At 41.1% G+C, this 144,179-nt stretch overlaps 3 protein-coding genes across 11 annotated transcripts in view; 1 reads left to right on the top strand and 2 right to left on the bottom strand.

The window, feature by feature from the left end:
- The window catches only part of LOC146513309 (rho GTPase-activating protein 23-like), a 71,018-nt gene extending 29,773 nt beyond the window's left edge, over positions 1-41,245 (bottom strand). For 4 of the 7 annotated variants that reach the window (XM_085171328.1, XM_085171329.1, XM_085171332.1 and 1 more), the window contains exons 1-4: positions 12,028-15,510; positions 1,530-1,721; positions 603-627; positions 3-95 (exon numbers count right to left, since the gene is read on the bottom strand). In XM_085171328.1, coding sequence (XP_085027454.1) covers positions 3-95; positions 603-627; positions 1,530-1,721; positions 12,028-12,243 — 526 coding nt within the window. In that variant the 5' untranslated portion in view covers positions 12,244-15,510. Of the gene's footprint in view, positions 1-2; positions 96-602; positions 628-1,529; positions 1,722-12,027; positions 15,512-19,131; positions 24,654-40,709 lie in introns of those variants that run through there. The other 3 variants (XR_014875845.1, XM_085171331.1, XM_085171330.1) reach the window with 3 other exon arrangements.
- A 15,993-nt stretch (positions 41,246-57,238) lies between these two features.
- adgra1a (adhesion G protein-coupled receptor A1a) lies at positions 57,239-103,522 on the top strand. Of its 2 annotated transcripts, XR_014875886.1 has the most exons (8): positions 57,239-57,633; positions 58,068-58,309; positions 73,850-73,977; positions 75,286-75,409; positions 76,417-76,568; positions 79,116-79,211; positions 79,292-86,853; positions 98,105-103,522. XR_014875886.1 is itself a non-coding variant. In XM_085171542.1 (6 exons), exons 1-6 carry the CDS (start codon positions 58,307-58,309, stop codon positions 80,772-80,774), a joined length of 1,986 nt encoding a protein of 661 aa, XP_085027668.1. In that variant the 5' UTR covers positions 57,659-58,306; the 3' UTR covers positions 80,775-86,455. The 2 variants fall into 2 exon arrangements, 1 of the variants encoding a protein (XP_085027668.1); XM_085171542.1 differs by lacking the exons at positions 57,239-57,633; positions 98,105-103,522 and having other exon boundaries at positions 57,659-58,309; positions 79,292-86,455.
- Positions 103,523-112,419: 8,897 nt separating this feature from the next.
- LOC146513307 (zinc finger protein 518A) lies at positions 112,420-135,821 on the bottom strand. 2 transcript variants are annotated; one of them, XM_085171540.1, is made up of 3 exons: positions 135,447-135,821; positions 122,214-122,281; positions 112,420-118,632 (listed from the first exon to the last, which is right to left on the bottom strand). In XM_085171540.1, exon 3 carries the CDS (start codon positions 118,610-118,612, stop codon positions 114,566-114,568), a length of 4,047 nt encoding a protein of 1,348 aa, XP_085027666.1. In that variant the 5' UTR covers positions 118,613-118,632; positions 122,214-122,281; positions 135,447-135,821; the 3' UTR covers positions 112,420-114,565. The 2 variants fall into 2 exon arrangements, with proteins under 2 accessions (XP_085027666.1, XP_085027667.1); XM_085171541.1 differs by lacking the exons at positions 122,214-122,281; positions 135,447-135,821 and adding an exon at positions 120,353-122,207.
- Positions 135,822-144,179: the final 8,358 nt, after the last annotated feature.

Genomic DNA, 144,179 nt, shown 5'->3' with positions numbered 1-144,179 from the left:
ACCTGTACACAGTCCAGCTTGATGGGCAGGACCATTTTCTTTCACACTCTTCACGAAGATCGTGTCCATTGGCTCCAACCAAGACCTCTGGCAACCTGGTTAAAGTACCATTAAAGCCCACAGTGTTATATCAGATCTAAGTAAATGTAAAAACAAACAAAATAAACCCGTATCCTCATTGTTTGTTGTTTGGGGAGCTGGTCTCCTAATAATTGGAAGGTTGGTGATTTGATCCTTGGCTGCCCCAGTCTGCATGTCAAGTATTCTTGGGCAAGACATTAACCCCTAGTTGCTCTCTAATGGATCACATGTGTGTGAATGTTGCACTTAAGCAGAGAAATACAATGTTGCACTTAAACTTCTATGAATGGGTGAATGAGGCATGCTGTATAAAGCGCTTTGAGTGCTCTAGGAGAGTAGTAAAGCGCTATATAAGATCCAGTACATTTACCACATTACAAAACATAACACAATAGGGGCCCAAGGACATGTTGAGTAATATTGATGTGATTCATTATATAAATCCGACCCCCCTGTAAATGTGTAAACATTTGGAAAAAAATGGGGGGTTGATTAAGTTAGCAGAAACAGCAAACACCTACCTTTTCCATTTCCATTCTCTTCATCCTGTGAAAGAAACAGGGCAAGTGTTAAGATAAGAAAGACCACAGGGCACTGCTTCACATCTGGCTGCTGCTTTTCTGCCTCCATGGCATTCTGCCTGAGTTTCCCATAAACACACTCACACATTAACATGCTGCTTTCTGTCAGTTCGATTGGTGGTCTAATTGGTCCACGTCGGGCTTTTGATACTATGCTGAATTATTTGATTCTTGACCTTGGCACCTAAAGCCCTCTGTAAATACAATGCTGCTACACCACACAAAAATGGCTAAACAATAAAAAATGTTCTAAATAAATTACTACTACTACTAATAATAATGATAATAATAATAAACGCTGATTTAGTATTTTAGGACTCCTCACTCCCCGTTTGCCACTTACCAAATGACATTAACATGATATTAATGATGTCTGTTAGTAGCTAAGAGAATGTCACTAGTCCTAATAAGCTAAAAAAACAAAAACAAACCCAAAACAAACAAGGTATATGATATAGGTATATGAGGTTGAGTTATTCAGATTCAGATTTTTTTGATTCCAGAAAACAATCAGTGCAAGAGAAGTTGCTAAATGTGCTAGAATAACATAGGTAGTCTTACCAGAATGTTCAATAGTTGTTCCACACCTCATAAGTTAACAAAGTTTTATTTAACAAAATTCGATTGACCCTGTGAGCTCAGATTATTGTCAGGAAACCCCAATCCTAAATAACCCTAGGCAATCAGAATATGGAGTGTTGGTTTCAATTCTAACATACATCAAAATATATTCACATTTTATTAATAACAAGTCAGTTTTGCCATTTTTCAAAATATGGCTTAGACCTCAGAGAGTTAATGTAATGCAGATTTCAAATACAAGAAAAGTTCAAAGTTCAAGTGCATCTAATGAAAGCAGTATTTTACCTTAAGGTTATTGAGGAAGGACTTTGGTGGGTAGACAATAAAATGCCGCAGAGTAAAGCCAAATCCCTGCGAGTTCTTCTGCAGAAAAATTGTCCGTGGGCCGTGCCACAATACGCCCTCCACCTCGCTTGATGATAGTGGCCGACACCTGTTCTCATTGGATGACAATATGCCATCTCTCTTCTCTTTAGCCTATAGAGGAGATGGAATAAATGTTTAGATCAGTAATCATTAGCTTCTCTTTTTCTCTTAAAAGGAAATCAAGACGGATGAAATGTTACTATGTGAACTTTGAAGTGATGTTTATCACAAGTATCATTTTCAGGCCACAGAGTTGAACACATTTAAGGAAGCGTGAGTTGGTGGATGCGGGTGGTTCAGTAACTGAGGACACTGCCTGATCTGACCATTATAAAATCCAACCAATTGCAGGATGCATCATAGTTTTAACAAATAAACTTTACCAGTGACCTCACATATGATTCCACTTTTTACTTCCAGCCAACAATGGAAGAGTTAAAAATATATGCCTATAAATAAGTCCTGAAACAACAGGAACATATCAGGGCTTGTAAACACACATCTGGAAAATAAGATAAACAACTGACAAAGGAGGTAAAGGGTTCAGAAAGTGAAACGTTTTACATTCTACATTTCTCCAGGACTGTAGCCCAACATCAAATCAGTTCAAGCAGGCGATGCACTGTGTGTACTACATGATGTTTACGGTTCATAAGGATATCCTGTATGTAAACATGCCTGGCCACTAAAGGTAAAATACACATCATCATTTGATTGTTAGGTTTGGGGAAATGAGTGAGAGCGTAGCAGATCATCTGATGCAACGTCTATTTGGCAGAAAGTGTAACTGAATATAGAGATAAGTTTAGGTGATTACCAATGATTTCCATTTACTGCTAAACACATTGGAAAGGTCACATGGAAATTTTTCACAGAAGACAGTGATGGTGATGGCGATTTTATTTAGTTTCATATAAGAACTGGAATGTAATAACTGTTATATGCATATTTTAAAGTCAATGCAACACTAGCACACTCTACAGCACTGAGCAGGTAGTTTCTGCTCAGGGCTTTCAATTGTTCACAGCCTTTCAGAACTCTGCCATGACAGAACAACAACAACAATAATAATAACTATTTGTGTAGCACTTTTAAACACAAAAGCACTTCACAGTTTAAAAAAAAGCCACATACAGAAGTTAAGTAAACATGTTCAAACATACAGTCAAACATTCTTCCAACATACACGCAAACAGTTGCAAACTATAACCAAAAACAAAAGGGAAACGATTAAGGAAAGGTTAAGGACTGCTGAAAATTGGGTTTCAGCAGTCATTTTAAACAAATAACAGAGTCAGCCAAGCTGGTAACTGATCTCCTCTGATTGTAAAATTAGAGTGAGGGACAGTAAGAAAAGCCCTGGTTAGAGGATCAGAGAGGCTGGCTGCAGTGAAGGTCTCAGACGTTCTGCTGCTTAATCAGGGGCCTATCACTGTAGAGCTTTATCTCACTGGAAGTCAGTGAAGGAATCCGAGAATAGGTGTAAGGTATGCTATGAACCTGTAAACTTTAACACTAAAACTCCTGATTATTACTGGGTTGTAGTGGAGACACAGCTCTTGTTGGTGGCCATGATTATCAACATGAATATTCAATGGCTCAGTTTGATGCAGAAGCTGAAGTTTGTTTTCTGCACAAGTTTTAGTGAACCTGCAGAGGAGTACAAATGGTCAAAAGTCTTTAGGTGATCTAAGCAAAGCAATTGCACTGGAACTTGTTCACAGATGGACAAAAAAAATCACCCATCTAAAAGACTGAATTTAAGTAATTCCAATCACTTCCATTGGCCACAGGCAATGTTCCCTCTAAGCTGCGCACTGCTGGCACGGTCTCTGCGCACAGAAAATCTGCGTTGCGCACAAAAAAAAATCTAACCTGAATTGAAATTAAAATTAATACTTTAACAATTCTGTTTTGCAGTGTTAGTCAGTGACTGGCTGCTCCTGTATGGGATTAGAACGATGTCACCTTATCCCATAGTCCAGCCAATCATGCGATTCACATTCGTATATACGCAGCTAATCAAGGTGGTTGACAGGCTATGACAGCGTCCTTATGTGCCGACACCGGAGTTTTAGCTAGCAAAGCAGTGTGGCTGATGTGGAGTGAAGCCACGTTAATGACAACGTGTACAACCATTGGAGATGTGAGCAGGACAGACGGAACAACTGACGGACAAAGTGTGGACTTTATACCAGTTTTTAAATTGTGTTGATCGGCCACGTAAAACCAGAGTTATGATAAAAATATCTGCAATGTTTGTTTTTCTTCCTGAATACTGTCGTCGTTTATATTTACTGGAAGAAGAAACAGCAAAGGAAAGGAAAGCGCAAAAACAGCCTCCCTCCCCCAGCCTTTCCTATTGGTCGAAAAATGTACCATGTCGACTAATCAAAACATGATATGGCAACATGGCATTTAGTTGTTTAGGAAGGGGGAAGTTTTAGGAGTGACGGCGATGTTTTGAGATGTGAGCACAAATCTTGTGTAGTTAGTGTGTAGTTAGTGTGTAGTGTGGTCAATAGTTTTGTTGTGTGTGTCAGAACAATGAGGCGACTGCTGAATGTTACAGGTGTTACAGCAGTGATACATCTGCTGTTGTCAGGCCCACAGGTATCAGGCTGTTCACTCCTTTATCTCATAGTGGACAGAAATTATTTTTTGGAGTGGCACAAAAATTTGTGTGGCATCAAATTTAATGCAGAACAGCTGATTGTTCTGTAAATAGTTTGAAATGTTTATTTAAAAAACGCGTTGGCTACATTTTTAGATAAACAGGTGCAAAAAACTTTGTTGTTTGCATAACTCAGTTACTTGGTCATTATATACTGTATTTTGCAGACAGAGAGTTACAGACTCTCTCCCAGACCACAGACTCATAATACAAGTCAGAGCTTTATAAAAAAAAAAAGGAAGTTGTTTTTTCAAAATTGGAGTTCAAGATATTTTTACTTCCAGTAGTGTTAACATATTACAAAGGTCATGAACAAGATTTTTTTTTTAAATTTCCATTGTAAGTGGGATAAAGCACTTAATTAAAAGTAGTCTAACATAAATGTAAATGCTGTAATTTGATTATTTTAATAAACCATGTGACTTGGATGGATTCGATGCTGGTGTGACCACAGTGGTCCAAGTGTCCGCTCAGGGAGTTTGTGTGTTCGCTCAGACACATGAAAAATTAGAGGGAACATTGGCCACAGGTGTATAAAACAAAGCACCTGTGTAAACTGCTTCTACCAACATTTGTGGAATTCACTGAGCTCTCAGGATCTGCCACCTGTGCAACAAGTCTAATTGTGAAATTCCCTTGATAATAAATATTTCACAGTCAAGTTGGGAATGACAGCAACTCACCCATTAATTCAATTCAATTCAATTTAATTTAATTCAATTCAATTGTATTTATATAGCGCCAAATCACAACAACAGTCACCTCAAGGCGCTTTATATTGTACAGTAGATCGTACAATAACAGATACAGAGAAAAACCCAAAAATCATATGACCCCCTATTAGCAAGCAGTTTTCCGACAGTGGGAAGGAAAAATTAAGAGGTGGGTGGTGGGTTTCCATGGCCGAACAGCTGCATCAAAGCCTTACATCACCAAACGCAATGCAAAGCGTCAGATACAGTTTTGTTGCCACATATTCTCTGGATTGACGAATCACACTTCCCCATCTGGCTATCCAATTAATACATATAATAATCTATTTTCACAAGTTAGGTTTGTCCCTTAGTTTCAGTGAAAGGAACGCTTAGCGCTTCAGCATAGCAAAACATTTTCGACAATTTCAAGCTCTCAACTTTGTGGGAACAGTTTGGTGATGGTCCCTTCCTGTTTCAACATGACTGCACACCAGTGCAAGTCCATAAAGACATGGAGTCCAGTCTGCAAACCAACAAAACACCTCTGGAATGAATTAGAGCAGAAACTGTGACTCAGGACTTCTTATACAAGATCAATGTTTGACCTCACAAATACACTTCTTGAAAAATAGTAAAAAAGTACCATAAACATAGCTGCAAAGGGTGGTCCAACATCACACTAAACTCTACACATTAAGAATGGGATCACTCAAGTTCATATGTGTGAAGGCAGATGAGTGAATACTAGTGCCTATCACTGAAACAGTGATAAAGACTGATCTTACTTGTGTTGTGCAGCTTGTGTTCCACCCACCAGGTCATTGGTGACCTACAGTTGTGGTCAGAAGTTTCCATACACTCATCATGGCCATGAATGTCATGGCAATTTTGGGCTTTTCTCCCTATGAGAAGATGTTGGAGGTGTTGAACCTAATTCAAGAAAACTGAGAGGACGGTCCAAGCCCAGGCAAGAATAACATTTTATACATTCTGGACCTGAGTGAAAAGCTACACATGTTGGGGAGGTTATTATGGAAGAATGTCAGCAGCGCCTGTACAACACAGGGACAAGGCTCAGACAATTTTATCCGAGATAAAGTACTAGCATTTCTCCTTTCATCCAGCTCAAAATGACTTTTTAAGTGGCAAGGACCTTTGTCGTCACACGGCAAGCAGGGAATGTTGACTATGAAGTCAGCCCTTCACCTACGCCAGGTGGTTGTACGATGCTGTAGCCAGATGGCTACTGTATGGTCCCACGCCAGGAGAGGCTCGGCTGCTAAATATAACTGTCCTCGAACAGTTTGTGGAGGGGCTCAAAAGTCACTGACTGACGAGCCTCGAAGATGTCATGATCCTGGCCAAGTCTAGCTGACCCTGGCAGTGTGGCAGGGCCATCCCCAACTTGGTGGGCTGCTACGGAGGATCGATCATGTCTCATCATGTTTCTTGTCTAATCCTTTTTCATATGCTGTCTCTCCGCAGGTCCCAGTGGTTACAGTCACTGGGCCCTGCCCATCAGCAGTGCTGGAGGTGCGAGCAGGCGGGACACATTGGCCGAGAATGCCCTCTCATGGAGCTGTGACAGGTGTTCTGTGACACTGGCCCTCCGACACGTTCCCCTGGTCCAGTAGAGAAGCACAGTACTCTGGTAAGGTGCCAGTGGGGTAAATTTTAGGCTATGCTGGACTCAAAATGTATGCAGATCCAGGTCCACCAAGCCCTGGTTCATCCGGGGGCATGGTTGGAAGTGGAATGGGTGGAAGTCACTGGATTCAGGCCATTCAATAGCAGAGAGGCAGAGTGTGGTGAAGACAGAGCCAATGAGTTACATTTGTTAAACAAATCAGACACTGCAGTTAATGTTCACCCCCCTTCTGACATACTTGCAGTCATCCTGAAATCCACAGCCACAACACTCTCTCTCACTTTCTCTCCACTTTACACCATAGCCTCCTGTGAAAGTCCCACCTGTCACTTTCACTCACAACCAGGTTCAGAGAAAACTGAGAAGACTCCACTCAGGCAAGTCTGCTGGACCCGACGTGATGAATCCCCACATCCTAAAGCCCTGTGCGCTCAGCTTTGTGGAATCTTTGATAAACTCTTCACGATGAGCCTGTGATTGCAGAGGGTCCCAGTGCTGTGAACACATCGTGCCCTCATTCCTGTACTAAAGACACCCATCCCAGTGGCCACCAGGATTACAGACCTCTGGCGCTGACTTCCCACGTCATGAAGACCCTGGAAAGCCTTATCCTCAATCAGCTCTTATCCTCACATCAGGATCATCAGTTCGCTTACCAGTGCCACCTCGGAGTTGAGAACGCCATCATCTACCTGCTCAGTCATTTCTATGCCATTCTGGATAGGCCAGTGAGCACTGTGAGGGTAATGTTTTTCAACTTCCAGTGCATTTAATACCATAAGGCGGACCCTCCTGGGTGATAAGCTGACAGCGATGGAGATGGATGCCTGTCTAGTGTCCTGGGTTATTGATTACCTGACAAAGAACACCACAATATATGCATCTTCAGCATTGTGTGTCTGACAAGGTGATCAGAAATACCAAGGGACCACAAAGGACCGTCTTTTCCCTTTTCTTATTCACCCTCTACACCATGGGCCTCGAACTCCAGGCCTCGAGGGCCAGTGTCCTTCAGGTTTTAGATGTGTCCTTGATCCAACACAGCTGATCTAAACGGCTAAATTACCTCCTCAACATGTCTTGAAGTTCTCCAGAGGCCCGGTAATGAACTAATCATTTGATTCAGGTGTGTTGACCCAGGGTGAGATCTAAAGCCAACAGGACACCGGCCCTCAAGGCCTGGAGTTCGAGACCCCTGCTCTACATCATGGACTTCAGCCACTCAGCTACAGAGACCTACCATCTTCAGAAATTTTCTTATGACTGTGTGGTGGTTGGATGCATCAGTAAGGGTTATCAGATAGGGTACTGGGCTGTGGTGGACTCCTTTGTCAAGTGGTGCAAGCAGAATCATCTGCAACTCAACGTGACAAAGACCAAGGAATTGATTGTGCACTTTAATTTTGGACCAGACAACCAGTGACTTTCAATCTAGGGGCTCAATGTGGACATTGTGGAGGGCTATAAATACCTCACAGTACATACCGACAATAAACTGTACTGGTCTAAAAGCACCACTGCACTCTACAGAAAGGGTCAGAGCTTCTCCTATTTCCCGTGGTTGCTTGGGTATTTTAATAGCTGTTGAATAAGGCTGAGTCTGTTGTGGCCGGTGCCATCGGCTCGTTATAACCTGCTGATGGAGGTCCTGTTTGGCATGAACCTCATTGGGCCATTTCACCAGAGTGCACAAGGATATCACTTTGTATTAGTTCTGGTGGATTATGCAATGTGCTATCTCGAACCAGTGCTGCTGAACAATATTTTTGCAAAGAGTGTCATGCAGGTGCTGTTTCAGGTCATTCAGCATCCCCAAAGAAATACTGATTGTTTGTTCACATTGTTCATGTCTTGTACTATAAAGGAGCTGTATGAGTTACTGTGAAGTCTATTCGGACCAGCGTCTGAGTAAAATTCTGAAAAAAATCTGAGTTTTATTCCACAAAGATGCCTGAAATGCACAGAGAGAGTCCTAATCCTGCGTCTGCATACGGGGCAGCTGTACCCCCAGACAGACGAAACAGCAGCTATTGCATCCTACCCATGTCCCAAGACCAAAAAGGAGGTGAGGTGGTTCTTGGGGCTAGCTGGTTATTATTTATTAAAAATTCAGGTACAATAAATGGTAAATGGTAAATGGCCTGTATTTGTATAGCGCTTTTACTAGTCCCCACTAGGGACCCCAAAGCGCTTTACACAGCCGGTCATCCACCCATTCACATACACAATCACACACTGGTGGAGGCAGCTACAGTTGTAGCCACAGCTGCCCTGGGGCAGACTGACAGAAGCGAGGCTGCCATATCGCGCCATTGGCCCTTCTGGCCAACACCAGTAGAAAAAGACTGTCTGGCAATCAGGTGGGCGGTCAACTCTCTTTGCTATTACCTCCTGGGATGCCGATTCACCCTCTGTTCGGCTCTTGCCCTGCTGTAGTGGCTCTACCGCAGTGGGTTCAGGGAGAAGTGCTTAAGGGAGGCTGGCCAATGTGGCTGGTGGCCGTTGTCTAATCATGCCTAAGACCTCGAAGGGGACAGGAACTGATAGTGGACAGCTGTGAATGAGCAGATATAACAATTTGAACAATCACCTCGAGATTCTTTACATTGTAAGGTAGAACCTACCCAACAATCATATGAACCCTTATGATCAATTGCTTTGTTGACAGTGGAAAGGAAAAACTCCCTTCTAACAGGAAGCAACTTCCAGCAGAACCAAGCTCAGGGAGGAATGGCCATCTGCTGAAACCAGTTGGGGGTTAGGGTAGGAATACAGGACAAAGACAGGTGGTCGAAGAGAGCCAGAGATTAATAATAACTAAGGATAAACTTAGAGTGATGTATAAACACATAGTGAGTGAAAAAGGTGAATGAAGAAACACTCGCTGCATCGTGGGATGCCCCCAGCAGCGTAGACCAATTGCATTATAACTAAGGGTCACCTGATCCAGCCCTAACTATGTGCTTTGCCAAAAAGGAAAGTCTTAAGCCTAATCTCAAAAGGAGAGAGGGTGTCTGTCTGCTGAATCCAAACTGGTAGCTGGTTTCACAGAAGATGGGCTGAATGGGAGGCTGAAGGCTCTGCCTCCCATTCTACTTTTAAATACCACTGACCTGGGGTCTGAGAGTGAAGTACTCTATTAGGGTGACACGGTACTATGAGACCTTTAAGATAAAAAGGAGCCTGATTATTCGGCCCGGGGCATTGTTGCAGGCATAGTGGGTAGAGGTCAGGTGTGTACATGGGGACATCTATGAATATCCCATAGTGCTCCTGCAAATTAGATACAAGGGCAAAACGCATAGAGTAAAGTCTGCAGTTAGCCCGTGCCTGACGCATTCCTTAATTCTGGGGACAGATTGACTGGGGTTTAGTAACCTGTTGGGGCAGTGTGTGTCGGGATGTGTTCATGACCTTTAGCGGGGTGTGGTGTCTGCGCTGTGCTCAGCGGTGACACGGGGGCATCTGATGGTGACTTTGGGGAGGAGGAGATGGCCTTGTGAGGCCCTGCCGACTCCAGTGATTCATTCCACTAAAGATTTTCCGCTAGAGCTGTCTTGTGACGACACCCTTTGCTCAGGGTTAGGGGTTAGGGACCGAGTGATAAAAACTGATGGTCACTTGGTGCGCCCTGATGCAGCGTGGACCTACCCGCATTTTGTGTTGATTAAAGACAGGCTGCATCTGCGTGAGCTGCTTGGCGCCTGATTTTACAGGCTGGGCATCCGAGCGGATGTGCACCGATAGTGCGCTTCCTGCTCAGAGTGACAGCTGGTTAACCAGCAGGCCTTTCCAAAAGTGCCTTTGCGCCTACTACTATTAATGGAGGTTCCGTTTGAATGCATTGGCATGGACCTCATCGGGTCACACAGATATAGCTTTGTATTAGTTCTGGTGGATTATGCAACACAATATTCCGAGGCAGTGCTGCTGTACACCATTTCTGCAAAGTGTGTGGCGCAGGCACTGTTTCACGTCAAGTCAGTATCCCGAAAGCGAAACTGACTGACCAGGGCATGTTGTTCATGTCTTGGAAACTAAAGAGCTGTATGAATTACTGGGCATTAAATCTGTTTGGACCGGCGTCTACCACCCTCAAACTGACGGGCTGGTGGGACGGCTGAAAAAGACTTTAAAATCCATGATTCGTAAGTTCATTCACGATGATGAACGCAATTTGCTGCTTATCCCATGCCGTGGGTCGACAAACTCCTGGACCGGTTAGACAAAGCTCGCTTTTTCACAACACTGGATTCAACCAAGGGCCACTGGCAGATTCCCTTGTCTGCAAAATCCAAGGAAAAAAATGGCCTTCTCCACTCCCAATTTGTCACACTTCCGTTTGGCTTGTTTGGAGCCCCAGTCAGTTTCTAGCGCCTCATGGACTGGGTGCTGCAGCCGAACGCTGCATGTACTGCCGTCTATTTAGATGACGTCATCATCAACAGTGACACCTAGGCGCCGCTTTGCAAATTATAAATATGGCCTTCCGTTCTGCCATGATGGATCATTGGAGTCTAATTGCCAAATAAGTAAATTTCTATATCTCAATTATTTATGTCAAATTCTTCCAAATGATCTCTCCTTATTGCAATAGGTCAGGGCTGTTGATCTGCTAATAGGGTAATTTTTAATGCATTTATCAGGTGAGGTATTCCGTAGTAGTTTTTAAGAGATAGACACTAGGGAGTGTCTAGTGTCTACCAGTGTTTCCAGATTTAGATCCCATACCAGTGACAGAGCATCAAATTTAGGTTAATGTCACTCAAAAATGACCAAAAAATTAAAATGATAATAAAAGATAATAACTCAACACAATTCCACAATTACTAGACATTTTGGGACAAATATGAGCTGGAACAGGTAAAATATTAAGTGTTCTGTTATAATATTTGCTCGATTCAGGTAGGAAAGCCATAATAGTCAGAACGGCTACTATGTGAGGTACATGGTCAAAACATGCTGACTCTACTGTCTAATGATGTAATATTGAAAGGCCAAAACCCTCTTGTTGGTGAGTTGATATCTACGTGATGGTATTGATGGTATTGATGGTATTGCATGGTATTGGAATGATGTCTACATGATCATTGGTCATCACCCCAAACCTTGTCTTGAAACCTTTTCCTGTTTTAGATTAAATGTTTTGGGTGCTAAATAACATGAGATGTTTGATGTTTGATTTTAAACTGTTATTTTAGAACTTATTTAAGAGTATTAGCAGATATGGGACACTTTTTCTTGAAAAACATTGTTCTTAAACAATTTTGTACAGATAGCAAATGAAATCCAGCAGATAGCGCCCCACATAGTGTGTCAAGTTTAAGATTTTCATGCACAAAACTAGTCCTTTAACCAATAAATCAAATTTGTTAATACTGCTTTATCACAACTAATTACCCAAGACAAGCAACGGTGACGTATGACCCTCCGGTATGCACTTCTTCTTGTTGATGTGATGGTCGTTTGACAAGGGGAGGCATGAGGTAAAACATCCCTTAAAACAGCCAGCCAGATACAGCGAGGTTCGGCGTCGCTACAGTCAACCCCGACAGAGCACTGGAATCGCCACTTGTGGCCTGCTGGAGCTGGTGCTACACTCGACACCCTCAACATTAGAACTTCCACATTCAAACAAACATGTATTGTCTTTGTAGCAAACACATAAAAACACACCAAAGGTTCAGAATGTGAGACTGAGATTTGCGTTCATCTGTGCAAAGTCTCTACTTGCTGCATTGTGACCAGAATAGTAAGCTAAATTGATGGTAAAAAAAAACAAACAGTTCTACTCAGTGTTAACTACTGAAGCGGCACCATCAGAACAGAAGCACAAAGTCTGTAAGTCTACTCATCTGGTCATGTTTCAAAGGTCTTACAGATCGATGTTCAAGCTATGCAGATGCAGTCCAAACTTCAAGTATAATATGGTGTTCACTTTTCTTCAATTTTCTCTTGAGCAAGTCCACAGTGTTCTTTTTTTTTGGTGATCAAAACAGGAAATATCACTTCTTCTTGCCCTCTATATCCTCTCATTTAGATATAACGTTCTTTGCATAAAAGAACATCAGTTCCAGGTTAATTGTAGTTGTAAAATAAGCTGGCACTTCTCTTCAATGTCAGCTCGTCCTCTTGAAAGCTTTCAAAGCAACTGTCCAAATGCAACACACTCAGTTCAGTGATGTCGTGGTTTGCTGTGTGTAGGTTGGCTTATATTCATCACTCATCTCTGGATTTCAGAAACAAGTCCATCTCAAATAAGTAATGCAAAAATCCCACGATGCTTATAAGATATTCTCCTCTATTCTGGCACCAGAGCAGTATTGGTGTCTAAGTATAGTCTTCCCCCCTCTCCACTGTGCGTCTCTTTTCATTCTCTCTCTGCCTTGGGACTATTTGCTGACATGCCAGCTCTCTCTCTCTCTCTCTCTTCTCCTTCTTTTTCTCTTTCAGTCACATTCATCTCATTCTTTAGCTTAACAGTCCAGGCCACTGGTAGAGAAAACAGAAATGCTATTCTCTCTCTCGCTCTCTGCCTGTCAGCTTCTCTTAAACTCACAACTGGCTAGCTGATATTGCTCTTCAGAACACATATTATAAAATCTGGGTTTATTTTACATTACAATTATTATTAATTTATATGGGACAGAAAAATCATCAAAAAAAAGGTCAAGCAAAGACGACAAACATTCTCTGAGCGCACGTTCTGAAATATGATTCGTTAGGATTGGTTGCTTTTTTCTAGGGTATTACATATACAGACACACAGTGTCCTTTGAACATATAATATAAATAGTAGGTATTTTTATTTACTACACTACGGAACAACTGTATGCTAAACATGTAAGGTCAGTGTTGTATTAGCGAGTAAAGTGACATTGTGTTTAATTTTTACTAGAGGTAGCTGTATTAAGCTTGTTTCACTATTGTGGTTTAATTTTAGAAATTGGTTTATCATATATTTGTTTTTTCACTAATCAAATCGCTCATCAATTCTCCTGAAACCTTAAAGGATCCTTTCACAATTTTCATCGATGTTGCCTGCTGCTTTAACGGGGGAAAAAGACAAACCTGCTTGGATTGTTGTTAAATAATGCAAAGATAGTGTGCAAATTCATGACATGTCATTGTTGCCTAGATTGCTTCCCTTCTATACGGTTTAATTCAATTCAGTTTTATTTATACAACACCAAATCACAACAACAGTCGCCTCAAGGTGCTTTATACTGTAAGGCAGGCCATAACTTCTATGCTTACATGTTAATTATTGTTTTAATAATTGAAAGTCTCCTCCTTTAAATAAAGGTTTTGGATTTAAGGAACTGCCCATGTACACAAAGCCATGAATTGGTCTTGAAGAGTGCAATACGAGATTTGACAAACACATAAGTGTAATAAGTTTAAAGGGAAATCTGTAAGTAAGTGTAAAACAACACGTGTATTGTGCATCAGTGTTTTTCATAACACAATGTTGAGTAAATGTGGGATTCTGAGAGAAGGAATAAATGATTACAACTGAACCGCCAACTTGCATCAATGTTAGTGCCTCTAGAAAAACTAAATGTGAATGCCAGCTTGTGTGTGTGTGCATGTGTGTGTGTGTGTGTGTGTGTGTGTGCATGTGTGTGTGTGTGTGTGTGTCTGCACGTGTCCATCCTCCTCTAGGCTTTACCAAACAGCTCTAACGGTGCTGTCAGGCCCACAGTTCTCGTTTTATTAACACCTGAATACAGTTAAGAGCAAGAGAAAGGGAGAATGAAGATAAGGAAACAAAAGTGTGATGTAGAGACACTAAAGGAGGGTGACAGCCATGCAAACATCATACAGCAGACTCTGCATCTTCATCTCCTCTCCTCTTCTGGCCTTCACTTCCCCTTCCAATGCACTCATAATGATTTCTTTCTTTTTTATTTATAGTTTTTACTGATGCTAGGAACTCACAATCATGAGTCTGGGCAGAACAAAAATAACACAATATTATGTGTGAGTCATAGTAATGTGTGAGTCATACAAGAATATGCATGTGCTCTGCTTGTTTTTTTTATGACCCAGTCGAGGAGTGGCTGTGAGGAGAGGATGCTCCCTCGAGGCTGTGTGACTTTCTCTTCTGTTTCATCAGATGATGTGAATTCACAGCGCATACCACCAAAGCACATTTAATAATATTCACACACTAACTGCATCAGTGCAACAGAAGACTGTAGCCTGGGCTCTTCAGACATGCACTAAATGCCGTTACTGCTTAAATAGCTGACATCCATAGATACTAAAGGCTGACCCTAACTAAAGCTTGATGTTATCTTTAGTTTCAAACCTCTGTTGTGAGACAAAGAAGACAAACAAACAGACAAAGATGCTTTCTGATCTCCACTCTTAGGTCATTCTTTACAGTATATGAAAAACATTAGCCATTAATAGCAAAAACTAGAGATGGCACGATACCACTTTTTTATGTCCGATACCGATATCATAAATTTGGATATCTGCCGATACCGATATGAATCCGATATAGTGTGTTTTTTAATCAATAAAACTGTTTTTTTAATATCTTGCTGCATTTTGTATAAGTTCATGCTCAAGTTTAAATAAACAACAACACTAAAGCTATTCTGTTATACCTGTATGTAAAAAATACACTGCACCCAAAATATTTCATAGTTCAGCAACACTGATCAATCTAATAAACTTAAACCTGCTCCATCCTCCCTATTCTGGTATTTTAAAGAGTACTTAGCAGAAATATTAAGCAACCTAACTAATAGGGTATAGTAGTATAGTAGTATAGCTTACTAGGGTATATTAGACTTAACAGTTACTATATACAGTAATGGACTTCTATACATTTTACACCAGATTAAAACTTTGGGTGTAAGATTCAGATAATTATTTAATAAAAGCTACACAATTTAAATGAGAATAATAAAGAAAAGTATGTCTTTGTGCCCCCTTTTCCCTGTTCATGCCCTATCGGCCCCCCTGGCTAAACTTTGCTAGATCCGCCCCTGCACAGTTACCAGCCATCAGCTGCGTAGAAAAAGATCCTGGTGTAGAAAGTAATATTAAATAAATTCTAACAGCAGCTTATCAAGCTTAAACGTGCTGCTGTTGTTCAGCCGCTGGTTTCCTCTTTCTGGTGCAAAGTGGGCCAAAAACAAAGAAGAGAGAAAAGCCAATCAGCTGATCATTAAGCAGTTTCACGATTGAAGTAGCAGCAAGAAGAGGCAGTCGCTCCATATATCGGTTGAATGCTTTACAAACATTCAGAGATGAACTTACACACCTGCTTTACTTCTCTCTGGGAAAACTTCCTCAGAGATGAAATGCTGGTTTGGTAGCGATGCTACAAACACACACAGCCGCTCTATCACGTGACCACACTGCTCCGACGTGCTACGGTTATGAGGCGAGTTACGCCGTGTCGCAAGTTTTGTGAGGTGCTTTTTTGATATTTAATGGATCGGATTACATTTTTTATTTCTCGCCGATATCCGATCCAGTAATTTATCGGTCCATCTCTAGCAAAAACCATCCTACAAGCAGTTTTTGCCAGGCCTGTAGCAGCTTTTCAAATCTTGATTCTGTATTTAATTATGACTCAAACAAAATTCTTTTACAGAGACAAATTTTGGTGATCATCAAATTATGTACAGGCATTTGTTCCAGGCGAACAAATGCAAAGAGGGAATCCAACACCACATTTGAAGAGGGATATAACAGGAAATAACATGAACAAAACACAGTTTCTTAGGTCACAGTATAAGCAGTGAGCTACTTAACAATATGTAAAAAAGTAGAAATAACTACAATAAATACTTAAATATACTAAAATCTTAGTAACAGATCCAATGAATGTACAAAATCCCACCAGCAGGGAACAGCAGCGCACAGAGTTAACTAAAACATCAGTAACAACAATTCCAGAGTGGCATGTTTTTAAGGTGTAAGGTGTTCACTTTGAGCATAGGGCAGCTTAGCAGTCTGACTGCATTCGGTTAGAAACGGTTTCTGAAGCCTCCATCCAAAGGGGAGGAGAGTAAACAGTTCATGTGCAGGGTGGGTTGGGTTGCGTAGGATACAGACGGCTCTTTCTCTACATCTGAAGCTGTAGATGTCCCCAGTGGGAGGTAATTTGCACCAGATAGTCCTCTGCACAGACTTCACCATCCTCTGCAATGCCCTGTTATCTGCTACAATGCTGCATTGGCTGCATTTTTAGGTAATTAGTTGCATATAACTTTGCTGTTTGCAAAATTTGTACATAGGTTTTTGAAATTTACAATTTATATTTGCATTTCAAGTTATGAAAATGATTCGTTCAACTTGTTTGTGGTCTTTACGGTACCAAACATAACTTCTTCATACTCGGATTTTATTATTTTTTTGTAATTTTAGATGAATTGTGTTAATACACTATTCACGGTGTCAATGCGTTAGCACGGTTAGCTCGTCAACGTGTTAGCGCAGTGCAGCCCCACGCATGGGGCAATCTATGCTAACTTGCTAACGAAGATTTGCCGCGTTAATGGCGTTAATGTCATTTTAACGAGATTAACGCTGACAGCACTAATACATATATATCTATATAATGTAAACAATTAAATGACAGAAAAACTTCAGTTTTTCCGCTATCTACCACAAAGATTTCTCTTATATTCTTACGTGTACATGTCTGTGATTCTTATTTAGATTTATTTATCATGTATTTTGTAAAGTCTGATGGTGAAACAATTCACTGAAATTTTGTTCTGGTGTGCACTAACTGGTGTATGAGTTGACTGACAAAAAAGTGTTTATTATTTTCTATTCTATTCTATTCTTGGGGGCTGTGGACCATGGACTGTCTTTCCCTGTCCACCTCTTGCTTTCGGGGGAGGGGGGCTTCTTGCAGTCTCTCACCCTCATTTTCAAGTATGTCATGACAAACGCCCATACACACACTTATGTTCTTGTCTTGCTTTCTCTCTCTCTCTCCCCCCCCCCTCTCTCTCCCTCACACACACACAGCAAACTTGTATGTTATTTGTGTACCTCCCTTTGTTTTGTCATATAATCTGTTTTGTTACAGATGCAGCAGACCTAGCATGTACTCAACTCCCTTAAAATAAGTTAGTAAAATAATTAATAAATAGTATCCACTAATAAATGATATTGTATTAAAAGATACTGCTACTCAACAGATGTAACTTCTGATGAAAACAGCCGAATCACTTCCTTTAACCTTAAAAAGAAAATGCTGAAAGTTCGACCACCATTTTTATAATTATAATTATCTCTTGTGTATGACCCTGATGCTAACTGGGCCGTGACAATAATAGGAAAACACACCCACAATAATAAGCTCTGAAAATATTAAAAGTTAGGGGAGAAAACAACTCACACAATCTGAGCAAAGAATAATGTGCTGAGTGAAGGGACACAACATGATTAGTAAATTAGTTTCTAAAAAGGCTCATGAAATGTTTCTGAGTAAATGTTTCTGCACTAACAGAAGACCAAAGCTTACAATGTGCCTTTTGTTGCCAAATATGCATATGTGGGCTGGCACATGGAAATACATGCATTCCAATTCCATTGCTATGTGCCCACACCCCATACCTCCATGTTGCAAGATATGTGAAGTATTATGTGTAGAACGGTGTCAATGATGAGTGAATAAACTGTGGTGTAGACAATTTTGAGTTTCTTACAAAACCACGCACTTACAGTCATAACGTTTTTATGAGTTAACATTATGTGGTTTGCAGTTTTGCTTTTAAGTTTGGGAATTTGACAAGTTGCATAAGACGGTCAAGAGCACAAGAACAACGGCAAAAGTGCACAAAAAGTCATGTCTGCAGTTTGTCTGTCAATGCTGTGATGTAGCTATTGTGGAAACTATCCCACACCTCTCCTAATGAAACGAAACATTTATTAATTAGAGTGTTTAACCCAAGACTGTCAAATGTGTGGCCCACTGGGCCAGCGTGGGGGCTTTTTAAAGTCAAATAATTGATGTGAAATCATTTAACTTTTCAGCTTTACAGAAGAATGCACGAATTTTAGCAAGTAAGGCTTAAGTTCCTAAAATATGTGAATGGTCTGTCCACTATTAGATTCGCTAAATTGTATTGCATGTACAATGATAAATAATTAAATGAAAAAAATAATGAAAATAACGAAATATCATTCATATCTTTTTTTTTAAAAAACACCTCAGATTCTTCATCATATGCAGAGCATGTGCTTGTTTACATGCTCTTGAGATTAAATTGGGCTCAAGCAGGAAAATGAGTTTAACATCCTTGGTTTAGACTTTTTACGGCAAAAAAGCTCTGATTCGTCTAGTATACGATTATACTAAGTAGCGTCCATTTTTGGGTAGATTTACCGTCTTGAGTATTTATGGGTTTAATAAATAAACTCATAAAGAAAAAGATGGTTTCCCCCCGACGGGAATAACTGATCAATATTATAATAATAACATTGTTCCAGTCACCAGAAAAACAGTTATTATATCTGACTTACTTCAGCGTCTGAGCGAGGCGGAATTCCAACAACGCAAAAAGTAACTCCATTCATTGGCGTGTCAGCGTCTGGCGTGCGTAAACCGACAAAAAGACTCTGCTGTCAACATTTTGTCTTAAATCGTGCTGGGGTGTAGTGCAGACTGGCTGTGCTTCTCTCCAGCAGTCCCCACAACGTAAACAGTTCAGCTAAAAGCATGTGGCACAGCACAACCGGAAGTTGGAATTTCAAAATAAATATGGGTACATGTTTATGCATTTTCTTCAAATTTATTTTTGCGTTTCAGGCATTGCATATAGGAAGACGATTCTTATCAGAAATAATACGCTTTACTTAAATAAAACATTTTTATTTAAAATCTATTAGAACCACTAACATTTTTAATATTGCTCAACATTATTGCTCAACATAAACCTTAGTGGGCAATTACAGATGACAGTTCAAACTGCATTCTACTGGATTTATGTGAGTCAAAAGCCCATCAATGGTATCAATTCCGTCATCCTCCAAGAACTGCGTGGAGTTCGTGAATAGCTTAATTTCTTGAAGAAAGGTAAGGATTTATTGTAAAGCAATGTGTCTTAATTAAATGCTACTTTCAGAGCCGCTCCATTTATTATTTTTATTTTTATTATTTTGGTAAATTAATTGCTTTTTTGAGTGCCTTAACATGCTCACAAAGTCATGAAATTGTGCACACAGTCGTATTTTACTATTTATTTATGTATTTGATTGGTTTTGGACATAATGGCTCAGTAGCACCCTCTACAAAAGTGAAAAAACTGACCCAACTGGGTGTCATGCTCATGTATGAAATCTGGTACATGCCAAGACAGGACTAAAAATCCACTGGGTACATGACTCAAACCCAACAGGAAGTCAGCCATAGTAAATCGAAGATGAAATTGTGGCGCTAACTTGACCATTTCCAGGAATTATTGTTTTTTGAACTCTTCTGAGGGATTTTATCCAATCAACTTCATATTTGGTCAGTCTAAACTACAGATGTGGGCCATATTCAAAATTGTGGTGCCTTTGTGTGTCCACACTGCATTTTGATCATTCACCATGAAGGTTTAATTGGTTCTTATTCACAAATACATTGTCCAATCAGGACCAAACTTCTCCACGTGTGATAAGGCTCCACCCCTGAACATATTTCAAATGCAATATTTGCCAGTGGTCACAACGCCACCTAGTGGGAGCAGGAAATTTCATGTTTTACTCGTAGACCACAGTTTCAAGGTGGTCAACCACAGCAACCTCAAATTTGTCCAGGAAAGCGTTGATGAGTTGTGCTTAGGATGCATGGAAAACTGTAAGTTGTCATCAAATTAACTGCAACATTTTCCATCAATTCATCAATTCAATTCTACCATTCTATTGTATATAGTATTTTATTTTATTTTATTCTATTCTATTCTATTGTGTACAGTTGTGTACAGTATCTTAATCTTATCCTATTCCAGTGTTTTTCTAATTTTTGCTATGTAACTTTGCACTGTCCACTTTCTGCTGTAAGAAAACAAATTTCCCACGTGTGGGACTAATAAAGGTTATCGTATCTTATCTTATCTTATCTTAGCTTATCTTATCTTATCTTATCTTATCTTATCTTATCTTATCTTATCAAGCACGAAATTGCTATAACTCACAGACACCTTGTTGAATCTCTCCCAAACTTTACAGCCATGATGGGAGTTCCACCCTGAACCCAGGGGCAGGCTGAGCTCAAAAAGTCTTGAAACTTGTTGCACCTCCAGTTTGATGAAGACTTTCATTTTTTATGGCTCTGATCATTGGATATTGCAAAATAGCTCCACAGCACCACCTACAACATTTTTTAAAAAGCAGCCCCTACATTGCGTTTCATCTATGAGTCTGAAATTAGGCAGCCTGATCTAAGATGTACAAAAGTCCTAAACCCAACAGGAAGTCAGTCATTTTTAATTTAATGTGCAATTTCGTTTCATTGAATTGTATCAGACACCTTTCTTACACTACGCTGTGTTGTGGACTCTAGTTTTAGAACTGTAAGTACTGAAGAAGTGTCTGTAACTACAGTTAAGGTAGGTACATATGTCAAGATAATGGCATCTGAAGTGAAAAGTATATATCTGTGTAGTGTCCACAATCATAGACAGTGTAAAAACATACAGCCCCAGTTGTGATGCTGTGCCAACAGTCCCCTTGGGACAGAGAGAAGAGCATGCACTACTTGTGCACTAACATGCTCTCAATGAGTCATTATATAAGAGCAGGACATGGAGCCCCAAGGGAGGGTGAGAGTGTAGATAGACACTTCTACACCCTCTATCGGTGTTACATTGCTCTCGCACAAAGTCAGACACAGTATATAAAAGAACGCTAAAGAAAAATGCTTCCACAGGGAGCCTATCATGCAAAGTGGCTGCTGGCCTATGCTCGAGTTACCAACATGTGAGTCCAGTGATAATGAGTTGGTTTTAATGATTTAATGAAGGTAGTGCTTTGTTCAGTCGCATTTTAAATTTTAGTTTAAATTAAAGCTTTTAAATTAAAGCTCCATGACATTCTGTCACATATCATGGACAGCAACAAGAGTTACAATTAAAGTGTTAATAACACTGCTCCAGCATACATGAGATGATAACATGGCGTCACACTGGGAAATTGCTTTGCTTGTTTATTTATTAACAAGCAAAGAGAAAAGTTATCTGTTATGATGATGAATAACCACCTTACTAATGTTACCTCTTTTTCCACAAACAGGAGTAAACACAGGAAGTCAGGTAGAGCTGGTCCTCTGCTAATTGAAAAGGTTGGTGGTTCGATCCCTGGCTGCTCCAGTCTGCATGCCAAATATCCTCAGGCAAGATACTAACCCCAAGTTGCTCTTTGATGAATCAAGCGTAAAGCAATAGAGCTGCTCCATTTACCATCAGGGATGTCGGACTCATTTTATTCTGTCGCCCACATACAGCCAACTTTGAGCTTAAAAGGGCTGGACAGAAACTGCCCTTTCTGTCAGTGTAACTAAGTAAGTAAAGTTTATTTATTAAGCGCTTTTCATAGACAGGTAGTCACAAAGCGCTGCACACAGAGATTAAAATAAACAGTACGATAAATAGCAAAATGCACAATAGACATCTAACTAAACATTTAATTGTGGAGATATTTTAATATATATAAAAGAAGTGTAATTTTAACAATACATCTCAGTTTCTGTACATAAGATATTTGAGAAAAAAAGTTCTTATCATGTGGCATTGGTGCTTCTTATTGCCCTGACTGTATTTATAAAACAAGAGTTTTTAAACTATGGAACCACTATAATAAAAGAGAAATCTTTATAGTGGAAAAACAGAAGTTTTTTCTGTCATTTAATTGTTTATTTTTTACTTAACTACTTTTGTGTATGAATGGCAGTGCAGGTGGAGAATTTATTAATAGGAAAAGCTGCAAAACTTTGGACATACAATTAAAAGTTTAAAATCTATGCACTCTTACACATTTTCTGAAGTCTACCAGTGGGCCACATTGGAGTCTTTGCCAGACTGATTCTGGCCCTCAGGCTTTATGTTTGATGTTAACTGATGTAAGAGGATTGGAAGCAGAACCAGTAACAGGTAGTCTAGCATGCTAAACTCCCATTGGTCTCTTGTCAAAGACCAGAACATGTGCATTAACCACCCCCTTCAAAAAAGACAACTTTAAGCTGGGATATGGACGTGAGATGCACTGTGGCTTTGTATAGAAAAAAGGCAACCCTGCTTTTTATAGTAGTCAATTGTGGCCACAGGATGGCAGCAATGTGCATGCAAAGAAATAAGAGGGATCACTTTAGATTTAATTAATATCTACTTTTAGATTTTAAAAGGCAGCCGCTACTTGTCTTGCTTGTCCTGATAAACTGTGAAACTTTGAATAACGTTAGTACTGCTAGTACTGCTGTCATGGTCCTCCAATCCCCATTTCCGACTCGTCTGTCACTTGTTCTGTCTCTCTCTCATTCTGTTTTTTTCTTTCTCTCTCTGACTGTCTGTGCTGTGTGTTTGCTTTTGCACTAGCCACACCCCTGTCTTAGAGGCCGGCCTTCCTCCTGCTCTACGCCTGCCAACACCTGGGCACCTGAGCTGATTATCTCACCTGTTTGTGATCTCGTGATCAGTTGCTCCCTACTTAGGCTGGAGGAAGACATCGGCTGTATCCCAATTCAGGGTCTGCAGCCTTAAAGGTCGCATTTTAAGGCCGATTACGTCACAGCGACGCGACGAAGGCTGTCCCAATTCAAAGGCTGCTCGAAATGCAGCCCTCAAATGCGTCCTTCATTTCCCTGAATTTTAAGGCTGTGGCGGTGTAGACTTTGTGGCCCAACATATCCCACAATTCATAGCGCGGCAGTCGGTGTGGATAATTTTGCCGCAGACGGCTGAAGCGGAGCGGCCGAAGAGTAAACTGTGAAAACTAAGTACTGAATATTATGTCACTTATTTATGTGCAAATGTTTAATAACGAAGAACATTAAAACATTACTGTTGGCCACATGTCGGCAAAGTTATGTGACATTAGTGACGTTTGTACTAACTTGGTTTTAAAGCCTTTACTTTAAAATATACGCCGTTCAATAGCTGACCTTAATCAGAGAATGATCAAAGCTCATGTAGAAACAAACAAACAAATGAACAAAAGATTTTCTCCTTCATTTCTGTCAAACAAAGCTGTATGAAACGTTTCCAGCTGTTAGTATCATGGTTGCTAGGCAACCTGGGCAGCGCAACGAAGGCTAGACCGTCCCATTTCACAAGCCTCACACTTCCGGCCTTAGCGGTCTTTAAGTACGCGGCCGTTGTGGACCGTTAAGGCTGCAGACCCTGAATTGGGATACAGCCATCCATTCATTGCTGGATTGTTAACAAACAGCTGTCAGTGGGATTAGTGCTACTGCATGCAAATGTTTTTCTGTTTTTGCATGTGGAGAGACTGCAACTTGCTTCCTGCTTCCTTCAGTGCAGGATAACTGGACCTGAGGTGTGAGTTACCTGAGAGTAAGAGATCTAGCAAGATAATTGAGGATTGTGGATCTGTCTGACTAGCACCCTTTTGTACTGCAAAGTTGTGGATCAGACTGGTTGGAGTTTATCACCAACAAGTGGAAGTTCCCAATCTGAGTCCAATCATGGATATGACAAGTTCATACTTTCTTAGTTAATTACCCTCCTGTCATTTGATGCTGCTGTTTGAATTCAGTTTGACTCGGTACAGTTTCTCTATCAGCTGACACAGATCCAGATGAATATAACCACATCTGTTAATATCTGTTTCAGCTGTTCAAGGATGGATGCAGAAATGTTTTCTGCATTGACTATTCGTTTCAGATTTTACTTAAGCTCTTGAATGTTTTGTTTTGTTTTTCTCTATTTTTTTAACTATTGAATTCCTTGTTTCTACTTACCCATATGGAAAAGACATATATAAATCTTATAAAGTTTGTATCTGTCTTGTGTGAAACTTGTATGAAAAGCATACAAGAGTGAAAACAGATTTAAGATCCCTTGAAAAATTATATAATGAAACTTGTATGTTTTGGATACTTGGATACTAAAACAATATATAAAAGTAATGAGAAAGCGGCCACTTTCATGAGTAAATCATATAAGTTTTTACTATTTCTTTTCCATAAGGGTAATTGAGCTTGTGCTTTTGTGAATTTGTTTATTTAGGTTAATGGTTGTAACACTGTAATCACATAACTTTTCAAAGAGAACATCTTTTCAGATAAGAAGCTCAACTAATGAAAATGGAGTATCTCATGTATTGAGTCAACTGAAATAATGATTGCAATGATTTCACGGGTAAGCTTACTAAAATGTTTCACAAGCCTAAATACAAATGCTCTGAGTCAACAACGGAAAAATGATACATTCAAATTGTTCTTGGACATATTTGTATAGATCTTTGTTTCACTTTGGAACACGTTGCTAACATTTCACAAGCTTTAGCATGTAGCACACAAAAAAGGTCCGGAGAAAAGTATTAACAGTCCCATTAAGCACTATAGGTTGCATTTAGAGTACATGCTAAACAAGCATAGTCTAAGAAACTAAAAGATGTTACGTCACAAAAACAGTAAATTTACACACGAGCTTTAGTCGCCATATATTCCTTTTGTTTGTGGCTCTCTTGTTGTTGGCATATTGAAATATTACCAAAGACCATGACACAGATTTATTGAAATTCCTGTATCACATCTTCCATAACAAGAGATTAACAGCTTTGTTGTTCCAAAACAAAGGCTCTAATTTCCTTTCCAACAGTCTGTGTGTTCATGCACATATGGGGTCAGGCTGCAGTGCTAATCTGCTTTTGCTCTGAAAAGGGTTTCATCCTCACAATGGGGGGCCCTGCACAGAACCAGTATCCCACCATCCCATCATCCCCCAGTCTCTCAGCTTATGCATTTGGTGACCCTCCCAACCTGCAACTTTAGCCCATCATGAACTGAACTGATAGTATAAAAGATGCATGTAGCCACTGCAGTGTCACCCATTAGCATTTTGGCTGTTACCATGTTGTGGTTTTGGAGCTAGAGGTTAACCTCTTGAGTGCCAAAGATCTTTCTGTGGTTCCTGCTCCAGAATGAGATGAATAGAGTATTTCTCTGCAATTGCAAACTCTGTATAAACAATCTTGGTATCAAAATAAAGATTGTATGCATGAATCCTGAAGTGCTAATTTATCATCTAAGGCAAGGCTAGTTAGAAAGTTAATTCTAAAAATGGGTGTGTAGAATGGACTGACACTAATTAAAGTTTGTTTAGAGCAAAGTAACAATACGATTAAGTTCACAAAAACTGAAGCACAAACTTGTAGAACTACAGAATACATTAAAAATGCTCCAAACATGCACATGACTGGAAAAAATGTGGCCTATGGAATTTTCTTTTTAAACCTTTCAATAAACCCAACATGGATGCTTGATCAAATCAGTTGATATACAAGTTGATATGTTACAATGTTGTTCTAAACTTCCAGGAATCTATTTGTTTAAAGTGAACACGTCCATACCTCCAGTGAAATGTGCAAAAAAAATGTCCCAAGGCTGATTTTATTCACATAACAATCTCTCTGGCTAAAAAATGAAGCCAACGCTGAAGTTAAAAAAACAAAAACAAAAAAACAACACAGTTCCCTATCAGGGCCAGCAGGTCAAACTTTACAGTGTTAAAAAAAACTGGTATGAACAGTGATCAATGTAAACACTTTACTTTTAGTTTATGGGCTCACTCTCTGTTCTGAATCATACTTAATAAAAAAAAATCTTTTTTGCAAATCTTGGTCATACTATCCCATATGGAAAAGAAATATGAAAAACTTATAAAAGACTTGCATAAGATGCGGCCTACTTCATATAGTGAATCATATAAGGCCACTTTCTCATTACTTCCATATATTGATTTAGCAAGTATACAAAACATACAAGTTTCATTTATATAATTTTTCAAGGGATCTTATATCTGTTTTCACTCTTGTATGCTTTTCATACAAGTTTCACACAAGACAGATACAAACTTTATAAGATTTATATATATCTTTTCCATATGGGATGTTTCAAAATGGAAATGACATGCTAATTTGCTAACAGTTTTTAAAAGTGTGCAGTATCAGACCCGTCCCTCTTTTTACACCCGTTTTTGCAGCCAAGACGGGAGCAATGGAAATGCTTTAAGGCTTCACATTGGTGCTTCAGAAACAAACACAGGATATCACAGTGCCAACTTCCATCTCATATATTTATATATCTATGAGTCTATGGGTACAAAAACCAGCTTTGACCTCTGTGGAGAGTTCCCCTTTAATTAAATTACATTTTCCCCTTAAGGTTCAAAGCTAACGGCTCACAGTTAGCCTCATGTATACAAATTTAATAGTGTTTGTGGTACTGGTGCTGTTTGGAGCACTGTTATGGAATTGTCTATCACAATATGTTCTAGTATGGACTGTCCAAGAAGCTTGTGCTTCAGCTTTAGTGACTAAAACTTTATTATTTTATTAATCTTTTACTTGGCACTAATTAGCAGATACAGCTCACAGCTGTGTGAGCTTCACCCTTTTATCCAAATTTGATCACTTCTGGCTCTACAGGACAACACAGAAAATGCAAATGTGTAAGCTTAAACTGAAAAGAAAGAAAGAACAAATACTATTAATATCATTCTCAGAATAAAAAACATTTTGACAGCTCAGTAGAGACAAAGTACAAAGCTGAGGAACGTTTGGTTGTCACAGTCTCTTTGTCCTCACTGCTTGACTCACCACTCTCTCTGTAGTGCTCTACCTCCTCTCTCTGTGTGTGTGTGTGTGCGGTTTGGTTGTAGTGCAGAAATGTGACCCTGCCTGGCTTCCCATCTTCTCCCTACAAAATGAAGAAATGCTCCTAATTCTGATGTCCTCGTTTGTTGCCGCTTCTAAAGGCGGTGGCAGACCTTCAGTCTTTGCTGGATGGTTGAATCACTTCAAGTTTGGCTCCTCCTCGTAGGGCTGGGCCACATCATACTGTTCACGGTAATACCGGTATAATGTTAGGCAATGATAAGAAAATGAAATATTGCTTTAGAAAATGGGTAGAACGCGCATGCGCAGTGCCTTTGTTTTCATACGCACATGGCAGAAAAAGCATGGTGGCGACGGAGAATGAGAAGGGCGAAAGTGGATCGTTGAATGAAACAGATGAACCAGAACTGGTTTGTAAAATGCTGCAACTTCAGTGGTGTGGAACTGGTTTGGCTTTTGTCCGTCAGATACACGCCAAAGCACATTTTTTAGTAAAGCATGCTAGCGGGCCGTCGTTATTACCGCGTTTTTCGGAAAATAAGTCGCTCTTAAATTCCTTTGATTTTCTGAAAAATCGACAGTGCCCCTTATAATTCTTATATATGAATTCTGGTTGTGCTTACTGACCTCGAACCAATTTTGTGTGGTACACGGCGCTCAAAAATCTGTCAAAAAATGTTTTAGTACGACTTTGCTTAGCTATGAAGCCACACCGGACTGTCGGAGCATTACGGCTATCGTAGGCGGAGCCTCGCGGAGTGATACGTACTGTGCTTCAACATAATATTACTGTATTGTGTGTGTATGACCTCTTTTTAAGTTTTGTGGATATTATACATGGTTATGCTGAGGATATGTTGGCCAGTTTCCACTGGAAATGCCTTTTGGTTAAACTGTCAAGGAATTTGCATTTGCACTGTTACATTTTTATACAGCGTTAATGCACATAAAAAACAGCAGCTTTAAGTGAAAATACATTGATGTTTGTTTGTCTTTTGCACTAATAAAGTTGTGGAGTTGTAAAGTATTTTGTCTCACGTTAATTATATCGTCAGTTATATCGTTATCACAAATTTCAAATATATATCATGATAAATATTTTTGGCCATATTGCCCTGCCTCCTCGTGTGATTTTTGCTACGTACCCGTAAGGATGATTCTAACCTGTTGTTTTGCTATGAACAGATTCTCCCAGAGAAGCCTGTGTTGGTGAGCCAGAGCTGTGTTTGTGGCTTGGCATCTGAATCTGTGGACACTGTGGATCTGAGGAATTCCTTGTCTGTGGAAACTGGAACCATCACAACTGTTGATCTTTTATATAGCACCTGCTAAACTGCCTAACTACCCCCACTACTTAACTGACCAGATCAATATTCCAAAATGTTTAATTGACTTGATGCTATACTCTGGTAAAAGTATTTATTTTTTTGAGCAGTGTTGTATTTTCAAATTAATATGAAGAAAAACTGCTCATGTTGCATAATAAGTGTGGCACAGTCTTTCTTAGTTTTAGTGTTGTCCGTCACTTCAGTAAAACACTGTAAAACCATAAAGCTTCAATGAAACTAAACAAGTGTTTTTGAAAAAAAGTAAAATGAGAAAGATGAAAAGGGGAGTAGAAGTAATCTTTTGAAATTAAACAGACATTTATCTGCTTGTGTTCAGTCATGTTGTGGCCTGGCACGGCAACAGAGAGGCGGTGAGTGTGGAGGTTGGTAGGTTGGTTGGTTAGGTGGTGGTGGGGGGGCTCAAACCCATCTGTCTATTTACAGCAGCATGAAGAGATTTCGCTAAATACCTAATCCATCTTATCTCCAGTGAAGCTGAGGATTGTCTGTGCAGTGGGGCAGGCTGACCACTAGAGAGCAAGCTGACTGTAAGCTGAAGACAAATTAGAAGTTAGGTTGGGCAAATGAGTGAACTATTTCTCCCATGTTTACAAATGCCATATGAACAGTCATCATACCATATAGTAGTTTTCGATTTAAAAACACATATCTCTATCCAGGTTCATTGGTGGTCCCTGTGCAATCTCATGCAGTCTGAATAAATTAGAACTACTACCTTCAGAGAAAAACTCTGCTTCACAGGACAATCCCCTCCTATCAGTGTCATCAGTGTCATTGCCCTGCAGCTGTAGAAAGGCCATGCACTTGCATTACTTGAATTATATGTATTCTACAAAGTGGACAGCCAATGAAGATCACTGAAGATAAGCATTTTGTCAACATACCCATTTCCCCTCAGGTCTTCAGCCATGCAGTGAAGCATACTGCCATAAATCAAAAGTCACTCACTAGTTTTGGATAAATATGGCCATAAGCCAGCATCTAATCTTAGCAAGCTGCTCACATAAACACATTACTGCTGAGTAGGACATCGTAATCATAGTGATTTAACCATAATGAATTTCAACAGGATATTCATTCATGTACTCCTGTACTTATATAAGATCATTTGAATGTATTTTCAAAAGGGCATGTGTCGGTCTCACAAAGCACAGACCATCTAACCATTACACAACAGCCTTAATCTACTGGATTTAAATCCCCCACCCCTCAACAGGCTGCCAGCTCATACATACAAAAAAGTCTTATCTTGCCTGTGCTGCATCCTGTCACACACTCAGTTTCAAATACATTCCTTGTGTTACTGCAGAGGAAAAACATTTTCAACCAGAGACGTCTAAAAACAACAACAAATATACTCAGGTGTCATTAATAATAAACATCTTACACTGATCACAGTGCAACAATATTATTTTAATACATTATGATATATTATACAGTTATTTACTAAGACTTGGCTCCACTATTGAGACTACATTTATCAAAGGTTTCAAAGCTCCAACTGGGCAAACATATCATCAGTGCTTTAGTGTAGCAGCCAAATCACTAATAAAAAAGGATTTGATGATACAGTTTCAAAGCAAATAAATTCATTTTTAAAAATATTAAATTCAGTTTCAGTTTAGTGTCGAGCATTGTTCAAACCAATGCAGTGGATTTCAAATTCAGTTTTTAAAACTATCTGTTCAAGTTGAGCAATTCAATCTGAACAATGCAAATCACATCTGAATTGAACTTATTCAAAACAAACAATGTTCTGCCCAGAGATTAAATGCATAAAATAGATTTTGCCTGTGCACTAATTTTTTAATTACTTTTTCTTGTATGCTATTTGTATGTTTCAGCATCCAGGATTTTAAAAAGTCAATTATGCACTTTGTCCTTGCGTTATACAGGGTTAGTGGGGTGCAAAGCTACCGTCAACAACAATGGCTTCTGCTGATGACAGAAAATAACATCACCTGACATGTTGCTTTGATGAAAAACAAAATAACAAATGTGCACTTAGGAGAGAAAAGATGTGTCAGAGATCATGTCAGTTAATGTTTTAAAATAATACAGTCGTAGACCAAGGGTTCCAAATTTTAAGTGACATGAAATCACGTTTAAGTATGCATATAATGATAATTTAATATGGTAACATCTAATCTATAAATACTTGTTATGCAGTTCAGATTAGATCTGGATAGTAAAATATTGAAAGCCTCTCAAACTGTAAACAGTCTGACTTACCAGACCTCCCAGTTTGTAGTTTGGTATGCATTACTCCACTCCAATGATGAGTTTTGTATTCTCATTCAATGCATCTATGTTAGTATTGGCTTTCATTAATATATAAACAGTGTTGGGAAGGTTACTTTTAAAATGTATTCCACTACAGATTACAGATTACATGTCCCAAAATGCATTTTGTAACGTATTCCGTTAAGTTACTCAATTAGAGTAATGTATTCTGAATACTTTGGATTACAAGATATATTGTCATGCTTTTTACAACTATATGAATGTACTATTGCTGCGTGATTTATTACTATTACTGAAGGCTACTCGCCATACCAATACCAATTAGATTTGTAAATCTTAATATAAAATGAGTAACAGTAGGGTGGACATTAGGTAAGGCTGCACTTTTTGCAGCAATCTCATACAGAAAACTATTCCGCGCAATACATTGTGTACAGTCGAGTCTTGATAGCTTACTTAAAACTGGGCTCGTCAGGCACTCTTTTTGGCTGCAGTGGTTATTATTATATTTACATGCTTCCAGCTCTCGTTCCTGTTTCATATATCTTTTATTGAAAGTAAGTATCACAATTGTTGCAGGTTAATAGGACCCTTTTTTAACTAAATAAAAAAGTTAAAAAAGGGTCCTAAAAAAGGGATGCCCCGTTTTTCTCTAAATAGATAATAAATAAATAAACTCCAGCTCTCGTTTCTATTCGCGGACCTCCAGTAACAGTAATAAATCACAGCAATAGTACATTCATGTAGTTGTAAACAGCATGATAATATATTAAGTAATCCAAAGTATTCAGAATACGTTACTCTCATCGAGTAACGTAACGGAATACGTTACAGAATACATTTTGGGGCATGTATTCTGTAATGGAATACATTTTAAAAGTAACCTTCCCAACACTGCAGACACATAACGGGTATGGCAGTCCATATTCTCCCTGCAGCATGGACTACACTACCCATGAGGCTACATTCTTCTATGCCTGTAGCACTCTGCCTGTTGCCTTCATAGTAAATCATTTTTTGAATTATAATTTTTTTTAAATATTTCTTCACGCCATTTATGCGGGCCACAAGTAGAGGTGACATGGGCCGTGAGATTGAGACACAGGCATTAGAGCCTCTTAATGTGTGTTTTGTTTGGGTTTTCACTGGCATGGAATTACCAAAAATAGAGAGGGGACAGCCTAATATATGAAAAAGGAAAAGACTGCTGTATAGTCCCTTTATTTCAACAAAGTAACTGTATTCTAAATACCACCTTTTTAAACGGTAACTGTAACGGAATACAGTTACTCATATTTTGTATTTTAAATACGTAACACGTATACGTAACATGTATTCCGTTACTCCCCAACACTGGATCAGTCTACCAGTCTGCAGTCTATAAACTAACCTCAGCTAACGCCAGCTAACAGTGTTAGCTTGGTGGTGAGTAGCCTTCAGTAATAGTAAGAAATCACACAGCAACACTTGATGATAACTTGTGCTGTTGGCTTGAAGTTGGCCTCTAGTGTTTTTCACTGCATTCCCACTGAATTCCTGATGGAGGCGCTTAGGGTCCTGTGGCGGGGGCGTGGTTTGCTGGTCTGCTGCAGAGGAGGGGTGACACAGTGAGATCTCTGGGCGGCACGGAGGCGGGGAGGGAACAGGTGTACAGGACTGTTTTAATGAGGGAGATGTGTCTTATGTGTGTCTGCAGTGAGAAGCAGCAGATGATGCTGGGAGAGAGTCGGAGTGGCTGCGTCCGAGGCGGGTGCCAAAAACCGCAGATTATTTCTCAATAAAAGACAGTCTAAGCATAAACCAGTCGTGTGTGTGGGTCCTGTGTTGCAAGTGGTGCTGAAACCCAGTTGTGCACTGTCATGTTGGGCCCCCCACCGGATCAGCCCGCCGCCCAGCCCGCTGCCCAGTCCGCTGCCCAGCCTGCCGCCCAGCCTGCCGCCCAGCCACCTGTCCAGCCGGTACAGATTCTGGGGCAGATGATGCAGGATCTGGCTGCTATGTCCGTGCGCCAGGCGGCGGCCCAGGACCAGCAGCTGGCTTTGCTTTGCCAGCAAGCGGCACAGCAGACGGCGGTGCTGCAACAGTTAGTAGGGGGTCCGGCCGCCCCGCCTCCACCTCCCCCACTGTCTGTGACGTTGCACCGGATGGGTGATGGGGAGGATCCCCTGATGTTTGTTGAGACATTCCAGGCCACGGCGCTTGACTGCCGGTGGCCTGAAGAGGAGTGGACTCCCAGGCTGCTACCGCTGCTCTCAGGGGAGGCGAAGACGGTGGCCCTCAGTGTGCCCCTGGCGCCCCGGACTGTCTATGTGGATGTCTGCAGGGCGGTGCTGGATCGGCCCAGACTCACCCCGGAGGACTACCGGTGGCGGTTTCGAGCAAGCCGGATGTCATCTCCTGGGTCGGTATTCCAAAAGAAATACTGACTGACCAGGGCATGTCGTTCATGTTGCGCACGTTGTGGGAACTGTACGGATTATTGAGCATTAAATCTATTTGGACCAGCGTCTACCACCCTCAGACTGATGGGCTGGTAGAGAGGCTGAATAAGACTTTAAAATCCATGATTCGTAAGTTTATTTGCGAGGATGAACCAAATTGGGATCGCTGGCTAGTCCCTCTGTTGTTTGCAGTGCGGGAGGTACCTCAGGCCTCCATGGGATTTTCTCCCTTTGAATTACTGTACGGTAGACAGCCGCGGGGGGTGCTCGACCTGATTAAAGAAAACTGGGAGGAAGGGTCGAGCCCTGCCAAGAATGAAAGCAAAGCTGCACAGGCTGGGGAGGTTATCACGGGAGAATTTGCTCCAGGCCCAGCAACATCAGCAGAGCCTGTACAACAGAGGGGCTAGGCTCAGGCAATTTTCACCGGGAGACAAAGTGCTTGTATTGCTCCCTTCCTCCAGCTCTAAATTGCTCACCAAGTGGCAAGGGCCCTTCGTGGTCACACGGCGGGTGGGGGACGTTGACTATGAAGTTGCCCGGTTGGACAGAGGAGGGGCAACACAGATTTACCACCTCAACCTCCTCAAAGCATGGCGGGAGGTGGAAACTGCCGCTCTGGGCCGGAGGTGCCAAATTCTACCATTCCAGCCTCCCTCCATTGGGATGACCATCTCACACTGGCCCAGAGAACGGATGTTGCTGCCTTGCAACAGCGCTTTGCTTATGTGTTCTCCCCCCTTGCCCGGCCGTACAGCTCTCATAGAGCACCATGTTGAAATGCAGCCTGGCGTGACGGTGCGTTCATGTGATAGATTGATTATTTGTTGAAGTTCATAATGGAGTAAAAAGTTGTGATTAAAAGTTAATGTATTATTCAATTTATTTCAAATATGTAAATGTTTAAACAAGGGTAAAATAAGTCCCATTAAGAGATGTAATGTAACACAGGCTAAAATAGTTAAAAGAGTTCATGACTATGTTCAACCGGATAATAATTCTTAATGTGACTACAACCTGGTAAAAAATTCAATCTGTGATCTACTTGTCAAGCCTGGGGAATAATCCATGTGATTTAGTGATCATGATTGATTAGTTATGCCTGCCGTTGCCGGAAGGGGGAGCTCTGGCCACGATGCCTCGTTCGCAGTGAAGCTGCTGAAAGAGAAGCGTCGTGTCTGAGCATCTTGAGGCGACTTTTGTTGTGATTTGGCGCTATATAAATAAAATTGAATTGAATTGAATTGAACTTATCCCCTTTTCAGGTAATAATTGAGCAATTCTGCTTTTGAACTTTACAAATATGTATGCTGAGTTGTACTGACCGTGTTTCCAAATGTACCAAGAGGATACTAGGAATATTTAGATGATCTGTGTTAACTGTGTTGTTAGGATAAGCTATAAGCAGCTAGCTAAGCTAAGCGCTCTGTTGGTGGCTAGCATGGAGCTTTATCGTGCCAGACTGTGTATGAAACATACATTGTGTGCATTTTGCATTTGATCTGGACGAAGAACATGTTTATTTGGTGTGAAAGGACAAATGCCTATTAGTATTTTTATATGAATATTTTGTTTATTTTCTGTACATTTCAGTTTAATGATCTAAGTTTGTTTATTGATTCATAATCTGTTTTTGTAAATTCTTACATTCAATTTAATCTGTAACTTAAAGAAAAGGAAAGAAAACAGTCTTAAGATATATTGTCTTACAACTAACAGAGACTGTAAAGTGTTATTAAGATGTTTAATACTTTTGTATGTATGTTTATATTTCTGAATCATTCGCAATGAAGCTGCTGAAAGAGAAGCATCGTGTCTGAGCGTCGTCATTGACTTATCCCCTTTTCAGCCCCTTTTCAGGGTGTAACATTCACGGCCCTACAGGCTGCCGGAACATAAAAGACATAAAAGACAAATGAGATGCTGAGGCTGGGTGTAATAGAAGAGTTGCACAGTGCTTGGTGTAGCTCCATAGTTCTTGTAGTGAAGAAAGATGGGTCTGTACCGTTCTGTGTGGACTACTACAAGGTGAATGAGGTGTCACGGTTTGATGCGTACCCGATGCCCCGGGTCGGTAAACTCCTGGACCGGTTGGGCACTGCTCGTTTCTTTATGACACTGGATTTGACCAAGGGCTACTGGCAGATTCCCTTGTCTGCAGAGTCTAAGGAAAAAACGGCCTTCTCCACTCTGTACGGGTTGTACCAATTTGTCACACTTCTGTTCGGCTTGTTCGGTGCCCCAGCCACCTTTCAATGCCTCATTGACCGGGTGCTGTGTCCGCACGCTGCGTATGCTGCTGCCTATTTGGATGACGTGATCATCTACAGTCACACCTGGGCAAAGCATGTGCAGTGGGTGGCCGCGGTCCTGGAGTCACTGAGGCAAGCGGGTCTCATGGCCAACCCGAAGAAGTGTGTTGTTGGACGGAGGGAGGTACAGTATTTGGGGTATCACTCGGGGGGCAGGCAGGTGCGCCCGCAAGTGGAGAAGACGACGGCCATCGCGTCCTGCTCATGCCCCAAGACCAAAAGGGAGGTGAGACGGTTCCTGGGGTTGGCAGGCTACTACCGCCGGTTCGTTCTTTTAATTCAGTTCAATTCATTTTTACAACAACAATCGCCTCAAGGCGCTTTTACTCTCCTTCTCCGTGGAGGTAATTGCTCCTTGTGGCTGTTTATCTTATAGCCTCGCATCTTTGTGATTACTGCTGCTGTGCTGATGGTTGCCATAATGCTGCATTCACATCTTCTAGTAAACCTTCAGAGGATACTTAACATAGTCTTGGTAATCAGTCATTGAGGGTCCCAGTTTCCAACTGAGCCATGGTCCCATCTATCAGGTCAGCTGCTTTCGCACTCATTGCCTACAACACATCAGTTCCTGGGGTTTGGTACAGGATCTCAGTGGGTGAGGATGATCATAATTCCCCTCTGACCTAATATTCTGGCTCCCCCTTGATATAGTATTTGTGTTGTACCTTGTCAATCTCTAGTTGTGATAGCCGTTGCTTCTTCCGGATGTTGAAACACTGAGGTACTAGTTGTTCACTGTTTGTGTAGATGTTGGGTGTCAAAGAATCCATAGATCCCACATATTTTTTTATCCTTTGTCTTTTATCCTGTCTTCTTTCTCTCACCCCAACCGGTTGCAGCAGATGGCCCCGCCCCTCCCTGAGCCTGGTTCTGCCGGAGGTTTCTTCCTGTTAAAAGGGAGTTTTTCCTTCCCACTGTTGCCAAAGTGCTGCTCATAGGGGGTCATATGATTGTTGGGTTTTTCTCTGTATGTATTATTGTAGGGTCTACCTTACAATATAAAGCACCTTGAGGGACTGTTGTTGTGATTTGGCGCTGTGTAAATAAAATGAATTGAAATACTCTTTATCTAACCTCTTCCACTGCGATTATTGTGCCTTATACACACAATGAGTTGAGATCAGGAGTATCTGTAATTGATTGACTGATTGTAAACTGTTTACTCCATGGACACACAGCCAATCTATGAGAGCCAAAATTATAGAAGAGGATTATATTTTGGTTAATGTTCTGCCTCTCCCAATAAAATGAAACAACCATAAAAAGAATCATAAACGGATATGTTTATTTCTTTGTGGCTGAGCAAACTGATATATTCAGCAGGGGATCACACATTTCCCTGACTGTGTTCTTGCTGGAGAAACCTCAGGGAGAAGCACTCTAGAGGAAACTTATTATCAGGTCAGCAGTAAACATGGAGGCACACACACACAGAGCCACCACAAAAATAGGCTTTCAACATATTATATAATATTTATTTATATATCTATATATAACACAGTCCATCTTAACGTAGCTGTCGGTGTGCAAATGTAATGGCTCAGACTGTAGCACTGAACATGCAGGCTGCAACATGCTAATGATGTCATGTGTAAGCCCAGCAAGACAAAGATTTTCAGGACATGCTGATTGAACTAACTTACTAAAAAATCCGAGTCAAGAGATCAAGAGAAATCTGAACCATTCACAACCACGTAGACTGCAGTAACTAAGTATATAAACTAGATATTTTAAAAATCAGATCAGTCAGCTGTTCTATTTGCCAACAAGACAAATAGACAAGACTAAAACATCCCATTTCCAGATATTTTTCTACCTGTCTGTATGTGCTGCAAGTCTCTCGCCTGCATCTAACTGCACTCTGCTTTTTTTGGTTTGTTTTATTTCACCTAACAGCAAACATTTAAAATATGCAACACAGGGGAAAACAATATTTAAAAATACTTCTATAAAGATCAGGAAAATATTTGCCAGTAGATGACAATGATGGATAAAGAATTTGGAAATGGACCAGTTTGTACAAACCAGTCCACAAGCCACATTCAACCCCTCACATTCTCAGTATTTTCGCAACCCCAGATAATTAACCACAAGATGAATGTTTATTCTATATTTCAGTTATTTGATGAAATATTAAAGCCTGGAATCCACAGCGTTCCTTTCTTGAAGTATGGCTTCAGAGTGGCATAGATAAAAAGCCACAGGTCATCATACATAATACATAAAAAGCTGTTAATCACACAATTTACTGTGTCCTATCACACGACCCCATGAAGACTATAAAGAGCAGACGAGTTCAAGCAGGGCCTGAACTAAGCATGACTGGGAACTGCAATTCTAATTTGTTGCTCCCACTTTCTGCTTTTCTCTTTTTTGTCTCCCCCATGTCCAATCATTTCCCCCTCTCCACTGCAACCACTCTGCTTCTTCTCTGCTGAACAGGTCATCAAACAGACAGACAGCCCTGCTCACATTCACAGCCATAGTTATTTTAGAGTCATCAATTAACCTAGCCCCAGTCTTTCGACTGTGAAAGGAAACCAGAGTACCTGGTGAGACCCCACACAAGCATGAGGAGAACAGACAAACTCCACACAGAAAGCCCAAAGCTGGCCTTCAGCCAAGCAGCTTGACTTCAGTAAACCTCATGTATGTTGACCAGAGTTTATACATTTTTTCCAATCTTTCACACTAAATACAGGATACATATTTTTGAACCTTGATTATATTGGGGAAATTGAGTAAAGGTGTACTGTACTGAGCATTTCCCATCTGTATTATTTAGTATACTAAATTTTGGATAGTTGTAAACTATGACTATTTATGCACCATATAGCTATAGCATCTGCAGCATCCACAAGCCGAACACCAACAGGACAAAAATGCATAGCATGCAAATAAGCAAAACAGACACCACAAAGCAGTATATATCACTATGAATTAAAATAAGAATTAAAATTAGCTTAACAATTAAAATAGGCAGGTCTCACCAGCACTCACATTCTGGATTGAACTGGCTAATATTCAGTGTTGTATTTAACTGTTTAATACCAGAGCTACACAGAGACAAATAGGTACCTGTTCTTTTTTCATCTCACACTTGTTTAGTTCATTTTGACTTCTCAAAGTGAACTTCAATGAACTTTCTACTTGAAGAGGACAGTATATTGTATACCATTAAAAGTGTAATTAAACATTTCCACGGGCAACAATAAATTCACCCTAGACAGGGAATATATTAACCATATACTTTCAACTAAAGGGACTAGAGTACATTTGTGGCAAAAATTGTAATAAAAGTCTAATGTAGTTGGAAGTTGGAGCCAACTTGTTTATGATTGAGGATGATAGTGTTGGAAAATTGGTTTAAACCTTTTTCCTATTTGTTCCAGTAAATGTGTTTGAGCAAGAGCAGGATATCCTGACGTTTACACACAACCTCCACAACCACAATGCAGCTTTGGCCAACTACATCATTTCTTCGTTATGTTGCTGTGTAGAATGAGCTGCTCCACCCTCGCTCATGATTCAAATGGCTGATCTGTCTCGAACCTTAAAGGACACATCGTCTCTGTATCTTCAGACAGTCAGGTCCTCACAGAGCCTACATGCACTATATTTCTTTGCTTTCTGTCCCTGGCAAAAAATGTCTACACGTGTATAGAATACACTGAATAAATGGAATCACTTGAGTTGATTGAGGAAAAACACATAACCCTCACTTTTAAAAAAAATCAAACAAACAAAACATTGTCACTACATTTCGCTAAGATTTCACTGTCTATGGTCGGCTCATCATTGCTAATTGCGTCTTGTACTATCTTGTCTTGCATTTGGACCTTAGGTGAGTCGATGTGTATGAAAAAAACACATATGTAGACTGAACATACAGGTTCACCAGGTCTAAATGACAAAAAAACAAAAAAACTTTACATCCTATAGTATTTACCCAGCAGTCTTTTATGTTGCATGTATAAAACATAGCTTAACCAATAGCTAATAGCCAGTTAGTGCAGCTGCCATGATACTTTGTGTTAGTCCCAGGGTTACAAGATTTTCAATAAACAGGCGAGATTAAATTCATGAATTTAAATTTTAAAGGAATGGTTCATCTGATATTTCCAGTGTTTCTTTTAATATTATCAACACTAATGTTAAGATCTATTTTTGCATCTGGTCAGTCATGCTGTTGTGACATATGTTTGCAGAAAAGCACTTCAGTCTGTGACAAGAGCAACATATTGCACAAGGAGTAGCACTTTCACCCTGGAGACTCAGGCTGCTATCCTGTGTGAAAGTCAACGACAAGTAATTTTTTCTTCTTTAAAGTCACAGTTTGGTAAGTTTAGGAGATAATATTATTTTGGTTATATAAACCCTGTCACAGCATTAGACCTCAATAGAAAGACGATGTTGTAGGAACATCAACATTAGGTAATGTGAAAACCCCCTCACATGGGATCGTCATGTCAGTCACCTTTGTCAGAGCGTGCCAAATATAAAATACACCGAATCAAAATATCTCTCCAATACATGTAAATACAATGTATTTTTTCCAGAATTTTTCACTTTTGGAGTTGAATGCCTGAGTTTCCTTTTTGCCCAGTGGGCATGAAATATTCTATAATTTTGTGGAGTGGTATCTATACATCAAAGACACAAAAACTCATAGACTTTTACCAGGGAGGGTAAAGTTGCAGTTATTATATACCAGCACGGTTCTACTCTGAGCAATTTAGCTTTCATTTGGTTTACACAGGTACAGATCTTGTCTGTGTTTAAAACGCTACCCTACTGTGATAGAGAAATAAAGAATGGACAAAACTTCACTTTGCGTGTGTGAATATACAACAAAGTAGATGTCTTTAAAATGCATGAATAGCTTTGTGTGTGTTTATGAGGGAGTCTCTCCTCACCTGGGCCATAGTGTTCAGCAGGATGTCAGCTAGCTCCTGGTCCTCACCATGGCTTGCAAAACCTCAGGCCAAGTCTCAGTAGATGGTGTTGGGGATTTGTAGGTGTGGGGGGTTTACTTTACACACACATCACCCTTGTCGCTGCTGTGTTGCAAACCCACACGCTCACACGCATCACCTCCTCATCTGTGACAACACTGTCCTCTGAAACGCTCGCTGTTGGTAGCACATTACTTCTGCTCCTCTGCTCTTGTTTCCCCCCTCCTCCTCTTTTCACCCTTTCGAGTTTTTAATCCGCTTCTTTTCTCCTTTTAAATTGACACAAGTAGAGAATATGATAGGAGAGCTTGTATTCCTGTATTTCTGTCCGCTCTGCTCCTGCCTTGGTGGTAATCTGGACTCACATTGCTTACCGCCTTTCCTCCTTCTCTTAGTCGCTCTTCACTCTCTCTCTGAGCTCAGGCATTTTTGCCCTCCCTCACTGTGCTCGGCCTTAGTGAGAGACGGAGGGAAACGGGAGGGCTGGAAGGATCAGAGGGATAGAGTGTGATTGTGTGTACCACATGACCCAATAGTGTAGTAGGATTCACCCAGCAGCTGTCGCACTCATCCCTTCAGTGCCTCACTATTAGCATCTTGCGCTTCCATTGATAAATGCAAGATGCTGACAACCAAATAGGCTCCGCTCCTACTGTAAGGTGAAGAACAGAGAAGGGTTGTTTCATGATTATTTAGTTTTCTATACTTTAATGTTCATCGGTGTAATTTTATGTGAAACAGCTTGTAAATTTAATCTCGATTTAAATTATATAGTATTCACTGAAAAAACTTGAAATACTGTTGTAACTACTAACTGTGTTTATAATTGCAATGGCGTACTTTTAGTTTTTGGTAATAAGAACTGAGTTTTTCTATAATCTTTTATAGATGATGATAGGTCTACAATGTTCAAAGAAATATTGACACATATTTTACCTTAAAAAACTGTTATGAAACAATTATATCAACTGTGAAATCAGTTTTTCTTGCCTAAATATCTTGTGTATTCAGTAGATCTTTAAAGTTAAAATTGGTATCCCTTCATACAAAATTATGGACTTTATTTAAGAAAAACTGTTTCATTCTGTTGCATTTGGACATTATTTCAAATTAAATATCAAAGTTAAATGGCAAAGTTAGCTAAACAGCACTAAGTCCATCCATTCTTCAATTTTCTACCACTTAATTGGATTTGGGTTGCACGGACACCACTTTGAACCACCTCTTTCACCTCATCCAGAGGGACACTGAATTGTTCCCAAACCAGCTGAACTCAATGTACCAAAGATGGACTGCAATAAAGTTGTAGAAACAGCTGACAGATGATTAACAGAAGAAGGATGCACCATAACTCAAGTTTGAGGGCAATGGCAAAGGCTCTAAATACGTGTAAACATGTTATAATTTTGTTTATTTTTAATACAGTTGCAAGAATTTCAAGCAAATGTTTTTGCTGTTGTGGAGTGTGCAGAATTTTGAGGTAAAAGAATTTGATACATTTTGTAACAAAGCTGTAATAAGACAAAATGTAGAATTACTTTGAAAATGTTCCCAGTGCACTGTCGAGCTGTTTATAGTCATGAACACAACATTATCTCAGTGTTGCAGACTAAAATAGGTCCATCCAAGGGGTGAACAAACAAAATTCAACCACTCAAGCCCGGTTGAATCTGCTTCCAACACATTGTTGGCTGTTTGAATACAATTAAGTTTATTTTAAACTTAAGACAAACAAAACAACAAACAAATGTGAAATGTGTATACAGAGATTGTTTTTGTGTATAGGCATCTCTAGACAAGCAGTACTTTAATGATCAGTTTTATAATAACTATGTGATCGACTAGATCGTTTTGTAAAAACAGCGACAATGCGGTTTATAAGTTTCCTTTTTCATTTTAACAAAAAAGAACTAAAAGAAGATGACATAGTGGAAATGTTTTTAACATACACACCAGCTCAACATGTACATAACCGAATTCTGTCCTTGAGGAATGAGGAAAAGGACATCCTGTGGCGTTTCCCCTGAGCTGTATAGCTGGAAACTCCCACCCCACAACAACAGGAATGGGTAGGTTGGTCAGCCACAGCAACCCCCAAACTTCATAGATCGCTGATTAATACTGTTTGAGAAGTTTAGTATCCAAAAATTGGCCTTGGAAAAACATCCATTAGATTTATTACATTTTAGAATCTTTTCAGGGTATTTTTCTTGAACTCCGGTATCAGGATTTAGCACGAAATGTAAAAAAAAATTGTGTTTAATAGTCTTGCTTTTATTAACTTGTAATTTTACCAGTAAATATTTATGTGGATCAAATAATAAAATGTGTTCAACATTATGTTACATTGAGTACAGAAACTAGGGAAGGTGAATGGCTCCATCTGCTGTACAATACATACACAAGCTGTACATGCAAAACAACTTGTATTTATTTGAGTCTCATTGAGCACACAAAGTAATCCTGGCTAGGTGGAATTTTCTTTATATACCCCTCAGAAAAATACCTCAGTCACCTTCATCTATAACCAGCTTGTCGTTGAGCGCTTTGAGTGCACCTGTAGACTAGATAAGAACCAATCATTTATCATTTATTCATGGGCAGAAGGTCCATGCCTGTTGCACTACTATCCCATCCCCAGAATCCGGTTGCACAGAGTATGTAGAGAAATATTCTGTTCAAAATAGGTAGTGGACAGAGACTGCAGATTGGTGGATGAAGGTCGGTTTATCAGAAGTTTATATTGGGATAGGCCTCTACTGACTTTTAGCAAGGAAATTGTCATGGTCCCCGTGTCTGCCCGGCCAGCTCCACAAGGCCACATGTGTTTTGTGTACATTCTCCTCTCTCCTCCCTGCCAGGGCGGAGCTCACTGCAGGCTCCCGCCCTTGCCACACACCTGCATCTCGTCAGGCTCTGATTAGGGGTTGGACTCTTAAGGCCGGGATGCAGACAGCCTCACCGCTGGATGATTATGCGAGACACGTTAGTGAACCTCTGCCTCGAATCCTTAAGCTTTGTAGACTTGCTGCGATCTCCATGTAACCTTATTTTCTCCTGTGCACAGTTTTCCCCGGACCCGTGACTAACCTGTTATTTCTACTGCTGTAAAGACGAAGAGCCAGCGTGTTTGTGACTCCAATCCCGGACTTCCCTTTCGGACCTAGGACCCCCATTCCCCTCACTGTATATATCTGCACCTGGTGGTTGTGTAAATAAACGTTGCTTTCCCCTGAACTCTGCTCTGCGCCTGAGTCCTACTACACCGCATGACAGAAATATTAGTTGGTGAGCAGAGGTGTATCCGTATCCCAGTGAACTCAGCGGCCACGTGCACAAAGCCAGACAGAGTTTCTTCTTTGCTCGCCCTGCAGCAGTTTATTTGCTTGCAAAATTTTGCTGTCACGGATCACTTTGACGGCGGAGCCAAAGGGTATGGCGTTATGTTTGTGCCACTATTCTGAGCACACGTAAAATAAATTTGGGCGCACGTAAAAAGTTTTTGCAGGTGCAAGTGTTGCATTTTGAGGAGAAATTTATTTTGAGCGAAGAAAAGCAAAATCTGAGTGAACAAAATTCATTTCTGTGTGCAAAAAACTGTATTTCAGTGTTTGCTATTATCCACACACACACACAATAGCAGCCCCTCTCCCTCAGTTTTTGCATTTGCGCTCGCTCGCAATGTGTTGCTTGCGCTCTCAACATTTCTGCCCGTGCGTGTTCAACTCTTTCTGTACACCGTTATATTTGTGCCACAAAACCAGCCAATCACAGACTTGGATGCAAAAAAATCTGATTGGCTGTTTTGGTCTCCAATCAGCTCGAAATGATGAAATGCAATATCCCAGAATCCATTTTGTCCAAAACGCAAACGAGGCAGTGGCGGAGGAACGCAGAGTGGCGGAGTTTGAAATATTACTCTTTCTGGGTCACAAAATAAACTTTTAAGATATTTTCATGCGAGGATGGTGCTGTGTAAACTTCAAATATCTCCTCGATTTATCAAGACATCACATATTTGCAAAAGTGCTCTAACGTTTTCGGACTCTGCATTTAAAATAATCAAGTTTGAAGCAGGCAGGTGACAGGATAAAACATAGTCCACAGTCTGTCCACATGCTTGTGTAGGTTCAGCCACCCACTGTGTGAGATTAAAAGAATTCAATTCAATTCAATTCAATTCAATTCAATTCAATTTTATTTATATAGCGCCAAATCACAACAAAAGTCGCCTCAAGGCGCTTCATAGATACAGAGCAAAAACCCAACAATCATATGACCCCCTATGAGCAAGCACTTTGGCGACAGTGGGAAGGAAAAACTCCCTTTTAACAGGAAGAAACCTCCGGCAGAACCAGGCTCAGGGAGGGGCGGCCATCTGCTGCGACCGGTTGGGGTGAGAGAAGGAAGACAGGATAAAGACATGCTGTGGAAGAGAGACAGAGATTAATAACAGGTATGATTCAATACAGAGAGGTCTGTTAACACATAGTGAGTGAGAAAGGTGACTGGAAAGGAAAAACTCAATGCATCATGGGAATCCCCCGGCAGCCTACATCTATTGCAGCATAACTAAGGGAGGATTCAGGGTCACCTGGTCCAGCCCTAACTATATGCTTTAGCAAAAAGGAAAGTTTTAAGCCTAATCTTAAAAGTAGAGATAGTGTCTGTCTCCTGAATCCAAACTGGAAGCTGGTTCCACAGAAGAGGGGCCTGAAAACTGAAGGCTCTGCCTCCCATTCTACTTTTAAATACTCTAGGAACAACAAGTAGGCCTGCAGAGCGGGAGCGAAGTGCTCTAATAGGGTGATATGGTACTACAAGGTCATTAAGATAAGATGGGGACTGATTATTTAAGACCTTGTATGTGAGGAGCAGGATTTTGAATTCAATTCTGGATTTAACAGGAAGCCAATGAAGGGAAGCCAAAACAGGAGAAATATGCTCTCTCTTTCTAGTCCCTGGCAGTACTCTTGCTGAAGCATTTTGGATTAACTGAAGGCTTTTCAGTGAGTTTTTTGGACATCCTGATAATAATGAATTGCAGTAGTCCAGCCTGGAAGTAATAAAAGCATGAACTAGTTTTTCAGCGTCACTTTGAGACAGGATATTTCTAATTTTAGAGATGTTGCGCAAATGGAAGAACGCAGTCTTACATATTTGTTTAATATGTGCGTTGAAGGACATATCCTGGTCAAAAATGACTCCAAGGTTCCTCACAGTGTTACTGGAGGCCAAGGTAATGCCATCCAGAGTAAGAATCTGGTTAGATACCATATTTCTAAGCTTTTCAGCGCCGAGTACAATGACCTCAGTTTTATCTGAGTTAAGAAGCAGAAAGTTAGTGGCCATCCAAGTCTTTATGTCTTTAAGACATTCCTGCAGTTTAACAAATTGGTGTGTGTTATCTGGCTTCATGGACAGATAGAGCTGGGTGTCATCTGCATAGCAGTGAAAATGTATGCTATGTCTTCTAATGATGCTGCCTAGGGGAAGCATGTATAATGTAAACAGAATTGGTCCTAGCACTGAACCCTGTGGAACTCCATAATTAACCTCAGTGTGTGAAGAGGACTCTCCATTTACATGCACAAATTGGAGTCTATTAGATAGATATGATACAAACCACTGCAGTGCAATACCTGTAATACCTACAGCATGTTCTAATCGCTCTAATAGGATATTATGGTCAACAGTATCGAATGCTGCACTAAGGTCAAGAAGGACAAGCACAGAGATGAATCCACTGTCAGAGGCCATAAGAAGATCATTTGTAACCTTCACTAAAGCTGTTTCTGTGCTGTGATGAGCTCTGAAACCTGACTGAAACTCTTCAAATAAACCATTCCTCTGCAGATGATCTGTTAGCTGTTTGACAACTACTCTTTCAAGGATTTTTGATATGAAAGGAAGGTTGGAGATTGGCCTATAATTAGCTAAGACTGCTGGGTCTAGAGATGGCTTTTTGAGTAAAGGTTTAACTGCAGCCACCTTGAAGGCCTGTGTTACATAGCCGATTATTAGAGATAGGTTGATCATATATAAGATCGAAGAATTAATCAATGGCAGGACTTCTTTGAGCAGTTTTGTAGGAATGGGGTCTAAAAGACACGTTGATGGTTTGGAGGAAGTAATTATTGAAGTTAACTCAGAAAGATCAATTGGAGAAAAAGAGTCTAACTTAACATCAATGGAACTAAGAGTAGCTGTAGATAATATTACATCTGTGGGATGATTATTGGTAATTTTTTCTCTAATGATAAAAATTTTATTTGTGAAGAAGTTCATGAAGTCATCACTAGTTAACGTTAAAGGGATGGTTGGCTCAAAAGAGCTCTGACTGTTTGTCAGCCTGGCTACAGTGCTGAAGAGAAACCTGGGGTTGTTCTTATTTTCTTCAATCAGTGATGAGTAGTAAGCTGTTCTGGCTTTGCGGAGGGCTTTCTTATAAAGCAACAAACTATTTCTCCAGGCTAAATGATGATCCTCTAAATTTGTGACACGCCATTTCCTCTCCAGATTACGAGTCATCTGCTTTAGGGTACGTGTTTGAGAATTATACCACGGGGTCAGGTACTTCTGATTAGAGACCTTAGTTTTCACTGGAGCTACAGTATCCAGAGTCGTACGTAGTGAGGAGGTGAAATTATTAACAAGATAATCGACCTCTGTTGGGGTAGCGTTCAGATAGCTGCTCTGCTCTGTGTTGGTACAGGGCATTGACGATGATAACAGTGGCTGGATTATATTCTTAAACTTAGTTACAGCGCTTTCAGAAAGACATCTACTTTGATAAAGTCCACTCTCCACTGCTGCGTAATCAATTATTGTAAATGTAAATGTTATCAAGAAATGATCAGACAGGAGAGGGTTTTCAGGAAACACTGTTAAATGTTCAGTTTCTATGCCATATGTTAAAACAAGATCTAGAGTGTGATTAAAGTGGTGGGTGGGTTCTTTTACATTTTGAGAGAAACCAATTGAGTCTAACAACAGATTAAATGCCGTGTTGAGGCTGTCATTTTCAGCATCTACATGGATGTTAAAATCACCCACAATAATTATTTTATCTGAGCTCAGAACTAAATCAGATATAAAGTCTGAGAAATCAGACAGAAACTCAGTGTAAGGCCCAGGTGGACGATAGATGATAACAAGTAAGACTGGTTTCTGAGTTTCACAGCTGGGGTGGACAATGCTAAGCATCAGGCTTTCAAATGGATTAAAAGTCTGTCTTGGTCTTTCATTAATTAATAGACTGGTGTGAAAAATTGCTGCCACACCGCCCCCTCGACCTGTGCTTCGAGACTTCTGGTAGTCAGAAGTCTCTACCAGAAGTCAGGTAACAGGTACATAAAGTTGGTTTGCCATATGTGCACTTGAGATGGTAATCGCATTGAATGCAATGAGCTGGCAGGCGGTGACACAAACCCCCACTAGGACATTTGGATGTGTCTCGGGGGTGTTGATTCATTTAAACTAACATAATCATCCTGCTGCAACCAGGTTTCTGTAAGGCAGAGTAAATCAATTTGTTGATCAATTATTAAGTCATGTACTAACAGAGACTTGGAGGAGAGAGACCTAATATTTAATAATCCACATTTCACTGTTTTACTCTTTGGTTCAGATGTGGATACTGTATTATTCTTTCTTTGTAAATGTTTAAGTTGTTTGTTGCTGGTTTTTAGTTTGTTTTTTGTCTTTTTGGAAGCAGACACAGTCTCTATGGAGATGGATTTTTGGGGGGGGGGGGGTAGCAGGAGGAGGGAAGCTGCAGAGAGGCGTGTAAGACTGCAACTCTGCTTCCTGGTCCCAACTCTGGATAGTCATATTTTGAGGGGTTTAATAAATTTGTCGATATTTCTAGAAATGAGAGCTGCTCCATCCAAAGTGGGATGGATGCCATCTCTCCTAACAAGACCAGGTTTCCTCCAGAAGGTTTGCCAATTATCTATGAAGCCCACATCATTTCTGGGACACCACTCAGACAGACAGCAATTTAAGGAGAACATGCGGCTAAAGATGTCACTGTCACGGCTGGGGCGGCAGTCGTGTGGAGGGTGAGAAAGGAGGATCCAATGGCAGACAATGGTGGAGGTGCAAGTGGGTTTTATTTACAGTGCAAATAACAGAAGTGAGGGCAGGACAGAACATAAACCTAAACTGGGTGAAACTAACAAACAAACCTGGAACATAAGGTCAGCGGGAGAAACTCGGAGATAGCAGATGAGGACGGCAGAACAGAGAGACGTAGAGAAACCTAGGGAATGAACACAGACGACGCGACGAGAAGCACAGGCAGACACCAACTATAAATACACACACCAGGTAATCAGGAAATGGCACACAGGAGGGCAACACAGCTGGGAGGAATCAGGGCTGACGGGACAGGGGAAATGTAAACTGAACATACTCACATCAGACAGAGACCTTCACAATAAAACAGGAAACTCAGACACGAGGAACCAAACAAGACACAGAACTAAACAGACAGCTTTCCAAACAGGCAGGGTGACACGATAGACAGACAGAGACACAGACGCAGACTCAAAGGCAGACCGAATATAACACATAGAACTCAAACAATAATAATCATCATCATAATAAACTAGAAAATGATAATAAACTAAAAGCGCTGGGTCACCGACCCAGGACCATGACAGTCACTCCTGGTCTGATTGGGGAGGGGACCAGAGAAAACTACAGAGTCCGACATTGTTTTGGCAAAGTTGCACACCGATTCAATATTGATTTTAGTGACCTCCGATTGGCGTAACCGGGTGTCATTACTGCCGACGTGAATTATGATTTTATTGAATTTACGTTTACCCTTAGCCAGCAGTTTTAAATTTCCTTCAATGTCGCCTGCTCTGGCCCCTGGAAGACAATTGACTATGGTTGCCGGTGTCTCTAGCTTCACATGTCTGAGAACAGAATCACCAATTACCAGAGTTTGACCCCCAGCGGGTGTGTCACCGAGTGGGGAAAAACGGTTAGACACATGAACGGGTTGGTGGTGTACCTGGGGCTTCTGTTTAGGACTACGCTTCCTCCTCACCGTTACCCAGCCGTCTTTCCCCAGCTGCTTGGGATCTGCCGGGGAACAGCTAGCGGGGCCTACGCTATCTTCAGCTGCACCAGCTACAGGGGCCTGGCTAGCGTGAGAGAAGGGTGCAAAGCCGAGTCTCCAGTTACTGTTTAGTTACTCGAGGAGTAACTAAACATCTGACACAATGAGCAAGAAAGTGCAGAAGGGACAGGTGAAGTAGCCATGGTGCTAACGGGTCGGCTACGAGCTAAGCTAGCGAAACAGTACAGAGACAGTGAGTGAATACTATAAATTAGGTAGTGAGTACACAGAAAGTGTGCTTCGGATGAAGCACGTGAAGATTATACTGTGAAAAAAGAATGTATTTAAAAGTTGTTAATTAAACTGCTAAGCAAATAAGCTACTCAGAAACACCACTGTGTTTGAGCAGGAACAGGAAGCGAAACTATACCACAGAGCGAGCGAACACCAAGTGACAGCGCCACCATTCACCATTCACACACCTGTGAATCAAAGAATCTATAAACTTAAAAAATCTTTAACCATCGCTTTATCAGGTCAAAACACATGGATGTTAAAATCTCCAACAATAAGGACATGATCATATTTAGGCATGACTTCAGCTTGTCAGGGTTCCTGGGTCATTGACCCGGTGATTTCAGTTTGTTCATGTTCAGTTTATTTTGCCACATCAATGTTGTTCTCACTTCCTGTTTTTCCCGTATCAGCTCGTCTCTCATGTCGTTAGCCAGATTATGTTCAGCTGTGTACTCACCGGTCTCTCATTATCATCCGCATCAGTCTGTGTATTTAAGTCCTCAATTTCCTTCAGTTCTTTGTCGTGTCATTGATGTTTTGTTGTCGTTTTCGCCTGCGTTCAGTTCAGCCAGCCATTCAGTCTTTCAGCCAGTCAGTCTTTTCGTTCCTGCCCTGTTCCTCCACTCTTCAAAATAAACCATCTGCTGTTCTTCACTATCTACGAGTCCTGCGTTTGAGTCCTCTTTCCCTTCGCTCCACACCCTGACTCCTGACACAGCTAAGAAATCTGAAAAGTCACAATAAAGCACACCTAGAATGCAGCAGCTACAAGCACGGTGTGTAATAAGAGCGTTTAGATTCACACAACATGCTAGCAACAACCTTATCTGTTTATCACACGTGTTCGACCAGTGAGCTACTTATCAAAGACAGCCTGTCACCTTCTCCTCTCCAGTCCACCCCACAGACTGTTCAAAGAACCTGAAATATTATCTGGATGAACTATTACAGTGGAGCCTGAACCCACAGTGAGTTGAACTCTGCAGCCAGATGTGTACAGCTGTTTTACAGCACACTCAATGGCAGCAAAATAAACACATGTTATATTTGTTCACATTTTATTAAATTAAGTTTACTCAATAGACTACGAAACAATTTTATCTCTTTCCATATGATTGGTACATGCTTCTCAGTATGATGTTTTGTTTAAATCATAGAAGTTATGTAATACTGTACAACAAAATAATAGAACAGCAGTGCAGCAGCTTCAGAACTTGCCTTAGAATCCTCTGGTTTAACATATTTAAACCACACCCACGACACCGGATGTTTAAGCTGCTGCCATCTGACAGGAAATTCAGGCTGCTGAGGTCACGGACAAACAGACTCAAGGACAGCTTTTACAACAGGGCAATAGCCCTAATCAGTACTAATAGCTGACCTGATTGGCTACCTCCCTGGACTTTTTGGGGGGCAATAACAATAACTATGTGCAATAAACATACACTCATTCTTTTTATTTTTATTTGTTAAGTCATTCCTTTGCTCATACCTCTCTTGAACCTTAAAAAATCCACTTTAAGTAAGTTACTGTGTTGTGTTGGGTGTAGTGCCACCGCGGGACAGTTTCCAATTTCATTGTACTACTGTACTAGGTATGACTGTGCAATGACAATAAAAAGTTATCTTATCTTATGTAACCTAACTCTGACCATGAGCAGAACAGCCACTGTGCTTTCTGTGATTCTGTTCATCTGGACGTAACGTTTTCAGTGGGAGAAACATTTTGTCACTCATCCAAGTGACTTCTTCAGCCTTAGCTGACTGCAGGTTTCCCCAATCTTATAAACAGTACATTTGCATAATGACTGAAACCAGCCCACTGAAGGAACAAAGGGCTGGGAGGTCAGTTCCTTCATCATAATTATGCAAATTCTCATGACCATTGTCTGTGAAGGTTCTCAGTCATCCAGGTCATCGTAGTCAAAGGAGCTTGCAAAGAAAAGCGTCTGGACTTCTTTAAGTTGCTTGAAGACGTTTCACCTCTCATCCGAGAAGCTTCTTCAGTTCTAAGGTCAAATGGTGGAGAGTCCCAGATATAAACCTAGTGGGAGTTTCCCCCCACAGAGGGACAAAAGGACCCCCTGATGATCCTCTAATCGCCTGAGCCAAGGTGTGAAACTGGGTGTGGGTCCCAATCAGCCAGAGTTTCGGGTGAGTTCATTGTGAAACCTGGCCCCACCTTATCATGCGAATTCCTGAGGTCAGATGGCCCAGGATGTGAGTGGGCGTTAAGGCGTCTGGGGAGGGAACTCAAAACTGGATTATAGATGGCAGAGAGTTGGTGTCGTAAACCACCGCCTCTGTTCAAAGATGGTCGCTCACAGTGGACATAGATGCTTCTTTCACTCCTCTTTCAAACCATCTGTCCTCTCTGTCCAAAATGTGAACATTGGCATCCTCGAAAGAGTGACCTTTGACCTTTAGATGCAGATGGACAGCTGAGTCTTGTCCTGTGGAGGTGGCTCTTCTATGTTGTGCCATGCGCTTGTGAAGTGGCTGTTTGGTCTCTCCAATGTAGAGCCATTGATCAACAATCACTGATCAAGGCCCACTGATCAAAGACCACTGATCAATGGCCATGAGTACCGTTCACAGAGAGTTGGGGAATGGCTACAATCACAGCATTGTAAGATGGTGAAAGATATACCCTTAGGCCCCCTCCTTATCAACCGGACCTCATACCACAGGCTATACCCAGGGGATTCTACACCAAGTCTATATGGTTTACCCAAGATACATAAACAGGGTCCACCTTTAAGACCGATTGTCTGTATGATCAACTTGGTCACCTATAACATCTCTAAGTTTCTGGCTTTGATCCTCAACCCGCTGGTAGGCAGCTCTGAACACCACATCCAGAACACCCTGGATTTTGTTGAGAAGGTGAGAGATGTCATGATGGAGGCAGATGAAACCATGGTCTCGTACGACGTTACATCTCTCTTCACTTGCATCCCAGTCACAGAAGCGTTGGAGGTAGTTCGTAAGAGATTACAGGATGACCCCAACCTCAGCAACAGGACCATGCTCAGCATTGACCAAGTGTGTTTGCTTTTGGAGCTGTGTCTTCATTCCACCTACTTCACATACAAGGGTCAGTTCTACAGGCAGAAACATGGATGTACCATGGGTTCCCCAGTTTCACCCATCGCGGCCAATGAATTTGTACATGGAAGAAGTGGAAAAGAGGGCTTTGCTATCCTACCCTGGAACACCACCAAGTCATTGGTTCGGGTATGTGGATGACACCTGGGTGAAAATCAAATCTCAGGACGTACCACATTTCATGGATCACATTAACTCGGTGGACCGACACATCAAATTCACCAGGGAGGATATGAAAAGTGGCAGGTTAGCCTTCTTAGACTGTGAGATTTACATCAGTAATGGGGGACATCTAAAAGCTGACGTGTACCGTAATCCTACATATACAGATCAGTATTTAAGGTTTGACTCTCATCATCCACTGGAGCACAAACTGGGCGTCATCAGGACGCTACAACACAGAGTGAACACCATCCCCACTGACACAGCAGCCAGGGAAGCAGAAGAACATCACATCAAGAAGGCCCTGAGTAAATGTGGTTATCCCAGCTGGACTTTTGTCAATGCTGGGAAGGCACCTAAAGAAAGCTCCAGCCGATCCAGGAGAGAAGGACAACTGTTGACTAAGCGAAAACCTGTAGTGGTCCCGTATTCAATTCAATTCAATTTTATTTATATAGCGCCAAATCACAACAAAAGTCGCCTCAAGGCGCTTCATAGATACAGAGAAAACCCAACAATCATATGACCCCGTATGAGCAAGCACTTTGGCGACAGTGGGAAGGAAAAACTCCCTTTTAACAGGAAGAAACCTCCGGCAGAACCAGGCTCAGGGAGGGGCGGGGCCATCTGCTGCGACCGGTTGGGGTGAGAGAAGCAAGACAGGATAAAGTGGAAGAGAGACAGAGGTTAATAACAGATATGATTCAATACAGAGAGGTCTGTTAACACATAGTGAGTGAGAAAGGTGACTGGAAAGGAAAAACTCAATGCATCATGGGAATCCCCCGGCAGCCTACATCTATTGCAGCATAACTAAGGGAGGATTCAGGGTCACCTGGTCCAGCCCTAACTATATGCTTTAGCAAAAAGGAAAGTTTGAAGCCTAATCTTGAAAGTAGAGATAGTGTCTGTCTCCTGAATCCAAACTGGAAGCTGGTTCCACAGAAGAGGGGCCTGAAAACTGAAGGCTCTCCCTCCCATTCTACTTTTAAATACTCTAGGAACAACAAGTAGGCCTGCAGAGCGAGAGCGAAGTGCTCTAATAGGGTGATATGGTACTACAAGGTCATTAAGATAAGATGGGGCCTGATTATTTAAGACCTTGTATGTGAGGAGCAGGATTTTGAATTCTGGATTTAACAGGAAGCCAATGAAGGGAAGCCAAAACAGGAGAAATATGCTCTCTCTTTCTAGGCATTTATTATTTCCTTTTCAGTCACCTTTCTCACTCAACATGTTTTAATATACCTCTCTGCTGAATCATACTTGTTATTAATCTCTGTCTCTCTTCCCACAGCATGTCTTTATCCTGTCCTCCTTCGCTCTCCCCAACAGCAGATGGCCCCGCCCCTTGCTGAGCCTGGTTCTGCCGGAGGTTTCTTCTTGTTAAAAGGGAGTTTTTCTTTCCCGCTGTCGCCAAAGTGCTTGCTCACAGGGTTTTTTTTTCTCTGTATGTATTATTGTAGGGTCTAACTTACAATATAAAGCACCTTGAGGCAACTGTTGTTGCAATTTGGCGCTATATAAATAAAATTGAATTGAATAGGGAAGAAAACATGGCATCCCTGTGCCAATAAAAGCATGCTGCTGCGTTTTGTGAAAGAGGGATAGAGGGAAGAGAACCTGGAATCCCGGTGCCAGAAGGGCTCATTACTGCTTTGTAGTAATGAGCCCTTCTGGCAGACAAACTGGCAACTCTGTGGTAGGAAGCTTGCTGCATATTGCGAATGATGGATAGAGAAGAACCTGGAATCCCAGTGCCAAACTTGCTTCTGCACTTTGCGGAAGGAGGGATAGAAACATCAAACCGATTTTAGCCTAAACAAATGAAATGAAAATATGAACCTGTTTTGAAAATTGAAGTTGAGTAGAAAGTACAGATGTTTGTTTATAAAAGTAGGGAGTAAAAGTAAAAAGTGATCAGAAAAAACTCCTTAAATAAAGTAGAGATACCTGAAAATTATACTTCCCACCTCTGCATGTGAAGTTAGTGATTCAGACTTGGATGAAATTGAAAATGAATATTCTATACATATTAATTTCAGAAGATCATTAAAACTGTTGTTTATTAAGTAATTGATAACATGTATTTTAATACTTTAACACTGAAAAATGTACACGTTTTCTCCTTTTTCACACAATGAAATTTACATGTTTTAACAACACTAAAACACATTTTCTCAGATCTTTGCATCAAAATAACACATCATTGTGTGTTAAAAAAGAGCAGTTTGGATCCAACTCCTATCTCTAAGCTTCCATTATTATCGAAAATTCTGGAAAAAGTAGTTGCAGATCAACTTACCACTTTTTTAGAAAAACATGAAATTTATGACAAGTTTCAGTCAGTCACTCAACAGAAACCACATTACTTAAAGTCTCTAGTGACATTATGATGTCAGCTGACTCAGGAGCATCCTCAGTCATAGTTTTGTTGGACTTGACATCTGCCTTTGACACCATTGATCATACCATCCTGATTAACAGGCTCTGGGACGTAGTCGGTGTGTCCGGTCTGGCTCTGGAGTGGTTTCGGTCGTACCTCTCCAACAGATCTTTTGGTGTTTTTGCGAATCGGTTTATGTCACATTCTAAGGATCTGACATGTGGGGTACCGCAGGGTTCAATTCTGGGTCCTGTTCTTTTTCTTTTGTACATGTTACCTCTAGGACTTATAATTAGGCAGTTCCCTGAGGTGTCTTATCACTTCTATGCTGATGATATTGCTCTTTTAAGCCGATGGAAGTCCATAAACTGTCCTCTTTTATTAAATGTTTAGCTTCCATTGAACAGTGGCTTGGTGATAACAACTTACAGTTGAACTCTGAGAAGTCAGAAACATTAATTATTGCCCCCGACAACCAGATATCTCTAATCAAACAGCATCTTGGTTCTCTTGGCACATCTGTTCACCTGAGCCTCAGGTACCTTGGTGTGATCTTTGATTCTGCCATGTCCCTAGAACAACACTCTCGCCAGTTGATTAGAAATTGCCTTTTTCAGCTAAGAAACATCTTAGCTGAAAACTGCGAACTTTGCTGTCTAAATCTGACTTAGAAATGGTTATTCATGCTTTTATTTCATCTCGCTTAGATTATTGTAACAGTCTTTTTCTTTGTTTGAGCAAAAGGAATCTTGACCGTCTCCAGTTAGTCCAGAATGCTGCTGCAAGGCTTTTAACTAACACACGAAAAAAAGAGCACATTACACCAGTGTTACGTTCATTACACTGGATTCCAGTACATTTCAGAATTCATTTTAAAATCTTGGTACTGACTTTTAAAGCTTTGAATTGTGATGCCCCGGCCTACATTTCTGATCTTTTAGAACCCCAAGCTCCCTCTCGCAGCCTGAGATCATCTAATCAAAGGCTGTTGGTAGTCCCACGGACTCGTTTTAAGACTAGAGGTGATAGATCTTTTAGAGTGGTGGCCCCCAGGTCGAGGAATGCTCTCCCTCCATCATTATGTTGCCTTGATTGTATTTATTCTTTCAAAAAGCAGTTTAAGACTCATTTATTTAGATTGGCTTTTAATTAGATTTGTGCTGTATGTTTGATTATTAATGTATTTTATGTATTTCTGTTTTATATTACTGTGAAGCACTTTGTGGTTTTTATCCTGTGAAAAGTGCTATATAAGCAAATTGATTTGATTTGATCTAATCCCACAAAAGAGATGAAAGTTAAAAGAGCAGACACATGAAAAACTGACACAACATGCATTGTCCCTGAGCAGATGCAGCACATGTTAAAATTTAACACACTATGTAGTGTTTTAACACATCCTTTCTAAGAGTGTAGATGAATTCAAATACTTGGAGTCATCCAAAGCAAGCAGAGAGTGCAGAGAGAAAGACTAAAGAACAAAGCAAACTATGAGGAACACTCGAAAACAGAAGCTGAGGCAGTGCGTTGTTTTAAATATTTGTGGGGGTGGTGTCACGTTTTGTTGTACGTGTACAATAGTTTCTTGCTATATCAATAAAGGCTACCTGACACCGCATCCGCCATCACGTTGCCATAGCTGTATCGGAAGCTGTTGATTATGAGTTTATGGATGATAACACCATAACGTCTTCCTCCGCCTGCACTTTTGTTTTTTCACCGGCTCTTCCCCGCCTAGGCTCTCCACGTCACATGCGGCGCATCGTTGCAGGCGAATGGAGCCGAACCGCTATCTTCAGTGACCTGGATTGTGGAGGGTCTCGATTCTGCCCAGCTCAGCGGAGAAGATAATCCTGCAGGTAAACCCGGTATTTTCTTTTCATCAAATAACCACCTCAAATATTACATCTTATCTGTTTTTTGTTTTTGTTTGTTTGTGCATGGAAGGCTTCGGCTGTGGTAACAAATAAATTGTGTATGAATAATCACAGCATGATTATTCATACACGGGACTGTACGTGTTTGCATGCACGCAAACACGTACAGTCCCGTCATTGTAATCGCCACGTTTTTAGGCAGAAGAAAAAATTAGGACGCTGTATTAGTGCCTCTTTATAATATGTGCCGCCAGTGCCATTGCTGCTTTAAGATTCATCATTATTTATTTAAATAATCATTACATAGTTAAAAACAACTGTTTTCATGATCGTCTTACATCTCACCGCCAACATTCGTGGTTACAAAAAGATGTAAAGGCAGATGAATCTTGTCTCTGATCTGCTCCGCCTCGCAGATGGAGTCTTGACGTGAACGATGCCGCTGCAGGGCAGCGCTGTGCCTGGAGCGTCCGCCAAGCTGAAGGAGGAGCCGGCTTGAGAAATTCCTGTAATCGTAACACCCTTAACTACACCTGGATTACAGCAAACTCACCTCACTGTTTGCACATCGATCTTCTACATGGATATGGAGGGAGCAGGATAGCGGGAAGATGAGACCAGATCTTCGCAATTTAAGGGTGCACCAACGTAGCCAATGGTAAGTTTGTTTTTTTGTTTGTATTTTTTTTTTCAGGTTCAGGTTACCATAAAGCACGTGCAACACGTACACTGTATACTGTATAGGTTAATCATTGTGTAAACATACTCTGATTAAGCAAGATCATGTGTTTATGTCAGATGCAGAAAATAATCCTTTAAATGCATTAATAATAAACAAGCTATTTTATTTACTGAATATGAGTACACTGAAAAATGAACCAAGTAAATTTACTAATGTAATATCATCTTGAACATGCATATTTCCATTTTATATCACTAACACAATATCACACACTATACAGTACAATAAGAATGTAAGTAAGTATGCACTGAATCTCCTTGCACTTTTTAAAAAGGCTAAACAATATGTTTTTAAGTTTTCAAAAAGGGTAGTTTGGTACTCTGCCTACCATTCCCTAACGTGAAACAGAAACCGGATGCAAGTGGGTATGGACACTGAGCTGTAACAGGGCCTGTCATATCTTCTGGGTTGACCCATTGAGACTGATTTGGGTGACTTTCAGTGGAAAATATGTCAAGGGTCACACTCTGAATTTCCAACATGTTATGAACACATGAACACATTTTAACATAAAATGTTCAGAAACTTACTGTCTGCAGGCTGCATTTAAAACATCATTTAAAACACATTTAGTTCAATGTCAGAGTTCTAAATTATTTCACCCTCATCTTCACTCAAATACTCACATCAACCCCCAGCTCCAACTGTGACACACCTTTTTCGACAAATGATTGATCATTGATCAGTGTGTAACATACAGTAAATGTTTGCACTGGCAGTGTTGTTGTCCACAGTGTTGTTGTCCACAGTGTTGTTGTCCACAATGTCAATGCGTGGACTATAAATTTAATTCAGAGCTGATTATAAATCTGTGATGTTATTGCTGTCTGCAGTCCTTTTACACTGTACGCAAGTATGCGAAATATAAAAGTAATTGAAATTGGGGACTTTATGAATGAGGAAATGAATCCAAGTGTCAGTCAAAGGTTCAGGTGTAGCAGGAGGGAGGAGGGAGGGTGGGAGGTCAGAGAAAAACTCTAGGTTTTGGTATCACAGAGTCTGTTAGGTTCACCCAGTCTGTTACTCTGTAACTGACTGTGTGAACTTAAGTCTATTCACAGATGGTTGCAAAAAGAGGCTGGAAAAATAAGCTATACTAAAAAAGAAATATTGTGGAAAATTCTGCAACTAAATAGATGAATTGGAGCAGGTCAGTAACATGGTTAAGTTAAGAAACACATATTAGACAGGGAAGAGATTCTCAGAGGTAAAGATGAGCTGTGTGTGGAGATGAGAGAGATGGATGTGAATATTAACAAAAAACAAGCCTTTATTTAGGGCTACACACAACTATAAACAAAAGGCAAGGAGATAAACTAAACTAAACTAAACTAAACTAACAAAAGCAGAAACACCAAAACACCAAAACACTAGATATATCGAGGAAAACACAAAGACTGGAAAACCTGAAACTTGGAAACACAAGGGAAGACAGGCAGATGGGCCAACAACACACAGAGGAGAAGAACTAAATACACACAGGGACAGGAAACAGGAGGGAAACACAGCTGGGGCTGATCAGAAACAACGAGACAGAGAGGAAACAAAAGCTAATGTCTTCAAAGTTTCATTAATCCCCAACAATAACTTAGGCTACGTCCACACGTACACGGGTATTTTTGAAAACGGAGATTTTCCGTTTTCGTTTTAAAAAATAATCCTGTCCACACGTAAAGGCAGAAATGAAGGGAAACGCTGCTAGGAACATGCTAAAGCAGCAGGTGGCGCTATATTCCTAACCGTGCAGAAATGTTGGCCAATCAGAAGTCTAGAAGCCTCGGTGGGAAAAAGTAAACAAAGCTGCGGCATAGAAGCAGAACCGAGTCGTATGTGTGGAGGGACAGTAACTGTGTGTGTATATGTAAGTATTTAAACACTGCAGAGAGAACAATTAACAGTAACAGTGTTGTAGAAATTCATTTAACCGAAACAATAATGTAGCGCATAGTGTGACGTCAAAAAATGCGCACACCTTTGACGCTGCGTTTTCTCCGTTTTCCTCGTCCACACATAAATGCAAAAACTGAGTTTTCAAAAATATCCACCCTGGCCGGAATTTTTAAAAATCTCAGTTTTCAGTGACCAAAAACGCTGTTTACGTGTGGACGAAAGGTGCAAACGCATAGAAAAATCTGCGTTTTGGATATAGCCTAATACACTCAAATGAAAAACTGTCATGAATGCTGGATTTATCTTGTACATGTTACATATGTGAACAGCAGTATGCAAAATCCAAGTAATAAGAAAACATTAATTATCTTATCCATTTTGGCAAGAGATGAATGTTTTGTATCTTTCCTAAAAAAACACTTGACTCTGACACCCTGAAAATTTTTGTTTTTACATGCACAAAGGCAAAAAAAAAGCTAAATTGCAATATCTTATGTAATGGCACAGTGTCTAGTTGGTCATCCGAGACAAGTGGAGTGTTATGCAGAGCTCTACTGCTGCTGTGTGTGCATGCCTGTGTGCGCGTTTTTTCATATTATGGGATCTGCAAAGGATTTTATCAGTCATGCGCTGTCTAATAGATGGGTTGTTCAGTGGCGCGTAATGAGAGAGCATGCTGTCCGAGAGAGAGAGAGCGAGAGAGAGCGAGAGACGGAGGAAGAGAGATGAGAAGAGGAATCATGACGTCTCAAAAATATAAAGGTTTGGAAGGCAAAGAAAGAGCGAGTTGACACTGTCGTGAAGATGGGGCTAAATTAGCTTTTGATTTCTGTTTCTAAAGGACTTTTCAGTTTGAATTATACAAATGCAGGAGTGTATTCCAGAGAAAGAACATAGATGTTTAAATGTTCGGAGCCATGTTTTTCCTCCTAACAGAGACGTGTGCTAAGCCTGCCCAGGACATGCACATCGCTTACTGTCTGTGAGTCACTTTTTCAAAGCCTCCTCCACATTCCTTGCTCCTCCAGGACTAAGTGATCTTAGCTTGGTTTAAATAACACCAGTATATTTGTTGGTCTGAAGTAATCTAAATGCGAAATGTGGTTTTTAATCAATCAGATTAAATGATGATACAGATATCATTTTGACTGATTGCACTCATCACATTTCTTATTGTCCAGATTCACTGTCCAGATCCCAGAAAACTGCACATCAATTACAAAACAATCAAACAGAACTTGTTTGGACTAAAATATTGTTTAAACTTGCCAACAGCATGCTAACATGCTAATGGCTCAACTAAGACCTCCATGTACACATAGTGAGATTATGGAGCCCGTACTCACTCCCGAGGCGTAACATGGCGACGTTTTGTCACGTCCCGCGGCGTTCCTGAGGAACGCGAAAGGAGACCTTCGGCGTTCTTATGGTACGCGGCAGGTTATGGCCGAAATCCAGTGCAATGACGCTCCCGCGGTAATAGACGTTCCAGCCCTGTATTCCAGCCCTAAACCTAACCTTATCCCTAGCCCTAACCATAACCTTTTTCCTGACCTTAACCAAGACTTTAATGATGTTAAATAGCGTGTTTCTAAGCGATTTGAAGAAAAAGAGCGAACATGTGTAGATTGAGTCCATACGGTTCTCATATTTCCTCATTTTTCCGAGGTCGTCATTCAGGAACGTGGTGGGTAGCCGAAAATGTAATATGTTGACGATTTGTCACCTAGCGTAAAATGTTACGCTTTGGGAGTGAGAACGTGTTGGATTATGACATGATTAGCATTTTTTTGCAGGTCATATTTGCAGTTGGGTTAGAAAATCAGCACTGCTCAGTGTTAGTCATTGTTAATCTTTAACATTGACTAGGTTACTGTTAGAAATATAACACTGTCAAAAGTATTAATTTAACACTCAAAAGAGTGGACACATATAGACACTTTCTAGTGTCAATTTAACACTGGAGATTTTGCAGTGTTTGTGTCAGATTTTATGAGGACTTTAGATTTCTCGTATGCAGGAACTGTAATGTTGTTTGTCAGTTCTGTGAATGTCTTTCTGTAGATATTGTGAGACAATCTCAGTGTTAACACACTCATCTCTAAACATCCTCCAGGTTGTTCTAGGGTTAGTTGTGACATTAAAGTTAGATTCACCAGCTGGGCCCACGTCCTCATTTTGGGTTTGACAGCGTTTTAGTAGATAAAGGTGGATGGCTTAGACATGAATTGAGCTGCGGTTTGGGGAAGGCCTTGGATGCGGTTCCCGGGCCTGGCAGATCCCCATGTACTAAAGAAATGAAGAAGTGAAAGAATTAAAAAAAATGAAAATGGAAGGGAGAGTGGGGCATGTAAACGAGAACGAACAGCCTGAAGAACTGGGGGAACATATACAGATAAGAACAGGAAGGAGCTTGTTTAGAGGCGTGGTCCCGCTCCTGAAATTCAGATACTTTATCTCCAATTAATGTTCACCCATTTACACACATTTAGTACACACATTTATTTTAGCAGTACAAAAAATGTACCGCTAAAATAAATGAAACTTCATTGTAAGGTGATATATTTTAATTGTTTGAATACTGATGACACAGGATGCAATAACCAGGATAGTTTTTACTTTTTTATGGTTGTTTAAATTTAAAAAATAATAATTGAGAATTACATGCAGAAAAAGATTTAATGTATCTCTCTTTTTTGTTTTCTATTATTTCTTAAACAAATATGTTAAACTGCATTCTTTGAATTGTGATTTTGTAATGTTAGAAATAGATAAATAGAGACTTGTAACAAGTTAAAAACAAGATAATACAGTAAACCTGGGATGCTGATTTAGCTAACAACTCTGATTTGTTAACCTTGAGATGAGGGGAAATTAGGTTTTTATGTTCCATAAAGAGCATTAACATCAACTCTGAGTCATTTACCTTGGTGTCACGGTGAGTGAGATGAGCCGTATAAAAATAATAAATGAGGATCCAATCGCAGGCAGTAGTAGAGGAGTGAAGGTGGTTTATTGAACACATTATCGGGCGATCGTGGCTCAAGAGTTGGGAGTTCGCCTTGTAATCGGAAGATTGCCGGTTCGAGCCCCGGCTTGGACAGTCTCGGTCGTTGTGTCCTTGGGCAAGACACTTCACCCGTTGCCTACTGGTGGTGGTCAGAGGGCCCGGTGGCGCCAGTGTTCGGCAGCCTCGCCTCTGTCAGTGCGCCCCAGTGTAGCTGTGGCTACAATGTAGCTTGCCATCACCAGTGTGTGAATGTGTGTGTGAATGTGTGAATGTGTGGATGACTGGATATGTAAAGCGCTTTGGGGTCCTTAGGGACTAGTAAAGCATATATTAATACAGGCCATTTACCATTTACAATGCGCCGAAACAAAAAACAAGGAGCACAAGAGTCCAGATTAAACCAAAAACACAAGAACAGTTCAAGAACACAGGAAAACAGATCAAAAACAAAACCAAACTAGAGCTCAACAAGAGACCGTGCACACGGCAACGGCGGCGATGGGCAAACAGTTCTGGGGGTCGACCGTGCACACGGCAACGGTGCCGACAAAACCAATCAGGAGGCCGGCCACTTGGAAGGCAGTGGCGGCCACTGAAAAGGTCCGGAGGCCGGCCGCGAAGCCAGCAGTGGCGACAAACTCTCTCCGGCCGAGGTGAGGCGGAACGGGACGAGCCGGGTCCAATGACGGTGTGGCAACCGCAGGACCAGACGAGGCAGGGCCAGGCGAGGCAGGGCCAGGCGAAGGCGGAGCTGAAGCCGGACCAGGCGTGAATGAAGACACAGAGGCTGAACCTGACGGCAGCGGGACGGCTGCGGAACCAGACAGTGGTGATGCTGCACGCGGTCACAGGGGATGATTCAGCAGGTGGTGGCTGAACAAACTTCCCCGAACCGTCAGCAGACGTGAGGATGTTCTTGCTGGGTCCTCCAGGAACCCCAGCAGACGAGGCGTGGTGCTGGGTGGGCTCCTCGGACCCACCAGCTGACTTGGCTTGAAGCTGGACGGGCGACTCGGGCCCTATTCCAGTCTCCATCAACAGCAAGATAATGTCATAATTTTTAAAAGGAAATCAATTCTTTATCATTTTGGACTGGACTGACTCGCTGCAATCCTTTTAGACTCAGGACTTACCATCTAATGTGGTCAGTGTCCCATATAAGTGAATTTCTCCAAAGCCCATTATAATCATGGAAAAGCACTTTGCACACCGGTGGATCACACCTCTCAGATTTCTTATCTCAGTGCACTGTAACAAAACAAAAACAGAATTAAACCATAAAATAATAATAGAATAACAAATACTAGGGCCAGTTTCAGACATGTCCAAGCATAAAACCATCTCTCTCTCTCATAGAGGAAGAAAACAACCCAAACCTCACTGATAAAATCAACCTACTGTTAAGAAAAATCAACAGTTAACTCACAGGAGTTCCTCATGAAACAATATTGTTTGGGAATTAGAACCTCAGGTGCCGCAGCATGCAGAGTTGCATTCACTGCTCCTGGCTTTAATTAGTTAATTAGTTATTAATTAGTTTCTGATACTTTCTTGGTCTGAACTCAGACTTAAGTGTCACTCCGTGACTCACCAATTGCGAGCTCTGTTACAATCGTCCACAAATCTGCCCCGGTCTTTCCACCTGCTGTCACTAGACTTATCAAGGGGAAATGCACCTTCTTTTGTTCCTCCAGGAATTAAATCTCAATCATAGAAAATGCAGTGCCCCGAATTAAACACTACACAGTTAGTTTATCTTTTTCACACGGTACCACTGCTCCTCATATCTGTCATCAGGCTGTGTCAGGCACAGTGAACAATTCAGTCCAGGCCCTAAGCAGCCATAAACATCCTGAGGCATGCAGTCACATGCAAGAAACTCCACTCTGACTACACACAGACAGACACAGCAGAGAATTATAGACCGTGTTTGTTAAACTCTCTGGATGTATATGTGCTCTCTGGATGACATAAAATATATTATATTATATTTATATTATATTTATTCAAAAACAGTTTACATTTTTGCAAAAACTCAAATCCTCGATTTACATTACTTTGCTAATTTGTTTAGGTTGAAGATGTGTAAAGTGTGAAGGTTGATCTATAGGCTCTGTAATGTATCAGCAAACTGTGTTGTTGGCCACTTGCACAGCAAGATGGATCCAAAGATGATCACATTTTAGATTACAGATTCAGACCGGATCGTATCCAGATCCAAAACTGTACTGAAGTATCCAAAATCTCTGAAAGTTGAGACATTTGTAATATATTCACCTTTTCCTGTGGTTGTCAGGAAGCCATTATCTACCACTGAAAGCTAATATTAAATATAATTATAAATGCGTACAATGGGAACATTATACATTTAAACATTTTTAACCAATAATGGCAGAAATTATGGAATGTTTCATTATTTCTCATTATTTTTTATTTCTTTGTTATTATGATTACTGGAATTGTAAAAAAAAATGAAATGAGCAGTAGGAAACAGTTTTTTTTATTTAATAAAAAACAGAGATGAGGGAAAGTGTTGCTATCTGGGTAACTAATGTCAGAGGTCCATCTGTAACTGCCAGTGTTGGGGAGTAACGGAATACATGTACCGCCGTTACGTATTTAAAATACAAAATATGAGTAACTGTATTCCGTTACAGTTACCGTTTAAAAAGGTGGTATTTAGAATACAGTTACTTTGTTGAAATAAATGGATTACACGGCGGTACTTCCCTGTTTCATATTGTGGCGGGTCAGGACTGTTTGGGTTTTGTTTGACAGCCACGTTCTGTTGTTCCAGGCGGCAGCGTTACGGTTGCCATGGTTACAGGGTGATGCTCTCTCTCTCTGAGTGTTTCCTGGGTGAGAGAGCGCCTGTTGTTGTTGTGCTAAGCTAATAGGCAGAATGCTACAGGTATAGCTCTAAAGAATGTAGCATCATGGGCAGTGTAGTCCGTGCTGCAGGGAGAATGGACTGCTGTACACGTTATGTGTCTGTGAGCGAGGGAGGGAGAAAAAGGAAAAGTACGAGCTGTCATCGAGCAAAAACGGGAGCTGGAAGCATGTAAATATAATAATAACCACTGCAGCCAAGAAGAGTGCCTGACGAGCCCAGCTGTAAGTAAGCTATTAAGACTCGACTGTACAGCGTGTTCGTGTTTTCCACCAAAAACAATAAGTTCCGTTGCAGCAGCCTTTCAACGCCTCTCTCTGTCTCTGCTAGCAAAGTTGACCCAGACAACAAAGTAAAGCTAGTTTTCAGCTACGAGCCGACACAGAACCCACCGTATTAGCCAGAGGTCCCTTTACTACGGTTCGGAGCCGCGGACCTTCAGTAACAGTAATAAATCACAGCAATAGTACATTCATGTAGTTGTAAACAGCATGATAATATATTAAGTAATTCAAAGTATTCAGAATATGTTACTCTCATTGAGTAACGTAACAGAATACATTTTGGGGCATGTATTCTGTATTCTGTAATGGAATACATTTTAAAAGTAACCTTCCCAACACTGGTAACTGCATCTAAACTGTTTCTCCAGATTTTTTCACTTTCTGTCACTGACTTTTTGTCCCTTTCAGGTTACAGCTAAATAATTAATACTTATTTAAATCAAATAATGAATTTAAAATAAAATTAGGATTCAAGCTTCATTTAACGATAATGATAAATTCTAATTTATCATCTAATGATAAACTCAACTTGCCTAGGCCTAATTCATGATAGCAGACACTGGAATAAAATATATATTTTATGACAAACCTGTGATCCAACTTTTTTTTTTGCACTCTGTTTTTATTTACACTCAGTTTAAAGTCAGAGTTTTCAATGACACAAAGTTGATTTCCTTTTTAAAGATGGCTACATCATCAAGTTATGCTGAAAAGACCAAGACCAAGTTATGTCTTACTTACAGCACCAGTGTTGCTTTCTGTTGTTTTATTTATCATATTCTATAAATGTCTCTGTCACCTGTTCCTCTCATGCCTGTGGCTGCAGTATGACACACCCATTTTATGTGGAAAAGGAGTCAAATGATGTGCTAAATGACACATTTATGTGAGCATGCGTCTGAAGCAGAGAGCCTGGGTTAACAAAGAAAGTTGCCAAGCATCATTGTAACACCTGTTGTCTGTGAATGGGCTTTTAGGGTTGACAGTATGGCCAAGGCAAAGAGCTTGCTTCCTAGTAAGTTCTTCATATTTACTCTGCTCTATTTGCTGTCTATTTGTGTCTGCATGTGCATATTTACCACAATGTTGCGTCAGTGAAGCACGCAGTCAGAGTGGCCTTGTATCCTAACAGACCAGCACATAGTTATGTACCATGAACATGACATGAATAAAAGTGCAGTTTGCTATTAATGAAAAAATAATGTCTTTGTGTTAATTCGTTTTCATTTTTCAAAAGAGACTGTTGCCATGTTGTACATGTTTCATGATGCTCACTGAGTTATTTTAAGGTAGTGATGTCAGTGCAGTCAGGCAGCACTGCAGCTACAGCAAGGAGCTGTGCAGTGACTTAGAGACTTAGAGTTGCTTCACATCTTATTGAATCAAAAAATAATAAACAAACTACAACTCAAAGAATCGTTTTTAATTAGTTTTGGTCAGGCTAAAAGAATTAGCATTAAATTAAAGACTAATTAATGTTCACAGCTTGACTCTGGATTTACTTAGTATTGAAACCAGCTCTACAGAGAAAAAACTTTGATCTGCACAAGGTCCTTTTTCACAGATATGTGTTAATTGAGCTGTTAGATAAATTATGGGTAAGACAGTCTATTCCATGTAGCAAAAAGAAGTGAATTACAATAATCAATCCGGGAAGTAACAAGGCTATGGACAACAATGGCAGTGGCATGTGGGGTAAGAAAAGGACGGAGACGATTAATGTTGCGCAATTGAAAATATGCAGACGGAGTAACATTATTAATGTGTGAATTGAAAGATAGAGTACTGTCGAGGACGACACCCAAACTTTTCACAAAGGAAGAAACGAAGACCAGTGAGTTATCGATAGCAATAGAGAAACTGTTGGTTCTGGATAATGTTGATTTAGTGCCGACCAAGTGGAGCTCAAATTTATTACTATTGAGTTTGAGAAAATTAGAAGAGAACCATGAATTTAGTTCAGCTAAGCAGAGGGTGAGGGAGGAGGGGGGAAGAGCAGAATCAGTTTTAGTGGACAGATAAAGCTGGGTGTCATCGGCATAACAGTGAAAATGGATATTGTATTTACGGAAAATGTATCCAAGTGGTAGAAGGTAGATAATGAAAAGAAGGGGGCCCAGGACAGATCCCTGGGGCACGCCAGTGGTCAGAGGAAAGGGCTGAGAAGTAAAGGATTTGAGTTGAATGAACTGAGTGCGATCAGACAGGTATGATTTAAACCAGGCTAGTGGAGTATGGGAGAGACCGATGGAGGCTAGCCTACTGAGGAGAACAGAGTGAAAAATAGTGTCAAAGGCAGCACTCAGATCGAGGAGAATAAGAATGGAAAGTAAACCGGAGTCAGCTGCCATAAGAAGATCATTGGTTATTTTTATAAGTGCTGTTTCAGTGCTATGGGAGGGGCGAAAACCAGACTGGAATACAGATTATTATTAGTTAAATGTGAGTGGAGTTGTGTGGCAACTATTTTCTCGAGAATTTTTGAAAGGAATGGTAGATTGGAAATAGGCCGAAAATTCTCAAAATTATTGGGATCTAGACCAGTTTTTTTCAATATTGGGGTGATGGCGGAAAACAAGTCACAAAATGGTCACTTGAGCTTAACTTGTGACTGTCATTTATTAGCTGGGAGTGAACGTGATATAAAATTACTAGGGGTGCAACGATACTCATATCGATATTGAACCGTTCGATACAGTGCTTTTGGTTCTGTACGCATATGTATCAACAATACAAAATTTTTAATTTATTTTATCAACTTTTCTTCTGACGATGCTGTCTGTGTTGAGCGCTCAGTGGATCTGCGTTCGACAGTGCAGCCTAGGCAGAGTAGTCGAACAGATTCACTGAGCGCAGGGCAAGCTAGCGAGACAGAAGCTAAGCTCTAGTTGCAACATGGCAAATTGAACCTCCCCCACCCTCATTCAGATCTGGCCTTTGGAACTATTTTGGTCTTCATGTGACGTATGACCCTGAAGGTAAGCGCGTCATGGACTAAAGTAAAACAGTATGTTGGATGTGCCACGCAATGCTCAATTACATTGGTGGGAACTAGTGCATTAGCGCAGTTAGCTCGTTAACGTGTTGGCCGTCCAGCCCCACGCACGGGGCGATCCGCGGTAGCTCGTTAACGGAGATTTGACGTGTTGTGGCGTTAATGTCATTTCAGATTAACGCTGACAGCACTAGTGGGAACACAACAAATATGACTGCACATTTACTCCGACATCATCCTAGTGCAAAGACAAGTGGAAGCAGACAAAAACAACAAGCACGCATGCTACAAACTTTACCCGAGTCATTTAGACAGCCGTTAGCACATGATTCTCCTTATGGGGACCTGATATGTTTAATATGCTGCTGAGAGTATAGCCCAGAAGAAGCGTATAGTATAGCTTTTATTTTGGAAAGAGACATTTCTCTGTAATAAACTCTCTTTTCCAAAGATGAGGGATTTCTCCATCAGATAGATTTATTATTTTATTACTTTGTTGTTTCAGCAACATTAAATTTAAAAACTGTGCTTTTGAGTTAAAATATATATTTATAATTTTAATAAATGACAAATTAAAAAGGCATGAACATTTTTTTTGTATCGAAAAAATATCGAACCGTGACACCAAAGTATTGAACCGAACCGAACTGTGAATTTTGTGTATCGTTGCACCCCTAAAAATTACATATTACTCAACTTACATATAGTACTGAAGGATGACACAAGTCTTGATTACTGGAAATTAGCTTCCTAAATGTCACACTGCTGCCTGCTAATTTTTGTAGTTAGCTTTGCCCCAATTCTCAATTATGTTGATGAATCTAATCCACTGACCTTCTTCTAGAACAGTGGTTCTTAAACTGTTCACAATGAGTACCACCTCATAAAATATATGGCTCTTGAAGTACCACCCTTATCACCAACATTAAACGGGGCGATCGTGGCTCAAGAGTTGGGCGTTCAATATTATACAAATACAGACCATTTACCATTATCAACATTAAAGTACAGTAGTATAGGGCTATTTAACACCATATACAGTTTACAGAAGACATTTTTATTTCTTATATGACAGTATTTTAACTGTCATAAACAGGATGTGACAAATGATAATAATAACAGCTGTACTGCATTAAAACACTCACAGCAGGTGGGATATCCAATGCTTAAGCGATGATGTATGAACCCTGCTTCTGGGTCCAAACTATTCTGCATTTAATAAGGCTGTTGTGTTTTTACCATGTTTTAATGTTTTGTATTTTGTCCTATTGTATCTGGACAAGCCCCTAAAAAAAGTCAGTGATCACTGTCGACCTCTCTCGGTTTTTATCATCCCTATTCATTTTAAAGCTCAGTTTTTAAAACCTTACATGTAACTACAGCCCAGCGCATGCAGCAGTATATTAATTCAATTCAATTCAATTTTATTTATACAGCGCCAAATCACAACAAAAGTCGCCTCATGACTAAGCTCATATTGCAGTTGCTCTCCTGACTGAAGTTTGGTCCGTTTACAGCATCCTGCCATGCGATTGCATTTGTCCCTAACCATCGGGAACCCTCACGTTAACTTTTATCAAGTGGAAAAAGATTAGTGTTCCTCCTCCAGCTTCGCTGTGTTTATATTATGCTAACCATAGCTGTGTTTGTAGCCACCCCACAGAACATCATTAAATATACCAGCTAGCCCAACTTCAGACAGTATCTCTACAAACGTCACTGCTGTTTAGTTTTCTGTCTTCATTAATGTTGGAAGTGATAGCAGAGCTGTATGTTTTAATTTTTGCTGTGGTGGTTAAACTGTGGATTTTTTCGCTTCACGACCCTCCTTCGTAGTTCATGTACGTCGAAGCTCTTCGTGGCATTTCAGCCGACGACATGAAGTGTGGTGGCGTTGCTGGATCCGCCAAGTGATGAGCCTCCTCCAGGATCCCCCCAGCCAAGGGAAATATACCGCTGCTGCGGAGCTACTCCCTCTCCGATGCAGAGCGGGCCGTGAAACTCCTCTCGCTCTCGAGCTCATGGGGAGCACGCTTTCCTTGCTAGGAACAGATGACGGCGGATTCCTCTTCACTCACGTATTCTTCCGACAGATGCCGGTGCGAGGTGGCCTCGGCAACTCCACGCTGTTGGCTGTGAAGGATTAATGCCCTCACGCAGAAGAAGCGGATCACATTCTCCTGGCTACAAGGAGCTTCGGCATCCGGGCGATCGTTCCAGACACACCGATGGTATCTCCCGCGCCCGAACCGATTCTCCCGGGAGCCTCCGACTCATCGATGGTGGCTGGGATCGCGGCACCGCAGAAAAGGGCTGTGTTTTTACCATCAGCCTGACAGCGCCGTGGTGTCTTTGCAGTTTTAAGCCCCAGGGAAACGAGACCACCAGCGCTCTGTAGTGGTCTAATAAGGAAAAGCTGCTCTTCATAGAGGACTCACACTCGGGGAAACATTTTCTGGTTTACTTCAGCTCCCGGCAGAGCCTTGGGAACTCTCTTGTCGTCTTTGCATATATCCACAATGGTACATTATTTAATCTTAAAAAAAGTTGGAGATTTCCCGCGTACCACCAGAGAGGGCCCAAGTACGCGTACCACGTGTCACGATCTGAGGAGACAGACCGTGCGGTGGTGCGTGTGGTGGACCCAGGTGCGAACACGAGAGTAAAACTGAAAGCGAGCCTTTATTATGGCTGAAGACAGGTCGCAAGCAAAGCAGAAATACTGTGACAAAACTGAACTAAACTAAACTGGGGAAGGGATACTGATAAACTATGAAGACTCAGAAAGCTATGGCTAAGAATACAAAAGACCGGGCATGAAAACATGGAGGGTGGGAAACACAGATGACGCGACACAGACTGCATGAAACACAAAGACTAAATACACGTGAGGGATGATCAGGGGAAGTGGCCACACATGGGAGCACAGCTGACACACATGAACCTAAAGACAGGACAGGAGAAGTGAAACTAAATACACTGACATTGAATACAGACTTTCAAAGTAAAACAGGAAACATGGAGATTAGACATGACATGAACTAAACATAACCACGCAGACATGACGCATGACAGGTAGACGCACAAACCAGGGAGACTGAGTACAGGGAGATGACATAAACAACTAAGAAACAAAGGGCTAAACAGCACCCTAGAAATTAACTAGACAAACTAAGCTAAAGCATAAATGAATACAAAAGACATATAAAACTCAACACTGGGTCACACGACCCAGGACCGTGACACCACCGTTTGAGAAAGACTGTTGTAGAAGATCCTTTTTCTTCAAGGTCCTTTAACCCTTTAAAACCGGTCGGAGCGGCACGCTCTGTTTTGCTTAACTATTTTTAAATCCCGGTAGCTCTGCAACCACATAAGCTTGCGCAATAATTTTTTTTGCATATGAAACCGGAGGAGTTGTAGTTACATCTTATGCCATCAGCTTGTCCTCGGTCACAGTTTCCTTCCACATATAGCTTTGCAAAAACTGCATAAAAAGCACTTGCAGCAACAAAAACATAATATTCCAGAAACACGCTTTGCCGATCTGATCAGCTGTTTGTAACACTTCCTACGTTGGAATGCAGCAGCAGACGTCAGCGTGAACTATCGCATGTCCGCCATTACCTGCCCGAAACCGGAAGTGACGTCATTTTCGCGGAAATGTATTTTTTTTACCATCAGGGCCTCATGAGCCTATACTGGTGTTTTTAAAAGTTATCTTTGACTTTATGACTTTCTGTGTCGTTTCTGGGATGCTTAGGACTCATATTGCACTGCTGGAAATAGTTTATTTTGATGCATATGCTGCTTTTTTGCAAATTTGCATTATAATATTTATTTTCGTTTTTCCTGCAGTATATAAAAATTGGTGTATTTCAAAAATAAAACTATGAAGACACTCAAAATAAATTTCCTGTGGTGGGAAACTATCTTCTGCACCTTTTTTGTATTTACAGTTTTGAGGGATAAGCCTCTTAAATTTCTCTAACTAGAAATATATGTTAAAAAAACAAAAACGATTTTCAATTTTTTTGTAGTTTATTGCACTTTTTTGCAATTTATGTAATTACTATGCACTTAATGCAGACATATTATTAAAATTTGGGCTATAATGGTTGTATTGATGTATAGCAACTTGAAATGCTCCCATAAATGGCTCCACAGCATGTAAACATATAATAGAAGCTCTGGCGGACTTGGTTCTATGGTAGATCTTAAAGGGTTAATATGCTGATAAGGTGATACTGAATAAAACATTCAGCACCTTCCTATTCAAAGGACACTTTTTATGTAACATCGCTCTCACTTAGTATGTGCAAAACAGAAGCAATTTAACTTTTTTTGCCATCTTTGACAAAACATAGATTGTGCACTTCTTTTTCAGGATCTAAAGAGAGTGCTATCCTTCCCCCCATACCCCGGGGATTACCTGCATCCAGTGGTGTATGCCTGCACCGCAGTTATGCTGCTCTGTCTGCTTGTCTCCATCATGACTTACATTGTCCACCACAGGTGGGACCTTATTACAAGATAATTTTACACTTTTCATTGCAAAAATTATTCACATGCCTATATGTATGTTGTGATTTTATATCATAAAGGTGTCTGTATATCTCATAATGTTTCTTTATCTTCATCTTGTGTCTGTTAAAAACACCCACCTTCATCCAGAATTAATGTGCAGAAGCAGAGAGGTTTCAAGTACAAAGTAGAACTGAGTGGTGATCGTGGGCCAGTTCACTTCAATTTAAACCTCCCAAAATTTTTGTGTTGCTCTGCAAAAACAGCACATCAATTAAGATCAAGGAGCTGAAGCTGAAGGATCCATCTGCTCTGATACAAGGCTGGATTTTTCCATTAGAAATTGATAGGGGCTGTGTGGACTTTTAGAGATATTGAGTTATTTTATGAAGGAACTGCACAGCCCATCCTGTTACAAAGGAGAAATTTATTACAAACACGTTTGGTTTATAAAACGAGTATTTGGTGCATTTGATTCTGTCCTCATGACAGAAATAACTTTATTTTATATAAAAATGTGCCATTACCTAAATCTAAAAACTTGTGCTACACAATTAACATTTTTCTACCATAGAAAGCAATTATATGTGTCAAAAGGTGTATTCATTACAATAATTACTGATTTTTCTTTTTTTTTTTTTTTTTAGCACTAAAGCGCTAAATTACTTAAAATGTTATGTCCCCAGGTCAGTTACCAATATCAAAAAATCAAAAAACTTTTTATGTTGTTTCATGTGTTTACTTATAATATTATGCACATGTTATTTTTTCCTCCCCAAATTTTGTCCCAGGTCAAAAAATAAATACATAAAAAAAACCCTCTAACTGACACCATTCAGTTCATCTTTAACACAATAAATCCCAACAGTACAGCCTCTTAATACCTAAAGAGGGTTTTGTGCTGGTACAGAATGTTGAAGGACCAGATTTACTAATAAAACTGAGAACTTGAGATATCAAATGGTCTTTGATGCAGTCTGCAAGCAGCCAAAGCAATGAAAAGGTGCTGTTTAGTACAATGTTTTGTGATTGATTTCTCCTAATGACAGTCAGCAAAGAAGAAAATATATTTTCCCCTATTGACCAGATGTTATGTGGTGCTCACTGACCGGTCCTCAGACCTGTGAGACTGAAGCCTTATGTAACATATTCTTTTATATGTGGATTTAATACTTTAATACTTCTAAATTATAGTCCAAAGGTGACAGTGTGACTCCTGTGTTCATTCCCACAACCTTCTACCTAATTTAAGCAAAGACTGAATAAACACTCTTTCTGATGTTTTCTCCTTGTTTACAGTGCGATCCGAATCAGCAGGAATGGCTGGCACACACTCCTCAACTTCCTCTTTCACACAGGACTGACATTTGGTATCTTTGCTGGTGGAATCAATCAAATCAACTTACCTTTTGTGTGTCAGATTGTAAGTGTTGTGTTCTTGGTTTCTTACTGTGGTGATGTTTCAAAGTTCTGTTAAGGGCACTTAATTCTTAAAAGAATGATAGCTTTTATTATTTTTTTGAATCTGAAGATATTGGTTATTTTATATTAGACTGGCTTCCAAATTGTGTGACTGAGTATAACATGAAAAGCCCTCTAGTTGGTTAAAGTCAGGTTAAATGTAAACACTTCACTTTATTAGGTACACATTGCTAGCACTGGCTTGGATCCCCATTTTACCCTGGGAACTTCCTTAATGCTTCATGATTTTCCTCAGAAATATTGGTCTCATAGACATGTCAGCAATACACAGTTGCTGCAGACTTCTTGGCTACACAACCGTAATGTAAATCTCCTGTGTTCAGAGATGCTCTTCTGTATAACGTGGTTGTAATGAAAATAATTGTAATGGTTTTGAGTTACTGTACTTGGAGCTGATAGGAAGGCACACCTGCTCTATAAACCTCAGGGATGGTTTTATGGAAAAAGAGACACATTGGCTGTAGCTTGCCAAGTGTTACGATCATCTCTCCAAAACTTTTATGGTTGAAAGATACAATAAAAGGGCGGCCTTATAGTTCCACCTCTGGTACTGAATATTTTTTACATTCAATATGAATTTTTTTGATTAAGTAGCATAATTTAAAAGATTGTAGCTGATATAACAATGCCTCCCATTTAACGGCACACACAAATAAACAAAGTTATTTTTAGATCATAGGTTTTCATGAACCTTCAAAGGTTCTGCTTCTGCACCGTTTTGCTGTTTTATCACCAAAGTGAATCGTGAATTAATTATAATCACAATATGACTGAAGCTCAGTGCACGCGTAGTAATGTGATTCTGGTTCTGGAGCTTTTAACTTATTCAGTCCTTAGACATTGGAACTGTTCAGTGTGCAGCAGACTGAACACCTAATAGAGTGCATTTCTGTTCTATGATGATTCCAACTACACTCTTAAACTACTGTCTATTTCAACCTGTGTTAGGTTGGCATTGTGCTCCACTATGCTTCTCTGTCTACCATGCTGTGGCTGACCTTCACTGCTAGAAACATCTGTAAAGATGTTTCCAAAGACCCACTTCAGGCACAGGAGAGGAATAGGGCTTCCCAGACTCGTACCAAACCAGCCATCCTCAGGTAAGCTGTAAACAGGTGCCTGCGGGTACAAGCAGGGCTGAGCAATGTTCACCAGTCATCAGTATGTGAATGAATCATGACTGTCCTTGGGTCATTTTCTCACTTTTACATTTTTCTGACTTTTATCATAGCTAATTACTAATTTTTACAGTGTTGAGACAATTGCTTCTTATCTGCTCTTGCATATTTGAGAATACTGTTGACAGCAAGAGCACTCAGAGAGTGCAACTCCCCCCAAAGGGCAAAGGCTTTACTAAAACTTTTATGTCTTATGATGTTTTTATTACAACATGCTGCTTGTTATGGCATCGCTGTGACATCACAGGGTGTCGTATTGAAAAAAGCTCTCTTTCACATGATACATTATTCAAAAAATTTCTTGAAATTTTTCTTGAAATTTTGACCTGATTAAAATAAAAAATTAAATAATTAAATAAGCTCTAGTTGTTAGTGGTATCTAGCTTCACACAGTATTTGAGCATACCAGCAGCACAGAATATTTGAAAATTATATTTTCTACTTTTCTATTTTCTGCTCGTGTCACATATGTCCCCACATATGTGACATGCTCGCCTGCACTATGGAGAGGGGATCGATATGTGTGCATCTGTGTCTTTGTTAGTGGGTGGGTATGAGTCAGTGAATGGCCTGTGTGCGTGTGTGTGTGTGTGTGTGTGCCTGGGCCTGGCACACACACACACATCTGGAGTCATGATGTGTTTGACCTAGTTCAGCACAGAGATGGAAAACAAGAAGAAGCAGTTAACCTGACTCAGTGCGACTTAGTTTGTACATCCCGCTTATTACCCTAAAGCCATTTTGAAGCTACGGGGACAGCTCTACAATGGTACATAGACACATTACTGCTATGTTAAACTAAACACAGTGCTTGGCTGTCCTTATCATGGTAATGCTGTCATGCAAATGATTAGCAGATGGAGTCATTACCATTTTCACAACGTTCAGTATCCTGTGGAAAGCAAAAAACACCCAAAATGTTTTGCTAGCCATTCTGAACTAAGATGTTTATTATTATTAGTCCAGGTGTGGACAGCAGTCTAAGCACAGATGCCCAGGCCTCCTCTTCTCAGCCACATTCTTCAGCTCTTCCAGAGGACCACTCACGTGTTTCCAAACATATTTTATATGAACATGTTTATCCCAACGATCAAACCAGCTGAGAGACATAATCTCTCCAGTGTGTCCTTGGTCTGCCTCAGAGTTTCCTCTCATTCCCGAGGAACACCTTGCCACCTTGACTAGGATTCATCCCAAACTACCCTTTGCTGTGTAGGAGTTTAAGCTCTACCTTGATTCCCTACTGCATGGCTGATCTCCTCTCACTATCACTGAGGATGACCCACACTTTGCCGGACCTCCATTTTAGCCACTTGTGATTACCCCTGCCCTATACTCTCAATCTGTTCCTCAGCCAACACGTTCTCACTCCCAAAGCGTAACATTTTACGCTAGGTGACAAATCGTCAACATATTACGTTTTCGGCTACCCACCACGTTCCTAAATGACGACCTCGGAAAAAATGAGGAAATATGAGAACCGTATGGACTCAATCTATACATGTTCGCTCTTTTTCTTCAAATCGCTTAGAAACACGCTATTTAACATCATTAAAGTCCTGGTTAAGATCAGGAAAAAGGTTATGGTTAGGGCTAGGGATAAGGTTAGGTTTAGGGCTGGAATACAGGGCTGGAACGTCTATTACCGCGGGAGCGTCATTGCACTGGATTTCGGCCATAACCCGCCGCGTACCATAAGAACGCCGAAGGTCTCCTTTTGCGTTCCTCAGGAACGCCGCGGGACGTGACAAAACGTCAGCATGTTACGCCTCGGGAGTGAGAACGGGCTGCCTCAGCATGTGTTTCAGGTCCTTGGTGGGTGGGGCCTCACTTGGCAGTGCCACATGAGAAGACCTGTGACCCATATTTCATTGTGTCTCTCATTCTCCTACCTATGCATTGTGACTGGTCATGTGTCAGATGGGGGAGGGGGCATTTACAACAGACCTATCTTCAAAGTCATGTGCACCCACTGATCCTAATTATAAACATATATAATATCTCTCTCTCTCTTGCTCTGTCTTTATAGAATACATATACATATTCAATTCATTCAGTTTTATTCATACGGCGCTAAATCACAACAATAGTGGCCTCAAAGCGCAAATATTGTTGATCCTACAATAATACATGCAGAGAAAAACCCAACAATCATATGACCCCCTATGAGCAGCACTTTGGCGACAGTGGGAAGGAAAAACTCCCTTTTAACAGGAAGAAACCTCCAGCAGAACCAGGCTCAGGGAGGGGCGGGGCCATCTGCTGTGATTGGTTGGGGTGAGAGAAGGAAGACAGGATAAAGACATGCTGTGGAAGAGAGACAGAGATTAATAACAGATATGATTCAATGCAGAGAGGTCTGTTAATACATAGTGAGTGAGAAATGTTCAGTTTCTATGCCATATGTTAAAACAAGCTCTAATTCTTCATGGTGAAATTACCATTCCAGTAATAACATTTTTTTTTCAGATTTTATCTTGTAAGTGATGGGATCCCAATCATAATAGTTGGAGTTACAGCAGCATTTGGTATGGATAACTATGGCAGCAGAGATGGTGCACTGTAGTAAGTATACTCAGATTATTATTTGTTGTTAAATATAGAACATTAAAAAAAAAAAGATCTTTCTTTTTTCATTTTTTTAGTTGCTGGATGGCATGGGAACCAAGTCTGGGTGGTTTCTATGCTCCCATGAGTCTTCTGGTCTTAGTCATGTGTGTGTACTTCTTGTGGACTTACGTCCAGCTGAAGCGCCACCCAGAAAGGAAGTATGAGCTGCGGGTTTTAAGTGAAGAGCAGCAACAGCTGTCATCAAATGAGTCGCACCATCACTGCCACACTGACACTGGGTCTGCTGGGGACTGCCAGCCCTTTGCTGCTGGCGTGTCAGTTCTGGCCAATGAGCACTCTTTTAAATCTCAACTCCGGGCCACAGTCTTCACCCTCTTCCTGTTCCTGGCTACCTGGACTTTGGGAGCATTGGCTGTTTCACTGGGACATTTCCTGGACATGATATTCAGTTGTCTCTATGGTGCTTTTTGTGTCACTCTGGGACTCTTCCTTCTCATCCAGCACTGTGCTAAGCGTGATGACGTGTGGCACCGTTGGTGGGCTTGTTGCCCATCCAGATCAAAGACAGAGGATGGGCCTGGGGGAGGACAGAGCCAGAGGCAGGAACTCCATCAGCCACACTGCCATTTGAATTCCCCACTCTCAGTGAAGCAGCAGATGCTTTCTCCTTACCCTATTCAGAGTTCTCACCACAGAACAACACCACCTTCCCAAAGCCCAACATTAAATCACACAGGTCCATGCTGTGTGGCTGTAATGACTCCTGTTAGCCCTTCCCCCATCTCACCTCGTGCTGACCAAATGCCTTCACCACGTCCACAGTCACTTCCTGATGAGCTCCCTCATCCAGTTCTTCCCTTGCAGAGTTGCATTGCTGATAGAACAAAGACACGCTCTTTCAACCGTCCACGCCAATGCTTCCAGGATTACCGGTCTCATATCACTTCCACTAGTATGGATGGGAGTGTGCACAGTACTCACCTGGACAGTCCTCATAATGTGCACCACATTGAAGCCTCACCACTGGTTTCTAATAGTCCACACCCAGATCTCCAGCTTCCGTACATCAGCCCTCATTTAGATAGCCAACTTGTAGTGTCCTGTCACAGCTTGGAACGCCAGACCTCCTGCCACAGCGTGCAAGACTCGGTTGCTTCCTGTCACAGTCATGCCCACAACATGCATGACAGTATCTCTTCCTGCCACAGCCTTCTTATGCCTTCTCATGGGGTCGACACCAGCCAGTGGCGCATGTACTGCTCAGTCGATGACTCTTCCAGCACAAACTGTTGTGAGAGAGCTGATCCCGTCACCTTGCAGTATGAACAAGACCCTGGCCATTTGAGCTGGATGTCAAAGATGGCAGACAAAGAAAAGATCTGTCTAGAGCTGGAACAGAAAGGTTTCCCAAGGAACACCCTACCTCGGCAGCATGGCACTGTGAACCGACGAGGACCCATTGGTCGAAACAGGAGTCTGCAGGAAGATAGCCTGTTTGGTTCAGATGCCACAGGAAACATACGGACAGGCCCCTGGAAGAACGAAACCACCGTATAGTCTTGAAATCCTTGGAGCAGTCAAACCGTCCAGCAAATGACTTTTTGTTTGGGTCCCTTTGCCTTCCAGGCCCTAAGACCACAGGTTTTTACATCCCAGTAATATTTCAGATCTCTTTATGTCAAAGTTAACATTTTATTGTTTCAAAAATCAGATCTGAATAAACACACACACATACACACATACACAAAATGATCAGTTAATGTTAAATATTTTTTCTGCTCCACGAAATTTAAATTTAAATCAGTATTATATATTGATCCTAAGGAGCAGCCTGAAAACATATCAGTGTCACTGAAAGAAGTTCACATTCCTCCTATTGTCCAAGGATATGCAGACAGGCAAAAAACCCTCAGAAAGGCCAGTGAAAGTCATGCATCGACTAGACGTGATCAAAAAAGAACTGAAGGGTTATTTTTTGAATGAAACAGACCCAAACTTTGATACAAGACAGCGGTGATAGTAAGGTTTATTGGATCAGTTCATTTACCACAGATATTGATTAAGAGACCTGATACAATCAAAAATTTAAAAAGTGAAAATCCTTTGAAGTCTTACCACTCAACAGATACTGTGAAATGTTTCAGAGCATAAAAACAAATTTTGGAAGGTGTACATCTCTCAGTAACTTTACTGTTTGAGAATTCAACAATCTTGTTATCTTGTTATCTTGTTATCTTGTTATCGTGTATGCCCTGCCCTTCCCAGGCGCCTCTAGTCCTCCTATTGCTCTTGAACAGTTCAGCTTTATTTATACAGTGCCAATTCACAACAACAGCTGGCTTAAGTCACTTTATATTGTTGTGTCTTACAATACAGATTACAGTTTTTAATATTATTAAAATATTTATAAATATTTTTAATATTTTCCTTGTGGTTGCTACCAGATTGCTGTGGTCGCCTGTAGTTTGCATGCATCAGAGGTGAATTGTCTCCATTTCCAACGTGTGTTGCACTTTTCACAGTTTTACTACCACTTATATCAAGTACTTAGCAAGTGTTGTCAGACAGGTCTGGCTGTTTGGCGACTGTGGCAATCTGTTACTGAATAAACATTTGCAAGGAGGCTTTTTTGTGCAGCACTGTATACCTCGTTGTGACCAATTTTAGCTTGTGAGAGCAAGTTAGTTCCTGTATTTGCCAAGTGGTTAGGCAATACACGACTGCGAATAACCTTTACTGGGAAATTTTGTCTAACAACCAAGGGATGAAAGGCAGCTTCCAATCATTCACTAGTGGTGTGTGACTGGGGCCTAAAGATGTGCAGTTTTGCATGGACACAGATATTAGTGCATATTGTATTAGAAGGAGCTTGTTTTTCAGAGTGCAAAGTGTTGTGAGAAAATATTTATTTGAATTAAGGTTGACTTGCAGAATTCAATTAATTTCATTCTAAAAAAAAAGCACATAGTATTTCACTACTGATGTGGTGAAATAATAATAATAATAATAATAATAATAATAATAATAATAATAATAATAATAATAATAATAATAATAATAATGTGTCTGTGAGTGTTCATTCCTTTGGAATAGAGTATGACTTCACTGAAATCTCAGCAGTGCGCTTGCACAAAACCTTTTTTTTATTTTCAATTAGGATATTTTGGATTCATATTAGGGATGCACCAATACCACTTTTTTGAAAACGAGTACGAGTACGAGTACTTGCATTTCAGTACTCGCCGATACCGATACCAAGAAACATGATTTAAATTTGCAGGTAACAGCTTTAGTCCTATAATTTAACAAAAAACAAACAAACAAGGGACTAGTTTGGAATTAAGAACATTTATTTAAAATGAAAAGCATGTTGTATGCAACATATTACAGAATAAATAATTATAAAAAAAACAAAATTTAATTTTAAATTTGTTCGTCTGTTTCTCTGTTTAGATGTCTCACTAGCACAGTCACAGCTGGGATGACATCAGAGGCTACTGCGTTGTAGCTGCTCACTTTTTTAGTTAGTTCCTCAAAGGGGGCGAGGATGGCAACAGTCGTCTCCATAAGAGCCCATTGGTGAGCGGTGACATAGTCAGGGAGTTCATGCTCGGACACGCCCAGCACTCGCTTTTGCTCAATGAGGGACTGGAGCATGTAATACGTGCTGTTCCAGCGCGTCTGTACGTCCTGCTGCAGTCTCTTTATTGGCTGGTTGAGCTGTCCCTGAATGTCCTCGAGGCGGGAGTAGGCTAAGGCGGAATGTTTAAAATGCCCAACTATTTTCCGTCCCACTGCTGTAGCATCAGCTATGCTGCTCTGTGCTAATAAGCGTGGGTAAATAAGCGTGGGTAAACTCTTTGTACTCGTTGTCGTGTTGGGATTTTAGGTGCTTGATTAAATTACTTGTGTTAAATGCGCTACCTTTTGAGCCTCCTCTGGACAATTTCGCTGAGCACAATTTGCAGTCCGCCATTGTTTTCGCGTCTTTGTTCACTTTGAAATAGTTCCACACGGCTGATATGTCTCGCCTCGCCTTCTCTCAGCTCTGAGCTGTAGCTGGGACCCGGGGGCGGGCACTCGGGGCCTGGGGACGGGCACTCGGCGCCTGTGATTAACTCCTTACATGCCGCTCAAACATAGACAGGTCTCAGACCGTGGTATCGGTCCTCGGTATCGGGGGACTTTTAACGAGTACGAGTACTTTAGAAAATGTGGTATCAAGGCCGATACCTGATACCGGTATCGGTATCGGTGCATCCCTAATTCATATATCCAATACCAGACAGAAGTTGTTGTTTTTTTTAAGTACAGCTGTTACTGAGACTTTGTTGAGACTGTCTAATGTTCTTCGAATTAGTGTTCTTCTAATACAGGTCAGCTCTTACGCACAGATTTCAAGTTTATAGGATGGAATATGGTTTGCAGTTTTATAAATCCTGGGATTCACCCAAGTCTTAACCTATTGGACCACACGCAGTCCTCAGCAATTTCCATCAGAAAAGTTATTCCTTATATTATAAACATCCTTCAGCAGCTGTGGCTCACGAGGTAGGGTAGGTCATCTACCAATCAGAAGGTCAGTACCTTAATCATCAGCTCCTCCTGTCTGCATGTTGAAATAGGCAAAATAAGGAACTTCAAGTTGTCCCCTATACATCTGTGCGACTGTGTGCGTGAATGTTAGACAGATTCTGGGTTACAATCCCTGGATCTCCATGCATTCTGCATGGGGTTTCTCCCACAGTCGAAAAAACATGCTGTTTCCCTTGGCTTGCCTAATACAGTCCCAGTGTGGGGAGTTCATAAGGAAAGCCAAAGCCCTCAGTGTTTGTGGGGGCAAATGTTATTATAAAACCAAATTAAAGAAGCTCTTTAAGATTCTTACCATTCTAAATCATTTACAGGCGAATCACTCTGTAATTTGGAGAAGCTATCATCAACATCTTCAAACAAAGTGCAATATACAGTATTATGCAAAAAGGCAGTAAATGGTCAGTGATTGCACCTTTAAATACTTGGATCACTGGACAATTTTTTAAAGTTATATATTTGTTAATGTTATATTTCTTATTGCATTTAAAATATATTTACACGTGGAAACCCAATGAATCAGAGTGAGCATGTGTGTTTTCATGTGTGCAACAGTGCATGAGTAGGTACATAGAAATTTAGTGTGTTTTTGCTACATCTGTTTATAGGACCACCCTTGCAGAATGAGTTTAGTGAATATCTTGGTGAAGATTCATTTATAAAGTCTATGGGTTTTTTATTGAGACACTTTATTTATACTGCCAAACAGAGTCAAACAGACTCTGGCCTGACAAGTATTGCACTAATGTGTGACCCTCACATTGTGAGATAATGATTCCAAAAAGTACAATGTGCTACAAAGCACAAACTTTGTGCCAGAATTATGTGCCAATTTTCACTGTGATGATAAACTACACACAACACATTCTCAAAGACTGATTACATAGTTTGTAGCACCATATCAACTCAGGTTTTAAAAGCTCATCAGCAATCCTTTAAAGCAGAACACAGACTTCTTTCTATATGATTCCCCAGTGAGGTGTTTCATAAAGTAGTGTTGGCAGTTGAGCAAAGCCTTCTTCAGTAATTCAGGTTCCGTTTGAGTTTCACAGAACAGATCAAATAACCCCCAGAACAGTCCAGTTCTGGCAAAATAAGTTTTAACCCCTAATTCACCACTGCTGCTGTGTAAATACCTTATTAAGAGGTATGATTCTACAATATGACCGAGAACATTCCAGAAATCAGGAAGTCCACTTGGTGACACTTGGTGAAACTAGATTCAGAGTGGGGCACTAGTCACCTGCATGACCGATTTGGAGTGAGGGGGAAAGGAAAAGAATGAACAATTTGGACACTGCAATGGGGAAAGAAAAGAGAGAGAGAGCATACAGACCATGAATTAAATAAATGAAAAAACACAAACTATGGGTGGCAGTACCTGAGACAACCAGGTGGTGTTACATGAGTGTTCTCCAGAAGTACAGCTGATTTCTTTCTGAGTAAGAGTTGAAAAGATTTAAGTTTTAACCCAATGTCCATATTAAATATGAGCTAGAGTCCAGATGATTTACAGCCTTGGTTAGAATTTGTAATAACTGTCATTTATGTCTATCAAGGGACAGAAATGACAATATATGTAATACCCTGTGTTTTAGCCTCAAGGTTAGTTTTGGTGCAGCAGCCATCTTTGTTTTTTGGAGCGAAAATAACTATTTGTAAGAGAGGGCAGAGTGCCAAGTTGACAGTGACAACATTGTGTGTCCTTTGTGTATACTTGGTTTAATTTTTTAGTTTGCACTTGCGCTTTTACTGTTTCAGTGTGTTTCAGTTTATTTTAGTGTTCCATTATATTTTTTTGTCAAGTCTTCTTTCTCTCTGTTAGTTACTTGCTTTTCTATTTTGATAGCATTTTCTCTCTGTTGCTTTGTAGTTTTACTTGCTTTGTCTCGTTGTTCCTCTTCCTACTGCACTCCCCACCTGTTTCTTCTCTCCCCTTGTCCTCTGTTGCATTGTGTATATAGCTATGTCTTCCTAGTGTTCCTGGATGTTTGGATATCCTGGCTTAGTGCCTTACAGATCCCAAGATTTATGGACTTTTTCATTCCTTAGAAGCTTAATGTTTTTCCTGTCTTCTGCATTTGGGTTTGTAAATTTTCAAGACACACAATGGGTTATGATAAAAAAAGCCATAAGGCCTGTTTTTTTAAAAACCAAATGTTTATCTATGAAACACCTCTCTGGCTTGTGTTATTAAGCATGTGGCACATTTTGTAGAAATTAGAGCGCATAGATCTTTTCAGTTTTATCCAGTGAAGATCATTTCACTCATATTCTGCTTTTGGGGTGAAACTGGTGTTGATTTGAAGAATTTGAGTCATACCACTCATCATGTCACATGTTGAAGGTTAAACACATTTTCACTTTTATGGCACCATATCCCACTCTGATCGAGTGACACTAACTTTTAGCCTGATGTCGATCACTGTGCATGTGTTGTGTTGTCCTGTCCCAGTGTTTCAACAGCTTTAAGTGTCTTCCCGGCTGGGGTAGGAGGATAGTCAATGTTAAAATGCCACTGACACCAGCTGTCAAATGTGAGATCCTTTTAATGTCACATGAAATAAAAAATAAACAAATGGATAAAAGGGGATGCCAATCTGAGCACTGAGTGTTGCCTGAAATAAAGATTTACTGTGACATGCCTTACGAGTAATTGTTCTTATTTTGTGCAGGGTTCTCCCACTGTGCTCATCTTCTCATTATTTTGTATTAACTTTTAAACAACTTAAGAAACCTGTGGAAAAAAAGACATGACACATGAGGGATGCTTAAGACAAAGCTGACTTGATAAAACAACTGATGCTAGATAAATGTTGCACAACCAAGCTATCCAGCTCATTGCCCCATATTGGCTTTTACTGCAGAAAACAAATGCAATACAATGTGCTTTGTGTAGTTAAATTTTTATGGCACAAAAACACTACTGTCTCAAACTATACATAATTTACAACGGTGAGTCAGATTATCTAATGAAGTAGTCTGACAAGTCAGCTTGTTTGCATCTCCACTAAGTTATGAGTTTGTTAAAATATGGTTGCATGTTGTAACCACGAATGTTATCATTGATTTTGGTCACTACATCTCAAACACATTTCTGGATGTAGAAAAGCATAACACAGGTGTGGACCCATCTATATGTGTCTGAATACAGCAATATTTTACAATAATGTCTGAATATAATAATGATTTTCTTTTTAAAAGCACTTATTTAGGTCTGTGAATGAGCTGTAAGTTTTATATTTAGCACAAGAGTTAGGAGAAAAGGAGATAGCAATAGTGTTCTTCAATATTTAGGGGGCACTGCTTGTCAAATCAAATGCACAGCAATAATTATTTAATTATTATTATTTAATTAATTATTGTAAAATATTTATATTGTGAAGAAATATTTATCTTATTTATGATGTAGCGTTGAGAGTTTTTTAAAAAGCCCTCACCTAACTCCTGTGTTTGTCTCAGCATCTCTGATACATAATGTATCATCATCGTCTTCATCCATCACATCCCCCACACAGAGCGCTCCTCTGCAGCCGTAGCTGGACTGACCCACTCCAGCAGCAGAGAAGTCAAAAAAATCATGCGGATGTCTCTGATGTGAACATGACCTATTTTGATGCCCTACAGAGATCTGCAGACATGGCTTTCTTCCTGCTACCCTGTTCTACTATCTACACCTGCCTGGACAGCCTGGTATGTGTACAGCAGCTCTTTCTGGGTGTGATGCGTCTTATAAACATACATTTTTAGCTAATTCTAACAAATCTGCTGCACAAATGTCCAGTCTTTCTGTTGCCAGCTTGGAAAATAAAGCAGTCCTGGTATCATCAGAGCTGGGGTTAATTGTCTCTAGGGTGAAAGCCACAGCTTTAGCAGACTCTGGGATAGCTGATATGGCGTTAACAGGCTCAGAGAGAGTTAATCCAGGCTCAGAAGAAGCAGAAGAAACACAGTCCTTTGTTTTGTCAGAAGTATTAAAAATACCAACCTGGGAGAGACCAGTTACGACAAAGGTAGGTAAGCTACGCGTATTAGCTCTCATCGACACACCCTGAACAACACCAGAAGAAAAAGTCTCAAAGTTCAAACCAGTAATATTGTCCTTTTTACTCACCACAGTCGGCCGCTCTGATATCCCGAGGTCCGACTGTGGCGAGGGGCGTTGACGGCGTGAGCGCCATTTCCCTTTTGAAGGCTGGGCAGAAAAGCCTCCGTCGGGCCAGGCAGTGAAGCATTAGTTGCTGGGTGGGTGGTAGCAGCTGGGGGGTGAAGGCGAAGCTCGTTCAGAATGACATTCTGTGCGGGTGAAGCTGAAAAGCCCCGGGAGACCGGAAACCAATCGCTGTAGCCGGTTAGCCACAGCTTGGCGAAATTCTTTCTCCTGATGTGCTTTCTCCACATCCCCCACACAGAGCGCTCCTCTACAGCCGTAGCTGTCCACAGAGTACACAATATCCTCACGGAGCTCCTCGGGCGGGTCGAATGCTGCTTGGTCCATGGATGGCTGGTTCATACTGTCAAGGCCAGCGGGGCAAGCCGTTTGTAAATTATTAAAGGACCCAAAATGCAAGCACTGTTTCTGACGAGAGTGAGCTTTATTGAAGAGGATGACAAACAACAAAAAAAAGGGTGAGGGTGGCGAGAACAGAACTGACAAACCTAAACTGGGAAAACTAACAAAACTAACCCGTAACCAGAACAGGGATGCCGCAGATCAGAGAACAAAACACCATATAACGCAGACGAACCAGCAACTAACAGAGGCAGACACAAGGCTTAAATACACAGAAGGATAACGAGGGAATGAGACACAGGAGGGCACAGCTGGGAGTAATTAGACATGACGGGACAGGGGAAACGAAAACTGAACACACTGACATCAGACACGGACCTTCAAAGTAAAACAGGAAAACACACACAAGCCAAGACACAGACTCAGAGACGCGGGCTTAACACAGAGACTCGACTACACTAGAAGGGATATACAGGCAGGGATGACACAAAACAGAGGGACCAAAGAATAAAGACTGGGAAACCAAAACACAAACAGTCATAATTCATAATAAAATCAAAAGTAAAAGTACAAAACCAAAAACACTGGGTCACCGACCCAGGACCGTGACAAAACCTATTATCCCGATTGGATCACATCCTGTTACTCCTGTTTGCCCAGTGATCCATCGACCACCTGGAGGGCCTGTAGAAGACTGTACTGAGTTGTGGGTGTGGGTGCTGCAGGGACCCGTCAAAAGTCTACCACATCCAGATGATGGAGAGGCATGCTTACACTCGTCTTTCATTACACAGACACCAGAGCTCTACAAAAAAGCTAAACAACTCCTGGACAAAATGAGACAACTACTGGCTACTGGAGGATTTGAGATACAGCAGTGGGCCAGTAATGTGCCGGAGGTGGTGTCCCACCTGCCTAGTACCACTGGGTCTGACAGTTGTGAGCTCTGGCTGACTTTTAACCAAGCTGATCCACAAGAGTTGATGCTTGGGTTACGTTGGCATTGCCCTACTAATACCTTGGGGTAGAAGCATCGCCCAGTCTCCTGCATGGCACCAACTCTCCGCAATGTGTACAAGGTGCTTGCTATCCAATATGACTCTCTAGGGTTTATTATTTCCTATACCACGAGAGGGAAGATTCTTGTACAGTCTATGTGGCAAAAGGAGATAGGTTTGGGATGAACCTGTCACCGGTGTCCTTCTTCTCACCTTGTTAGAATGGGAGAAGGGGCTACCTTACCTGCAGAACATTACCTTACCAAGATGCTATATCCCTCTGTGATGCCTCAGAGAAAGCATATGTATCTGTAGCTTATCTGAGGACCACAGATTGCCACAGAAATGTCAGCACTTCATTTCTGATGGTGAGATCCCGAGTCGCTCCTTGGAAGAGATTGCCCATGCCCCATCTGGAGCTCAGTGGTGCTCTCACTGGAGCGCAGCTTGCTAAGACTCCCCAAACCAAGCTTACTCTACCACTGCAGAACACCATCTTGTGGACGGACTCTACTATGGTGCTGACTTGGTTACAGTTTCAGACTTGCAACAAGGTCTTTGTTGGGACTCAAATTGCTGAAATCCTGGAGCTCACCAGTTTTCACCAATGAAGGTATGTCACGTCAGTGGAAAACCTGGCTTATGACATCTCAAGGGAGAAAGAAGCCAAAGTACAGAGGTAGGCTCTCAAAAGATGGCGCCGGTGTGTATGGCTGGCCGTCTTCCTCCTCCCTGCTTTAGACTCCTTTTTCTCAACTTTTGCATAGTACTACTCATTCTTTTAACATTATGTTCATCTGGGGTTTTTTTCTGCTCTTGCTCTTGACAAAGGCAGTCGCACTTTTCTCCTCTCCTTCTCTCCCTTAGCTTCCCTGCTTAGCCTCTTATGTCCTTGTCTAGTCTTGTGTTTTTTTGTATTACTTTTCCCTGGAACACTCTCACAGTCTGTTCTCTAAAACCTAAAAGAGGAATTATGGATTTGATCAACTGGTCCCTAAATGCAATTGACACCCCTTTCTCAAGCTTGGGTGAGCCTGAGTGCTGAAGATATCTACCTATTTGGAACCATGATAACAGGGCTCTGGCTGATCGGAGCTGGCTTGGCCCTGACTTATCGAAGAATTAAGAAAGCGGAACCGGCTGTTCAAACCCCCACAAGGCTGCCCGCTGGGATTGAAACGATGGGAAGAGGCGTGAGTTTCTCAAAATGGGCTCATTGAGTCAGCACGGATAAGATCTTGGAAAGGCTTACGCGCAAATTGGATGACATCTTGCGGAGGCACACTGTCGTGAGTTCTCAGAATCGGCTCTTTGAGCACAAGAATGACAACATCACAGAGCGTAAGTTTGATAACATCATGGCGAAGCTCGCGGCTTTCCAACGGAAGATTGAGAGACCAGTGTTGGACTGTTAGAACTGTTTTGAAATTCATATGAGCTGTTCGCACTAAAGTAAAAAGCACCATCACTTCATGCGGATACCCTTTCGGCGCCAGTTGCGGTTGCAAGGCTGGAGCCGAACAAAAACACCCTGATAACGACTGTGTTTAGTCTGTTCCTTCCCATTCTATGCAAGGCCACCTGGGTTGGCTAAAAGACTGTTTACTTAGCCTGGCAGGGCGAAGGACACTGTCTCAGCTGAACTCTGGACACGCACACACATACATATACACTGATATGCACACACTCATCCCCCCTCCCTTTCCATACGCCTTCGATGCTTGTTCCCTCGTGGGAACACGGCGGGTCTGAGCCTGCGCTGGAATGGTAGCGCTGGGCAGGATGGCTGCTGTGTTTGCTTCGAATTACTCCTCACCCCCCACCCGACCCTGTGGCTTGTGTCATGTAATTAATATCCTTAGTATCCTTATTTTCTTATTATATTGTTTTATGTACTTTAATAATGAAGGCTTGTAGAGCAAGGCCACTTTTGACTCACAAACTAAGTGCTCAGCCAGACTGAAAAACAGGAAGTTTTAGTGCACAGGCATATTAATAGATAAGACACAAAAAAGAGGAACTTTGCCATATAAGCAATGTTTGAAACTGTGTGACGTGTAAAGTACCAAAATAAAACCTATATGAGGCACATGATTCTAATGTCAGAGATCCGGCAACTGGCGTTTGGGCTGTGCAGGGGTCTCTCTCTTCCGGAAGATGATTGAATAAAAAGAAATATAAAATGTTTTGACCACTATGAGTCGGGTTTTCTCTGTTCTATCATGGGGACAAAAGAATCGGGGTTTAATACTTGTCACGTGCTCCATAATGTTCTGTTGTGGACATTTGTGTGCTTTTTTGTGCAGAGTTTTTTTGTTTCCTGTTCTCATGCTGTCCTCCCAGGAGCCCAGCATGAGTAGAGGTCTCTTTTTTTCCTCTTGTACTTTCCCATTGTAGTGTATATTTCAGTGTTTTTTTTTCCCTCTGTAACGCTACCGATCTCCGACCTGTATCCACATGTGATGTCTGTGTGGTGTGTGTAAGGTCGGGGGAGGGGGGGTCCTATTTCACTGCAGGGCAACTTGCACATGGCAAATAAAGCCTTGATTGATTGATTGATTGATTGATTGGTGGCAACGCACTAATTATCTATGACCGGCAAATGCTTTTGGACCTTTGTTTTTCTCAATCTCGGACCCACGATGGACCTTGGGAGGCGCCAGAGTGATGCGCTCGGTCTCCTCCACCAGCGTATCCTGCCTGCCTTTACCCACCCTACGCAAGAAACGCTAAAAGAAGCGGGGTAAACGGAGTGGCATTTGTGTCCGCCTTAAGGCTTATTTTCGAGCTCAGGCTATGGCTGATCCATATGCTACCACGGACCTTCTACCTACCTCTTCCTGCTCCCGGCACCGGCTTTCTGTTCGATCACTCAGCCGTTGGTGGATTTGCTTCGCCGGGCAGCAAGACTACCCCGCCCTCCCATTGGCATGCCTACCCGTTCGGACCTGGATATCGTCTTCCAGAGGTGGTGTGTGCCACAACAATCTAAGTCATCTGCGCTGCGCTATGAGCAGAGACGCAACTATGACGGCTCTGCTGAATGTAAAGTCACTCGTGAACAAGACTTTTATTTTAAATGACTTCTTCCTCTCTTCGGGGCTTGACATCTTGTTCCTGACAGAGACATGGATTCGCCCTGATGATTCCTTCTCCTTCTCGGAGCTTCTTCCCCCTGACTGTTCCTTCTTTAGCTCACCAAGGCTTACGGGTAGAGGTGGTAAGTAAGTAAAGTAAGTAAAACTTTATTTATATAGCACCTTTCAAGATAAAAATCACAAAGTGCTTCACAGAAGCTAAAACCTAAAAATAAAAATCAACCAAAAGCAAGTTTAAAAAGATGAGTTTTTAGCTGTTTTTTAAAAGCGACCACTGAGTCCACAGATCTCAGGCTCAAAGGGAGAGACTTTCACAGTCTGGGGACCACAGTTCCAAAAGCTTTGTCGCCTTTTGTTTTCAGCCTCGTGTGTTGGACAACCAGCAAGCCCTGATCACATGACCTCAGGGACCTGCTGGGAATGTATGGATGTAAAAGTTCACTTATATATGTTGGTGCTTGTCCATGCAGAGCCCTGAAAGTCAAGGTCAAAACCTTAAACTGGATTCTGAATTTAACGGAGAGCCAGTGCAGCTGAATCAGCAGGAGTGTGACATGGGAAAATTTGGAGGACTTGGTCAGAAGCTTTGCAGCGGCGTTCTGAATGACTTGCAGACGCTCCAAAGAGGCTTTACATAAACAAGTAAACAAAGAATTACAATAATCCAGACGAGATGAAACAAATGCATGAATAACAATTTCTAATTCGGAGCGCGATACAATGGGACTCAGCTTAGCAATGTTTCTCAAGTGATAAAAACAGGAGCGAACCAGAGATTTTACATGGGCATCCAAAGTCAGAGCTGAGTCAATACTAACACCAAGTGGTGGCTTAGCCTCAGTTTTTAAAAATATACATAAAGCTCGGCAGCTGCCTTCTCCTACCTATGGTAGCTTTGAAGTTCAATTGGTGGAACTGGTCAATTCTTCTAAAACCTTGTGTGCCCTGGTTTATCGACCGCCGAAGTATAATAAATTTTTTATTCATGATTTTACTGATCTGTTAGGATCTATTTTTGTTGAATATGACTGTGTTTTTATTACTGGTGATTTTAACATTCATATTTGCTTTAAGGATGACCTCTTAGCCACAGACTTTCTTACCTTAATTGACTCTTTTAACCTTGTTCAGTGGGTTAATGGGCCAACCCACTTCAAAGGCCATACCCTCGATTTGGTTTTCTCATATGGCTTGGATATTTGTATTAACCATATTGATAATGTTGGGTTCTCTGATCACTTCCCAGTTATCTTTGATATTGATCTGTGATTGAACTGTATCCTGAGAATCCCCAACGCCCTATGCGTATTATTAATTATGAATCTGTGACTAATTTTTCTTTGGCTTTCCTCAACTCTGCCTCTTCTACCAACTTTACTGATAAAATTCTATCTCTCAAATCCTCGCTCCCCCTAGTGGTGAGCCCTGCTCTCACTGGAGAAATTGCTTCAACTTTTCATCAGTTTGAGCCAGTGTCACTCTGTACACTTAAGCAAATTGTCAAGCAACTGAAAATTAGTAGTTCTGCATATGAACCTCTTCCGCCTCGCATTGTGAAGGATGACTTTGATGTAATTGGGCCCAGTATTCTGTTTTTAATGAACTTATCATTGTCTTCTGGCTATGTTCCCTCTGTTTTTAAACATGCTATAGTGCAGTGGTTCCCAAACTTTTTTTGCTGGGCCCCCCTTGTTTTACAAGAAAAATGTTCGCGCCCCCCCCCCCCCCCCCCCCTTCTCACGCATGCGCGCGCATATGCATAAACACATCCTCCAGCCACACACACCCATATTTTGCTCCATTGCGGTTTATTTCACACCTCAAACATTTAGTAAACAATTAAGCAAATACAAGAAATCTGCAATAAATTACAGGTAGCAATAAAATAAACTACTAACTCTGCCAAAGGGCAGATATGCTTCACCATATTTTCTAGTCTTTGGCTTAGAATGAAGTTGGTTTGGAAACATATTCAGCGATTCTTCATCTCCTGCTTTGCGTTTCTGTGGGCGCCCTGTGCTAGCAGTGTCCAAGCGTTTTGTTTTTTTCCCCCCTTTTCATTCTTATTTTATTAATGAGGTTAGAATGCACTGTGGGCATTCGGGGTGAAGACCTTAACTGGTTCAAATCATACCTCTTGAACAGGTCTTTCTCCGTTACCTTGGGTACTTATTCTTCCTCAACTGCATCCTTATGCTGTGGTGTGCCCCAAGGCTCTGTGCTTGGCCCAATGTTATTCTCATTATATATGCTCCCCCTAGGCTTAATCTTTGAAAAATATAACTTTTCTTATCACCTCTATGCCGATGATATACAAATATATTTTCAATTAGATGATGACGAAATTGCTCCTTCGTTGCACTGCTTCTTCGAGTGCATGAGAGAAGTCAGAGAATGGCTTTCAGACAATTCCCTTATCCTGAATGAAAACAAAACGGAGATTGTGGTGTTTGGCAACCATATCCCCAGGGGCCTATTAGCTGATACCTTTGGTTCCTTTGCCACTTTTTTCTCTGACTCAGTTAGTGACCTAGGGGTTCTGCTGGATAGCTCTTTCAAATTTAACAAACAAGTGTCTTCAGTAATCAAATCTAGTTTTTACCAACTGCACCTTATTGCTAATTGTCTCTCATAAAGATCTTGTGAAGCTCATTCATGCTTTTGTCACTTCTAGATTGGATTACTGTAATTCTCTCTACTTTGGTCTTCACTCTGCTCTCCTTCACAGACTTCTGCTTGTCCAGAATGCTGCGGCTCGCCTTCTGACTGGCACTAGAAAGCATGCCTCTATCACCCCTGTTCTTATTGATTTGCATTGGTTACCCATAAAATATCGCATTGAATTTAAAATAATGTTGCTCACCTTTAAAATTATAAATAATTTAGCCCCTCGTTATCTTGTTGATCTTCTTAGTCTATATGTCCCTGGGCAAGCCCTCAGGTCTTCAGCCCAATTACTCCTGGCTCAGCCTTGATCTCGACTTAAATCTGGGGGTGGCCGTGCTTTTGCCCTGGTTGCACCTAATCTGTGGAACAACCTTCCTATCGCTATCCATGCGTCAGACTCCATTTTATCTTTTAAATCCCGTTTAAAAACTCACTTATTCAACATAGCTTTTACATTTAGTTAGTGCCCCTATTTTATATTTGGTTCAATTTCTTATTTATGTACTTTATCTTTTAGCTATATCTGTTCTTAGTAACTTTGTTCTTATATTCCCTTCTATTGCCGTATAATTAGTGCCCTTAACCTGATGACATATGTGGTACTTTGTTAATAGTCTTTTATTTAATGTCTTAATTTTCCTGTTTTTATTGTAAAGCACTTTGGTGTACCGCTGGTCTTTTAAACGTGCTATACAAATAAAGTTGTATTGTATTGTATTCTAAGGAACTCTGTAGTCCTTCATCAGCCAGTCATTGGGCGCAGGGCACCCACTTTTTGCAACACATTTTGGAGCACTGGCCCTCCCAACCTACTGGCAGTGTTACAGATGTTATGTTAGGCTTGTCACAGTGGCGAAGTCTTCTATTCCAGACCCTGGCAACTTAACATCTTGGGAAGAGGGCGACCAGAGGAGGGTAGGTATGGTGGGTTTGGTAGCAGTGTCGGGGAGGCTAGCAGGGCAAGGCATCCCAGACATCTAGTAATGCCTTTCCTGTTTAAATTGCTGGCTGTCTGAGTGGTGTCCCAGAAACGATGTGGGCTTCATAGATAATTGGCAAACCTTCTGGAGGAAACCTGGTCTTGTTAGGAGAGATGGCATCCATCCCACTTTGGATGGAGCAGCTCTCATTTCTAGAAATATGGACAAATTTATTAAACCCCTCAAAACATGACTATCCAGAGTTGGGACCAGGAAGCAGAGTTGCAGTCTTACACGCCTCTCTGCAGCTTCTCTCCTCCTGCTACCCCCCCAAAAACCCATCTCCATAGAGACTGTGTCTGCTTCCAAAAAGACAAAAAACAAACTAAAAACCAGCAACAAACAACTTAAACAATCACAAAGAAAGAACAATACAGTATCCACATCTGAACCAAAGAGTAAAACGATGAAATGTGGATTATTAAATATTAGGTCTCTCTCCTCCAAGTCTCTGTTAGTACATGACTTAATAATTGATCAACAAATTGATTTACTCTGCCTTACAGAAACCTGGTTGCAGCAGGATGATTATGTTAGTTTAAATGAATCAACACCCCCGAGTCATTCTAACTACCAGAAATCTCGAAGCACAGGTCGAGGGGGCGGTGTGGCAGCAATTTTTCACACCAGTCTATTAATTAATGAAAGACCAAGACAGACTTTTAATTCATTTGAAAGCCTGATGCTTAACATTGTCCACCCCAGCTGTGAAACTCAGAAACCAGTCTTACTTGTTATCATCTATCGTCCACCTGGGCCTTACACAGAGTTTCTGTCTGATTTCTCAGACTTTATATCTAATTTAGTTCTGAGCTCAGATAAAATAATTATTGTGGGTGATTTTAACATCCATGTAGATGCTAAAAATGACAGCCTCAACATGGCATTTAATCTGTTGTTAGACTCAATTGGTTTCTCTCAAAATGTAAAAGAACCCACCCACCACTTTAATCACACTCTAGATCTTGTTTTAACATATGGCATAGAAACTGAACATTTAACAATGTTTCCTGAAAACCCTCTCCTGTCTGATCATTTCTTGATAACATTTACATTTACAATAATTGATTACGCAGCAGTGGAGAGTGGACTTTATCAAAGTAGATGTCTTTCTGAAAGCGCTGTAACTAAGTTTAAGAATATAATCCAGCCACTGTTATCATCGTCAATGCCCTGTACCAACACAGAGCAGAGCAGCTATCTGAACGCTACCCCAACAGAGGTCGATTATCTTGTTAATAATTTCACCTCCTCACTACGTACGACTCTGGATACTGTAGCTCCAGTGGAAACTAAGGTCTCTAATCAGAAGTACCTGACCCCGTGGTATAATTCTCAAACACGTACCCTAAAGCAGATGACTCGTAATCTGGAGAGGAAATGGCGTGTCACAAATTTAGAGGATCATCATTTAGCCTGGAGAAATAGTTTGTTGCTTTATAAGAAAGCCCTCCGCAAAGCCAGAACAGCTTACTACTCGTCACTGATTGAAGAAAATAAGAACAACCCCAGGTTTCTCTTCAGCACTGTAGCCAGGCTGACAAAAAGTCAGAGCTCTTTTGAGCCAACCATCCCTTTAACGTTAACTAGTGATGACTTCATGAACTTCTTCACAAATAAAATTTTTATCATTAGAGAAAAAATTACCAATAATCATCCCACAGATGTAATATTATCTACAGCTACTCTTAGTTCCATTGATGTTAAGTTAGACTCTTTTTTTCCAATCGATCTTTCTGAGTTAACTTCAATAATTACTTCCTCCAAACCATCAACGTGTCTTTTAGACCCCATTCCTACAAAACTGCTCAAAGAAGTCCTGCCATTGGTTAATTCTTCAATCTTATATATGATCAACCTATCTCTAATAATCGGCTATGTACCACAGGCCTTCAAGGTGGCTGCAGTTAAACCTTTACTCAAAAAGCCATCTCTAGACCCAGCAGTCTTAGCTAATTATAGGCCAATCTCCAACCTTCCTTTCATATCAAAAATCCTTGAAAGAGTAGTTGTCAAACAGCTAACAGATCATCTGCAGAGGAATGGTTTATTTGAAGAGTTTCAGTCAGGTTTCAGAGTTCATCACAGCACAGAAACAGCTTTATTGAAGGTTACAAATGATCTTCTTATGGCCTCTGACAGTGGACTCATCTCTGTGCTTGTCCTTCTTGACCTTAGTGCAGCATTCGATACTGTTGACCATAATATCCTATTAGAGCGATTAGAACATGCTGTAGGTATTACAGGTATTGCACTGCAGTGGTTTGTATCATATCTATCTAATAGACTCCAATTTGTGCATGTAAATGGAGAGTCCTCTTCACACACTGAGGTTAATTATGGAGTTCCACAGGGTTCGGTGCTAGGACCAATTCTGTTTACATTATACATGCTTCCCCTAGGTAGCATCATTAGAAGACATAGCATACATTTTCACTGCTATGCAGATGACACCCAGCTCTATCTGTCCATGAAGCCAGATAACACACACCAATTAGTTAAACTGCAGGAATGTCTTAAAGACATAAAGACTTGGATGGCCACTAACTTTCTGCTTCTTAACTCAGATAAAACTGAGGTCATTGTACTCGGCGCTGAAAAGCTTAGAAATATGGTATCTAACCAGATTCTTACTCTGGATGGCATTACCTTGGCCTCCAGTAACACTGTGAGGAACCTTGGAGTCATTTTTGACCAGGATATGTCCTTCAACGCACATATTAAACAAATATGTAAGACTGCGTTCTTCCATTTGCGCAACATCTCTAAAATTAGAAATATCCTGTCTCAGAGTGACGCTGAAAAACTAGTTCATGCATTTATTACTTCCAGGCTAGACTACTGCAATTCATTATTATCAGGATGTCCAAAAAACTCACTGAAAAGCCTTCAGTTAATCCAAAATGCTGCAGCAAGAGTACTGACAGGGACTAGAAAGAGAGAGCATATTTCTCCTGTTTTGGCTTCCCTTCATTGGCTTCCTGTTAAATCCAGAATTGAATTCAAAATCCTGCTCCTCACATACAAGGTCTTAAATAATCAGGCCCCATCTTATCTTAATGACCTTGTAGTACCATATCACCCTATTAGAGCACTTCGCTCTCGCTCTGCAGGCCTACTTGTTGTTCCTAGAGTATTTAAAAGTAGAATGGGAGGCAGAGCCTTCAGTTTTCAGGCCCCTCTTCTGTGGAACCACCTTCCAGTTTGGATTCAGGAGACAGACACTATCTCTACTTTTAAGATTAGGCTTAAAACCTTCCTTTTTGCTAAAGCATATAGTTAGGGCTGGACCAGGTGACCCTGAATCCTCCCTTAGTTATGCTGCAATAGATGTAGGCTGCCGGGGGATTCCCATGATGCATTGAGTTTTTCCTTTCCAGTCACCTTTCTCACTCACTATGTATTAACTGACCTCTCTGTATTGAATCGTATCTGTTATTAATCTCTGTCTCTCTTCCACAGCATGTCTTTATCCTGTCTTCCTTCTCTCACCCCAACCGGTCGCAGCAGATGGCCCCGCCCCTCCCTGAGCCTGGTTCTGCCGGAGGTTTCTTCCTGTTAAAAGGGAGTTTTTCCTTTCCACTGTCGCCAAAGTGCTTGCTCATAGGGGGTCATATGATTGTTGGGCTTTTCTCTGTATCTATGAAGCGCCTTGAGGCGACATTTGTTGTGATTTGGCGCTATATAAATAAAATTGAATTGAATTGAATTGAATTGTTTTTAGCAGCTGGCTGGAACCAGAGAAGTAGGAGAGACTTGAGCCAAAGACACTGTTAGTGACACTGAACTCTTTGGTTGGTTCAGAGTAAACCAGAACTGATCCTGTGCTAAACTTGTTCTTAACTTAACTTCACTTATTGAGCTTTTATTTTTATTTTTTGGAGGCAGCTTTGATGCATCCAAAGAGCCAAAGCAACTAATGAAACAGTATTACATTATCAGCTGTATAATTTAATACAAATCAATGTAATAAATCTACTGATTTTCACATTCTTCCAACTCAGGAGTATAATGCAAACTAAAACTACATAATGATTACACAAGCTATAATAAGAAGTATAATGTGGCCTACAGCACTATCATGATTCAATCGTTTTGATTAAAGGTATAATGTAACATATGACAGTATAATAATCTCACAGCATCTTTACACAGCCTGCATCTGGGGTCTTGCCTGGTGTGATAGACCCCAGCCTCTATGGATCTTGTGCTCAAAGCTTGTTCCTGTGCTGCCATGATTAGAGCCTCTGTGCTGTTTTTCAGTCTAGCTATGTCCAACCACTGGTAGGATTTCTGGATATCAGCCACCTCCTCTATCTGCCGGTGGTACATACCATGCAGGAGCCTGTCCTTCCATGATGAGTCCTCCTCTTCTTTGGTATCTGCTGCCTGAGGTATTTATTGAGCACGCAGTTGGTTGGGGCCATCTTCCTGATGTATTCGTGGATGTTTGTTGCCTCATCCTGGACTGTGGTGCTGACACTCACTAGTCCCTGGCCTCCTTCCATCTACTTAGCGTACAGCCTCAGGGTGCTGGAATTGGAGTAAAACCCTCCATGCATGGTAAGGAGCTTCCTCGTCCTGATGCCAGTGACTTCTATCTCCTCCTTTGGCCAGTTAATTAACCCAACAGAGTACCTGATCACGGGCATGGCGTAGATGTTGATAGCCCAGATCTTGTTCTTACCGTTCAGCTGACTCCTCAGGACTTGCCTGACCCTCGGCAGGTACTTCGTGGTTGCAGCTTTCCTAGCGGCCTCTTCATGGTTCCCATTTGCCTGTGGGATCCCCAGGTACTTGTAACTGTCTTCTATGTCTGCAATGTTGCCTTCTGGTAGTTTGATCCCTTCAGTTCTGACTACTTTCCCCTCTTTGTCATCATCCGACTACACTTCTCCAGTCCAAACAACATCCCGATGTCATTGCTGTATATCCTGGTGGTGTGGATCAGTGAATCGATGTCTCGTTTACTCTTGGCATACAGCTTGATGACATCCATGATCAGGAGGTGGCTGACAACTGCTCCATTTTGTAGTCGGTATCCGTAGCCAGTCTTGTCAATGATCTTGTTGAGGGTGTATAAAAGGCCCAAAGTTCATAGGATAATTCAATTGATGTTCATAAGTTTATATAAGTTTATCTGCTGTTCATTTAATATTCAATCTTCTGTCAGTTTGGGCCAGCCCACCGTCTGGTGACATCATCCGGTTAGTAAGGTGGGCAGTTTAATGTCGGATGAGCAGTGTTGGTCCGGTAGGGGTGTACTGGAGTTAGCTGTCCAATTGGTGTCTGGAATGTGGGGTCTCCCTGCTGCTGCGGAGTCAAGGCGGTCTGCTTCTCTCCACCCCAGGGAAAAGGGTAACACTACATGGGTCTGGGTGCAGTTTCCCCCTCCAGGGGCAAGGGTACCTAAACCTGGGGTATAGAGTACGCCTGGGGAATGTGATTGTGTGCACAGTGTCTATTTATGTCTGTCTCCACATTGGGTGAGTGTTGAGTATTTGCATATGAGAGCATGAGGGTGTGAATGGATGTTTGTATCTGTGTGTGCTTGTTTGTCTGTGTCTATATGTCAGGTCGGGTATCAGACGCCACCTCTCTGGGGACAACTCAGGTCCTCTAAGGTATGGAGGCCTATCTGCCCCCACCACTCCCCCTGCCGGTGGCAGACGCCCTCAGACATCGGTGCATTGGTGGTTCTTGGTGTCCGGGGATGGGCGTTCAGATATGCACCGGCTCACTCCTGGTGGCTGCTTGTCGGGGTCTGGAGCCTGGGGCTCGCTGGGGCTCGCAGGGGCCCCTTCGGGGGGTGGGGTGTCCTCGTCCTCTGGCCCTGGGGCTTGGTCCACTCTGGCAACACTCGGTGGGGACAACACTCGGTGTATAAATGCTCAATCAACAATCATTTTAATCCGTACAATTCTCATTATTCCATACAACACTTTTGCGCACAAACCATCTGGATGGGGAGATATGCATGAAGAGGGTCACAGCAAATCTCAAAATGGTGGAGCATTACTCAGACTCTTATAGCCTCTGGCGGCCCCCACCTAGTCATAAAAGCCTAAACATCCACATACTTTCTAACTCTCAGTGAGCCTAAGTTATGACCTTGGCTTCCTGTGCAGTATGTTCTGTTCTTTCTAATCAGACAAATAAGGCCATGATTCTCTGAACACAATATTTCTTATAACGAAGCAGTATCATGCATCATAAAACAATATCATTCATTCACAATAAATCAGCAGTCTAATGTAATACAAATCAGTTTAATAAATGTAATAGTTATCACCTTCTAAGTCAGGAGAATAATGCAAACTAAAACTACATAATAATTTCACAATCTTTAATTAGGGGTATAACGTGGCATAACACAATATAATAATCTCACAGAAAAATTAGAACATGTTTAACTGAATTACATATTACCTGGTGGAGAATCACCTGTATGCATCTGTATGTCTGTAGCATATATCAACAGTATTCTATGTTTAATACATTTTATTTGGGACAGCGCATGTTAATGAACATACATGTAAAAAAATAAATTACATGAATGCAAACATACCAGATTATAGCCAAAGGCTAATTTCCATTAGGAATGGACATAATAATTCATAAAATTTCATAATTCATACATAATAAGAACTCCATCACCAAACTCACAAATACAAACCATTCTATTCCCATGTAAAACAACAAAACTATACAACTTATACATGATCACACATTTGATTTGTCCATAACCAATTTTTAACCTGTGTCTTAAACAAGTTGAATGTAGAGCATTCTCTAATAGATTGAGGAAGACTGTTCCACCGATGGCCACCCTGGACAGAGATGACGTTCTGCCCAGATACTGTCCGTCTGTGGGGTATAAACAACTCTCCTGGGGTTGTGGCCCGAGTGGTCCTGTCTAAGCTTTCTTTACGCCTAATGAACTCCTTTAGTGGTGGTGGAGCAAGGGAGTGTAAGACTTTATATATTAAGCACATTCTTTAAAATATCACTAAATTATTGAAGTTCAATAATTTATGTTTTTTAAACACATGACAGTGGTGATAGGAAGTTGATTTTTTGTCAAGAAATTTTAAACTTCTTTTATAAATATTTTCAATAATTTTAAGTGTTGTTGGACAAGCAAGTGACCAGGACGTCAAACAACAATCTATATGAGAGATAATCATTGAGTAAAAATAAGTTTTTGCAACATTCATATTTTAGTTACTACGTATATGATTAAAATTTAAATTATTAAATTTAAGTACCTGGGACACTTTATGTGACTCTTAAAGGATAGTGTTGGGTCTAGAATGACCCCAAGATATTTAAATTCTGGAGCTAATTCAAGCTCTACTCCATCCAGAAATATGTTTGATTGCTTCAAATTTAAGGGACATTTTGAGAAGTACATGCAAACAGTTTTTGAGGTGTTCAACATTAGGCATGAGTCCTCCAGCCAGCTATGCATTAATGCTAAAGCAGCAGTAAGATCTTTTGCCACCTGCTGGACACTTTTGGCTTGCGTATATATAACTGCATCATCCGCATACATTTGAGCAAATATATTTGGACAAACTTCAGGTAAGTTATTGATGAAAAGAGAAAACAAAGGCCCAAGAACGGATCCTTGAGGGACCCCTGTATCGCAGTCTAAATATGGAGATTTAACCCCGTCCAACACTTCACACTGTTTCCTGTGTGAGAGATATGAGGCAGACCACTGAAGAGCCTGACTGGGGATAGTAAACTGAGTCAATCTGGACAACAATATCTGATGGTTTACAGCAGGGGTCCCCAATCCCAGTCCACGAGGGCCGGTGTCCCTCCAGGTTTTAGATCTCACCCTGGGTCAACACACCTGGATCACATGATTAGTTCATTACCAGGCCTCTGGAGAACTTCAAGACATGTTGAGAAGGTAATTTCTCCATTTAAATCAGCTGTGATGGATCAAGGACACATCTAAAACCTGCAGGGACACCGGCCCTCGTGGACTGGGATTGGGGACCCCTGGTTTACAGAGTCGAAAGCCTTCTTCAGATCTAAAAATACAGCTCCAACACAAGGACTCTTGTCCAGCAAGCTCTTCAAGTTCTCCACTAACACACAGGGAACTATCTGTGGAGTGATGGGCCCGAAAGCCAAACTACAATGGATGTAATGAGGGTTGGGTGTTTTCTAGGTGAGCAGTGAGGAGTTTAACCACCCACTTCTCAGCTATTTTAGATATAACCGGGAGTATGCTTATGGGGTGATAATTACCCATGTCAGTCTTCACACCTGCTTTGAAAATATGAGTGATGGTGAACAAATTTTGACCAGCATCATTCACATTATCAGAGCATACGGTCAAAACTCTGGCTGATCGCCTTAGCAGATGAGATAAAGAAAGTGTTTAAGTTACTGGCAATAGATAGAGGCTCTCTAACAATGGAGTTATTTACATAAAGCGTAAATGTCATTTCTGGAGAAAGAGTGATTTTAACAGAAATGTGTTCTATTTCAACATCTTTTGGTGAACTAAGTAAAGAGCAATCCAGATATTTTTTTATATACACAAGTATTCCTCCTCCTCTTGTTCCAATTCTATCCCTTCTGAATACTGTGTACTCTGGAAAGACAACCGCAGACTCTGGAGAAGAACTTCTGAGCCAAGATTCAGAAATACCCAAAATAGAAATATTGGAATTGCTTAGAATATGTTCCAGTTGCTCATGCTTTGGTATCATACTGCAAATGTTAATATATGTTAATAAACCTTTGGTATATTTTTAATGTCCCAAATTACTTTAGCCTGATTAAAAGTCTTGCAGACCTTTGTTCCTCTGTAACTTTTAATAGCAGGATTTCTTGCCCTTTTACTGACAATGCCATGAGCATTTAATGATGGAAAAACCTTTACCGGAGACTGTGGTTGAGGCACAGCAACTAAAGTGGAGACCCAAGAAGCCAAAGTGGAAGCCCAGGCAGTTAAGGTGGAGGCCCAAGCAGCTGAGGCAGAGGCCCAAGCAGCTGAGACGAAGGCCCAAGCAGCTGAGACGAAGGCCCAAGCAGCTGAGGTGGAAACCCAAATGGCAGAAGCGGAGGCCTGGACAACAGGGGCGTATACACTACCAGTTGCAATTGCAGTCTTACTAACTGAGACGGTGGTTGGAACAGTTAGTTGAGATGGAAAACAATGCAGAGATAGCTGTGCTCATAGGTTAACTAGGCTAATTAGTTGTAGCCAGTCCAAATCACTGATGTTTGAATTAGGTCCAGGATTTAGCTCTATATCACCAGCCAAAAGTAGCATCAAAGCAAGTTTCAGAATCTCCAGGGACAATTGTGATGTATTTAATTGTTCATGTTTACCTGGGGGTGGTCTGGCATGACCAAAATCCAAGAATCTTGTGAACAAAAGATGTTGACTCCATTTGGCTGGGAAAATGATATTATTGTCCAATTTTCTTGGACATGTCGAACTCCATAGAAGATAAAAATGTATAAAAACAAAAAGACAAGTTGATGTCAAGATCCAGGGGTTTTCAGATGGTTTTTTAGGTGATTTTTTTCAAAAGCTTAGGGCCTACCAAGCTGTGTGTCTGCACCCTAGCAGCCATCTTTGGAAAGATGTAAGCTCATGAATTAAAATACATATTACTTTGCATCTTTTTCTGCCTCACAACACCAATGAATCCTGAACATGATTTGGTTTCTATCACTTTCACATCTGGTCTGTCACATGATTGTCTCCTCAAAACACTTCCGGTGTGTTTGATAGGATCATGGCCAAGCTTGAAACCTGGACCCCCTGTAGCTGGTTACCAAGATTACGTGAAGTACCCTCAGAAGGTCTGCCAGATGATGTTAATGCAGCACTACGGATGATACCTACAGCCACGATTACCGACACTAACAAGCTGATCTATATCTACAATACGGCAGCAGTGATCAGTGAGATGCTTGGCTACAAGTTGAACAGCCACAAGGGGCAGCTAAGATACTTCGCTAGGACACTCAAGCTCCCAGGCCTCTGGTAGAGGACCCGAGCTTGAAGGATAGATTGCCCGCAGGGGACGTGCGTGGATTTTTAAAAAATATGTATATTTGTATATATATATATTTATATATAAAGAAAAATGTGGTATTACTTTGCATTAAGATTCACTTTATTTAGAACAGAGCTAAAGTGTTTTTTAAGGTCCTTTGCTGCCCTCCAGTGACTTATAGAAAATACTGGGAGACTGATGTTGTCAAGCATTTTTGCTGAAGTCAAATTCAATATAACCATAAAAAAAAAACCAAAACAACAAAAGCTAATATGTTTTTTATACTCTATTATAAATACAATATAGGTTTATGAGATTTACTAATCATTGCATTCTGTTGTCATTTATGTTTTACACAGTATCCAAGCTTTGTTGGAACTGGGGTTGTAATTTAAAGACCAGGACCAAATGCTCAGAAAAACCATAATATGAATACTGAAAATCTGTGTGATCTATGCTATTAAATTTATTAGTAATATAATAAGCAAGTCAACCTATAAAGCCACAACTGACACTTCAGTGGCTATATGCCACGATTGCTTTCTGTTTATATGGGCATTTTTTTCATTGAGTTAACACTTGTTCTGCTACCTGATGTGTTTTGAGTATGTCAAACCAGAAGGACTAAATCATGGCCGGCTGGACAGATTGTGTCTTTTGGTTGGCTTAGAAATGCCTCATGCTGCAAAAATACATTTAAAATCCAAAACATTATTTTAAAAATAAATATGCACTTAAAGGTGCAAGTCATGTCAGAAGTATGGGGACAATTTCACAGCACACAACTGGGGGGAACCATTGATCCAGCATGATTTAAATTCATATAAAAGCAATAAAATACAATCTGCAGTGTCTGTGCAGAATGTAATAATTTCTGTTAATTGAGGAAAATTTTGTTAATCAAACACAGTAAATCACAGGGAACATTGCCATCATCTTAACAGCTGAGGGACTGCAGTAGCTGGTTACAGTTAGATGCTGTTTTAGACTTCTTGTCTTGATGCATGCGCAATCATCCAGGTATGGAAATCCCAAAAAGTTAATTCTGTTCATCTGCACGTAGCGTTTTAGTGGGAGAAAGCTTTCCTGACTCATCCAAGTGACTTCTTCAGTCTCAGCTGACCACAGGTTTCCCCAACCTTTAGACAGTACATTTACATAATGACTGAAGTCAAGTCAAGTTATCTTTATTTAAAAGACATCAAGTGTCGGCCAAAGTGCTCAACAGAGGGATAATATAATAAAAATAATTAAAATAGATAAGAGGAAAACATTATAGAAAACACTGTAAGACATCCATATGTTTGTAAAAAATATGTGTACATGCAAATATGAACATAAATATACAAAAACTTACACATTCACACACAAGGACACATACCTGAACATAAAATACATGTATACTGAAACTAACCACTGATTAACAATGGGCTGTGAGGTCAGTTTCTTGATCAACAACCACTGATTAAAGCCCACCTTTACAACCAATTGTCTGTATGATCAACTCAGTCACCTATAACATCTCAAAATGTCGGGCTTCGATCCTCAGTCTGTTAGTAGGCAGGTCTAAACACCACATCCAGAACACCTTGGATTTTGTTGAGAAGGTGAGAAATGTTATTATGGAGATGAAACAATGGTCTTGTATGAAATTACATCTCTCTTCACTTGTTTTCCAGTCACTGAAGTAGTGGAGGAAGTTCGTAAGAGTTTCTTGAGTCATGCTCAAACATCCAGGTAACTAAATTCCAAAACGTTGATTCTGTTCATCTGGACGTAGTGTTTTCAGTGGGAGAAACGTTTCGTCCAGATGAACAGAATCAACTTTTTGGGATAGTTTGTAAGCGATTACAGAATTACCCAGACCTCAGCAACAGGACCACTCTCAGTACTGACCAAGTGTTTTTTCTCTCGTGAACTGTTGTCATTCCGCATATTTCACATACAAGGGTCAGTACTACAGGCAGAAATATGGGTGTACAATAGTTTCCCCAGTTTCACCCATTGTGGCCAACTTGTACATGGAAGAAGTGGAAAAGTTTGCTCTGTTATCCTGAAACACCACCAAGTCATTATTTCAGGTCTGTGGATGACATACCTGGATGGAAATCAAATCTCAGGACGTACATTCAATAATCACATTAACGCGGCAGACCAATACATCAACTTCACCAAGAAGGATATGTAAAATGACAGGTTAGTCTGCGACTGTCAGATGTCCATCAGTAATGTGAGACATTTAAAAATGATGTGTACTGTAAACACATACGGAGGAGTATTTAAGGTTTGACTGTCATCACAAACTGGGTGTCATCAGGACACTACAACACAGAGCAAACACCATCCCCACAGACACTGTGGCCAGGGAAGCAGAATAATATAATATATATAATAAGATCATATCAAAAAGGCCCAGAGTAAATGTGGTTATCCAAGCTGGATATTTGTCGAAGCTGGGAAGGCACCAAAAGAATGCTCTTGGTGATCCAGGAAAGAAGGAAAACTTCTGTACAGCCTTTAGTGTACCCTTGTGTGTCAGGAGTATTGTAACAACTGAGACACATTTTCTCTCAACGCCACATCTCTGTGGTTTTCAAACCCCAAAACATGCTGCACCAAAAATGAGTCCCAAGGATCAGGTCCCCCAGCACAAAGTGCCAGGAGGATTCAATTCTTACTGTGGTACTTCACAAAGGTAACTTGTTTGCAGGCCAAACCTAGTCCAGAGAAGGTCATTTTCAAGACTAGAGATCAGCAGGAATTAAATTTGTGCCTACTGACCACTGCAATCAAGATCACTATGCCCTCAGTGCCCATACAGTTAGAGGGTCTACATGGCCTGTTTTTTTGTGTGTATGTTTACTTACTTTATGTGTTTTTGGTCTTATACACACACAGGTTTCCAACATTTTTGCATTTTAAGAAACTACACTTGCACGCTCCCACATTTCTGCAAAGTTTACCCTTGTCTTATATTGTCATTTGTCAGTAGGCTGCAAAACAGTGGTGGGGCACCCTGCGGCTCCTTGTCAAAAACGTCAAAAATATTCTCTGCTCAGGGAATTGAAGGGGAATGATAAAACAGGAAATGCTAACACTGTGGTACACTCAAACCCAGGCCTGGTCACCTGTTTGCCTGTCGGTGACCTAAAGCAGCATAGTCAATTCTGATAGTTGAGAAGGAGACTGACCATCAGTCAGCTCGCTGCAAAACATTCCCATCAGTAGCCAGCAAGCTGCAATATATGGATATCAAGAAATGTTGAAATTAAATGGTCCAGAAATGAGCCACCCCACATCCTAGATGCTATCTAGAATGCGGATACGCCCCTCCTCCTTTCTTCACTTCCCCTTAGTGCTGCCCAATTCTTGGCCTCTAGTCTCCTTTTTCATGGAGGGTACTGCTCCTTGTGGCTGTTCATCTTGTAGCCAAGCATCTCAGTGATCACTGCTGCCATGGTGTAAATCAGCTCCGGGGTTTTGGTGACGAGCAGTATCAACTCAATTTATTTTGAGTTGTTGCCCATCTTAAGGGCGATCATACCAAAGCCAGTTACTGCGGTCACAAACATGACCTTTGTTCAAAATCTCGTCAGAACAGTGCATGAGACCAGGGGATTTACTAGGAAGCATTCCCTGAAAACCCTTAGATATACAAACAAAATGCATGGTATTTGATAGGTGCGGGCAGTATGACAGATGTTCTGATAGTTAAACATAATTCACATGCTAGAGAGAGTTTATTAAAAGTTCAATTCAATTCAATTCAATTCAATTTTATTTATATAGCGCCAAATCACAACAAAAGTCGCCTCAAGGCGCTTCATAGATACAGAGAAAAACCCAACAATCATATGACCCCCTATGAGCAAGCACTTTGGCGACAGTGGGAAGGAAAAACTCCCTTTTAACAGGAAGAAACCTCCGGCAGAACCAGGCTCAGGGAGGGGCGGGGCCATCTGCTGCGACCGGTTGGGGTGAGAGAAGGAAGACAGGATAAAAGACATGCTGTGGAAGAGAGACAGAGGTTAATAACAGATATGATTCAATGCAGAGAGGTCTGTTAATACATAGTGAGCGAGAAAGGTGACTGGAAAGGAAAAAACTCAATGCATCATGGGAATCCCCCGGCAGCCTACGTCTATTGCAGCATAACTAAGGGAGGATTCAGGGTCACCTGGTCCAGCCCTAACTATATGCTTTAGCAAAAAGGAAAGTTTTAAGCCTAATCTTAAAAGTAGAGATAGTGTCTGTCTCCTGAATCCAAACTGGAAGCTGGTTCCACAGAAGAGGGGCCTGAAAACTGAAGGCTCTCCCTCCCATTCTACTTTTAAATACTCTAGGAACAACAAGTAGGCCTGCAGTGTGAGAGCGAAGTGCTCTAACTAGGGTGATATGGTACTACAAGGTCATTAAGATAAGATGGGGCCTGATTATTTAAGACCTTGTATGTGAGGAGCAGGATTTTGAATTCAATTCTGGATTTAACAGGAAGCCAATGAAGGGAAGCCAAAACAGGAGAAATATGCTCTCTCTTTCTAGTCCCTGTCAGTACTCTTGCTGCAGCATTTTGGATTAACTGAAGGCTTTTCAGTGAGTTTTTTGGACATCCTGATAATAATGAATTACAGACGTCCAGCCTGGAAGTAATAAATGCATGAACTAGTTTTTCAGCGTCACTCTGAGACAGGATATTTCTAATTTTAGAGATGTTGCGCAAATGGAAGAACGCAGTCTTACATATTTGTTTAATATGTGCGTTGAAGGACATATCCTGAAGTGAAGCATAATACTGAGTTCTGGTTATACCTTGGGGGTATTAATTTAGAGTCATTTAGATTAATGTAGTTAATCCACCACAGGTAGCATAAATAGAGCTAATTAGCCTGGAGGAGGTTGTTATCATGTAATCTTTATTTTGTACCTATTTGATATTAATTCAAGGTATCTGTGTACTTTTGCATGGGCATATTTTAGGTCATCGCATATGTAGTAGAGGAATTTAGGGTTAATAGCTGCAGGGTAAGGTGAAAGGACTAAGACAAAATAGTGAAAAACACAAATAAGGGGGAACTGTTGGGGTTATTGTTCTTTACCTTTTATTCTAGATAAACAAGCACACACAAACACACCTAAACAGAAATATAACCTCATATAGGCACGAGCACACAGACAGAGATATGCACCCCCACCTATACACACTGACACACATCACCTCATATCAGCATAGAACACACAGGATTGACACAGGCGTCAACATACTGTTAGACATATAAAGAACTTTCATCTGCATGTTTGAGGTTCAATGTAGAGTTCTGGTTTCTGTAATCATAAAGTTGTTATAAGAGGTGAGCATACATCATATTACATGTGGACTTGCAATGTCTCTGTAATGGCACCAGCAGGTCAGGTCAGGAAGCACCCAGCAAAGAGTAGTGATGCCCTATCTTAGAGATAACTTTGTGTTATCAGATGTATGGAGGTATAAATGTGCAGAGGCTTTTTTAATTAATTAATTAATTATTTAATCAGTGGTGCCATAAGGGTTAGGATGCGTGTTTTAGGGTTAGCACCTTGTATCTTTTTTATGTACCATGTGGACACTCCAGAATGTTGTTATATTCAGACTGGACAATCTGCAAAGAAAATAAGTGGATGGATCTTTGTTGGAAAAAAAAAATCAAAGTATTTGATATATGAAGCTAAAATTCCAAAGCAATCATGCATGTTCAAGAATCAAGATAGTTTAGAAAACATTCTAAAAACATGATGATTTGAAATGGTGATCCAGATGTTGAAAATGAAAAATATGCACATTTTAAACAAAAATTATTTTCTGAGTTATCAGTACCATCTCGAATCCTCAGAAATTTGTTCCATTTGCCAAAAAAATTTAAGTGGGTTGAAAAACATTTCTTGAAAAGTTGATATTTGAAGCTTTAATCTGAGACGGTAGACAATAAATTTTTTATGCAAATCAGAGAAGGTCAAACAGAAGGCCCATGCTGATTTAATATTGACCCTGCTCTCATTTTCTATTTTTATCTATTTTAGTCTGATGTTACTTCCAGTAAAAGTAGGTTTTAGGCATAAATTTGTACAACCTTTTCTTTCACAAAATGCTTTTCATGTGATATCAGCCCAGGGTGTTAACTTAAAGAAGCTTATCATGAATGGTAAATGGTAAATGGAGTGGTTCTTATATAGCGCTTTTCTACTCTTCTGAGCACTCAAAGCGCTTTACACAACTTGTGCATTCACCCAAGCACATTTTTCCTAGGTGCTTTCTAACTGACATTCACACACATTCACACTCCGATGGATGCATCGGAGAGCAATTTGGGGTTAGTATCTTGCCCAAGGATATTTGGCATGCAGACTAGGGGAAGCCAGGAATCGAACCACCAACCTTCCGATCAGTAGATGACCTGCTCTACCACCTGAGCTACAGCCACCCCGGGTGGCTGTAGCTCATTTCTCATTCATCTGCATGAATGAGAAAAGAAAAGAAAATCAAATAAAGTGATAAGTAAGAAGGATCAGAATTTTATTCCATTACTATTTGAAGCTTATTTTATTCTGATTTGCCACTTTAAAGTAATACGTAAACCATCCATATAAAACACTATTTTTAAATTCCTTGAAATTTTATGTGGAAAGATTACTGAACTAGACCTAAACAACCGGGGGTATAATTGATAAAAAAAAAAAAAACAACTCCTGAAACAACACAAACAGGGCGAACAACAACATGAATAAAACAGGTTTTGGTCTGCATCTTGGACCCATTACCTCCATCACTAATGAACTAACAGACTATATTAAAGACGCCAGTCATTTTGGAATTTTTGGAAGTGAATGTCAAACTTGACTGTCAAACCACGCAACACTTGACTGACATTTTTAGCTTTCTTGGTAGCAACATAGTGCACCAGAAGCTTCTTAGGCTACGTTCACACTGCAGGTCTTAATGCTCAATTCCGATTTTTTTGTCTGCTTGTTCACACTACAAATAAAATGTGACAGCAAACGCGCTCTAGTGTGAACCCTCAAAGCGGTCGCATGCGCAAAAGAAAACGTCACACACAACGCGCTCTGTTTAGACCCAGACCAACAGTATGTTTGACCGATGGACCTTAATATAAAGACTTGTTTCGGACTTTACGTTTCCCAATTTTGCTTTAAGTTATAAAGTTATTTTGTTATTTACATATGGCCTAATAATTATCCTTATTGCTGTTTTAGAGAGGAGCGGTGCTTCAAAGGATAGTTGCAGATTTCTGTCAGAATCTGCAGATTATACAGTACAAATAAAATGTTCACGTTTCTCCAACGTTGTCTTCCCAACAGTTTCACTAACATCTACACAGGATGGCCAGGAAGCGTTCACGATGTCTTCTCGGGTGCTTCTCCAGCGCTGATAATTGGCGTCTGTCTTGTGTCAGTGACGTAAAAGACGGATTTAATGCAACATGACCATCAAACAGCAGTCGCTTTCTGAAACATCAGATATGTATCGGATTCAGTACCACATACGAAAGTGACCCAGGTCGGATTTGAAAATATCGGATTTGCGCCGTTCACACTGTCATACCATGATTGGATATGGGTCGCATAGGCTCAAAAAAGTCAGATTTGATGTGCTTTCGCCTGCAGTGTGAACATAGCCTTTGAAAGACCGAAGAAATAAATGCATAGGCTGAAAGAAAAATCATCCTAATGATTTGTCATTAAATTTAGACTCAAACAATGACTCACAACAATTTATTCTCTTGGGTGTTTTAGACAGGTAACTATGAAAAGGTGCAGCTCATGTTATGATGTAAGTATGGTACAGGGAAATCCTGATAAGAAAACTGTAAACATCATAGTATAGAAGGATACACTTTTCAATTATAACTTTATTTTGGGGGGAGGGGGGGGAATCATTCAGACCAAGAACTTTTTTCCCCTTCCTTCACAAACATAAAATAATGTAAGTCGTTTATAAGGTTTATTGTTAACTATACAAATAACAGCTTCATGTCCTTGAGTACAGGATAATAAAAAATACAAAAGTCCCTTAAACTAGAACTATGATTTACAAAAATGACAGATGACAAGCCAAATGAATTCTAAAATTACCTGAGGAATTCAATCCAACTCGACATACAACCTTTGCTTATGTTTCTTTTGTTCAGCCAGTGCTCTTAACACAACCCTAATTACAGTGTACCATTTTCACAGTTCAATTAGACATCTGCATGTATGACAAATCATGCATGCAGTGCATCATTTACCAGAATATGCACCTATTAAAAGAAACTATGACTCAAGAATATATATTTAAATTTACAGAGAACATACAAAGAACAAACTAATAGTGGAAGGCTGTTAATGCGCAAATATACAATATACAACCAGCAGCAGAACAACAGTTCCACTCAGGAGAACATGTCCACCCATCTTAATGTGGTAGAAAAATTTCAGAATAGTTTATTCCAGTCTCTAGTTGCCTCCATGAGATGCCTCTGACCGTGGCCAATCCAATCCTCTTGACTGCTGAAGAGCCGACCACAAAACCAGCAGTCAAACATTACTTGCTCTTCTCTACAACCTGATAAAGTTTTTACAACCTCATACTTCTTTTTGCTTTTTTTTTTGAGTTTCAGTTTAAGGAGGAATCGCTCCCGGACAGAACTCTGAACCGGTCGAGATTTTGGATTGTCGAAATGAGATGCGTCTTTGGTTGAGGAATTCTTCCCTTGGGTGCCAAGCTCTAAGAGTGCTTGGACTGTTTTTTGAGACAGAGAGACCTTAGTGACAGCACCTTTGTACCTATTTACTACCTTCATGATGTTGGCCACTTCAGGAATGTCAGCATCTGGATGATTGAGCACCACTACAGGCTGGTTTCTACTAGGGCATTTGATCTGCTGTAGAGAATTCAATGGGGCAAGTCTAAGTGTCCGTTCTACCTCTTTGGCTACAGGTTTCCATAACAGAGTCTCTTTCTCAGTTGGTGGTTTACTCAGGAATCTTCTTGCCTTGTGCACTGCTCCTGGAAGTTCGTCAAATAATGCTTTCCTGCGCCTTTTCCTTTGGCTTGGAGGCCGAATTGGCCTTGGGGCGAGGACAGGTTTCTCTGAGTCACACAGTTGTTGTGCCTTTATAGTTGTCTGAGAAGGTGCACTGCAGGAATCAATGACATCTTTTTGTTTGGTATTGTGAATGGTGATCAACTTTTTTATTCCAGTGGAAGCAGCTGCATTAGTTTTGTTTGTCGACACCAGGAAACACTGAGTCTGGGGTCTGGTGGCCAAAAACAAAGGTTGATTATTTGAGGTGGGAGTGCCATTTGTAAGAAGGCTACTAGTGGGTGTGACAATTTTAAATATAACTTTGTTTCCAGAGCCCTCATTCGTCTGGCTGCAATGAGTTCCATTGTTTGGCTCTTGGTTGTTCAACAGTAGGCTTGATTTGGGTTGAGAAATGTACCGCAGCAAGAAGGCTTGCCGACCAGTCTGCAGTGCGCTGGGTTTGTCTGCACCACTCACTGGCATCGCTAGCACTGGCCGTGAGTTAAGTGGGAGCTGGGCACTTGCCAGTCTGAGGGCAGGAGTATTAGGGGCCTGGACAAAAGGAACAGACCTTTGTACTAAGTAGCATGTTGACTGAGACTTTGCAGTTTTGTCTGAAGTTGTATTTTGTGATGTGCTTGAAAAGAGTACAGGGCATTTTAAACCTGCACTGTTAATAAGGTAGTGATTTAAACCGGTACCAAAACCTGGTTGAACACCAGAAAGAAGAGTGGTCCCTTTTTCAGCAGTTCCAGGTTTTATTGCTTGTACACCTATCCTTTTGCTGTCTGGATTTAGACCTGTGGTTTTACTTGAACTTTCAATGTAAGACACATTGATTTGAGGCTTTGCAGAATTTGCTATGAGTTTAAAGCCTGGGGTAGCCTTGACCTGCACTGGCATTGCAAATTGGTTCTCACTAGTCCTAGTCAGGAGTACTGGCTGATTAGCCTCTGGTAGCTGAAGAATTCGCACAGTTCTTTTTGTTGGTTTTAAAGAATCATTGTTTGCACTTGAAGAACCTGTTCTTTCCTTGTTAAGCTGTTGAGTAATGATTGCATCAGAATGTTCTTCCACAAAATTGCCAAGGGATGTTAAACTACTCGTAGGCTGTGTTTTAGATATCGGAATGGTCTCTTCCTCAATTTTGACAATATTGAAGTCTTGGAGCACTACATCGGGATTTTCTTCTGTCAGAGGACCATCAACATTAGATATACACTCATCAACTTCAGTGTCACTATTTGCACTTTCTGTGCATTGTTCTGGTAATCCTGCTGATGTCAAGTTGAAGTGTGATGATTTAGAGGTATGTCTTTTATTTGCCGAGTTATCATCCGAATTATTCTCCAAGTTTGGGGTGATGTTTGATGAAATGTTGAAAGCATCCTTCGAATAATTGTGAAAAGTAAATACTTCTTGGTTTGGTGAGTCCTGAATGCATTTCTCCGAGCCAATGGCATTTTCTCTGCAGCTAACTGAATTTGGTGAAGACAGCTGTGATGGGCAACATGATGTATGTTTTGCATTTTCCGGTCTGTTTTTATGTACAATCTCAGTTCTAAACCTATCCTTTTTATCTGAAGAAATGTGGAATGACTGATGTCCATTTTCCATAGTGTTAAAAGCAGAATTCCCTTTGTGCTCATCAGTTAGGCTGCAAATGCTGTCAGGTGTGGATAGCTCATTTACTGCTTTAGGCTCCTTGTCGATTTTTCTAAAGATGGGTTTGGGAAGCAGTGTATCTTGAGCAAACTTTGAAGGTGAAGATAAACCACCGACCTTAACAGAACACACTGTTGCAGGGTGGCTGGAAACACCATGGCAGTTTCTACAAGGACTGGAAGTTTGGGTAACTGACTTACTTTTCAAGTTCATTTCTTCCATAGAGCTTGTTTCATTTGGATGATGTGCCTGTTCCGACTCATTTCTCGTGGGACATGAGACATCTGCACAATTTAATGATGTATCTAATATAGCATTTGTTTGTTCTCCAACACTTTCAATATGTGGACTTGAACTAAGGGCCCCGACTGATGTTTCCTCCTCCTCAATTTTTACTTTAACTGCCAAAATATCCTCTTGATCTATCTGTATGCAAGATCCACTTCTTGGTGAAACAGCTAAGCACTGTGATGTCGAGCTCCTGCTATCAGAGCAAAGCTCATTCTCAGAGTTTTTACTTTTATCAAACACAGAATTTAGTGTGGAGAACCCCCCTTCAGCAACGGAATGGTTCTGATCTTGCTTTGTTGTTGGGATTACTTTGAGAACTAAATGTTTTTTTCCGTCGACCATCTTGAATCCCATAACTTTGGTTGTACAGTTAGGGGGGAGGGAGATTTTGTTCTTAACCATTAGAACCGTCAGTCCATTAGCATTGTTGTGACTTCCACTATCAGAGGCTGGACAATTGTCACATTCCTCCAACGTGATTGGTGTTGACTGTTCTGTATTATGGGAAACTTTGCTCAAAGTTTTGTCCTTTTTTGCTACAGTCCCATCAACAAAGTGCTGGGTGTCCTCTAAGGATTTGTCTGGCTTAATTAGTTTGCCACTTTGATATTGTTTCGATATCCTTTGAGCCTCCTGTGACTCACTATTCTTTTTAAGCATCAATTTCAAGTTCACAGATGAATTTGCTGGTGAGCCATTGTCTTCCATCGCCTTCCATGCATTTTTTCTTTCTGTCCCCTCTTTGTGAACAGCTGCCATGTGTTTTTTAAGGTACTCACTTCTTGCTGCACCATATCCACAGACTTGACATGTGAAAGGAAATGTACCTGTGTGAGCTTTCATGTGCTTCTGGTGATCTTCTTCATTCAAGCTAATATGTTTGCATTTCAAACACTTCCAATGACTTTCATTATGATGATGGATATGCTGGACAAATGTCCCTGCATCCACAGTTGTAAACTCACACCAGTCACAGCTGAACTGTCCATTTACACTGTGGCACATGATGTAGTGTCTAGTAAGCAAAAGAAGAGAGTACTGCACATCATCATTACAAAGTTCACATGTAACCAGAGTATTTCTGTGCTCAATCCGATGGCGCTGAAGAGCAGGGAACTCATTTGTGACAAAATCACATAAATCACAAGGGTATGTAGGAAGGGTTCCTCTGTGAACTGCTCTAAAATGTTTAAGAAGGTCATTGGGGCTAAAAGTACAGTTATCTTTACAAACTGAGCATCCAAAACTCAAAATTTTGCCAGAGAATACAGCCCCCTGTTGAATTTTACAATGGGCTTTGTTAAGAGAGTTTTTATCTTTCCTAGTGGAAGTCCCATTATCCTTAATGGCAGATTCTTCTGCATTACTGAAGAGCGACCCATCGGTTACATCTCTGAAATGTTTATACAGAAAGTCTTTTACTTTTTCCTTTTCATCCTCTATTACAGATCTGTTGCAGTTTTTTGGAGAGTCATATGGTAATCCATCTTCTTCCATTGTTGCAAGTATGAAGGTTTCTGTAAGACATCAAATATATTCTTGATTAATACAAGTAGAGAGATGCACCAACACACACATGCTAATCTGGGACTGGGTAATGGCAGCGTCGCTAACTGCTGCAACCACGTTTAAAAGAAACTTTGAACTTTGTATTTATACTTGCTGTTATGGCAGAGGAAGCCAGAAGTCATCAAAACCGCTGAGATATATGTAATCTCTCCACTGTGTCGTAGGCCAACTCCAGGGCCTCCAGAACACCTCACCCAGAGGAGTACCGGTTCTACTCTGAGGTCCTCACCCTTTCTCTAAGAGCGTGAGGAGCTCAGCCAACCGAAAGAGCCCAGCCAACCTTCAGAGAAAGCTAATTTCTGCTGCTTGTAACCAGTAAATTCACAGCTTCACTTTCACACTTAGCTCTCTTTTCACCACAACAGACTGGTGCCATAACCACATCACTGCAGCCCCAATTCGTAATCTCCTGTTACCCTCTTCCCTTACTTGTGAACAAGATCCCAAGATACTTCTCCTCCGCTTGGGGGCAGAAACTTGTCCCTGACCAGGAGTGGGCACTCCACCCTAATCCAGCTGAGGACCATGCCCTCAGACTTGGAGGTCTTTCACATTTACCTGTAAACCACTCTAGTGTGATCTGGAGGCCAGTACCCAACTATATCATCCACAAAAAGTAAAGATGAGCTTCGGAGGTTACCAAGGCGGAAGCCTGCCACCACTTGGCTATGCCTAGATATTCTATCCAAACAATTTATAAACAAACTAATGACAAAGGGCAGCCCTGGAGGAGTTCAGCACCCACTGGAAATGACTCAGACTTTTTGCAGTCAATGTGGACCGAGCTCTAGCTGTGGTTGTACAGAGATTGAATCAGCCAGACACCTCATACTCCCATAAAACTCCCCACAGGATACCCTGAGGGATGCAGTTGAATCCAAATCTACAAAACACATGTAGACTGGCTGGACAGACTCCCAAGAAAAGCCCAGCCACTCGCCTAAATGACTGTAGACCAGTTGCACTCACTCCAATCATTACAAAGTGCTTCGAGAGAGTGGTGCTGGCTTACATCCAGAGCAACATCCCAGACACTCTCCCCTGCAGTATGCCTACTGGCCCAATAGGTCCACGTCAGACACCATTGCTGCTGCCCTTCACTATTCCCTCGCCCACCTGGAAAACAAAGGCTCATACCATCAAGGTACTTTTTGTTGATTACAGCTCTGCCTTCAATACTGTCATCCCACACAAACTCACTCACAAGCTGGCAACACTCGGCCTACACCCCACCCTATGTGACTGGCTACAGGACTTTTTGACTGGCAGGCCCCAGTCCGTCAGGATCGGCAACAGGACTTCAGCCAGCATTATTACTAACACTGGAGTTCCACAGGGTTGCGTCCTCAGTCCCATCCTCTACACCCTGTAGACCCACGACTGTGTTGCCTCCAATAGGGATAACACCATACTGAAGTTGGCGGATGACACTGCAGTGATTGGTCGCATCACTGAAGGAGACGAAGTGCCTTATAGGAGAAAGGTGGCCGGTATGGTGTCATGGTGTGAGAACAACAACCTCACCCTCAAAACTGATAAGACAAAAGAGATGATAGTGGACATGAGGAAGAAGAGGAGGCCTCACCAGCCGTTGTTTATCCGGGAGAGTGAAGTGGAGAGGGTGAGCAGCTTTAGATACCTAGGCATCTACATCACTGAGGACCTCACCTGGACACTGAACACCACACAGCTGGTCAAGAAGGCTCAGCAGTGGCTGTATTGGAGGAGGGTACTGAGGAGGGTGAGGAAATTTGCTATGTCAGCCAAGATCCTCAGCAGGTTCTAAGGCTGCACTGTGGAGAGCACACTGATCAGCTGCATCACTGCATGGTACAGCAGCACTGCTGCCATGGACTGCAAACGCCTGCAGAGAGTGATAACAACTGCGGGGAGAAGATCATCAGGACCCCGCTGCCCTCTCTGCAGAGCATCTACCATCGCAGAGTCCACAGGAGAGCTGCCTCCATCCTCAAAGACCCCATACACCCTCAGCAGGGGCTGTTCACACTTCTGCCCTCGGGACGAAGGTTTAGAAGTGTGAAATCTACAACATCCCCACTCAACAACTCCTTCTTCCCCACTGCTATCAGAGTCTTGAACAGCTGACCTATTTTAACAGTAATAATAATTTTTGCACATTAGGCCATTTTTGTCTCCACTTATTTATTCCTGGTATTTGTATTTAATCTATGTATACATATTAACCGGCATCTGCATATGGACAGCTGAGAAAGAATTTCACTGTACAGAGAAATGCTTTTTCTTTGCACACATGACAATAAACCCTTTCAATCTTGATCACTCGAATATCCTCAAGAGGATAAAGAATGTTGTCCTTAGTGTTGGGCAATATGAGGAAAATCCAATATTGCAATATTTCTGGATATATCGCGATACACGATTAATATTGTGATGCGTCTTGAGCCCCAGCAACCCTGGATCATGAATATTTGAATCTCTTAATTTTTAGTCCTCTCCCCACACAGTTATATCTTCAATTTTATACTCTTAGTGTGGTTATATTTATTTCAGGATGGCATCAAATAGCACTTTTTTTAAAGTACTGGTATACAAATAGCCAATAAATCCAATACTGTGACATCACTGTGACCAGGGCGACCGTGGCTCAGGGGATTGGGAAGCTCATCTGTAACCGGAAGGTTGCCGGTTCGATCCCCCTGCTCTCTCTGTCCTGGTCGTTGTGTCCTTGGGCAAGACACTTTACCCTACCGCCTACTGGTGTTGGCCAGAGGGGCCGATGGCGCGATATGGCAGCCTCGCTTCTGTCAGTCTGCCCCAGGGCAGCTGTGGCTACAACTGTAGCTGCCTCCACCAGTGTGTGGACATGACAGTGAATGAATAGTGGCATTGTAAAGCGCTTTGGGTGCCTAGAAAAGCGCTAAATAAATGCAATCCATTATTATTATTATTATCATCACTATCACCCAATGTGCCTCAAAGCTTATTAATGACATTAAACCTATATTTCTTTGGACATTTGCTGCGTTTTCACTTATTTTCACTTACCTATGAATAATCATTTGCATGATATACAATCTGCCCTGAAATTCATGTTAAGAAATATTTTAGAGTTTACGTGGTGTAAGTAAAATACAGCTATATAACTAGCAAATTCCTTACATTTTTGATGCATCAATTCCAATTACAGATACCATTTGTTTTGTTTTTTGAGCAGAAATTGCTTTCAAAAGCATTTCAAGAGCCTAGACATCATCAACATTTATGAAGCAGTGTGGGATTGTCCAGGATGACTCAGATCTTAGACAGACAAACCATCTAAATTCACATTATGCTATTCGCATCTCCATTATATAGTCTGTGGATCGCAATAACGATTACTCCAAAAATATTCTTTTGCAAATGAGAAAATTATTTCAACAAAAACTGATAGTCAATTCATTAAGCACTGGGAGACAAACACAAACCAACAAATAAAACATGTCATGCCTGAAGTTAACAGCATTACTCAGGTAAGAATTAATGACATTATATAACCAGTTATTGTTACCTGTGCTCCTTTGGGAAAACCTTAACCAGTGTTCTGAAGAAAAGGAGTTTGTAGTGTGATCCCAATGTCTGGAAGACAGAGGCATACAATCACAAAAACAATTTCAACAACAATCCTTACTATTAACTTTAATAGTGTTATTAATAACCATGCGTGCTCTGTATATCACAAGTATAAATCAGTTGTTTAAGTTTCTTTTGGGACTTCTTCACATTGAAAAATATTTTATAATAAGAAAAAACAATTGTCCTACTGACCATGAACTGCTGTTTGTATTCTTCTACATGGCATACAGTACAGGCAAACATGACACCCCACAGGTAGTCAAAGTGAAACACAAATCTAATCTCTCTCTTTAGACCTACGTCTATGTTTGTGCATGCATTATTCTGCATAACCCCACCGCCAACTCTAATTCATCTCCACATCCTCCCTCTTGTCATTGTTCATACAGCCCCAGGGTGGTGGACATCAGGTGAAGACCCGAAAACCCCCCCGAAAAAACCCCCAAACAGTCTACTGATTGAATCCTGGCTCCCGTCAAAAATCCCAGATACCTCAGTGGAGCTACTGGGCCGGACATTACACCCCAGGACTGCAATAATGTCTCCAGTAAGGGAAGGGTTGGTGGACTCTATGCTTATATACTTCAGGGCTGGTACCATAACAGCAGAATTATAGACAGTCACTGCTCACTGGACTTAAAACACCCTGATAACGACTGTGTTTAGTCTGTTCCTTCCCATTCCATGCAAGGCCAAGGGGGGGTGCAGGTTGCCACGTGCAGGCGAATAAAGCCTTGATTAATTGATTGATAGATAGATTGATAGACCACGTCCATTCAGTGCAGGCCCTTTTATCTACCTCACGAGCGAATATTAGCCAAAGTTACCATTGGTTACAACCCCCAAATCCTGACGTTAGCTCAGCACTCAATCACCATTTCAAACGGTTTTCAGGACCCTGGACCTATACAGTAACAAGGCTCGCAAAATTTCAAAATCTCTGGTAGCCCTTTGGGCAGGCATTCTTCAGTTTTTGGTAGCCCAAAATAAATTTAAGTAGCCCGAATAAAAAATAAAGCAATTTTTTTTATGTTTTGTTTCCATTACAATATTATACATTAAAGTATAATATTGTAATGGAAACAAAAATTAATCAAAAAAAAATGTTAAAATAAAAATTACAACAACTGTATAAAAATTACAATCATCAACTCAAATACTTGGTTCAAATTGAACAGAAATTTCTATGAACTTGTAAGAACTATGTAGAACATGAATCAGTCTGTGTCAGATCCTGAATCTGAAATTTCCACTGAAGTCACGGGTAAGAGGCAAATGGAACCAAGATCTAGGCCATTTGCTTTTTGAAGTTTGCAAAGACTGCTAAATTTTGCCAGTGGTAGTTCACTCTTTGCAACATAGCACGCTGTTCTAAACAGATTTTTCAGGAGTTCTTGTTGTGCTTGGTTTATTTTTAGTATGTTTGTTCTGGGAAAGATACTAGTGATGGGTCGTTCGCGAACGAAATGGCTCTTAGAGCCGATTCGTTGAAGTGAACGACGCGAGCCGGCTCCTTATCGCGAGCTGTCACGTGTTTTTTTTTTTTTTCTTTCTCTCAGCCTCTCTCTCGCACTTTTTTTCTGCTTCACTCAGCACGCGAGCCTTGTGCTTTACGCTGGGCAGAGGGGGGAGGGGCGGTAGTTACACTCAGTAGCACAGGAACAGAGCCGGAGGGAGAGAAAGAAAGCCAGGGACAACAATGTCACATTAGAAAGGTATAGTAATCATCCACAACTATTTTCAGTTGCAGATGATAAAGGATTCAGAAAGTTTATTCATGCAGGTCCATATGACAGAGAATATGCATGTTCTTTTTGTTTTCATATTTTAATTTATATTTAATTGTGTTGTGGTTTGCAGTGTTTTGTGTTGTTTCACTTTAAATTTGTAAAAGGAAAAAGCTGAAAATTTAAATAGTTAAAAGTTGAAATGTGAATAGTTGGTTTTTGTATTATATGATTTATTTATTACATTTTATGTGGAGTGAATAAATAAAAGTATATTTACGGTGGCCCCTAGAGACAAAGCACATACAAACTTCAAATCACGTACAAACTCCGAAGCACGTAAAAACTCAGAAGCACATAAAAACTCAAAACACGTACAAAAGTCAACAGAAGTGCTCCAGGATGCTAGGGCGCAGTGTTGAGCTTTTGTTACCTAGTGGCTACACAAGCCAGCAAGTACCAACGACCGGATTTGGTGTGTGGTAGTAACAGGTAAATGAACATTGTTTTTAAATTATTTGAATATATATGAGTGCCTGTGTATAAATACACAAACAATACACACATGCTTTCAATTGTGTAATTTAAGTGATCTAGTAGCTCTGCTTTGGAAGTTCAGTTCATGCTAGAAATGTGTTTTGGAGTTTGTACGTGTTTTGTCTCTAGGGGCCACCGCATATATTTATATATAAACATATATAAATAAAACCACTTTTTTTACGTTAGTAATTCCTTTTGTGCATAATTTAATATTATTGTTAATAATAAATTAATTAAAGCAACAAAACAACCTGAAGAGCCGGATCTCTAAAAAGAGCCGGAAATCCCATCACTAAAAGATACTGCAGACTGGGCAATAATGCATTTCTTGCATTTCTCATGGGTTCTGACGGGGTCTTTCTTAAAATGACTGGTCCCAGTAACAAAGGCGCTTGTCGACTCAGAAATCAAATGAAACTCACAAAAACACCTGTCAGAACATCATGTTATTTAGCTCATCATATTCCAGCCACAGAAATTCTTTTGTCCATGAAACCAAAAAAGCTGCGCTTTCTTTTTGCCTCATAGTCTGATTTGTCATAACTTTTCCGTTTTGCGGTAAGCTTTTCTTTGGCTGCCCCTTCTTCACCCTGACCTGTCTTATTTGGCTCAGCAGAACTAAAATACCAGCGTAAATCCTGCTGCTTTTACACACGTACTTACATAATGGTCAGCGATTCTTTGCGCACTCAACCTCTCACATGTTTAAGCTTGCTGCAGAGATTTCACTTGTCATGTTTGAATAGTAAGCTAATGAGTGATAAGACAAAGTCAGAGGAATTGGTGCGCAATTAATCGTCACTTACCAATCAGTGCTGCTGCTCTCTATACACCGTTCGCGCGATGGCAAAATGAAAGTGAAAGCAAAAAAAACAAGCGCAAATTCAAACGCGATTTCAATATGTCACATATTGACAGTGGCTCATCGATGCCAATGACATAATTACTCAGCTACATTGGCGAAAGAATGCAAAAGCATAGACATATATTTTCCTTCCTATGATAGTCCGACGGGCAGGGCTGAGTTAGATTTTGGTAGCCCGACTGGAAAAATCGCTAGTCCCGGGACGTCGGGCTAGCGATTTTGCGAGCCCTGAGTAACATAAGGAAACAAACTGCTCCAAGCACCTGGGTCATTAAAACATGGCCAGATGATGCTCTTCTCCAGCTATAGAACTGTTTTGATCTGACAGACTGGTACATCTTCGAACAGCACGACCTGGAGACCTTCACTCACTTCTCTATACAGCACTGCCAGAGCCAGGCTGAGGAGGGGCATAAAACAGGCCAAAGAGGCCTACATGAGGAGTATTCCTAACTGACAACCCCCACCATGTGTGGAGAGGCATCCAAGCCCTCAACAAACTGCAAAAGCCAGAGACTCTAACTGCCAACAGCATCCTCATGATCATAGAAGTGTTCAACACCCCCCTGGATTATGATGTCAGGAGGACACAGAGTGCTGAACCCCAGGAGAGCTGTCAGCCAGCCCAACACTGGGAAAAACCTAACTGAACTAACTGACAAGGATCCGCATCAAGTTGTTTAACCTTCCTGACCCTATGCCACCGTTCCCACCTGTCTGAAGGCCCCCACTATCATTCCCATCACCAAAAAGACTGGTATAGACAGTGTCAATGCCTACAGATCTATAGCCCTCACGTCTGTAGTCATAAAGTGTTTAGAGCTGGTAGTTCTCAGCACATCAGAGGCAGTCTTGCCCCTCCCTTTCTTCATGTGTTCAATAATTTTTTTCCTGTGTCATGTAATTGGGTGTATTATTATACATAATTTGTGGACATTGCATGGGTGGATTGGATGGTAAGAAAAAAATATATACACAAAATTGGCGACATATTCAATACTTTGTGTTGTGGGCAAAATACAACCCGGGAGCCACATATGCCTAGGCCGATTATGTCACAGCGAGGAGACAAAGGCTGTCCAAATTCGTAGGCTGCTCCAAATGCAGCCCACAAATGTGTCCTCCTTTTCCCCAGATTTGAAGGACGGGTCTGTGTATCCTTCATGGTCCACCCTATTCCAGGATTCATTGTGAATCAAGAGTTGAAGAAATTTTGGGGGAAAAATGGCGGATGGTCGAAGAAAAGCGGTCCAGAAATAAACTTTTAAAAGTAAATACTGGGTTTTATCTCGCCAAAATATCCAGCCAACCAAATGTTAGCATAGCAAAGAATCTTAAACAGTTATATTCAACTAACCTTCGGCTAAGTTACGTGATGTTAGTGATATCACCACTTAATGCGGCTTGGGTCATACGAGCTTTGGTTGGTTAGTCAGTTCAGTTTTCTACTGAAGCTGGGTCTGTTTGGCAGTGTGGAGACAAACGTACTTAAAAATTTATAAAACGAGCAGACGGTTCACTCTTTAAGCTAAGTGTATTTACAGGGACCAAACATCTAATCCTTGAACTGTGTTAAGGAAACAGACTAAACCATGCTGTGCTGAAGTTTAGAGTTAAAAGAGGTCTCATCCTGTATAAACCACTAATAATAAGACAGAAAGTACATGAAGAGGTCCTCCTTCTGTTCCTGTGCCATTTTTGTCATGCTTATATCATACAACCTGAGCCTGTCACCTTTGTTATAAGCCCAATATTTCTGCAGGATTTTATGTCCTTTATCCAAAATATATTTAGTTAAAATATTTCTTTTTTAGTTGGATTGTACTTGTGGAGCTCTTTTAAATAAAAAGCTGAAAGAATTGTGAAAAGTTGTAAATTCATAAAGGGTCTAAGTATTTTTTTAAGGATGTCATGTTTCTGTATCATCTCCTGTTAGACTCTCTTACCCAAAAATCAGCATATTTAATGCTCTGATACCTTCAACATCTTAAATTATATTGAACATTTTTCTCTTCCAATAAATATTTAGTGCAAAAGTTTGTCTTCCACACATAAACATATAATGTTTAAATCTTTTTAGTTTATTTTCGGGATTATGGGATATTGTCCTTAAATATAACTAAAGCCTTCAGACAATGGTCGCTGTATATTAATATTTGTCTGTTAGACAGTCACACAGGTATAAATGACAGAAGCTGGATGTCGTAGGCTAGCCCCTTCAATTTAATGGCCTTGCATTTCCGGTCTTCGTGGCCTACCTGGTCTACGTAGGCCGGGTCTTTCGAAGGATTTGGACACAGCGCATGTGTTCATCTTTTTTTGTTGCATAAAGAAATGGCGGGTGAACCATCAGACCAAAGCACAGATTTCCACTGGTCTAATGCCATTCCTTGTTTTTCTTGGCCCTACAAATCTCTTCTGCTTGTTGCTTTTCCTTAGTCTTGGTTTCTTAGCAGCTATTTGACCATAAAGGCCTGATTTGCACAATCTCCTCTGAACAGTTGATGTAGAGATGTGTCTGGTGACTGAAACTATCCTCAGCAGCAGAGGTAACTCTTGGTCTTTTTTTCCTGTGAGCTAGTTTTGCTGTAGCGCCTGTTTTTCGTCTGCACTTGGGGACACATTCAAAGTTTTATCAATTTTCCACACTGACTAACCCTTCAGTTCTTAAAGTAATGATGGACTGGTGTTTTTCTTTACTTAATTCATATTATGGCAAATTAAAAATGGCAAAAAAAAATTCCACAAATGAACCCTGGCAAGGCACATCTGTGAAGTGAAAACCATTTCAGGTGACTACACCATGACGTTCATTGAGAGTAGGCCAAGGGTCTTCAGTGTTGTCAACAAAAAAAACCAAAACAAAACACTAAACACAAAAATCAAAGGGTTGCTACTTTGAGGAATCTAAAATATAAGACATAGTTAGGGTTATTTATCAACTTTTTTTGGATACGTAATTCCATGTATCTTGCTTCATATATTTGATATCTTCAATATGTATCTACAACGTAGATAGTAGTTTAAAAAAGAAAAAAAAGAAAATAAGAAAAAGAATCCAGGCACACACCGCCGGAATTGACTACAAGAAAGCCTATGACTCAATGCCCACGCATGGATCCTGGAATGCCTAGAACTGTACAAGATCGGCAGGACCCTTGGAGCCTTCACCAGGAACTCAACAGGGATGTGTCAAAGAACACTAAAGGCCAAATTCAAACCAATTGCACAGGTCACTATAAAGTACAGGATTTACCAAGGAGATACTGTTCCCAACTGCTAGTCTCGGCTTGTGCAGAACAGCACAAACTGAAATCCCCTCAGTGAGATCATTGACAAGACTAGCTACAGATACAGACTATGGAATGCAACAATTGTCAATTGTCATATAGATGACATCAAGCTGAAAGCCAATAGTGAACAAGACATCGGTTCACTCATCCACAACACAAAGATATACAACAACAAAATCAGAATATAATTTGGACTGAAGAAGTTGATAACATGATGATAACAAAAACAGGGAAGATAGTCAGAACTAAAGGGATTGTACTACCAGAAGGCAACTTGCACTACCAAAAGCCACTTGATCTCCACCCAACAGAGCATACTTTTTCATTATTATATAGAAAAGTCTAATTTGATTACATACTGATTGTTTGATTTACAATCCACTGTGGTCATGCACAGAGGCAGAACTAAAAAACTTTGTATCCTTTTCCCCAATAATGGGGGTGGGGTACTTTGGGTACTGCATCTTATTGATACAATACGCCTGTTGATACCACTATCCTTGCTAGTTGACAAGCTCATATATTTCTGCTCAAACTCATACTAAGCAGTTATTATATGAAGGTGTGAAAAATAGAAGTGTAAGGGGCGTTTAAGATCGTTGAACAGGTGGTATGACAAAGACTGTAATTGACTTTTTCTTCACGAGGGTTTTGATTGTGTTTACCCTATGAAGAGTACAACAGCTGTTGTTAACTCTTGCAGCCCCTGTGGGCTGCATGTCGTTAGCGCGGTTAGCTCGTTAGCACGGTTAGCTCGCTAACACATTGACGCCGTCCAGCCCCACGCACGGGGCGATCCACAGTAACTCGTTAACGGAGATTTGCCGTGTCCATCTTTTCGCTGCCTGCAGGTGAAGCTATGGGGGAGGGGGAGTTGTGTTCAGTGAAGGAGAGGCGAGGCCGAGTAACGTTGCATAGAGACAAAAGTGGACGAAAGAAAAGCAAACTTGCAGGTCCACAAGTATAATTATAACGTAACATATACTATATCGATATAAACGATATTGTCACATCTTATATCTCGTATGAAAATATATTGATATTTTTAAAAAACTCGATATATCGCCCAGCCCTAACAATGACACATCTGGATCATTAGTATGTACAGCCTGGGGGCACTCTGTGTGATGTGATGGTTAGTAATACTGGAGCAGCAGAGGAGACAGTCCTATCTCCATTCCTGATTACCTTGTACACCCTCAGATTTCAAATTTGAAACAGTGAAACATGCCACCTGCAGAAGTTCTCTGATGATACTGTAGTGGTTTGGTGTATTAATTAATACACACCTTAATTCATAAGGCTAGTTAGTAGAGTTGCCTACCGTCCTGTAAAAAAGGTAAACGTCCCGTATTCAGAGAAAATATCACGCACTTCGTATTGAGCTGAAAATGAACATGATTGTCCCGTACTTCAGCTAGAATGGAAAAGCTGGATTTATTCTGTCTTTACGCTGTCAGCTGCCTCTTCTTCTCTCATTCACTCCCTGTCCTGTTGCTACTTCAATCATGAAACTGATCAATGATCAGCTGATCGACTTTTCTCTCTTGTTTGTTTATCGCCCACTTTGCGCCAGAAACAGGAAACCAGCGGATGTTGCGCTAAACAACAGCAGCACGTTTAAGCTTGATCAGCTGTTGTTAGAATTTATTTAATATTCATTTCTAGTAGAGAGGGAAACATGAAGATGAAACCAGGAGATGTCCTTACTGAATCATCAGAGCTGAACAGGTGATGGAGAAACAGGTTTACCTTTTAGGTCACATGAATGAGTTGAAGTTATGAACTGTTTCTGAGAGACAAATAACACCAGGATCCTCTGTAGCTGACAGCTGGTAACTGTGCAGGGGCGGGTCTAGCAAAGTTTTGCCAGGGGGGCAGGTAGGGCATCAACAGGGAAAGCGGGGCACAAAGAAATACTTTTCTTTCTTATTCTCATTTAAAATGTCTCACTTTTAATAAATAATTATCTGAATCTTCCAACCAAAGTTTTTATCTGATGTAAAATGTATAGAAATCATACATATACCAACAAGACTGTACATCACTGTCACAACAGCGTCTGTTTTCATTCAAAGGCTTTATGGCTTTAATACCTGGTGGGCCGGTCTCTAGTCAAAATGCCCAGGCCCAGTTTTTGTCCCAGTCCAGCCTTGGGCACGTCATGCAGTGAGTTAATCTGAGAAGGTGCATTAAAAAAAATAAATGGCCAGGCCAGCGGTGCACATTGCAAATTAGCTTGCATAGACACATTAGTTGTGCTGCTTCTTAATGATGGCATCTTAGCTAACAACCCCAACTACCAGATTCAATTTGTAATTGGCTAAAAATAACTTTGCCTACCAGTGAGAGGGATGTTGCTAGCTGGCAGTTTTTTCAAGCGATGTTGAAATTTCCACATTCCAACACTTCAAATGCTTCAGGAGCTGTCCACTCAGCGCAGAATCAGCACCACGGAAATACACGGATACATCCGTACTCGAGACAGAATTCACTATGTGTTTTCAGGACTTTCAGGTGTTTGGACCAAGGTTTTCTTTTTTGATCAAACCAGAAAGCTTTAATGAGCAGCTGGATTTGTCTCGCATTAACTGGTTGGACACAGAGGACATCGAAATGCAGCTGATTGAACTGAAAAGCTCGACTCTGTGGGGGTCGAAGTTTGCAGAACTACGAATGCAGCTGGAATCCACAGCTGTGCGTGTTCATGGAGCTGCATTTGCACCTGCTGGACGTCACTACCTGACAAGTTTAACTGTCTTCAGAACACTGCAGAGGCCTTATTGACAGTATTTGGCTCTACATATCTGTGTGAGCAGATTTTCTCTCTCATGAGTCCTCAGTTAGCCATCTGAATGCTGGACACTGGGAGACCTGTGTCTCTGAGTGGGAGAGGAGAGATCACATTAACATGTGTGTCTTTGTATTAACAAACATGCCATATTGGCCCAGTTTATTTTTCTTATCATTGTTGTGAGGAGACCATAAATAGCATTTGTATTTTCTGTTGTACAGTTCATTTGCTGTTATGGATAAAAAGTGTCTTTTTTTTTGTTTCAAAATAGCTGATAACTATTCACTGATAACTGCCAACATCTGCGAACAAATATAATTCTATAAAGTTGTTCTATATAGTGTGTAACTGTTCATATAGCGTGTTATTAAATTTATTGCTAATGCACTCATACGGCACATTGACTTATGAGGAAATTTTAGATGGCACTCATCAGAAAGGTTGCGATGCCATCAGAATAAAGAAGGCTGGAAGCATCATTGGTCAGAATTTGGAGATCTCTGACTCAGTTTGGGACAGGGAGGTCATTCAACAAACTGCACTCCATCATGGACAACCCATTACACCCACTCCACTTCATACTTCTGAAGTGGAGCAGCAGAACTCCTTCTTGCTCAAACTGACTGAAAATAACGGCCACACTCTGCATGGACAAGCACCAACATTCATCAGTGATCTTTTACATCCCCAGCAGGTCCCTGAGGTCATGTGATCAGGACTTGCTAGTTGTCTTTAAGGTGACAGAGCTTTTTGTAACTGTGGCCCCAGACTTTGGAACTCCCTCACATTGAGTTTTAGATTTGTGGACTCGGTTACGTCTTTCAAAAACACACCTAAAAACTCATCTTTTTAAACTTGCTTTTGGTTTATTTTTGTTTTTATGTTTTAGCTTCTGTGAAGCACTTTATGATTTTATCTTGAAAGGTGTTGTATAAATAAATTTTACTTACTTTTTACTTACTTATAGAACACTTCGGGAAATTATTTGTATCATTCTCTAAAAAGCTTTATAACTTAATTTTGTGACAGGTGAAGACATCGGTTAGGCATGAGATCCCAAATATATTTTTGTTTTATACAATCATGCAGCTGTTTTTCTTAGATTTATTGTTTACATGTTATTTATTAATGCAATTTGCACTTCCCTCTTGTAAAATGTCAGTCTTAGTTTTATTGTTTTTAAACCAGAACTGAAGAAGCTTCTCGGATGAGAGGTGAAACGTCTTCAAGCAACTTAAAGAAGTCCAGACGCTTTTCTTTGCAAGTTCCTTTGACTAAAACTTTAAATCTGTCTCTAAATGCAGTCACAGAAACCGTCAAGCGCTACGATGAAACTGACTCACATGAGGACCGTCCCAGGAAAGGAAGCCCACCTCTGCTGCTGAGGGTTACTTCATACAAGACACCAGCCTCAGAAATCACAAGTTAACAGCACCTCAGATTAGAGCCCAGATAGATGCCACACAGAGCTCCAGTAGCAGACACATTTCTACATCAACTGTTCAAAGGAGACTGCGTGAATCAGGCCTTTATGGTCAAATAGCTCCTAAGAAACCACAACTAAGGAAAAGCAACAAGCAGAAGAGATTTGTTTGGGCCAAATTTCTATGTTGTAGATACATATAAAAGATATAAAATATATGAAGCAAGATACATGGAATTATGTAGCAAAAAAAGTTGATAAATATGTCTTATATTTTAGATTCCTCAAAGTAGCAACCCTTTGATTCATTTATTTTTTTGACACCACTGGAAACCCATGGCCTTCTCTCAATGAACATCATGATGTAGTCACCTGAAATGGTTTTCACTTCACAGATGTGCCTCGTCAGGGTTCATTTGTGGAATTTCTTTACTTCTGAATCGGTTTGAATCATCAACTATGTTGTGCAGAAGTCGGATTGGTACACAGATGACAGCTGTATTTGACAACTCTTTGGTTCTTGCCATAATATGAATTCTGTCAGCTAACCAAAGAAAAACACCAGTCCAAAACTTTGAATGTCCCCAAGTGCAGATGAAAAACAGGCGCTACAGCAAAACTAGCTCACAGAAAAAGAAGACAAAGAGTCAACTCTGCTGCTGAGGATAGTTTCAGCAGAGTCACCAGACTCTGAAATTGCAAGTGAATAGCACCTCAGATTAGAGCCCAGATAGATGCAACACAGAGTGAAGACACATCTCTACATGAACTGTTCAGAGTAGACTGTGCAAATCAGGCCTTTATGGTCAATCAGCTGCTAAGAAACCACGACTGAGGAAAAGCAACAAGCAGAAGAGATTTGTTTGGGCCAAGAAACACAAGGAGTGGACATTAGACCAGTGGAAATCTGTGCTTTGGTCTGATGAGTCCAAATTTGAGATCTTTGGTTCCACCAACTGTCTTTGGCGACACAGAAAAGGTGATTGGATGGTCTCTACATGCATGGTTCCCACTGTGAAGAATGGAGGAGGAGGTGTGATGGTGCTTTGGTGGTGACACCATTGTGGATTTAGTCAAAACTCAGGGCACACTTAACTAGGATGGCAACCACAGCATCCTGCAGCAACATGCCATTCCATCTGCTTTGCGTTTAGTTCGACCATCATTTATTTTTCAACAGGACAGTGACCCCAAACACACCTCCAGGCTATTTGACCAATAAGGAAAGTGATGCGCCAGATTGCCTGGCCTCCACAGTCACCTGACCTAAACCCAACTGACATGGATTGGGATGAGATGGATCAAAAAAGGAAGCCAAAAGAGCCAACAACTCCTCAGCATCTCTGGGAACTGCTTCAAGACTGTTGGAAAACCATTTCTGGTGACTACCTCATGAAGCTCGAGAGAATGCTATGAGTATGCAAAGCAGTAATCACAGCAAAGGGTCGCTATTTTGAAAAATCTAAAACATGTTTTGAGTTATTTCACACAGTTTGGTTTACTACATAATTCAATATGTATTCATTCATAGTTTTGATTGCTTCAGTTAGAATCTACAATGTACATAGTCATAAAATAAAGAAAATCCATTAGATGAGAAGGTGTGTCTAAACTTTTGACTTTTACTGTATGGGCAGTGGTCTAGGGAAAATAATACAAATTAATGTAACCTTGTTACTGCCACTACAGGGTTACATCAGTGTGCAGCTGACCAGGTCTCACTCAACCTTGTGGATGAGGAAGCCATGTTGGGAGGAAAAATGGCTGCCGTGATTTTATGACTTAGTTACTTCAGTCAAAAAAAGGAGAAAAAAGAAAACCTTTTTGTATTAACACTATAATGACACATACTTTAAAAAACGTGTATATAGCCCTAGCATAGAGCATGGAAAAAAATAGTATCAAAACATAATATGCTATATATATATATATATATAAACCTAGTCAATTTTAATTATGCATTATCAAGTGGCCACATGAAAGTAATTCTAATGCCATTTAAAGTGACCAGGATTTCGTTCAACATCATGAATGCAGAGAGGTAGGCTGCTCTGTGCTCACAACCCCTTGATGGGCAGATATAAAAGAAGCTTGGGCATGAGAAAAAAAGTTGCACCGTGTCAAAACTATATAACATAGGTAATATAACACGCCGATATGTACAAAATATGACGCTGTACCACAGCTAGAAAGTTCGACATCTTAATATAATTTCTGCGTACTTTTCCGGGTAACTTGCTCTATAGTCGTTTAAGTTTAGGAAACGCGAGGGAGAGCTTCACCAGTGGGAGAATTAAAGGCTGCAAGACGAACAACAACAAAGGAGTCTGCGGTGTACGCGGTGACAGTTTAGCGTACTGTGCCCGATTTTTTTAAATTATTTTTTCCCATTTAGTCGGAAATATACGAGCCACTTCACGACAGGGTTAGTGTCTGTGGAGTTTAATAAGCAGTTATTTTACACCAAAATAAAGCCCCCACCCACGCAAAGACATTCAAAGTTACGTGAAACCAGTTATTTCTTACTATGAACTCGATGGAAGTTCAGGCGGCGTCCCGTCTACGTCCAGCATCATAACGACAATGTTCAGCTTGAAAAAACACACAACAGAAACATTTGCCTTCTTCCTCTCCTCTCTGTAGATCCACAGCGACGGCGGCCATGACAGTCCATCCGGGTACTGCTGTGTTCTTGACACTCACGTAGAAGCGGATGAATATGTATTGCTTGTAAAGACAGAACTAGTGCCATAAGGGAGGATTTTTTTATTCGTATAAAACACCGTTAAAACCGTGTTCACTAAAATGGAAATTTATTCCACTATACGAGACGCCCGTAGAAGAACCTGCAGCATGAGCCTTACGTCATCTTTGGCCTCAGTGTGTGTGTGTGTGTGTGAACCAGATAAGGGGGGGGGGGGGGGAGAAGAAGCAACGAGCAGCAATGGCGGATACACGCCATTTCCTGTTCAGTGTGTTGCTTGTTGCTTGAATGCCTTTATTTTCTCCGACACTAGAATGTTTTATGTATAATTCTAAATCTGCAGATGAATCCGTCTCTTTATGATCTCAGTATGATGCACAGATTCCATGTAGGTCATTGACACAGCAGCCCATACAGACATGCAGTAATGGATGAAGCTGAGAAGCTTACAAATGGTTACTTCATTGTCCGCCTGGCACAGGAGCACGGAGCACTGTGTACCGAGCATGTTTCAGATATTACTGTACAGAAGCTCAGTGTGAGGGGTGTACGTGTGTGGGACTAATTTGTGTCAGCAGAAATAGGTGGATTATTTATTTGTTCATAATTTATGTATGTATGATGCACACTAGCTACATGTATGAGAATATAAACAATTTATCAAATGAGACCAAATTATTATCAGCATTAATATACAGTATATAATATATATACATATAATATAGCTTTAAGGTGTTAAGGAGGATGACTGTTGTTTATAATTTTGTAAGGGTTTTCTTTAGTTAGAGGGCTCTGTGACATTTCAGATAGTCTTCTTAATCTCACACTTGATTCTGTCAGACTGTAAGCTTTTCTGTAAATTAGTTTCTTGGAAAACAAAAAGTTACAAATTAACCACAAGCTTAGTAGTTTTTGTTTGTTTTCAGCCATTTAACACTGACCTATTAATCATTTCAGCAAGGATCTTGTTTTAAAACGTGTTTCTGTCTTGTTTCTTTATATAACAAATAACTTTCATTTAGTTGAATATACAAAAAAGAAGCCAAGAATAACAATTTGAAAGACCAATATAATGATTCCCAAAGAGTTATTTCTAAAAATGTATTTATTAAATTTATTAAAATTTATTTTACTAGGAACTTTGGAAATATGTGTAGAGAGCTTTTGAAACACGAAAAAGGCCTGATCACCCATTCTTCAGGAATAGCTCTTCCTGAAGGACATTCTTCCTAGTTGGTGTCTGACCTTTTTTTCTGTGCATCTTCTCTGATGAAGGGTCAAGGGTAACCATGTTTTAAGGGCTGTGTTTTCCTTTTCCTTCCCTTTGCCTTGGAATGTGTTCCACCCAGTGTTGAAGAGTCCTGATTACCTTAAGTTTGTATTTTAGAGTGTGGTGGGAGTCAAAGAATAGGTACTGGTCTTTGTGTGGGCTTCAAATAAACTTTAATGTTGAGGCTTCCGTCCTCCTCAATGCTCACAGCACAGTCTAGAAATGGTAAACTATTTTTGCATTTTCACTGGTGAAATGTATTTTTCTGTCCACATAGAAACATGAACACTGAGAAGCAGAGAAAAACAGAATGACAAAAGGAAAAACATTGTCATCCTTTATGCATCAGGTTTATCCATAAGACCCACCTCGACAGGACAAAATCCAGCTGTACATCTGCACCTGAAATGTAAAGGCCATGATTTTAAGGTTGCTAGTGTTTGCATTTAAGACAGATGTTTTGAAGGAGAAGTCCGCTATGAGTGGCCATCATTGAACAGAGTGGGTGGCTTATGACACCCACTGTCTGCCATCTACAATGCAGTCTTGATGTAATTAGGTCGCATGACAGGGTGAGGCAAGGGCTCCCAGTGGTTTCACCCAAAACCTCTGGTGGTAATGTCCCATGACTCTTTTCACACCTTGGCTCGTGTGATGAGGCACATGACTAACAGTGAATCAACAACCCTCTTAAAGGATAACCCTCGCTAGGGTTGAAATAGCTGGGACTCTCCCCCAATTCGCTTTAAGAACTGAAGAATCATCTTAGATGAGAGGTGAAATGTCTTCAAAAAGAAGGCAAGTTGCTTTCTTTCCAAACTCCTTAGAATCTTCTTTGGATGTTGACCTCCTTTTGTTCTGATGAGAAGTTCATAAAGATAGCCTCATAGGTAACCTAAACATTTAAAACAAAATGTTATTTTATATTTAGGACAGTACTTTCATACAGGGTAGAAAATTGGGAAGTTGAGAGCAGGCTGGTCAGGTTAGTATGAGATTAGGGTAAACCTTATAAAATAAAATAAAAAAGAATTCAATTCTAGTCTTTGTAATTAATTTATGGGATTTAAATAGAAGCCCTGCGACAGACTGGCGACCTGTCCAGGATGTAACCCGCCTCTCGCCCTATGACAGCTGGGATAGGCTCCAGTACCCCCCCGCGACCCTGAAAAGGATAAGCGGAAGCGAATGGATTTAAATAGATGTGTCTGTTTAGCTTTTATCAGCTGTCTCAGCTTACTCCATTTACTTTCATATTGTTAACAAAACTGAATGTGGAACAAGCGGTGAAACATATCATACAAGTATTGTACAAAATCAGCACAAACATTGCCTAAATAACTAAACCTCTAACTGGACCTGGAATTATTCTAAATATACACGAGGACGCCGGGCATTAAAAAAACAATTTATGGGGAATCCATGCAGAGCCCTCAAACACAAAGTTGTGTTTGCTTCAATGGATTATTATTTTTTTTACATCAATGACAGATCACAGAACCAGGTCACACAGCTCGCTCAGATATGCTGGGGCTGTGCAGTGCAGACAGTCTGTTCAAGTAATGGCAGTGATATGATATCATCTCTGTGCTTGTCCTGCTAGACCTCAGTGCAGCATTCGATACTGTCGACCATAATATCCTATTAGAGCGATTAGAACATGCTGTAGGTATTACAGGTATTGTGCTGCAGTGGTTTGTATCATATCTATCTAATAGACTCCAATTTGTGCATGTAAATGGAGAGTCCTCTTCACACACTGAGGTTAATTATGGAGTTCCACAGGGTTCAGTGCTAGGACCAATTCTGTTTACATTATACATGCTTCCCCTAGGCAGCATCATTAGAAGACATAGCATACATTTTCACTGCTATGCAGATGACACCCAGCTCTATCTGTCCATGAAGCCAGATAACACACACCAATTAGTTAAACTGCAGGAATGTCTTAAAGACATAAAGACCTGAATGGCCGCTAACTTTCTGCTTCTTAATTCAGATAAAACTGAGGTCATTGTACATTGTACGCTGAAAAGCTTAGAAATATGGTATCTATTTTTTTTTTTTTTTTTTTTTTTTTTTTCGCCTGTCCCATTTGGTTCTTTAGCCGTCAGAATTGTTGTCTGAAGACCAACAAGGATACCCAATGGATTTATTTTGCCAAATGGATCATCATGGCATTGCCGTATTGGTCCATTTGATCGACCTTTGTTTTTATTATTTATTTTATTTTCAGTTGTTACAGACGGGACAGACATGAGTGAGGGATAGGAAAGGGAGAAAGAAAGAGGAAGGAAAAGAAAAACAGAAGGGGAGAGGGACAGTGAGAAAGGGGGGAAGAAAAAATATCTCCGGGATCACCTGTTGAGAGAAAAAGAATAGAAAACAAGCAAAAAAAACAACAAAACAATGCAACATACTATACACAACACCATCGCATTAATCTAGCTAAGTGAAAACAGCAGTAAATACTAAATATTGAATGTTGTTGTGCAGCACGCAGGACAGACAGCGCACAATGTGCTTTGAAGTAGCAGCCAAGAAAGGTGTGATTTAAGTCTACGAATAGTGAACACCCATGTGCACACCTGTGTGGATCGGCGCGCTTGTATTCAAATGGTTTCCCCATGTAATGGTCTGCTAGAGGATGTAGAGAGCCATAGCCCCGTCCCCCAGGGCATGAAGCAGGCATGGAGGAGATCCAGGCCCCAGACATCCAGAGGCCCCAGAGTGCAAGAGCCCAAGGAGGACCACCGGAGGGGCATCCGTGCCACCTTCATGGGAAGGGCTGAGGATCCCCAGATGAGGGGTCACCCAGTAGCCACCGGGCAGAAGCTAGAGGGGGCTGCACCGGCGTGCCCGCCGGCTCTGCCGGCAGCCAGCTGTGCCAGAGTGAACCGAGCCGCAGGCACAGAGGCCGGAGGCCCGAGGGCCCCCCGCGCCCCGGAAGAGGCCTGACCGAGCAGCAGGCGCCAGGCCCCGCCAAGTAGCCACCGGGAGTGAGCTGGTACATACCTGAGCGCCCAGCCCCGGACACCAAGAACCAACAATGCACCGACCCCTGAGGGCATCAGTCACCGGCAGGGAGTGTGGTGAGGGGAGATAGGCCTCCACACTTTGGAGGGCCTGGGAGTTCCCAGAGAGGTGAAGTCTAAGACCCGACCTGACATATAGACACAGACAAACAGGCACACACAGACACAGACATGCATTCCCACCCTCATGCACACATATACAAACACTCAGCACTCACCCAACGCAGGAATAAACGTAAATGGACATGTACACACAATCACACTCCCCAAACATACTCTATATCCCGGGTCCAGGTATCCTCACCCCCAGAGATGGAAACGGCACCCAGACCCAAGAGATGTTACCCTTCCCTCCGGGGTGGAGGCAAGCAGACCGCCCCAGGCTCCGCAGCAGCAGGGAGGCCAATCGGACAGCCAGCATCTCTTCCCAGCCCCCCCGCCCCGATGGCTAGCAGAGAACAGGGGTGTGTTAAGACCCCATACCTCCCTCCTCCCGCTCAAGTGTAGTGTTGCTGCGTGTTGCTCTAAAGTGTATTTAAAACAAGGGAGAGCAGCAGGTGTTAGCACGGCCCCTCCCGAGAACCCTCAATGTCTACATGGATTTAAAATTGAGAGGTGGGCACCGGCGCCAGAGGAAATATGGTATCTAACCAGATTCTTACTCTGGATGGCATTACCTTGGCCTCCAGTAACACTGTGAGGAACCTTGGAGTCATTTTTGACCAGGATATGTCCTTCAACGCACATATTAAACAAATATGTAAGACTGCGTTCTTCCATTTGCGCAACATCTCTAAAATTAGAAATATCCTGTCTCAGAGTGACGCTGAAAAACTAGTTCATGCATTTATTACTTCCAGGCTGGACTACTGCAATTCATTATTATCAGGATGTCCAAAAAACTCACTGAAAAGCCTTCAGCTAATCCAAAATGCTGCAGCAAGAGTACTGACAGGGACTAGAAAGAGAGAGCATATTTCTCCTGTTTTGGCTTCCCTTCATTGGCTTCCTGTTAAATCCAGAATTGAATTCAAAATCCTGCTCCTCACATACAAGGTCTTAAATAATCAGGCCCCATCTTATCTTAATGACCTTGTAGTACCATATCACCCTATTAGAGCACTTCGCTCCCGCTCTGCAGGCCTACTTGTTGTTCCTAGAGTATTTAAAAGTAGAATGGGAGGGAGAGCCTTCAGTTTTCAGGCCCCTCTTCTGTGGAACCAGCTTCCAGTTTGGATTCAGGAGACAGACACTATCTCTACTTTTAAGATTAGGCTTAAAACTTTCCTTTTTGCTAAAGCATATAGTTAGGGCTGGACCAGGTGACCCTGAATCCTCCCTTAGTTATGCTGCAATAGATGTAGGCTGCCGGGGGATTCCCATGATGCATTGAGTTTTTCCTTTCCAGTCACCTTTCTCACTCACTATGTGTTAACAGACCTCTCTGTATTGAATCATATCTGTTATTAACCTCTGTCTCTCTTCCACAGCATGTCTTTATCCTGTCTTCCTTCTCTCACCCCAACCGGTCGCAGCAGATGGCCGCCCCTCCCTGAGCCTGGTTCTGCCGGAGGTTTCTTCCTGTTAAAAGGGAGTTTTTCCTTCCCACTGTCGCCAAAGTGCTTGGGGGTCATATGATTGTTGGGTTTTTCTCTGTATCTATGAAGCGCCTTGAGGCGACTTTTGTTGTGATTTGGCGCTATATAAATAAAATTGAATTGAATTGAAATTGAATTGAATATGCAGTCCTCAATTGGCTAAATGAGCTCCTCAGAGCATCCAGCAGAGGATGAAAGTGACTGAACCGGTGACTGAGCTACTGACTGAGCTACAGGCTGGGCTACAGCAGGCTGAGCTAATGGCTGGGCTACAGCAGGCTGAGCTACAGCAGACTTTACTACCTCCAGGGGTCCTGAGTGCTTGGGCTCTGAGTCAACATTTTCACAGTCCACCGACTCTGGAGTATCCTTCAAAAATAGTCCACTCACACTTCGGTTGTTAACTGTTTCTGACACTCCCCACTGGAAGGGGCTGTGGTCCATCAGAACCAACACAGCATTCATAAGAATACTTTCTTTCCCCAAGATGTCAGACTACTTAGTTAATGTGTTACAATACCACTTTACTTAAGCTATAAAAACTTTGCACACAGAACTCAGTAAAAGCCCTTTCCACATCATGTCCTATCTATATTTTCTACTCCCCCCGCTCATAATTGTACATATTTTTTATTTTCTAATTGTATTCCATATCTGTAGTTAGTTATATTCCTTGTGTGTGTGTGTGTGTGTGTGTGTGTGTGTATTTTTAAATTATTTTAATATGTATACACACACGACATACTCTATTACTGTACCGCAGGTTTTTTGGCTTTGTTTCTTTTTTGTACCATGACAGTGCAACAAATTCATTGTTTCTGCTCAAAATTGGCAATAAAAGTGAATCTGATTCTGATTCAACAGCCAACATACACATGCACACATCTAGAAGGAAGGAAAAAGAGCTCTACACACCTATACACTCGAGTGTGAGAAGCCAAAAAGATAAGCAAATATGGATAATTTCTACCCAATCAAAAATAAAAAAAAGTTGGTCCCCTAAAAGAATGACAGAGGCACAGTCACGATGTTTTCTAATCCTTCCTTATAGCAAACTTTAAAGTTGAAATTGTAGTTTAACAAAGACCAACGCATGCTCAAAAGATGGCGCCTGTGTGTTTGGCACGCCGTCTATCGCTCTTTTTTATCTGCGTGTTTTATTGTTTTGTAATAATAATTGTTGTGCAACATGTCAGTTCAATACTGTCTTATGATCGCCAGACATTATTGAAAATAGGCTCATCCACCAAAGTTTCAGTTCGGTTTGGTAAAGTTAGCCAAGGTTCTCTGCGTCCCTACCTGGAAGCAATGCCATCGTGCTGGCATCCCCTACCACCACCACCAGATATGCGGAAGCGACGCAGGAGACGGAGTACCCGTGGAGGTTGCCATGTTAAGCTGTGAATCCCGATTTCTTAACTTCCTCACAACCTCCGCTCCGTTTGTCAATCTTTTCCACGACTCTTGGTACATGCTCTGGATCCTGTTGATTCCTGGTTGGTTCCCGTTGTCGGCTCTATCGGGAGTAGCCCTGTGAAATCCTTCCTTCTTCGGGATCTGCTTTGGAGGGGAATAGACCGATAAAACCTTTGACCGGTGGATCTGGTTGTCACTGCTGCGGAGGTCTCCGAACCAGCTCCCCTCAGGTTGGGTTTAATGAATGCCAGATCAGTGGCAAATAAGACCTTCACTTTGAAGGATTTCTTTTCTTCCTAGGCATTGGATTTCCTCTGTTTGACCGAAACCTGGACTTCACCCGGTGAGTTAAGTGCCTTTTCTGAACTACTGCCCGCTGGCTGTGCTTATTTTAGCGCTCCGAGAGCTTCTGGTCATGGCGGGGGGTTGGCAGTTGTTTTTAAAGCACACTTTGAGTTTAAGCAACTATCCTCATTGACACACCGTACCAGCTTTGAACTTTGTTTGTGTGACAGCAACGAAGACCACTCGCTTTCGTTGCTGTGTGCAATAGTTTATCGGCCTCCTAAATATAACAAGGAGTTTTTATCTGAGTTTTAGGAGTTTCTCGCTGACTGTGCATCCCGGTATGACCAGATCCTGCTGCTCTGTGGTTTTAACCCTCTGGGGTCCAGGGTAGCACCTCCAAATCTGAGGCCATGGTTCTCAGCCGGAAAAGGGTGGAGTGCCCACTCCGGATCGGGGATGAGGTCCTGCCCCAAGTGGAGGAGTTCAAGTATCTCGGGGTCTTGTTCGCGAGTGATGGGAGAAGGGAGCCGGAGATCGACAGACGGATTGGGGCTGCAGCTGCAGTAATGCAGACGCTGCACCGGTCCGTCGTGGTGAAGAGGGAGCTGAGTGTAAAAGCGAAGCTCTCAATTTACCGGTCGATCTACGTCCCTACCCTCACCTATGGCCATGAGCTGTGGGTAGTGACCGAAAGGACGAGATCGCGGATACAAGCGGCGGAAATGAGCTTCCTCCGAAGGGTGGCTGGCATCTCCCTTAGAGATAGGGTGAGAAGTTCGGCCATCCGGGAGGGGCTCAGAGTAGAGCCGCTGCTGCTCCACATCGAAAGGAGCCAGCTGAGGTGGTTCGGGCATCTGGTAAGGATGCCCCCTGGGCGCCTCTTGGGTGAGGTGTTCCAGGCATGTCCCACCGGGAGGAGCCCCCGGGGCAGACCCAGGACACGCTGGA

Source organism: Neolamprologus multifasciatus, chromosome 8, assembly GCF_963576455.1.
Source record: "Neolamprologus multifasciatus chromosome 8, fNeoMul1.2, whole genome shotgun sequence".
In the NCBI taxonomy this organism is placed as follows: domain Eukaryota; kingdom Metazoa; phylum Chordata; class Actinopteri; order Cichliformes; family Cichlidae; genus Neolamprologus; species Neolamprologus multifasciatus.
This window is presented reverse-complemented; position numbering and strand designations above follow the sequence as displayed.

Bases quoted from the DNA above. Each gene is read 5' to 3' on its own strand.
- adgra1a (XM_085171542.1), top strand. The intron at 76,569-79,115 runs GTAAGCTGTAAA...TTTTTTTTTCAG, and splicing joins ACCAAACCAGCCATCCTCAG to ATTTTATCTTGTAAGTGATG. The intron at 79,212-79,291 runs GTAAGTATACTC...TCATTTTTTTAG, and splicing joins AGCAGAGATGGTGCACTGTA to TTGCTGGATGGCATGGGAAC.
- LOC146513307 (XM_085171540.1), bottom strand. From the start codon at position 118,612: ATGGAAGAAGATGGATTACCATATGACTCTCCAAAAAACTGCAACAGA.